Here is a 144179-nt window from a genome sequence, read left to right on the forward strand (position 1 = left end):
GAAAAAGTGTATTCTCTTAGCAGCAGGGAATAAGCAAATATAACAAAAAATAAATGATGAATATGGGTTATGACCATGACCTTATCCTCTATGACCTCAAAATCCATAGGGGCCATCAACTGGTCAAACATAACCTAAATGTCAAGTTTGAGGGCCGATGGTGCAGGCATTGTTAGTTATCTCTCGGGAAACATTTTATCATTCAAGGGCTCTCTGACTCACCTTGACCTTTGGCCCGATGATCCCAAAAATCAATAGGGGTAATCTACTAGTCAGGTCCAACCTCAAAGTCAAGTTTGAGGGCTATGGGTGCAGGCATTGTCAGGTCATAACTCCGACAACCGTTTATCATTTAAGGTCACTGTGACCTTGACCTTTGCCCCAATGACCACTAAAATCGATAAGTGTCGTCTATAAGTCAGGCCCAGCAAAAGGTCTAGGGATTGTTCAGTTATCACTCGGACTAAATTTAAAATCCTTTTACCATTAAAGGTCACTTTGACCTCGACCTTTGGCCCGATGACCCCCAAAATCAATAGGGGTCATCTACCGGTCAGGCCAAAGTTACACATCAAGTTTGATGATAATACGTCCAGAGATTGTTGAGTTATCTTTCGGACAAGCTTTGATCTACCGACGGACCGACCGACCGACCGACATTTGCAAAGCAATATACCTTTCTTTTTCGAAGTTGAAATAATTAATGATTCGAAGAGAAACCGTATTTTGATGAACGACAAGAATACATGTATCTAATCAGCGCAAGTTTTAGCGACTTGTTTACAATAGAAAAACTTTATGTTTAATTATCAATATGCATATCTACTGATTACTTTGAGAGAGTTTCGCCATTGTTAAATGGAGAGGGAAACGATATATCATCTATTCGACCATTATGTGTTAGAGGCAGTAATTTATCTTTTATTCAAACAAAAAGCAGTATGTCGTATTCGCATGGTTTTTTGAATATTTACAATATCAAACAAGTGAACAATTAAACCGCTAAGAGATATTGGTCGTCGGATCGAAACAGCCTATTAATCATTTTTTAGTTTCTTTAGACTTATGTTGTTCTGAAAGTTTAGATTGAATGTGTAAGCATGAGTCTTTCTATTTAAAACAAAAACCGTCACGATAATTACGTTGTGGGCAAGGATCTAACATATACTAAGTGATATACTACTATTCGGTTTTCCATGTAGACATAAAAGATATAAATGTTTGGCTGAAGAATCAACAATATGTTTAACCGCACACATAGTGAATGGTGGTAACCTTTTGTGGAAATGTTATTTAACCGGGATGGAGTTTTTTTCCTGTGTTCATATGCGTATAATGTATGTTTTTTTTTTTTTTATTTCATTTCTCTTTGATCCAATTCAACTAAACAACATCACAGTGGGCATTTGCCTATTATGATATCAACTACATTGTTGTCAATACTGTGTTATATAACATGTCCACCAGAGTGCTATGAAATCGCAGAAACGAAATGCTGAACAAATAAAGGCTTTTATAGCACGAGGAAGTATATACATATATTATTATATACCTTTTTTATTTAAGTAGTTTCTCTTTACTCTGTGGAATAGTACTTTATTTCCAAAATGTTCAAAAACATGAAATAGTCTCCGAACGAAAACTAGTTTTATATATGTTTAATGTTATTTCGAAATAAAAGAGAATATCACAAAAGCAGAAGATTTGTTTTAATGCCTTACGCCATTAAAAAATTACCTTAAGATTGTCCCTGGATCACTAAGTAATGACTTCTAATTTAGATATTGGTTTATTCAAAATCCTTGTTTTGCTATTTTGTAGAATGATTTTATTCAGATTTTTGAAACCGACAGTATGCACATTTCATGATAGTACTAAAGTACCGACGACCAAACAAAACGCTTTAAGTCAACATTGATCTTAACTTTCCCGTTTTGTTACTGAATATATCGTCAGGCGGTAATCTGTATGTAATGGACACATTTTCTATCTCCTGCTACATAGTCGGGAAAAAGGAGAACCAACGCATAGGCTAATATCTAGCTGAGCTCTAATATAATTGCCAAGTACCAGTATCTATATCCGATTATATTGTGAGAATTAGATTGAAGGGCATTTCAGCAATTAACCTCTTTGGTAGACTATCAGTCAGTGCTAATGGCTCCTTTATATTATGTATTTCTCTAAGCACGTCTGCATATTTTCTTGACTGAATGTTCAAACAATTTTGAGTTACTAATTACAATTCAATACAGCATTTATTCATTAACACTTATATTACATACAAATCATACCAATTTAAGCGGAATAAACATATAATATCAACAATTATTATAAATAAAGTTATTCGCTATATGTGTCAATGCATTATGACTGGTTTGCAAAAAAGAATAATAGTTATCATTATGAACAATTTAAGTAATGTGGTATCACAGACATATTATTGATACAAATGTCAATAAAATGCACACTTCATTTTAGTCATTGTACATAACCATCCAACCGGAAAAGGCTTCCAGCACGCTATGGCTGAAATAATCATTGTAACACGAACAAATGTTTTGGCATGCAACGTTATTTCCGGGAATCTTCAATTGATATATATCAATTACACATTTATACAAAGGCATCTTTAGAATGGCATTGAAGAACAATTTACAAAATGAACAATTGATATGTTATATATTTCCACTTGTTTTAAAAAAGATATCAAACATTGATCGTCAGAGCATTAATCTCAAAATTAATTGCATACTGCAATATGCATGTTTGACAGACAAGTTACACAGAGCACTGTCACGTGGCAAAGTATCACATTTTATAACCTCGTAAGTAAAGGTTGTAACTATTGTAAAACATAGCTTAGCAGGTGTTTTTTAAGTTGCATTTTTCGGAAACAATGTAAATGAACATATGCACAGTATAGTAAGTTAGAGATAAGAACAATGAGTTGAAGCAGTGTCTCTTTCTATGCGATGCTCCTAGACTCTTTTTGTTTGTCTAGTGCTGAAAAAAACATTGCAAACATAAACAGTACCAAAAATGACCATATTTACTCAACAACAAAGAGGCTTTAGGTATACAAGTTTTAAATACGACCACTAGTACATGCTTGTTTAAACCCATATAAAGCTTGCTCTTGGTCTGATGCAAGATTGTTTTTGAGACGGTACTTATGTGGGTGGTGTATATATCGAAAAAATTTTGGGAGGCTTGGTATTGTTTGACCTACGAATAATGAATTAGAATTGACCTAACATGGAACTTTGGGTTTTTATGGAATGTTGTAGTTGAAGACAATTTGATCACAATGGTGGTCAAATCCCATTCCTTAATTGTAGTTAAGATTTTGAACTGTTATTGTGTATAAGTCTAGAGTATATATCCATGGTACGTTCCATGAAAGGTAATGATGCTATTGCAAAATAATTGATAACAGATGGACTCACTGGCTAGCATACAACATACAATGACATTCCTGGTGTAGGTGTGGACAAGGATAAATACGATATTTCCATTAAAACAACATTTTCCTGTGACATGTATTACATTGCTAGGACAAAATCAAAATATATTCACAATATCAATGAAATTGATACCGGTATTCTACCCGCCGGAAATATAGGCACGAATTTATTTGATTAAGTGGATACCGATTATCATCGTCACAGATACACGATAATATTTGCTATGGATTGCTGAAGGCAACCATTTACGTAGCTTTATCATAGCTTTTGAATTTGAAAAATGACGCAATGTTAGTTCCTCTTAATAAATGAGAGTTGTAATGATCAACAACTACATTAATATAAAGCAAACGAAATAAGTAATATTAAAAAAAATGAACCAACAATAAAAGCAAATTGATTACTTTTCCAAGATATGGCGACCTGAACGGTTTTCAAAATACTTGCTCTTTCGTTACATAAGAAAAGCATATTATATAAACCTTTAATTCACAATGTAGAGAACTTTATGTCTTTATATCACTTGAAACAAAATGTTTGTCTCATAAATAACGTTACAGTGGAAACATCATTGTGTCCAGTATGATGACAGCCTGTTTTCATGAAACACCAAGATTCAAATCTTATTACTATTTTACTTCGTATGTCACATTATAAAAGCAAGCTCTCTTCGAGGTACTGTCCATATGCTGGAATCTTGAAAAATGTCGGTGTGGTCTAATGGAAGCTTGCACTATCAATTATGTCTTATACCGGGTACATTCCTTGCAAATTGATGACATCAGCTTGTGCTTTGTTTTCTTGCATGTTTTTACTTACCGTTTATTCGACCTTTCAAACGTTGACAATGACCTTCATTTTAAAATTACAATTGATGTTTTAGAAAAAGATACACATCGCCAAAGTCATACACATGCATATGTTTTCATCGTTTAAAGAAGACTTATTTTAAATCAACTTTTTCGACTTGTTTGCTCTTGTTGATTGTTTGGTTTGGCTTGTCTCTTTGATCGTTATGCCATTTAACAGATTAGGGTCAATCTTTCCCAGAAGCTTCCAGTTTCCATTTTCTTATTAACAGCTGTATGATATTGAAAATTCGGTCATCATGCTGAATAATTGGTTGAAAGGATTGCTGATATGCGGATTGTTGAAGAGAAAACCTATTATTTCTTGTGATAGCGAGAACTAACTCAATTTGAGGTGTCGCACAAAATATTCATGACCAAGATTGCTGTATTCATAACAATGGATACTGGTATGTAAATACCAAATGAATCAATTATTCATACCAATTTTGTCAGATCTTTTTTTGCAAAAAAAGCTAACGTATATGCTTTTATGGCTTTCTAGATATTTCTTATACACAATCTAAACCCAGATGGTATTTAGCGTTTATGCTCTAACGTCGTGTATGCTTTCATTGTTAAACAAGAATGAAACATTTACAAGTTTACTTTTCGAAATAGAATATTACACAGTATGAAAGCAATAATATGTATTTTAATTATATACACTTTGATAAAGCATATACATACCAAGAAAAACATAACTTCTTAACAGCTGTTCATATAATTTGAATCCACGCTGTCAATTTTTGAGCCCACGTTATCAGTACAGAGTCATATATTTAAGTCCTTGCTTCCAGGATTGGAGTCAGTATATTTGAACCCAACCTGCCAATAAAGGTGTCATATTTAAGCCCATTAATCCATTTCTGTAATCAGTATATTTGAACCCAACCTGCCAATAAAGGTGTCATATTTAAGCCCATTAATCCATTTCTGTAATCAGTATATTTGAACCCACGTTGTCAATAATTGAGTCTGACGTAACCTCTTTTCAAGTTTATTCTGACAAAGACCACAAACTGCGGCATGAAACATCATTAATCACACCACATGCTCAAATGTCGAAACATTTATTTTCATTGAACTTCGTCCATTTTCGTTTACATGATATTTCTTTGTTTATAAATTGAGAACGACAGTCGGCATTATACAATCGCATTTAAAACATTATATTGTTGCTGTTTTTAAACCTTCAAGGATCTTCTGCATTGTGTTTGAGAAAGGGTATTATGAATTATTTATATAGTACTTATATCAATTCAAGTTTATATCAGCAACAACATCAAACAACCCAGATTATTTGTTTATGGAAATTATTAGCTGCTAGACAAAACAATATTTCATCTTGTTTTATTGTTTGGTTCAGTTATAATGTATATTGAACCTTTGGAAATTCTTCAATTATTCATTGAATTTGACCTTTCTGCGACTTAATTTTGCCTGACAGGCAAACAAGGAAAGGGAAAAGTGGTCACGATATATACAATACTCATGTTTAGCATCTGAATTCAGAACTCACTCGATGAACCGAAAATAGAAACCATGGAAAAATGATAAACTCATGTCTTTCACGAAAATGATCATAACTTTAAGGTAATAAATTTGCGTGGGCTACATATTAGAAAGTTCCAAATGTCATCATTCAAAACGTTTTTTTTTTATATATGACATGATCATACAGATATGTTCATAGATATTAAAAGTTAGGAGGCTCAGCCTATTTTGATATATTGTGTTTATTAATGCTTCGTGGCATTGCTTGTCCCAAGTAGTGCACAAATAGTACAATGTTAATATTAAAATACATATTAGTTGATGTTAAAGACTCTGTTATGTTACTTAATTGATAACGGTGCTTTAATTCCTAATGGTAATTTTATTTAATTTGTATAAACACAGCTGTGCATTGGAAAACTGTTCAAGAACCACTCCTGTCGAAAACGTATGACATGTATCTATAACTTGAAAAATATAATATTCTCGTGTTTCCTGATATGCTGTTTTTCTACTAAACGCTGTTTCTGAATGGGGGTAATTTATTGTGTCACGTAAAGATAATATTGGATATGCAGTTCTTAATGGTATCAATATCTGAAAGAAGTGCTGAAGTACCAAATCAATAATGCATCCTTTTGTAATGTCACGGCCTGCACAACATTTCACAAACCAGATAAATGTGACAAGTTAGTTACTTGTTTCAACCCATTAATTAACAGGCTTTCAACAGAATATTGACGTTGAGGAAGTGCAAGCGCATAAAGGGACCATTACATGTCAACAAATACAATTAAATGATAGTTTGTGAAATGTTGCAATGCAGACATTCCAAATGTCAATGAGTGAATTTTGAGGAGTGAAACACTCATAACACTGTGGGCGATACCACTTTAAACTCTGGCTTTATAATTTGTGTTGTTTGCGTGTTCAACAAAAACTGTTTTAAGAAAGACCAATTTTCAAAACATGGCATTTCGTCTATGTTGGATGGGTGCGGAAATCTTTATCGGCAGGTCTTTTTTGTGGCCTCCGAAGAGAACACACAGGAAATTGAATTTATAGTTTAAGGAACAATAAACTCTTGTAACAAACGAGATAAAACAAAATACTGTTATCGTTAGGTTCAAAGCGAAGAAATTAACTAGCATTAGATCCATTGTTTGATAGAGCAATCATGGGTATGTCGATCACCAAATCGTATTGAACGGTTTGATCTACACAGAGTAATGCAAGACTGGTCTCGTCTATATAAAATATCGATTTTACCTCGGAAATAATCAGATACTTTTATTACGTATAATGATGGGAGTCCTCTTTTTGAGAATGTATGGCTATATTGCTCAATTTGATTAGTTAAAATGTGATGTTCTATATTAAAGTAGTAGCAGTAGCAGTAGCAGTAGCTGTAGCAGTAGCAAAAGCAGTAGCAGCAGGAGCAGCAGCAAGAGCAGCAGCAGGAGCAGCAGTAGTAATAGCAGAAGTAGCAGTAGTAGCAGTAGTAGCAGTAGTAGTAGTAGTAGTAGTAGTAGTAGTAGTAGTAGTAGTAGTAGTAGTAGTAGTAGTAGTAGCAGTAGCAGTAGCAGCAGCAGCAGCAGCAGCAGCAGCAGTAGCAGCAGTAGCAGCAGCAGCAGCAGCAGCAGCAGTAGCAGCAGCAGCAGTAGCAGTAACAGTAGCAGTAGCAGCAGCAGCAGTAGAAGTAGCAGTAGAAGTAGCAGTAGTAGTATCAGTATCAGTAGCAGTAGTAGTAGAGTTGTAGTAGCAGTAGTAGTAGCAGTAGTAGTAGCAGTAGTTGTGGCAGTAGCAGTAGTAGTAGTAGTAGCAGTAGTAGTAGTAGTAGTAGTAGTAGTGGTAGTAGTAGTAGTAGTAGTAGTAGTAGTGGTAGTAGTAGTAGTAGTAGTAGTAGTAGTAGTAGTAGTAGTAGTAGTAGTAGTAGTAGTAGTAGTAGTAGCAGTAGCAGCAGCAGCAGCAGCAGCAGCAGTAGCAGTAACTTTATTGGATTTCCAATTATATGTTAGCGTTCATTATGGCGGAAAATGTAACGAGCGCAGTTACCAATACCAATACCAGTGCCAATTAACTGAGAGACATGCAAATGTCTCCTTTGAATGTTACTGTAAAACAAGTGACTCAGGTGTTGATATTCACCTTGTAGTGTAGTTTTCGTCAGTTTCGATGAGCAACTTACGACGGGACGGAGGTTTCAACTATAAATCAGACGGTATTGCCAGGTTGAAAACTATTTTATATGAAACATAAGATTATAATTCGGCTGATATTACGTGCGAGATTCAAAAGGCAACACTTCGTACAAAGTATAAGGTAAAATAGAGTATTATAGCTATAGAACGTATAGTAAAGCAATTAGTTTGATAAGATGTTCCGTTGATAAGATGCTAAAACCTTATCACACTATTAATCAAGTGTTACTTCCTTAATGAGCCAATCAGAAACCCTAAGGCAACAGTTTCACAAACCGTTTCGTGGTTGCAAGACCACAAATTATTGATACAAATATGGTGATGTCGGTATTATTACTTTGTTTTCCTCTAAACAAAACATTCATTAACAAACATGCTTCTGGGTTTGTCTCAGTAATTTGCGTGATAGTATTTTGATGTACGGTGGTGAGGTTACAACAACGACCTAGTTGAAGTGTAATCTAATACGTGTGTTCTCTACTTGACGTCTTTGCTCATCCCTGAAATGTTTCATCAACATCATCCCTGTAGCGTACGTATCTTATAATAATATTGTACTCTACAATTTTATCATACTGAAAGAAATGGCAACGCTCTAACGACACAATGAAGTCCAATTAACCCACGTATAAACTTGATTGCTGTGATCGAGCCAGGCATGGCCAAATAGTGAATATTAGTTTACACCGTTTGTTTCTTTCGTTTTAATTACCATCAAAATTTAATGATTGAGAAATTATTCAATTTTATGAAATCGATTTGAACATATATATTGATCTTGATGAAAAGTATATACCCCTGCATATGCTATAATTTAATTGCTTCATTCATAGTATAACTACATTGTTAATACATCATTGTAATGATTTAAACATATGTTGACCTACATGAAATGTATATACCCCTGCGTATGTTATAATTTACTACATTGTTAGTACGCCATCGCTGTAATAAAAACGTTTTAACGATTTATTTTGATTGTTACGCTCAAAGTATTTTCAAGAATCTTTTCAAAATTATAAAGGCATATTTTAAGAGTTGAACTTCATTTTAAAAAATGATTCGTAAGTTACTGGTTCACTGCATGACGTTCAAACACGTTTAAGTGTTGGATCAAAATTTAAAAATGACATTGATATTCTTAATTGTGAATATGTGGCAGGAAAATAAACATTAAAAAACGAAATATTTTAGGTCTCCCAACTGATGCAAACTGGCTTGAAAAACCAAAATCAAACAGGATGAAATTTAGCAATTTCATATTATATTGAGAAGACAAAATAGTTTAAAGAATGAAAAGGATAGATTGTTGTCAAGAGAGCATTGTCGTGCATTGTCAGCAGTTGTCTTCAAGATGACAAAATACTTACAAAAAACATTCAAACCGTGCCTGGCACGTGCCTTAAAAGCTATTGTGCGTGCAGTAAATTATTATTTATTCATTTTTATATCATGTCGTCCCAAAGGCCGATACGCAGCTTTGAATATACGTTAATCCATTCATTGCGGTATTTTAGTTGACACCGACGTCTTCGCAGAGGTTCGCCACAAATTGCTTTTCTGTGCGGAAAAGCGTAGACTGGTTTCGTAATGATGACGAATATAACATACAGATCAACAGTCATGAATCCTTTTGAATGTACCTGAACTTCTGCAAAGCAGTATTATATACTATTGTTGATCATAATTTGAATAATTATATGTGAAATCCAGCATTATCATTTTAGAAATGACTTATTTGTTTAAACAAACACGTCAAAAGTGTATACTTTCTTGGTTATGAAATTTTTGAATTATAAGTCTATCATTTCAGCATAAATTTATATTTCCTATATTTTTTTAAATTAATTTGTAAGAAAACTATAATGACGAAAGTAGACGGGGTCAACAGACCATCCGTTAGTAGTCTTGATGAACTGACAACATCATTGCCATAGGCATTCGTTGCTGGATAAAAGATAATCTGCTTAATATTGAACAGAACAGCTACAAGAAACTTGAATTTAGTTATCATAAGAGATTACCATGAAGTTTCTTTATTATTAGTCGTTACATTAAACTAGTTGATATTGAAGATCACAGTATGCCTGAACAATCAGGACTGATCGGGGGAATCCAGTTTGAAATTTCGTGCGATCACCTGTAGTGTTAAAGCATGTTTTATTGAAAGCAATGGATGCTGCGCGAACATTTCGCCCTTTTTTTCCAAATTTGACAAAAACAAGTCGTTCACATTTGTTTGTACATCAGAGATAAGATATCCTGCATAGCACATTCTTAAAGTAACTTTGCTGTACTACTCCTAATATCAGATTTCAATTGATTGCATCCGGACATAAAAAATATTTTTCCTATTTATGCCTATTACAGGTCTATAAGAATACATTAAATATTTGATGTTTTGATATCAGATAGCATTATTGTTTGTGATGTGTTTAATCAATAAGTGTTGTAATGTTGAGATAAAGATTACCACACTAAATACTTATTTAACATGATGTTCACCCAATTTTTAATTATATAAATAGTTGTTTTATGAGTTTCTGTTATTTTGTTTGCCTCTCGTCGATTGTCAGTTAGGCTTTTACAGTGAGGGTTTGACTGCTTGACTTGCCCCATTTGTTTCTATTTTAATATCGAGTCTAGAGAGTGGTGTTATATTGCTTTCACTACTTATGTAGTCGTGAAAATACCAACAGTTTCTGCCTAAAATGATGTTATACCAATCCTCTTTTCCTTTAAATCCATTTCGAAATTTGAGCTATACTACTTGAATCATTATGTGCATCATGCAATTCTGTCATCTCATTATAACTAATGTTCCATAACAAATATAATATCTGGGCATATAATGCTCACCCTAAATTGCAATGTTCAGCAGTGACGAATCGTACAATGACAATGAGTCGTAGAAGAAGGCGAGGACAAAGTCATAACATACTGATACATATGTTAATCTTTGAATTTGGTAAACGATGAGGTATTATTATGGACCATTGACCTATTTCAATAGGAACTTAACACAATTATTGAAATTTCGTGCTATTAGGTCAATACGATTCCGGACACGAGGTAAACATGATATAGAATTCCCCCCTTTGGGCCGTGAAGAATAAGAAGTAGTGTCGCCTCATTGTCATGAAAAGATTCTAATATATAGAAAATAATGTGTCATTTTGGCGAGACCATATGAAGCAAGTAGTTAAGCGAAGCCGAATCAAAATGTTTGGTGTCTGATGAGTTCCATGGCTTAAGCATCTTTAGATGAAAACGTTGAGAAATATAGCACAGTGTATCATCTGACAGTTCTGTCTATTTTATAAGTATGTATTTTGAAGCTATGTCGTGTCCTTATTTTGAGATAGTTCTGGCTCCAGACGTCTGTTTAGATAGGTCTGTCCGATGCCTGTGAAAGTTTAAGACCGCATTCAATAGCTTGGATCTACACAAAGAGCACGCCATTCTTCAATTATGCATGTAATTGGACTTTCCCCAGACTGAATCATGCCCGGACAGACGTGCAAGAAAGCAGGAAAGAGTTCCTGGTCACGATACATACGTGCACTTGTTTAACACCTGATTTCATTACTCATTCGATGATCCAAAATAAAAGTCATGAAAAAGACATTCAAATATACCGTCGTATCCTTCGTGAAAATCCTCCACGGTCATACTAGTTTTGTGTTGTCTAAATATTAAAATATTCCGAATGCCGCTATACAAAAATGTTCGGCAGAAAACAACATGAACATACTAAAATGTTTATACAGATTCCAAATTAGGAGGCTCGGCCTGTTTTGATACATTATTTATCAAGGGTTAGACTAGTGCAAACATGATCTCTTCAGATATTATACGAGGCATTGTTTAAGGCTGTGTTTCGTTATTGAAGTGAATACTATTATTGTAAAAGAAATGCATTTTTTTTTTGGTTTTAATTTTGACAATCTGTTCTACACACTAACATATCCTCTTCATTCCAAATGCTTCCTCTCTGACATCTTTTACAATAACGCTCCTTTCCAAATATTCGGTCTCTCTGTGACTCGTTATATATGATAATGTGAAGGTTCCAACATTGCGGTTTACAAGTGGACTATTTGCATATGGGAGGTATGTCAATATTTTTTAATTCGAATACCAAACAAAAGTGGAAGCCACGAAATAAAAAGAAATGTGACAAATGTATTGTAACGTTATGTTAAGATTATTTTTTGAACATCATATCATGTTTGTCAAAACAATTGTGTTTGTTTAACCAAATCACAAAGCTCAAGTTATAATATCATGAATTTTGATTGTGGACTTCAAATGATGGCTGTTACAGATACCCCAAACATGTACGAATGTTAAATATTACTCGCGTAAGTATGCTTATTTGGTTGATCACAAATGAGAAGTTAAGAAGAAATGTGTTTAGTATATTATTATTTTCATAAAATTGGAATTGGTAAACGTATAATGATTTATTAATTGCTTACATTACAAAACATGGTACTTTACAAGATGTACATTAAAATTGATTTATTCTTTTTGTACTGTCTTGTAATGTTTATAATGTCGATATAGTGTATAAAGTTATGGTATAACAAGTAATTGTTAGACGTTTTTGGTTGTGTATTTTGTTATTTTTTCAACGGGAAGCTGATGACAGCAGAATTCTGGTAAGTTCAAAACGTTTAGGTAAAACATGAACACAAAATCACAATTAGTATCACTAGTCTTTGTCACGTAATGTTATTATGGTACATGTACAAACATACATTATATTTCAAGATAATGTTATATTTGGTAACCTGTAAGTATCTAATATGTTTTCAAACAACGAGTAGGAAGTCCTTATATCACATGTTTGTTAGCTTTAATAAAGTTGCTGTACATATGGATGAAAATTGTAACTTCTGTGCTTTTCTTCGCAAGCGTTTTAGGCCGCTATCCACTTTAAGAGAGAAATAGCAAATTATGTGTTATTAATTTTCTTTATCTGGAAATGTTGCTTAAATTGTATCAAATCCACCCTTTTACTGTATATCAGCAACTTCTATGTTGTTTCTTTTTTCGATTTTATATGTTCGAATCTGAGTAATGTATCATTATAAAGTCTAGCCATCCTGATATCTTTTTTGGAAAGATTGTTCTTGTTTTGTCTGTGGATTCCATTAGGCTTAATTCAAGACAAATATACCGCACCAATAAAAGTCACAAAGAAACGATAACGAAGGCTTTTCCAATCATTAGGTAGATTAAACCTGCAAAATACCGTTTATAATGTGATGAGCCAATTTGTGATCGATTTATCAGACGCATATGGCAGATAAGTATTATAACTTTCAAAACTGATATCGAATTAGATCGATTTGTTCTTCAAACTGTTATATGAGGGATTATTATTTTCGACAAATTACTTTTGCACGCTCAAGCCGGGATTACAAATATAAATATGTTGACGGTAAAATGAGACTATTCCTCTTTAAGTTTGTATGCAGTATCATATTGGACATATTCGTACGTATACATAATTTCAGATATCAATTTGGTTCATTTAAATATGTGATAACAGATTAAAGAATGAGCCAGAATGACTTAGAATGGATTACAATTATAAACATAATGTTAATAAGGTAGATTATTTATTGTAGGTTATGTTTTGAAAATTGACTATGATATTGTACTGTGATATTGTACAATGCATAGGAAATCTCAAGTACAAATTGATATAATATTTATTTTGAAGAATTGCTATAATCATGACAATCCACGATTGTAAAAGTCAGTTGTTATTCAAGATTGCATTAACGAGAACTATGCACATTAAAAGAGAAATAGGGGGCTTTTAAACGGCCCTGATGTGATATGTTTAATTCATTACATTCCGGCAATTGCTTGACATGTAAAACGTTATAAACTATTTGCACCTAAGCAAGAGTCTGGCGACATCATATAACACGGGATGACAATATAACATATATGAGTTGATATATAAAGAAAATACTTGATTGAGTTTATCAATGCATTTTGTTTGGCGATGCCATTGATATAAGCCATGCGGGTAAAATCTAACCCCAAAATTCAATAGGTATTTGCGTTTCCTCTTCTATTTTCTGTTTTTATTATCTCTCTGGTATTAGTAATTTCTTCTAAAATGAATCGGTTTCCAAGCTCCTGATAGATTCGACTTAGTTTTACTGATTAACGAATATATGTATGTATGCGGCACACCATGAGAGAAAACCATGTATTCCGATCTGGTGTATATAGCGCTGAGTACTACAAACTACCAACGATAACACAATAAATGCTGTTTTATTTCAGGTAGCTTTTGACTCTTTTAAATGAACTTATATACACCAACTGGTCTACGTGCCGTTATGCACGTTTTGTTTTCCAATTATCTAATTAGGAAAGTCATCGCTTGCTTCTAGACAAAGACGGACATAATGTAAGCTTACACTATTTTATATCTGATGATTCTTAAGGGACTTGTCTGCACATCGTTTCCGGGATTAAATTTGAAAATTGAAAATCTGCAAATGCGAACAGTTATATTTTCCGGTAATGCTGTTTCCGGAGTTAAATCAAAGAAATGAAATATTTTTCGCAGACACATCAAGCTCGATCATATTCTTGACAAAAATTTAGACATATATTCCATTGAGGCGATTTTACCTCGCTATTATCAAGCTTGTATAATATTCGTTTACATATGTTTTTACAATATCAACTCGTGCAGTTTAACAGCACAACACGATACAATTAATATAACAATTATTGATGAAACCTAATGGGTTTGTCACAGAAATACAAATTGGTATATGATAAACTGGGTGTGTAGTTTATATAATATAAACTTTTGATAACAGATCCGACTTTTAATCAAGTGATATAAAATTCAATAATTAGATCATAAACCTAAAAGTAACTTTATGTTTCGCAGACTGCTTCAAGACTGTTACGCTTACATTTTATTAATGCAGATAATTTGATAAATATTGTTTTGTGACTTTATGTGTCTCTCGTCCATATCATTTGTCCTCTTAACAGGATATTCGTTAACTATTTTTCTACTTGGCATGTCGCTATAGTTTAAATGCTTGCATTGTTGATGTAAGATCAGAGTACTGGTCAAGAAAAACATTTACCCCAATTTCACTGCGATCTATTAAGTGTACCCTTAAACACATGCATTTTTATTTTGTTGCCTTCTCGGCTTCAACATCATTTATGCTAGGCACGCATATCATAAACGTATGGTTCTATAAACATTTTTCATACTGAATGAAAAGTTAACGTTACATCAGCATCAGCATTTTTTATTAACACACCAAGGGGCTCGGTTATTTTGTTCGGAATCTTCCATAAATGTTCATATTTTGGCAGTTTTACAATTGCCTATGTTTCGTCATTTTCCCCTGTAAATGGCATGCTCTCTGGCATGGCCGTATGTTGATTATTAGTCCTAAATGTCACTGATAGTCGCTTTTTTCATCATCATGATATCTGGGATATAATGGTAACATTAAATGGTTAAGAAATTTGTTCATTACAATACACATCTTAGTAAGGAAATCGATTTATTTAATCCATTTAATATGGATTGATATATTTATCTAAACCAAAGCTGTGTATTCCGTCATTTGCTTATTTGACGACATTCAACAAAAAAACAAACTATATTTTAAAAAAAAACGCAGTAGTTGATGAAACGTGTTATTAAAACGTTTTAACGATATTTTGATTGGTATCATCCGTGTTTTTCCAGAATATTACAGGCACGTTTTGAGAGTTGACATTCATTTAAAAATGATTCGTTTGTTATTGGTTCACTGCAGAACGTTCGCTTAAAAAAGAAGTTATTTGACTCAAAACGTTTAAAAATGATAAAAATCTGGTGGACTGCAGAAATTTCATGAACAAAAAAGAGTCAGGAAGGGAAACATTCGTGTCTACCGTTTGTCACGTGAAAACGTTTGAGGGTTGGATCAGATATGGAAATGACACTGATAAATTTGTTAGTAGCAGGTGTATTGAACATATTAAACAAATACAAAGTATCGGGCATTTACCAACTGATTCAAACTTGCTAACGAAAACAGAATTAAACAAAGCAATTATTCTTCAAGTTCATATAAAAATATGTTATAAAAATGGTTTTTAGGATAATTGTTGATGACGTACTATGTGTGATATCAAGAGAGAATGGTCGTGCATCGTTAGCGATTAATCTTAAGATGAACATATTCGTGCCTGTCAAATGTCATGTACATTGGAATTTTGCGTGCTGAAAGATATAACATATAAATTATTTTGTCATGCCATCCCAAATGTGACATAAGATCTAGTTGCATTTTGGAATATATATTAGTCAATTCCTTGTGGTAATTTAGTTGACACCGAAGTCTTACTGTATTTTGCAGAGGTTTGATACACATTGCTTTCCAGTCTTGAACAATTTCGTAAGTTTCATCCACTTTTATGACAAGGGATATTGGATCGGATTTGAATAAAATGCAGAAAGCTCGAATTGAGTTAATCAAAGAAACCAATTGACCATATGTAAATATTTTGACGAGGAACATGCACATGACTTAAATCATTTGTATTAAACGTCCAAGGATTTCATCGCTGTATTTATCTACAACATGCTAACAATTGAACAGATCATATCGTAGATAGGCTTCAACATGCATTGTTATTAATCGCACATCGACCAACTCATTTCTTTTTAAATATCGAGTCTCGAAAAAGGTGACTTATAACCTTAGCTACCTATTTTGTAGCCATCCCTAACTATTGTAAAATCTTACAATGGAATAGGTATGCTTATATAGTCACATGTGTTTGATAATTTGAAAAAGTTTAACATGTGTCTGAGGTAAGAGCATATAAGGCGATCCATTTTGACCCTAAAGTAGTGTTGTATAAATCTATATCACCTCCAACATGAATGACGCACCGCCATTGGTCCAGGACTGGACACGCGGTGACCTCATATTTTTCCATATTGGGTCACCAAAGTACCAAAATGGCGTTTTTTTCCGATTCCGATTAATATGTTCCGATGAATTTGTGAAACACTCAAAACATGTAAACAGGTTGTCGACGTAACATATACGTTATGGGGTTAGTAGGTGACCCGATATGGTTTTCTTTGCCCCGTATATCCCGTATTGGTTCACCTTTTACCCGTAATTTATAATATGTTGCCCATTAACAAGGACAATATAGAATCTGATAAGATGTTGCCTGAGGATGTCTTGACAGTAATACTAAACATTTACAATCCATCATATTTCCTTTTATTGCAACACAATATTTTTCTATGAACCATTTCAATGGCAGACATTCCAAGACTTCCCTCATCAATTGCATACTCGGAGTATCGTATGACTTTTTAAAGACTTGGATGATCACAATTAATCAACACACATATATAAATCCATGCAGGTGGGTTTTGTTAACATACTTCAATAATTGCGCACTATCTGCAGTTCTAAAACCACATGTTCTCTGCTGAAATGCAACATTACTTGGACGGCGCTCTGATTGTACGATGATTTATTAATTTTTTACAGCCTTGTACACCTTGCCTTTGAATTAGAACTGAAGTTGATATATGCATTTAGTGGCTACAAAAGTGCCAGTCGGCTATTGTTATGCTATTATCTGTGAATAATGACACGAGCAGAAAAGTGTTTGTATGTCTAAAATCACGATACAAGTATGACGTTTTATGTTACATGCATGCATAAATATATTCTGAATTGCACAGATTTTAGATGTTTTCCCTCTTTAAATTCAGAGACGTACTGTATGTGTAGTATCCGGCATATTTGTATCTTACTCAGAGAGATGCTTTTGTCTTCTTTTTTCAAATTATCATTAGGCCATCGTAATCGGTCTTTTGGAATGACCAAGGAATATATATCCCAATAGATTTCTTGTGTTCAGTCTACCGCTCCAATCCGTGCAGTGCCGGACTTATTTTGGTTAATGAATATTTTTTTTCATTATGTGAAATGCATCAAAAGGAAAGGAAGTCCATTTTTGATTGTGTATTCATGTAATCTAACTGAATGAGCAATTATGGAATGAAAACACACGGAAATAATTGTTTTTCGTTCTAAAAATGCATAAAAATATAATAGTATTTCACCAAATCCCTTTTTCATTTATTCTCTTTACGACGTCGGATCTATACGACTTGAATTATTACGAGAACAATTACATTTTGTCACCTTCATGTAAGTCATGTTACAACAAAACTATATTATGTTGACATTTATTACTCGCCAACTTTGTATGTTCAGCAGGGATGAATCTCAAAATAACATTCGTTCTCAAGGGAACACGAGAACAGCTCTATTCGTGGTACCATAACAAAACCCAGGCATAATTTATGAACAAGCTATTGCTACATGATTGCAATGCGCTCGATTTTGTTCCATGAGATGCTCCGAGTCTGATATTAGGAACAAAATCGCCAAACAACATTTAGTCGCTGCAATTGCCGTGCGATTACAAATAACAAATATATGTACATGCTTTGTATTTTAAATTTATCACGTTAAATGAGAAACCATACGCTCAAAGCATGGGTCAGTTGATATTAATTCAGTAGGGCCAAATTTTGACTTATCGTGTTAGATTGTCATTATAATTATATACACAAAACATTCAAACAATATTATTACTGAAAATGTTCCGCTTTGCAGCAGACAGTGTTGTCGCCTCGATGGTGTGACAACTTTCCAATATCTTGAGAATGTAGCGTCATTTTGGTTAGACCATATGAAACTTGCGCCAAATTTATTGGCGTCATATGACGTTCGTGCTTTTAGAATCTTTAGTTTTTACACAAATGAAGACGTTGAAAAATATAACTAATTATTCAATTGGAACCACTATACAATCAAAAATACCCATCGACTTTATCAGTCTGATTTATATTCAACTTGTCGACATCAATATAGAAGTTAATTTTATAAAACTAAGCAACTAAAATTTAAAAACATAAATCTTAGTGTATTAACATCAACACTTCTGTATTATTATCACCTGTTCGACGTCGATATATAAGTTAATGTTTAAAATCCAAGCAACTACAATTTAAGAACATAAATGTAGTAATTTAATAAACACATCTAAATTTTCACCTTCAAGTTGACGTAAATACATTAAGTTAATTTCATAAATCCAAGCAACTAAAATTTAAGAATTTGAAGTGTAGATTACTTAAGAATATATGTTTAACATTTTGAAAATCAGTCATCACGTTTTGGTTAAATATACTCTTGTGTGTCCATACCTCTAACAATTGCCGCCGGTAGAAGTTCTAATTTCAGATCATTATTTTAGCAGACTGGTTGTCTCAGTTGATTTTGTCAAAGTAATGAAAACTAATCGTTTGATCGCCTCCATTCCCTGTGGATTCAATGTAAAAAAAACCCGGGCATTGTCAAAACAACTCTGTTTGGGACAAAATGTCTCTAGAGTGAGTATAATTACATGTAAAGCTTGTACGGTGTTTTAGAAAATGTGTTCTTTAACTATTATCATCAAGATTGAAATTTGTGTTTTAGCTCGTTAGGGTATTGTTATTAGGGCGCCAATGACAAATTTGATATTGAAAACACATGCTTCTAGCCGTGCATACATGGTTATTGCGTTACACTTCATGGTCATCCGAGCGTTAGCAACAATATAACAGATCTAACGTTATTTTCTTCCACGAATATTCATGTAACCAATGTTTATCGCTGATGTTTCTGATTTATATATTTCCAGCATTTGCAACATTTACTACAGATTGTTCTTATTATGCTCGTAAGTCGTATTCAAGTATTAAAGGCAATACAATATATGACTGTTGAGTTAAATTTAAAGTTTTACGTTAAAAGGTAGATAGTGCATTTTGTGATATATGAATATTAAAGACGTTAACCTTATTTGTTTAGATTCTCTGAAATTTCATAAAATATAATTTAGCTAATCGTTAAGTCACGGTATCTAATGCAGTTTTAACTAAGAGTCTGAAAAAATATGAGTATGAAATGTTTTTAAAACGTAGCTATCGAATCGGTGTTCATTAATATTTGAAAAACTTCAAAAGGATCATTTCTAACTACTGTAAACTATTGTTTCTGTATGGAGCAACATAATTTGTTATCATTAGGTTATCCGATGAAACGGATCGGACTAATCAACCGAAATAAGTGAATGATGTACTGCAAACGAAAATTGCATACAAAGGTATGAATGTGATTCTTGTTTTTGAAACAAATTTTTCCACAGTAATAACCCAATCAACTTTAATGATAATATCTGTATTTCGAAGAGAAGACATATTTTGATGCATGACAAGAATACATGAAACTATTCAGCGCCAGTTTTTACCACTTGTTTACAAAATCAAAACTTTAAGTTTAATTATCAATATGCATACCTAGTGAATGCTTTGAATCGGTTGTTCCCTTGTTTAATGGAGAGTGAAACAATCTACCATCTGTTCAACCATTATAGGTTAGAGGCAAGAATTTATCATCTATTCAAACATGAATCAATATGTCATCCTCGCATGGTTCTTTGATTGTTTACAATCCCAAACAAGTGAACAATTAAACTACTTAGAGATATTGGTCGTCGGATCGATACAACCTATTAATTATTATTTAGTTTCTTAAGACTTATGTTGTTTTGAAAGTTTAAAATGAATGTGTAAGCATGAGTCTTTCTATTTAATACAAAAACCGCCTCGATAATTACGTGGGGCAAGGATCTAACATATAATAAGCGATATACTTATATCCGGCTTTTCATGTATACATGTAAGATTAAATATGATGGGTTAAAGAATTAACCATAGCTTTAACCGAACACGTAGTGAACGGTGGTAACCTTTTGTGGAAATATTTTATAACCGGGATGGAGTTTATCTGTGTTCATGTTCGTATAATACATGTGTTTTTTTCTCACTTTTCTTTGATCCAAATTCCACTTAACAATATCACAATATGCATTTGCCTATAACGATATCAATTGTATAGTTGTCAATACTGTGTTATAAAACATATCCGCCACAGTGCTATGGAATCGCAGAAACAAATAAAGGCTTTCATAGCACGAGGAACTGTGAACATATTTTATCATTTACTTTTTTATTTAAATAGTTTCTCTTTACTCTTTACCGTGGAAAAGTACTTTATTTCCAACACTTGAAATTGTCGCCGAAAGAAAACTATTTTTATACATGTTATATGTTGTTTCGAAATTAAAGATAATATCGCAAAAGCAGAGAATTAGTATTAATGGCTAATGACATTGAAAAAAAAAATATCTTCAGAATGTCCCTGAATAACTGAGTAATTGTTGTCTGCAAGGGACTTCTAATTTGTATATTGGTTTATTCAAAATCCATGTTTTGCTATATTATCTAAAGGTTTTATTCAGATTTTATGCACATTTCATGATAGAACTATTAGTACCGACGACCAAACAAAACGCATTAGGTCAACATTGATCTTAACTATGTTTTTTTGTTAGTGAGTTATTCGTCAGGCGGTAATTTGTATGTAATGGAATCATTAATTTTCTTATCTCCTGCTACATAGTTGGGAAAAAGAAGAACCCACACATAGGCTAATATCTAGCTGAGCCCTCATAGAATTTCCAAGTACCCGTATCTATATCAGAATATATTGTGAGAATTAGATTAAAGGACATTTCAGCAATTAACCTTTTTGGTAAACTATCAGTCAATGCTAATGGCCTCTTTTAATAGTTCGTATTTGTCCTGAGTATTTCTCTTGTAAACGTTTGCTTAATTGAAGCATTGTCGAGAAACACTTATGAAGAAGAAGAGGAACAACAATATCAGTTACTGTGTGTTTCTCTAAGCAAGTCTGGAGATTGTCTTAACTGAATGTTCAAACACTTTTGAGTTACAAATTACAATTCAAGATTACACTTATTCATTAACGCTTATGTTACATACAAATAATACCAAGGTAAACGGAATAAACATATTATATCAACAATTCTTATAAATAAAGTTATTCACTATATATGTGTCAATGCATTATGACTGGTATGCAAAACAGAATTATAATTATCATTATGAACAATTTAAATAATGTGGTATCACAGACATGTCATTAATAAAAATTTCGATGTAAATGTAAAGAACCTAATGTCTTTATATCACTTAAAACAAAGTCTGTCTCACTAACAACGTTACAGTGAAAAAAAATATAGTGACGGCATTTTTGCATGAAACACCAAGATACAAAATGTATAACGTTTTTTAGTCGAAATTCCTTCATGTGTCACATTTAATCAGCTAGCTCTCTTCGAAGTACTGTTTTGTTGTTGGAATCTTGAAAAATGTCGGTGTGATCTAATGGAAGCTTGCACTACAAAACTTGTCCTCTATCGGGTACATTCTTGGCAAATTGACGACATCAGGTTTTTCTTATCATTTATTCGGCCTTTTGAGAATTGAAAATGGCCTATTTAAAATTACAATTGCTGTTTAAGAGAAAGATACCCATCGCCAAAGTTAAACAAATGCATACGTTTTAATCGGTTGAAGAAGCTTTATTTTGAATTAACTTTTTCGACTGCTTTGCTCTTGTTGATTGTAAGGTTTGGCTTGTCGTTTTGATTGTTTTGCCATTTAACAGATCGAGGTCAATACTGTTCAGAAGCCGGTTTCCATAATCTTATTAACAACTGTAAGATATTGAAAATTCGGTCATCTTGCTAAATGATTGGATTGCTGATATGCGGATAGTTGAAGAGAAAACTTATTATTTCTTGTGATAGCGAGAGCCAACTCAATTTGAAGTGTCGCACAAAATATTCATGACCAAGATTGCTGTATTCATAACAATGGATATTGGTATGCAAATACCAAATGAAACAATTATTCATACCAATTTTGTCAGATCTTTTTTTGCAAAAATAAAGCTAACGTATATGCTGTAATGGCTTTCTAGATATTTCTTATACAAAATCTAAACCCAGATGGTATTTAGCGTTTATGCTCTAACGTCGTTTATGCTTTCATTGTTAAACAAGAATGAAACATTTACAAGTTGGTTTGCACAATAGAATACTACACAATATAAAAGCAAAACCATGTACGATATACACATTTACATTTTATGAACTTTAATCAAGCATATACATACCAAGAAGTACAAATCTTCTTTACAGCTGTTCAACATAACTTGAAACCATGCTGTGAATACAGGAGTAGGTATTTTTGAGCCCACGTTGCCAGTACAGTAGTCAAATATTTAAGCCATTGCTTCCAGTATTGGAGTCAATATATTTTAACCCAACCTGCCAATAAAGGTGTCATATTTAAGCCTATGATTCCAGTTCTGTAATCAGTATAGTTGAACCCACGTTGTCAATAATTGAGTCTGATGTTCCTTCTTTTCAAGTTTATTCTGACACAAACTGTGGTATGAAACATCATTAATTACACCACTTGGTCCATTTTCGTTAACATCATATTTCTTTGTTTACAAATTGAGAACGACAGTCGCCATTATACAATCGCATTTAAAAACATTATATTGTTGCTGTTTTTTAAACCTTAAAGCATTTTCTGCATTGTGGTTAAGAAAGGGTAATATAATAAATTATTTATGTAGTACTTATATCAATTCAAATTTATATCAGCAACGACATCAAACATCTTTTATTGTTTTGTTCAGTGATTATGTATTTTGAACCTATTCGGTGTCCTTATATTGAGATAGTTCTGGCTTCATACGTCTGTGTAAATAGGTCTACATGTTGCTTTTGATAGATAAAGGCCGTATTTAATATCTTTGGATCTATACTTAGAGCATAGCAATTCTTAAATCATTCGTTGAATTTGACCTTAATCCCCTACTTAATTATGCCTAGAGAGGAAAACAAGGAAAGGGAAAAGTGGTCACGATATATACAATACTCACGTTTAGCATCTGAATTCAGAACTCACTCGATGAACCGAAAATAGAAACCTTGAAAAAAAATGATATACTCGTGTCTTTCACGTAAATGATCATAATTTTAAGGTCATAAATTTGTGTGGTCTACGTCTAAGAAAGTTCCGAATGGCATCATCCAAAACTTTTTGGTTAGATATGACATGATCATACAGATATGTTCATAGATATTAAACATTAGGAGGCTCAGCCTATTTTGATACATTGTGCGTATTAATTCTTCATGGCATTGCTTGTCCCAAGTAGTGCACAAATAGTACATTGTTGACATCAAAATACATATTAGTTGATTTTAAAGACTCTGTAATGTTACTTAAATGATAACGGTGCTTTAATTCCTAATGTTAATTCGTCGCTTGGATCTACACAAAGAGCACGCCATTCTTCAATTATGCTTGGCATTGGACTTTCCTCAGACTGAAACATGCCCACACAGACGCGCAAGAAAGCAGGAAAGAATTCCTGGTCACGATACATACTTGCACTTGTTTAACCCTGATTTCATTACTCATTCGATCATCCAAAATAAAAGTCATAAACTATATTGTCGTATCCGTCGCGAAAATGATCCACGGTCAAACTAGTTTTGCGTTGTCTAAATATTGATATAGTCCGAAGGACATGACCATAACATACAATTAAGCTTACACGCATTCAAACTAACGAGGTTCGACATGTTTTAATATATATTCTGTTTATCAAGTGTTAGGTTAGTGCAAACATGATCACCTGAGATAATATGCGAATACTTGTTAAAGTTTGTGTTTCGTTATTGAATTGCTTACCATAGTTTTAAATGATATGCACATTATTTTTTCTTAATTTTGCAAGACTGTTTAAAACACAAAAAAATATCCTCTTCATTCCAAATTTCTCTCTGACATGCTTTTACAATAACGCTACTATTCAAAATATTCGGTCTCTTTTTGACTAGTTAAGAGTTATGGTATGAAGGTTTCAACGTTGCGACAAATATGTGGACTATTTGCATATCTGAGAAATAAAAAGGGAAGGCACAAAATAGTTTGAAATGTGACGTATATATGGTAACGTTTTGTACTAGATAATGTGTTAAACATAATCTTGGTTGAAACAAGTGTATCTCACTGCTGTAATAACATAAAATTAGATTGTGAATCTCAACTGATGGCTGTTACAGAGACCCCAACATGTTCGAACGTTTAACGTTTAATATAACTGGCGTAAGCATGCTTATTTGGTTGATCACAAATAAGGAGCAAAGAAGAAATGTGTTTAGAATATCATTATTTTCATTATATTGGATTTGGTGTATGAATAACGATTTACTAATTGCTTAGAATACAAACATGGTATTTGACAAGATGTATATTTAAATTGATGAATTGAACATTACTTTTTGCAATGATTTGAAATGTCTTTAATGGGGATGTAATGTATTAAATTATTATATAACAAGTAATTGTAAGACGTTATTGGTTGTGTATTTTGTTAATTCATTTCTCAACGGGAATCTGATTACAGCAAAATTCTGGTAAGCTCAAAACGTTCAGGTAAAACATGAACACAAAATCACAATTTGTATCACTAGTCTATATATATGTCACGTAATATAATCATGGTACATGTAAAAATATACATTAAAATCTAAAATAATGTTATATTTGGTTAGGTTTAGACCATAGCACATCTGATATGATTTCAAAACAACGAGTAGGAAGTCCTTACATCTCATGTATGTTAGCTTTAATAAAGTTCCCGTTCATCGAGATTAAAATTGTAACTTCTATGTTATTCTTTGCATGTATTTTAGATTCCTATCTACTTAAAGAGAAAAAGTGCAAAACATGTGTTATTGATTTTCTTTAATATATCTGGAAATGTTGCCTAAATTATATCAAATTCACCCTTTTTACTGTATATCAGCCACTTGTATGATGAATCTTTATTCGCCTTTATACTTTTGTTCGAATCAAAGTAATGTGTTATTATAAAGTCTAGCCATCCTGATATCTTATTTTCGGAAATGTTGTTCTTGTTTTGTCTGTGGATACCATTAGGCTTGATTCAAGATAAATATACCACACCAGTAAAAGTCACCTAGAGACGATAAAAAAGGCTTTTCCACTCATTAGGTTGATTAAATCTGCAAAATACCGTTTATAATGTGATGGGCCGATTTGTGATAGATTTATCAGACGCTTATGACAGATATGTTTTATACCTTTCAAAACTGATGTGGAATTAGGTCGTTTTGTTCTTCAAACTAAAATTTGAGATATAATTTATTTTGCACGCTCAAGTAGGGATTGCATTTATAAATTTATCGGTGGTAAAATGAGCATATTCCTCTATAAGTGTGTATATGCATATTGGATATATTCGTACGTATACAATATTTTATATATCAATTTGATTAATTTAAATATGTGATAACAGATCAAAGAATGAGCCAGAGTGACCTATTTGATAGAAATAGTGTTAATAAGGTAGATTATTTATCGTAGCTAATGTTTTTGAAATTTACTGTAATATTGTACTGTGATATTGTTCTAAGATATTGTACTGTAATATTGTACTGTAATATTGTACTGTAATATTGTACTGTAATATTGTACTGTGATATTGTTCTGAGATATTGTACAATAAAAGTACAAATTTATATAATATTATTTTTGAAGAGTTGCCTTTATCATGACAATGCTCGATTGGAAAAGCCAGTTGATATTCAAGATTGCATTAACGAGGACTATGCACTTAGATTTTAAGACGATTAGGAGGATAATAAACGGCCCTTATGTGATATATTTAATTCATTACACTCCGGCAATTTTTTAACTTGTAAACCTTTATAATTTTTTTGCAGCTTAGCAAGAGTCTGGCGACATCATGAAACACGGGATCTGATGACAATATTACATATATGATTTGATATATAACGCAAATGCTTCATTGAATTTATCAATGCACTTTGAACGTCACAATATTAATAAAAGCCATGGGGTTAAATCTACCCCCTCAAATCAATAACATTTCAGTTTCTTCTTCTATTTTGTGTTGTTATTATCTCTCTGGCAATAATTATTGTTTCTAAAATGAATTATTATATAATTTCCTGATAGATTTGATTTAGTTTTACAGATTAACCAATGTATGTATGTATGCGGCACAACATGAAAGGAAACTATGTATTCCTATCTGGTGAATATAGCGCTGAGTAATAAAAACTACCACCTATAACACATTAAAAGTTTATTTTAGGTAGCCCTGGTTCCTTTTAAATGAACTTTTATACACCAACTGGCTGACGTGCCGTAATACACGTTTTTGTTTTTAATGTATCTAATTAGGAAAGGTATCGCTTGCTTCAGGACAAAGACGGACATAATGTAATCTTACACTATTTTATATCTGATGATTCTCAAGAGACTTGGCTGCACATCATTTCCGGGAATCAATTTGAAAATTGAAAATCTACAAATGCGAACAGTGTATTTTCCGGTGATGCTGTTTCCGGATTTAATTCAAAGAAATGTTTCCCGCAGACACATCAAGCTTGATCATACTCGAATCAAATGATTAGACAATATATTTCATTGAGACGTATTTACCTTGTTATTGTCAAACATGTATGAAATTCGTTTACACATTTTATAACAATATCAATTCATGAAATTCAATTTCAGAAGGGCACAAAATGATATTTGACTATTAATCTGACGGGCTTGTAACAGAAATACAAATTGGTATTATGATAAACGTGGTGTTAGCATTTGTGATAAAACGTAAAAAAAATGCAATTAATTGAATCTTGTCTCTTTGAGACATTTCCGAAGTTAAGATGGAAAATGCTTCTTTTGATAACAGATCCGACTATTAGTCAAGTGGTACATCCTTTAATAAGTTAATCATAAACCCCAAAATAACTTGATGTTTTGCAAACTGTTCCAAAGCTGAAACGCTAACATTTATTAATGCAGATGATTTGATAAATGAATTGTTTTGTGACGTCTCTCGGTCATAAATTTATTTATCTAAACACGATATCCGTTAACTCTTTTGCTACTCGTCTTGTCCCTGTATTTTGCATGATCTTTTTTGTTGATGTAAGATCACAGTACTGATCAAGAGGTTCAATTAAACCAATAACCTTGTTTCAGTGCGATCTAAATGTTGTGCCTTTAAACACATGCATCATTATTTTCAACTTCATTGAATCATATTTGCACACCAACGAGCTTGGTTTCTTTGTTCTGGATCTTCCACAAATTTTCATCTTTTGGGGCAGCTTTGCAATTGCCTCGTCGTACTTCCCTATTAGTGTCATGCTCTCTGACATGGTGATTTTTAGTTCTAAATGTCACTGATCATGATAGTCGCTTGTTTCTATCAACATTATATTTGAGATATAATTTGAACATTAAATAATTGAGAAATGATATAAATCTCTTGCAGTCCATTCAACGGAAGAATTACGAAACTCATCTTCGAAATGACATCGATTGATTTAATCCATATAATATGGATTGATATATTTATTTAACCAAAGCTGTATGGTCCTGCATTTGCTTATTGGATGACTTTCTGCGCAATATAACTATATTCTCACAATGCAATCGTTCATGAAAAGTGATATTTAAAATGTTATAACGATTTATTTTGATTGTTACCATCCGTTTCTTTTTTCCAGAAACTAACAGGCATGTTTTGGAAGTTGAACTACATTTGAAAATGATTTGTAAGTTGGATCACTGTGGGATGTTCGTTTAAAAAGAGCAAGTTCATTTGAGTCAAAACATTTGACAATGATAAATAAACATCTGGTGGAATGCAATAATTTCATAAACAAAAAGAGTTAGGAACGGAAACATTCGTTTCTACCGTTTGACATGTGACAACGTTTGAGCGTTGGATCAGATATGAAAACGACTTTGATAGTAGAAGGTGTATTGAACATATTAAACAAATAATACAAAGTATTGGTCATTTACCAACTGATACAAACTGGCTAACGAAAACAGAATGAAACAACGCAATAATTCGGCAATTTCACATAAAAATGTGTAATAAAAATTGGTTTTAATAAAGGACAATTGTCGATGGCGTACTATGTGTAATATCAAGAGAGCATTGTCGTGCATTGTTAGCCATTATTTTTAAGATGAACGGATGCTAGCGTGCCAACATAAAATAATTATTTCGGAGAATAGAATAAAACGGCAGGAAAGGAAATCAATGTTCGTGCCTGTCGAATGTCATGTACATAGGAAATTTGCGTGCTGTTAGATATAACATAATTATCTATAGTATGTCATGCCATCCCAAAGGTGACATAAGTGATATTCGCACTTTGGAATATACATAAGCCAATTCCTTGTGGTAATGTAGTTGACACCGAAGTCTTTGTATTTTGCAGAGGTTTGATGCACATTGCTTTCTAGTCTTTGAAAGTGCATTAGTGCATTCTTTCGTAATGATGACAAATGTAACATTTGTTCAACAATCCTGAATGAAGGTGTCAATATTGAAATACACATAAAATCTATGATCAATAATACATGATAAATTAATCATTACAAGTTATTAAAGACAAATCCCGACAAGTGTTTAAATTCAGCAAGATATCATTTCAAAAGTAACTTGGTGAAATGGATATGGTATTTTCATCGTTTTGAAAACCGCGAAACGTTTTTAGCATTTTAATGTCCTAAATCAATTGAAATCATTGTTTTATTCAGCAATATGTGGGTACATGCTCGTGTCCCGCAGTTGAATTGACTGAACAGTGAAAACAGTAAAACAAATCAGTGAATTTATCATTATCGAATTATAATCAATAATTTTCCATTACTCATCGAAAGGCATAAAATCAACGTAACCGATTTTATTGCATACCATTTCAAAAACGAAATAAAAAAGCACATTTACAACCCGATAAACTATATTGACTAAATACCAAGATATCTTGAGACGTGTGCATTGCACGATGCCCGTGTATTTGTTATGCATGTACATGTACATTTAGAACGTCTTCTTAATCAGAAAGTATAATTATATTCCTAAAGGCCCGGTGGGATTGCGTAGCCATAATGCGTTTTAGCATCATTAATCTTTATGAATTGAGTCTTAAGAGAATTGGTAAGTTCAATCCAATTTTATGAAAAGGAAATTTGTATCGGATTTAACTATGATGTAGAAAGTTAGAATGGGTGTGGTCAAAGAATCCAACTGACCATGTGTAAATAGTTTTGATCATAAACATTCACATGACTTTATCATTGGTATCAAATGTCCAGGGAATACATCGATTGATATACGTAAAAAATGCTAAGATTGAACGGAACATTTCATAGATTTGCGTCAACATGCATTATTATTAATCGTTTTTCAGCACCAATTTCTATTTTAATATCGAGTCTCGAGAAAGGTGATACATAACCTTAACTACTTATTTTTGGCAAACTCTTACTTTTGTACAATCTTCTGCCAGCGAAGTTCATCGTTAGAAACATTATGTAGTTCAACAAATTACAATGGTTTTATAGGTATGCTGCTAGAGTCAAATGATTTTGATAATATAAAGTAGTTTAACATGCGTCTGAGGTTAGTGTATATAAGAAGATCCAGTTTGACCCTGGAGTAGTGTTGTATCAATGAATATGTACAATTTACAAGGATAATATAGAAACTGATAAGACGTGTTCTGGGGATGTCTTGACATTTGTACTAAACATTTAAAATCCATCATGTTTCTTTTTATTGCAACATAATATTTTCATATGGACCATTCCAATGGCAGGCATTCCTAGACTTCTTTCATTAATTGCATTCTCAGGGTATAGCAAGACTTGTTTAAAGACTTGGAGGATCACACTTAATCAACAAGAAAGATAACGTTCCATTCAGGTGCATCTTGTTTACATGCTTTAATAATTGCGCACTATCTGTAGTTCTAAAACCACATGTTCGCTGCTTAAATGCATAATATTTTGGACGGAGAACTTATTGTACGATAATTTATTAGATTTTTACAGCATTGGTCAACCTTGTCTTTGAATTAGAACTGAAGTTGATATGTGCATTCAGTGGCTACAAAAGTGCCAGTCTGCTATTGTTACGCTATTATCTGTGAATAATGACAGGAGCAGAAAAGTGTTTGTTAGTCTAAAAGCACGCTCCAAGTATGCCGTTTTATGTTAAATGCATGCATAAGTATATTCTGAATTGCATAGCTATCAGATGTTTTCCCTCTTTTCATTCAGAGACACACTGTATGTGTAGTACTCCATCTATAGTAATCTTATTCAGAGAGATGCCCCTTCCTCTATGTTCAAATCCAAATGAACTCCATTTTATATTGTTTATTAAATTTATCTAACTGAACAAGCAATTATTGAATAAAAACATACGAAATTAAATGTATTTCGTTAAATTTTCTTTCTATAATAGTGTTCCCCGATCCCCTTTTCTTTCATTCTCTTTCCGACGCCGGAACTATACTATTTAAATTATTACGAGTAAAATTCAATTATGTCGCCTTCATGTAATTCCTGTTAAAACAAAATAAGATTATATGGTCAGGACATATAGTAGTCGCCATTATTTTTTATGTTCACCAGGGAAGAATCTCACAATAACATTCGTTCTCAGGGGAACGCGAGGACAGCGTCATCGTTGGTACGATAACAAAACCCAAGCACAATATAAGACCAAGTAGCAAAAGCCTCATGATTGCACTGCACTTGATTTATTTCCATGAGATACTCTGGTATTTCAAGAAACAAAGTCGGCAACATGTAGTCGCTATGAGTGCCGTACGATTACTAATACCCATTATATGTACGTACATTATATTTCAAATTTATCACGTTAGTTGAGTTACGATACACTCAAAGCATGCACGTTGTTATTTAGACTTAGTACGTTTTGGTTTTATTTTGGGTCAGTTGACAATAATTTAGTGGAGATTAATGTTGAAATATCATGTTAGATGGTCATTATTATTCCGGACACAAGGCATTTTAACAATATAATGACTGAAAACAATCCCGCTTTGCTGCCGACAGTGTTGTCACCTGGAAGGAGGGGCAATATTCTAATAGTTGAGAATGAAGGGTCAGTTTTGGTTAGACTAAATGAAATAAGCGTCAAAATCATTGCTGTCTGATGACGTACGTGGTATAAGTGTCTTTACATCTACACAGATGAAGACGTTGAATAATATCACTTAAGTCTAGTTAAAGATGCATACCTCGGGATTGGTAATATAATGAAGGCTCAAAGACGGTAAGCCTTATTACAAGTTCCTTAACATTCCGTATCCTTTTATCTTCGTTTCCAAGCGCAGATGAAGCCTAGAAAAAATACGTTTTAAAGTACCCTCGTATGAACAAAACCAAGACACTCGATTCGTACCATTAGTCATAGCAGTCATTGCTGCCACTACGCTATTCAAAACACACATCGATCTCATTAGTCTGTTATTTCCGTTTTAGTATAACAACAACAAATCCTCTGATTTATCATCACCTGGTCGACGTCAATATATAAGTTAATTTAATAAATCTAAGCAACTTGAATTTAAGAACTTGAGTGTAAAAGCATCAATATATTAAGTTTATTTTATTATTAAGAGTCTATTTGTAACCTATTTTATAATAATTGTTTAACATTTTGAAAATTAGTCGTCACGTTTTGATTGAATAGACTCTGTTATGTCCAAAATACGCCTTACAATTGCAGCCGATAGAAGTCCGTATTTCGGATCATTATTTTAACAGACTGGTTGTCTCAGTTTTATTTTGTCAGAGTAATGAAACATAATTGTTTGAGCGCCTCAATTCCTAATGGATTCCATGTAAAAACAAAACAGATTTTGTCAAAACAACTCTTTTTGGGACAAAATATCTGTGGTGTGAACATAAAAAAGACGTAAAGTATGACGTGTTTTTCAGAAAATGTATTCTTTAAATTTTATGAACAAAATGAAAGTTTGCGTTTAAGCTCGCTAGGGTGTCGTTATAGGGGCGCCAATGACAATTTTAATATTCAAGACAATTGTTATAAGTCTGGCATACATTGTTATTGAGTTACACTTCGTGGTCATTCGAAAACAAACCACGAGGGTTAGCAGCCGTATGAAAGATGTAACGTTATTCTCTACCGCATGTATTCATGTAACCAATGCTAAGCGCCTATATCTCTGAATCATATATAGGTTCATCCTCCGCGCCCCAGCGTATCATAACCGATATGATACCCTGGGTAAATCAGCTGAACTCATGAATAATAAATTAAGTGAAATCCAGACGCTTGATTGGTCGCATAAGAAACACCTCATGCGGTGCGGAATTGGCCGAGAAGTTACGGATGTAATCTCGGTTCGAAATGGTCCAATGAGATCACGGCTTACAAATCGTTTTAGGTAGGATATTGTTGAATAACCGATAACTCTTTACAAAGCAGATTATTTCCTCAGAAATGTCGGAGTGGTCTAATGGACGCTTAAACTATTAAAAAGATGCAAATATGCACGAAAGCTCTTTTTGGCTGTATTTTAACTCGAATTTCAAATCCACTTACCGACATGTTTTCTGCCGGGTACATTCCTGGCATATTGATGTAGTTCTTTGTTTTCTACTAATTGCTTCTTTTACAAACCGTGCACTCGGAATTTTGAGCGTTGACAAATACCTTAATCATAAAAGAGCATTTTGTTGTTGTATAGAATGTACAGATTGCCAAAGTCACATATACAAAAACTTGTTTGTTGTTTTGATGGTGTGGTTAAGCTTTGCTATTTGATCGTTTTGCCATTTAACAGAATAGGCTCACTATTTCTCAGAAGCTTCCAAATTCCATTATATTCTTGAAAAGCTGTAAGGTATTGTAAATTCGTTCATCTTGCTGATTGATTGGGTGAAAGGATTGCTGATTTGCGAATTGTTGAAGAGAAAACTTATTATTTCTTGTGATAGCGAGAGCTAACTCAATTTGAGGTTTAGCACAAAATATTCATGACCAAGATTTCTGTATTCATAACAATGGATATTGCTATGCAAATATCGAATATATTATTACTCATACCAATTTCTCAAAAATAATCCAACGTGTATGCTATCATTGCTTTCTCAATATTTCTGGGGGGGGGGGGGGGGTTATAACCCAAACTCAGATGGTATTTAGCGGCGTTTATTCTCTAAAGGTCGTTCATGTGTTTTGTTTATAGTCAAAAATACTTGAATAGATTATGATATGATATGAATGTTATACCATGTGTAATATACACATTTTTATGTCTGTTCAAGTAACCATCAACTTAAAGTAAGCATATACAAAGAACCACACAGCCATTTTACAGCCGCTATGAACAATAGTTTGTGCAATGATAATGTATATGCTTCGATGGTCAATATTGAACCCACGTTAAACCCACGTTGCGATTAAAGGAGTCAGTACAATTGAAGGCACGTTCCCAGTACTGGTGTCATATGTTTAAGCCCATGCTGCCAGTAGTGTACTTGAATATTTGAACCAACGCTACCAGTGCACATTTTATATATTTAAGCCAAAGCTTCCAGTTTTTTAATCAGTCTATTTGAACCCACGTTGTCAATAATGGAGTCAGACGTTTTCTCGCTTTTAAGTTTATACAGACAGAGATTATTAACGAAGCGGTATGAACCATCATTAATCACACCACATGCTCAAATGTTGAACATTTATTTTCACTGTACGTGGGTTTACGTGCTTCTTTGAAGGTATGCTGTTTCCGATTTGAAAATGACATGAGGCATTATATTAGCTTGATATTAAACCGAAAAATACTTTCTGCATGGCATTGGATAAAAGGTTTTAATTTAATTAAGAAGTACTATCAAATCAAATTGACATCAGCAGTGACATCAAAAAGCGCAGAGTTCTTTTTGTATGGAAAATATAAGCTTCTAGACAAAACAATATTCCATCGTCTTGTATCATTTTGTTTAGTGATGATGTATATTGAGCCTATTCCGTGTCCTGATGTCGAGCTAGTTCTGGCTCCAGTCGTCTGTGTAGATAGGTCTTCACGATGCCTGTGCTAGTTTAAGACCGTATTTGATACCCTTGAAAATACACTAAGAGCACGGAATTCTTGAATTATTCATTGATTTTGACCTTCCTTCGACCTATTCGTGTCCGGACAGGCAAAAACGAGAAAAGAAAAGTGGTCACGATATATACGATACTCTTGTTTAGCATTTTGTTTCATTGCTCACTCGATAACCCAATGAAGAAATCATGGACAAAACTAGTAACATTCGCGAACATTTCTAAGGTCATCTTTTTGTGTATTCTAAATCTTAGAATAATCCGAATGCCATCATCCAAAATTATTGGGAGGGATATGACATGACCATGCACATGTGTTCATAGCTATTTGAAGTAAGAAGGCTCAGCCTTAATCGATACATTGTGTTGATTTTCCGTGGCATTGCTTGTTCCAAGGAGTGCACATATAGAACAATACTAGCATTAACATACATGTGAGTAAATGTTTAACGCTATGTTTTGTTACTTAGTTGATTACAATCATTGAAGTCCTAATTTTAATTTTGGGCATTCAAACACTGTTTAACACCCACTCCTTATAACACTTACCACATGTATATGTTGCCCGAAAATATATAATTTTTGCCTACGTGCAATCCTTTCTGATTCCCTGTTTTTCTACTGAATGGGCGTAAACTTTTCTTTATTAAATAACCAAACGTGTGTACGCTAACATATATAAATTAGCAAACGTTTGTTTTAACGCTGCCCAATATATCTATTTTCGGATTATAAAACCTTTTGCATTATATCAAAAACATTCCAGATAAAAGACATTTAACATACATGTCATTATATAGATTCTTAATAGTTTGAATTCGAATATTTAAAAGAATTAAAAGAATAAATCATTAGAAATAGTTGTTATTGAAGATTTCGCAATATTACCTCAAAAATATTATTACTGCTGGAATGTATGTGTCGATGACCTGCAAAACAGTTAACAATGAATGTTCTTGTTGTGATGCATATATTTGGTGTGGGAAACATTGCAAAATTGAAAAAAAATCTTACTAACCTAGCACAAAAAACACTGTGTAATGTGTTTTTATAAAATCTAGCCGTCCTGATATATCCTTTTCTTTGGGAAGTTTATTCTGGTCTGGTCTGTTGACGCCATTATGCTCAATTCAAGGCAAATTTTCCACACCTGTAAGTGTCAACTAGAGAATATTAAGAAGGCTTTACCTATCATTAGGTCGATTATATCTGCGAAATTCCGTTTACTGTGTGCTGTGCAGATTTGTGATCGATGTTTCAGACGCAGAACGCTTGTATGGAACAAGGTCGAATTATAATCTAACTGGTATCATATACATTTGCTTTTCAACGTATCCTGTACTTGTAAATATTAATGTGTTGACTGTTTTGAATTAGAATATTCCTCCTTGTTTGTGTAGGTAATTATTTATGTAGAAGGCCGTATTATAAACATTTTGAATAACAATATGTTTTATCAAGTATTGTCATGTGATAATGAATCAAAGAATGAGACAGGTGAACTATTTGAATATAATTCATCAGCGTGTTATAAATTAGGTAGTTTATAAAAAACCAAAATTTTCTTTCAACTGTGTTATTATACTGTTGAAAAGAAAACTATGGTAAAAACAAAACTTATATGTTTTTGGTGGTATAACTTTCATGATACCACTTGTTATTTCGGCTACTTACAGTCATTGATTATTTAAATATGCAATAACAATAACGAGAATAATTAACTTTAGTTGAAAGACAAATATAGATATGATTAACGGATCGTATATAATATGTTTTTTTCATTAAACTTCGGCGATTATTTGACATGTAAAGATGATGAAAATAGTTATTTTAACTGGATCATCTAAAACGGTTACATATGAAACTATTATAGATAAAGTTGCTTTGAAACGTTGGTTTAACGGTTTAAGATGGGTTTTTTTCTAAATATTAGAGAGTGAACGTCTAGACTCATATGTCGATTTGCTAACGTTTGTGAAGTAATCAAATGATTAAATGTGTGTTCACGGTTTTAGAATCCTGCATTTGTACGAATTATGATACGTTTTGATATAATAAGCAAATGCTTAAATGAGAAATGGATTGTCACTGCATCTATAGTGGTTCGAAGATTGATATATGCGGTGTTAAGAATTTAACCCACTGGCAGTCAGATGTACTCCATCTTCCTCTTCTTTATCCTGCTGATTGTATCTCCCTTACATTTTTTTGGTTCGAAAAAATTATAAGCAATATTCTTGATAAATGCTTAGTTGTTTTGCAGATCGATGCAATACAAAAGTTAAGATTAATATGTACCCTGAGCTCATGATATAGGTTTTAGAAAAAAGTATTAACTACACTACAATTGAAATTATTCTATTAGATTTGAAGTTATACTTTGCAGTGAAATATGATTCATGAGCTTTATAACATGAGTGTCTTTATGCGTAATATTTATTTTTATCTTATTAGAACAGGTAATTACTTGTTTATTGAAAAGATAGATAAAACATAAGCTTTTATGTCGAATGTCACTCAAGCAATCTTATCTACTGTGCCTCGTAAAAAGGATGATTTGTCTGCAAATCAGTTCCGGGAATAAATTTGTATTGACGGGATTTCTCTTTAAAAAGGACGTCCATGGTGCTCATATGTAAATCAAATATAGCTATGTTTTCTGCAGTCCCTTAAACCAATTCTGTTGCAGATGGGAACAAAGCTTGCTATTGTAAAATTGTTTGCAATTTGTTTTTCTTTGATTACAACATCATTAAAAGCAATCCAATTTCAGAACTTCACAAACCAGTATTGGACTTAATAATAAAATCGGACGAGCGATAGTAGAAATACAAGTTGGAATAAGATAAAATGGCTGTGGGTATTTTGAGCTCAGATTATAAATCAAGTGAGACATTGTTTTTTTGTGACGCTGTGTGTCTCTCTATAACTTATAAGGCATGAAATGCCATAACTCTTGCCTCAACATGGTGTACTTTTATTGTTCGATTATACGGAAATTTCTATATTTTCCATGATCTTATGTTTGAAAATATATCAGAATACTGACCAAGTGAGGCATTTAAAACAACTGTGTGTATATGTCCTATTGTATTTCTCTATGAGGTTCGATCTGATCATTGCTCATTGAAACAAAATCCTTTTCATTTTTGAAACTGTTGGATCTATTTGTGTACTCTTATATGTACCATCAACATCGACAAACAAAACTTGAGCATTAATGCTATGGAATATTCCATAAATAGTCAAACTTAAGAACAGCTTGACATTTGTACATGGTAAAGTCACGCAATTCTTCTCTGATTGCGTATATTCTGACATGGCCAAACAATGATTCCCTATAATACACTGCTTCGTTCTGTATCATTAATATGATGATCTCGGAAGGAATAATTCTAAATATTTAATTCTAACAGACATATTTACCGTACTTCATTATACAGGAACGTTACCGTTCACATTGTAAAAAAAGTAAATCGACCTCACTGTTAACATAATTGTTTCTAGATCTAACCAGAAATGCTCCACCGCCTGTCATTTAATTAAACGTCTTTCTACAGAATCGAAAACTGTTGTCAAATCGCCATTTTGGAAGAATATGTACGTTAAATCAAAGTTAGATAGTTTGAAAACAATACGCATTTAATTTTAAACCATTTACGTAGTATCAAACATTTTGGAAATGTTAAAGTATTTTTCAGCAGCATCTTCTTAGCACTTTTGAAGAGGTAAATTTAAATGGCATTGCTATTTGCGAACGACCCTATCAGTTTAAATTTTTACGCATTGAATTGTCATGATTTTGCTCCACCCAAAACAACAAAGATCCGAAGCAAGTGCAACATCTATTGTCTGTCTGTTAGATTCATCTATCAAAGCAAATAACATCAGCTGCTTTCGAATAAGTGCATTATTAAAACATTCAACAACCCAATTGTATTCATTGCTTTAAATTACGCTCACAACTCGTTGACAGACGAAACCCTTTGAAAAGATGTAACCGACTATCCGAAGTTGCCGTTAAGGTGGCAGCAAATGATCATTTCTTTAATTTTAATCGTGCTTTGGTTTACTTATGACAACCACGCTCATTTACAAGCAGAAGTAAGGGTAATTCTTTAGTTTTGATACGTTGCATTCGTTAGTAAATGTCGCATTGTTGAACGACAGCATTACTGGAATTATTAGGCACTTTCATTATATGAAGCATGTAATGGATGATAACGCAAACCAAGTGCATCATCCAGGATATTGTCATGCACAAGGCAATAAGTAGAACGAACATTTCAGAATACTACTAAAACTTAGAAAAAGTCAGCGTTCCAGTCTACCATATGTGTTTTAAATTGAACATGTGCGTGTTGAAAGATCTTTCATATTTCTTCTTAATTCATGCCTTCCCAAAAGGACATTTAGTTGATTTGCAGTTTTAAATATACGTAAATCAGTTCTTCGTGGTAATTAAGATAACGCTGAATTTAGGCACAAATTGATAACCAGTCATGGAAATTGTATAGTTTCATAATGAAGACAAATATAACATAAAGATCAACAGTCATACAGTCTTCAATGATATGGAGTAGTATTACGTTATGTTCTTGCATTTCCTGAATATGAATACATATAATTTGACAGTTACATGTGAGACAACGGATGAATTAAAATGATTAGGGTCATGTGCATTCAAAAGTATAGACGTTCTTGTCAGAATAAAATAGTACGAGGCACTGGATAACTAGAACTGACTCACAACAAAAGAAAGACCAAACTTTTGTGAACATTTCGTTGAAATGTTAGGTACAGTACGAGTGTTATTCAATGGTATTATATACATTTTTTGTATTCTAACCATAATATATTTAGAGAGACATGCCATGTAGCCCAACCTATAAAGGACAATTGTTTAAAAGCTATATGTTCTTTAGAGTAAGCACTTACAAATACACTATATGATATGTAACAAGGTACTGTATTCCACCCGTTTCGTTTGTAATGGATGTTGTTTTTTTTAAATTAACAACAACCTATTCTTTTCTGATTATATACTTGAGGCTTCGGTCGGATCGCAAATGTGTTGAAACATCCTTCGACCTTATGAATCAAGTCCAAAGAGAATTGATACGTTCATCCACGCTCATGCGACCTCAGTTATGCATAAATTACCCTTAATGGGTAAAACTGCAAGGGATTTGGTTCTGTAAAAGAAATATACCATCAATATGAAAGTAACTATTAATGTGGCCAAAGGAACCACCTTTATACATATTAAACAGCACCCATATTACACGCAACTTTAAAGGGATGCTCATATAGATCACTAAATACCGATCAGACAAATCGTTTTGCGTAATTTGTATACTATTTTATCTGAGTGCATAAGTTGACTCATTTATTTTGTTTATTGCATAAGAAAGCATTATTGTTTTGTTTTTAAACAATATGTTGCCACAAAAATAGCACCAATAGCACTGTACACTGATAGTTTGTTTGCTGAGAAGAAAAATGTACAAGAACTAACATTCGAATTGGGGATAATTTGTTTTTTATAAAGTTTAGCCGTCCTGATGTCTTCTTCTTTAGAAAGTGTTTTTATTGTCTTGTCTGTTGATGTCATTAGGCTTAAATCAAGACAAATATACCACCCCTGTAAATGTCAACTGGAGAAATATAAAAAGGCTTTCCCGATCATTAGGTAGATTTAATCTGCAAAAAACGTTTATTATGTGTTGTGCCGGTTTGTGATCAATGTATCAGACGCAGGTCGAAGATAAATAAAAACCGTTTATTACTTGTAAAGAATTAGGTTGATATGTACTCTACTTGGTATAAACTAGTAGTACAATTGATTTACAACGAATTGTCTAACGACAGACAAGCTTGTATAATTTTAAATATAAATATGATGGCTGTTTAAAATAAGAATATTACATTTTGATAATGTAAACAGTAGCCTATTTATTATTTTGTAGAAGGACATTTTAAATAACAATGGTGGTTTGATTTCATCATGAATCGTCATGTAACAATGAGTCAAAGACTGAGACAACGTGGACTATGTAAATATATATCGTTAACCAAAGGAACCAAGTTAATACTTATTCAACAGCGCCCGTCAGATATTAACGCAACTTTAGAAGGATTCTCTGATAAAATTGCAACATAGTGTAATATGTAAAGATATTATTTTTTTTTCAATTCTGAAATGTTTATCTTTTACAAATACAGTCCAATAATACACATGCTACTATAAATAGTAACATTTTAATATAGTAATTCGTTCCCGCAATTACAATTATCGTCATCGCCCTTGAGATTATCACGGCACGTCATGGCGATTATGGCATAATTGCCTGACGAAGACAAAAACGTGCATTTAACGAAAATAAAAAATGGCCGCCGTATACTTGGTAGGCAAACATTTAAACATTAAAAGCTTTAAAGGGAATAAAATGAAACTATCGGTGCAATAATAGTGAAACTAGTTTTACCAATAATGACACCGTCCGTGTTTCAGTAAAGAGTACTACCCGAAACCGTACCGGATGTTTACATTCGGTAAAGCTCAAGAAGTGAGACAAGGAAATGTTTTGTTGAAACGATTTGTTGTACTTTATTCGCTGAGAAGTGTTAATTATTCCAGCGAAATGGCTTGGGTCATCTAAGCAGAGATTTTTATGAAACTGCTCCTAGGCTTGCTCGACCCCAGCTGTGCTCACCTATTGAAACGAACATATCAATCAGCCGATGTAAAACAGGAAATATTTGAAGAATGGAAATATTGCAGGCTTATTTTGAAAACACGTACGAAAAGGTTTGCTGTTTTGATTACCAGCCACTCGTATTTTTTTCGAATCTAAAGCCATTCAAAACCATTTTGTTATATCTCAGTTTTAAGACTCTTAGACTACATGCTAATTGTATGACATATCCTTCATTATTCCGCAAAATCATGCTTTAAATCCATTTGAAATCATTGACAAATGACAAAACATATGTATTTTACAGGTTAATACATGGTTGACCACGGCTTTTTGTTGATAATTGTCCCAGTGAAAATACCCGGGCAGTTATTCCTTCCACTGGGGCAATTATCAACCAAAAGCCATGGTCAACCATGTATTTTTCTATAACTTAACACAGATCAGGCAGACTGTAGTAAGGCCACATTGACTGATATTAACGGAACTCATTAGTTGCGTAATTTGATTTTTGTTTATGTCATGAAACAAGACCACAAGGTGGGTTTGTCTCAATAGTTTCAACTGTATTATTGCCCGTCAAGTTGTTGTTGTAGCAAGTCGAATGTTTAAGGCACTGCCCATTAGTCTTGCGTACATGGTTCGTGGTCATCTAAGAAAAACGAACGATCGATGGCAACAATACAACAGTGCTTGTGATTTTCAATACGGCGAGTATTCATGAAACAAATGCTCAGATTCGATGTCTCTGTTTCACAGATTTGTCATTTGCGACATAAATGTCCAGCCATAACACAATTTCATGTTCTGCCAATGGTGAAAGACTGGTTTGGATGAGGCTAATCTTTTTTGAGGACATTCCAACTCGAACTAATGGCCAGTAAGAGAACAAGTTTACGTATTTTCAACATACGGAATATGCACTAATAATAATGCTCATTTTGTGATCAGCTCGAAACTCGTATACAAGTATGTCAGACATACAATGTTTGTTGTTTGATTTATGAAACAATTGCAGTTGACGATATGGAATAAGCGTAAAATACAGACTGTGAGAATGTTATCCTACGTTACTTTTAAGTATACCAAACACGTGTTGTTCAAAGCAGACTTAAGGGATACGTTTACTCTAACACATAATCAATGTTAATTTGCTTAAGATTAGAAGCGCACTGTTATAAGTGCAACTCTGATGTTAATTTTATGGGACTTGTTTTTTAACTATAGTGGCTCCGGTAAAATGGCAATCATACGATGGCAATGCAAGAAAAAGGTCGTGCGTAAAAGCCAAATAATTCGCCGCTTGAATTCGTTAAGACACAGACACCAGGATAACTATAAGAAAATCGTATTATGTTTTGCTAGTTTGTGTTCAGTCAATTGTTTAAAACTGTTAGAAACATGTTGTTGTTTTTATATACCTTTCTGCAACATTAGCAGGATCTGCGAGTATAATCATTTAGATCAGATTAAACAATTTGAATTGTTTCTCAACACAATATGCGTCTATCTCTTAAGAATGATTACATTGCTCGAATGTAGGAACTGTATGATAACTGTATCATAGAAATAAACGAATATGTTAGTATCGTTTTAGTCAATAACGCGAAAACTGGCATATTTTATTTAGTGAATAAATAATAATACCAGTTTTATTGTTTTACACGAAATATCGCTTAATTTGTATACCGTTTTATCTGCGTGCATAGATCGGCTCATTTCGTTTATTGCATACAAGGCATTATTTTGTTTTTTTTTGTTCGAGACAATATGTTTCCACAAAAATAACACCATTAACTACAGTGATACTTTGTTTGCTGAGTAGAACAAGAGCAAGAACTTAAATTCGAATTGGGAATAATGTTGTTTTATCAAGTCTAGCCGTCCAGATATAACTTATATATTTTCGTGAAAAGTTTATTCTGGTCTTGTCTGTTGATGCCATTAAGTTTAATTCAAGACAAATATTCCACACCTGTAAAGGTCGACTAGAGAATATTAAGAAGGCTTTCCCTATCATTAAGTAGATTTAATTTGCAAAATACCGTTTACTATGTGTTGTGCAGATCTGTGATCGATGTATCAGACGCAGGTAAAATATAAATAAATACTTTTGAACACTTGTATGGAACAAGGTCGAATTTTACACTAACTGGTATCAAATACAATTGCTATCAACGTCTTGCCTCTCGATGCATGATCTTGTAAATGTGTTGGCTGTTTTAAATAAGATTATTCCTCCTTGATTGTATAAATATTTTTATAAGCATATGTATGTAGAAGGCCGTACTATAACGTATTAAACATTATGAAAAACAATATGTTTTATCAACTATTTGTCATGTGATAGTGAAATAAAAACTATACAATATAAATATAACTTATATGGTTTCTGTGGTATAACTTTTATGATACCACTTGTAAATTTGGCTACTCATCATTGATTATTCAACAATAACTAGTCCAATACACTTATAATAAGTTGACAGAGAAAGTTGAAGATGATTAATGGATCTTTTATGATATGTTCAGTTTCATTAAACTTCGGCGAATATTTGACATGTAAAATGATGTAAAATAGTCATTTTAACTACATCACCTTAAACGGTTATATATGAAAAGATAAATTTGCTTTGAAACGTTGGTTAAACAGTTTAAGATGTTTTTTTCTTCTAAATATTAGAGAGTGAACTTCTAGACTCACATGTCCAGTAGCTAAAGTTTGTGAAGTAATCAAATGATAACGGTTTCACGGGCTTAAAATCCTGTATTAGTACAAATTATGATACGATTTGAGTGGTTCGAAGATTGATATATGCAGTGTTAATTTAACCCACTGGCAGTCAGATGTATTCCATTTACCTCTTCTTTATACTGCTGATTGTATCTCCCTTACATTTTTTTTGTTTCGAAAAAAAGTATAAGCAATATCCTTGAAAAATGTTGTGTTGTTTTGCAGATCGAAGCAATACAAAAGTTAAGGTTAATATGTCCCCTGATCTCGTGATATAGCTTTTAGAAAAAAGTATCAACTACATTACTTTTGAAATTATTCTATTAGATGTGAAGTTATATTTTGCAGTGAAATATGATTCATGAGCTTTATAACCTGAGTGTCCTAATGCGTAATATTTTTATCTTATAAGGACAGTTAATTGCTTGCTTATTTAAAAAGATAGATAAAATATAAGCTATTATGTCAAATGTTTCTCAAGCAATCTTATCCACTGTGCCTCGTAAAAGAATTTGTCTGCAAATCAGTTCCGGGAATAAATTTGTATTGACGGGATTTATCTTTAAAAAGGACGTCCATGGTGCTTATATGTAAATCAAATATAGCTGTGTTTTCCGTAGTCCCTTCAACCTAAGATATGGTCAATGGGGACAAAGCTGGCTATTGTAAAATTGTTTGCAGTTTGATTTTACTTTAATTACAATATCAATAAACGCAGTCCAATTTCAGAACTTCACAAACCAGTATTGGACTTAATAATGAAATCGGAGTAGTTGGTAACTGAAATATAAGTTGGCATACGAATAAGTTAGATTATAAATCAAGAGGTACATTCTTTGATAAGGTAGTCATAAACTATTTATAAACATTTTGTTCTGCTGACGTCCCAAAAAGTGGTAACCCTGAAATATATTTATAAAGATCTTTTGATGTCGTTGTTGTTTTGTGACGCTGTGTGTCTCTTTGTAGGGCATGTCACCACTCTTGCCTCAGCATGGTTTCCCTTTATCATTCGATTAATTGGATTTTCTCTGTAGTTTCCATTGTCTTATAGTTGAATAAATAAGTATTGACCAAGAGAGGCATTTAAAACAACTGTGTGTATATTTCCCATTGTATGTCTCTATGAGGTGCGATCTGATCATTGTTCATTTAAGCAAGTTCCTTGTTATTTTGAGACTACTGGACCTATTCCTGCCCCCTTATAATTATGTAGAAACAACTCCGAAAAACAAAACTTGAGAATTATTTATATAGAATATTCCATAATAGTCAAACGTTAGAACAGCTTGTCTCTTGTACATGGTAAAGTCACGCAATTCTTCTCTTATTGTGTAGCATAAGACATGTAGACATGGCCAAATGATGATTCGTTATAGTACACTGCTTCGTTTTGTAGCATCAATATGATGATATCGGAAGGAATTATTCTAAATATTTAATTCTAACAGGCAAACTTACCGTACTACGTATACAGGAAAGTAACCGCTCACATCGTTAAAATATAATCGACCTCCCTGTTAACATACATGTTTCTAGATCAAACAAGAAATGCTGCACTGCCTGTCATTTAATTAAACGTAATTCTGCAGAATCGAAAACTGTTGTCAAATCGCCATTTGTCATGAAAATATACGTTAAATCAACATGTTATGAAAAGGGTACTAGAAGCTATATCCTAAAATGGTTACTATTAAATAGCTTGAAAAATATTTTCCAGTAGCATCTTCTATACACGTTTAAAGAATTAAATTTAAATGGCATTGCTTTTTGCACACGACCCTAGCAATTTAAGTTTTTGGCGGATTGCATTGTCGTGACTTTGGCTCCACCCAAACTAACAAAGATTGTTTCGAGGCAAGTGCAACATCTATGGCCTGTCTGTCTGATACACACATCGAAGCAAAGGATATCAGCTGCATCCGTACACGTGCATTATTTACAGTTCAACAACCCAATTGTATTCATAGCTTTAAATTACGCTCACAACAACTATGTGACTGACGAAAATATTTAGTTGTTGAAACAGACTGTTCGAAGTTGCCGTTAAGGTTGCACAAATTGTTTTTGCTTTTGATTTCCATCGTGCTTTGGTTAACTTATGACAATCAGACAATTTGCCAGCAGTAGTAAGGTTGTTTCTGTAGTTTTGATTCGGTGCATTCTTTAGTAAATGTGGCATTGTTAAACGACAGCATTGATAGACATTTCGGCACTTTCATTACATGAAGAAGCATGACGTTTAATGCTTAAATGGGTGATAACGCAGACCAAGTGCGTCATCCAGGATATTGTCAAGCACAAGGCAATAAGTAGGACGAACATTTCGAAATGTTACTAAAACTTGGAAAAAGTCAGGTCTCCTATCTGCCATATGTGTTGTAAATTGAACATGTGCGTGTTGAAGGATATTTTATATTTTTTCTTAATTCATTCCCTTCCAAAGGTGACATTAGGTCGATTCGCAGTTTTAAATATACGTAAATCAGTTCTTCGTGGTAATTTAGATAAGGCTGAATATAGGCACCTGTCATGGAATATGAATAGTTTCATAATTAAGACAAATAAAACACAAAGATCAACAGTCGTGCGAACTGCAATGATATAGAGTAGTATTACGTCAAATATTCTTACATTTATAGAATATGAACACGTATGATATGACAGTAACATGCGAAGCAACGGATAAATAAAAATGATTAGGGTAATCTGTATACAAAAGTATAGACGTTCTTGTAAGACTGAAATTGTACGATTGCGCTGGATGTTGATCAACTTGAAATGGCTCAGAACAAATGGAAGGTCAAATATTTGTGAATATTTCGTTGAAATGTCAGGTATAGTACGAGTGTTATTAAATGGTATTATATACAAATTATTACTTATATTCTAAACATATTATATATAGAGAGACACGCCATGTAGCCCAACCTATAAAGGACAATTGTTTAAAGAAAAATGTGGTTAAGAGTAACAAGTACACTTCACGACGTGTAACAGGGTACTGTATTATACCCGTTTCGTTTGTAATGTATGGTGTTGTTGTTTTTTATAAAACAACAACACATTCTTTATTATTACTTCTGATTATATCCTTCAGGCTTCGGTCGGATCGCTAATGTGTTGAAACGTCCTTCGACCTTATGAATTATGTCCAAAAAGAATTATCCACGCTCATGCAATCTCAGTAATGTATTACTGACCCTTAATGGGTTATACTGCAAGGGCTTTGGTTCGGTAAACGAAATATACCATCAAGATGAAAGTAAACATTTATGTGGCAAAAGGAACCAAGTTTATAAATTTTAAACAGTTCCTATATTACACGCAACTTTAAGGGATGCTTATATAGAATTGCATCATATTGCATTATTTATTATAATGATAAGGTTTTTTTGTTTGTTCTGAAATGATTTATTTCTAAATACTGTTCATCTTGCACAAATATAGATCACTAAATAGCGCTCAGGCAGACCGTATTGCGTAATTTGTAAACTATTTTATCTGATATCATAGAGTGACTTATTTCGTTTATTGCATAAGAAAGCAATCATCTATTTTTTTTTTTAATTTTTGTTGCCACAAAAATAACACCATTAACTACGATGATAGTTTGTTTGCTGAGAGGAAAACAATACAAGAACTAACATTCGAATTGGGGATAATGTATTTTTATTAAGTTTAGCCGTCCTGATATCTTCTTCTTTAAAAGTGTTTTTATTGTCTTGTCTGTTGATGTCATAAGGCTTAATTCAAGACAAATATACCATACCTGTAAATGTCTTCTACTAGTATATACCAACTAGAGTACAAATCGGCCTATTCCTTACTAGTATTCGACGGTATTTATTATCTTTCACATGCTTCTGATACATCAAAAACAAATATGCACAACACATTAACGTTTTTGTTTGTAGATTAAATTTACCTAATGATCGGGAAAGCCTTTTTATATGCAGTTGACAACAAGTTATCGTTCGACGGACGAGCTTGTATAATTGTAAATATAAATATGTTTGCTGTTTAAATAAGAATATTCCTCCTTGATTAACAGAAGCCGATTTATCATTTTATAGAAGGACATTAAATATTATCAATAGTTTGTTTTTATCATAAATCGTCATGTAACAATGAGTCAAAGAATGAGACATCGTGGACTATGTAAAAATAAATCGTTTACCAAAGGAACCAAGTTCATAATTATTGAAAAGCACCCGTCAGATATTTCAATTCGGAAATGATTCATTTCTTAATACTATTTATCTTTTTCAAATACAGTCCACTAAACACCAATCAGGCAGACTATAGCAATGCTACATTGACTGATTTAAACGGATCTTAATAGTTGCGAAATTTGCTTTTGTTTATGTCATTAAACAAGACCACGGGGAGGGCTTGTCTAGATAGTTTCAATTGTATTATAGCCCGTCAAGGTTTAGTTGTGGCCATTCGAATGATTTAGGCACTGTCCATAAGTCTTGCATACATGGTCCAGTAGTTATGCTTCGTGGTCATCAAAGAAAAACGAACGATCGATGGCAACAATACGACAGTGCTCGTGATTTTAAATACGGCGAGTATTCATGAAACAAATGTTATGATTCAATGTCTCTGTTTCGCTGATTTGTCATTTGCAACATTAATATCCAGCCATAACACAATTTCATGTTCTGCCAAGGGTGAAAGACTGATGACAATAAGGTTAATAGTTTTAAGAGGACAATCTAAATCGAAGTAATGGCTGGTAAGAGAACAAGTTTACGTATTTTCAACATACGGAATATGCACTAATAATAATGTTCGTTTTATGATCAGCTCGGGAGTCGTATACAAGTATTTCAGATATACAATGTATGTTAGTTGATTAATGAAACATTTGCAGTTGAGGATATGGTATAAGCGAATAGTACAGACAGCGAGAATGTTATCCTACATTTACTCTAACACATAATCAATGTTAATTTCCTTAAGTTTAGAAACGCATTGTAAGTAGTGCTCTTGTAATGTTAACTTTATGGGAGTTGTTCTTGAAACTATAGTGGTTCCGGTCAAATGGTAATCATACGATGTCAATGCTGTAAATACAGAAGAAAGGCCGTGCGTAATGCCAAATTAGCCGCTTGAATTTGTTTCGACACAGACTAACATCAGGATAACTATAAGAAAATCGTGTCATGTATTTTTAGTGTTCAGTCAAGTGTATAAAACTGTTAAAACATGTTGTTGGTTTTTATTTTTTCCCTTCTGCAACATAAGCTCGATTTTCGAGCATTATCATTTAGATCGGATAAAACAGTTTTAATTGTTTCTCAACAGAATATGCGTCTATCTCTTTAAGAAAGATTACATTGCTCGAATGTAGGAACATTTAGCTGTATCATAGAAATAAACTAGTGAGTAAGTATCGTTTTTGTCAATAACCCGAAAACTGGCATATTTTATAGAGTGAATTAATAGCAGTTTTATTGTCTCGCACAAAATATCGCTTAATTTGTATACCATTTTATCTGCGTGAATAGATCGGCTCATTTCGTTTATTGCATACAAAGGCATTAATGTTCTTTTTTCGTTAGAAACAATATGTTGCCACAACAAATAACACGATTTATTACAATGATAGCTTGTTTGCAGAGCAAGAACAAGAACTAAAATTCGAATTGGGGATAATGCTGTTTTTAAAGATTAGCTGTCCTGATATATCTTCTTCTTTAGAAAGTTTATCTGATCTTGCCTGTTGATGCCATTAGGCTTAATTCAAGACAAATATTACACACCTGTAAATGTCAACTAGAGAATATTAAGAAGGCTTTCCCGATCATAATGTAGATTTAATCTACGAAATACCAATTATTATGTGTTTTGCCTATTTTTGATCGATATATCAGACGCTATTGGAATATAAATAAATACCATTGAAAACGGGTAAGGAATTAGGTCGAAGTTTACACTAACTGGTATATAATACAGTTGCTTTTCAACGAGTTGATTTTCGATGCCCGAGTTTGTATAATTGTAATAATATTAATATGTTGGCTGTTTAAAATAAGAATACTCCTCCTTGATTGTGTAAGCTGTGGCATATGTAGACGGACATATTAAATAACAATCTTTGTCATAATATATTGCCACGGTATAATAAGTCAAAGAATGAGACAACGTGAACTATTTGAAAATATAACATTTACATGTTGTTTATTCCGTACTTTATAGAAGAAAAATCTTAAATCTTATTCAAAATCTACTAAGAACTGTTTTATTGTACGTTTAAAAAGACACTTATTGTAAAAATTAAACTGAAATGCTTTTTGTAGTATAACCTTTATGTACAACTCATTAATTCTGCTACACAAAGTAATTGATTATTCAAATTTGCAATAATGAGTATTACACACGCAGGTATAAAGATGAATATGGACATGTTTAACGGATAGTATGTGATATGTTCATTTTCATTAAACTGTGGCGATAATTTGATATATTAAACGATGTAAAATAGTAATTTCAACTACACCTTATATCTGACTACATCATCTAAAACGGTGATGTATGAAACTATTGTAGACAATGTTTATTTGACACAGTTGATAACTAGTTTGAAATTTATTTTCTTCTAAGTATTAGAAAGTGAACTACTAGACCCAAAGGTCCACCAGCTAAAGTGTTTGAAAAATATTCAAATGCACAAATGTGATGCACGGTTTTTAGATATCTGTTTTAGGTCGAATTATGATACGACTTGATATACTAAGCAAATGTTTAAATGAGTGATAGTGTGTCACTGCATTAATAGGGGTTCTAAGATTGATATATGCGTTGTTAAGAATTTAACCCACTGACAGTAAGATGTATTCCATCTTCCTCTTCTTATCGTGCTGATATTATCTCTCTGACATTAGTTTGGTTAAAAAAAGTATAAGCAATGTTCTTGATAAATGCTGAGTTGATCTGAAGATCGATGCAACAAAACTTTTGAAAAAAAAACTATACTACAATTGAAATTGTTCTATTTGATGTAAAGTTTATACTTTGAAGTGACTTAAGATCACAAGATGTACCTGTTTCTTTATGCATACTGTATATTCATATACGGGAGCGGTGCATTTGACATCATAGAAATTTAATCATGTTGCTCTATACATGTGTGTGTCTAGATTAAACAAGAAATGTTGCACTGCCTTTCATGTCTTCCTGTAGAATTGATATAATTTGTTAAAACACCTTTTTTTATAAAAATATTTGTGAAATCAAATAGTTATGAAAAGGGTACTAGAATCTCTTTCGTAAATATGGGTATATTTAGATAGTTTGAAAACATTATTATAACGCTACACATACTAATTGTTAACCATTTCGGTAGTTTTAAACATTTTGGAAATATTCACGGTATTTTCCTGCATCTTCTTAGCGCGTTTGCACGTTGAATTTAAATGAAATTGCTATATGCAAACGACCTTAGAAATTCAAGTTCTTTGACGCATTAATTGTTCATGACGTTTGCTCCACCCAAAATAACAAAGATGATTTCGAAGCATATGCAACATCTATGACTATGTCCGTCTGATTCACAAATCATACCATTGAATTTCTCTCACAACAACTCGGTGCCAATAGAAACTCTTTGAATAGGTCAAACTGACGGTCCGAAGCTGCCGTTAAGGTGGCACAAATTGATTCTCTCTTGAAATCCAATCGTGTTTTATATATTCCATCTAACAGCTTTATGGTTTTGCTATAACACGAGTGCGCAATAATACTTTTAGCTACGACTTCAAAAAAAGAAGCTTCAACTGAAGATTGATCTATCTAAACAAGCCTAACATGGGGTCAATACTTAGCTATTTCCGAGCTAGACGTTGATGACAAACTCCATCTTCCATTATCTGTAAGTAAATTCCCAATTTGCCAGGCGGTAATCAGTATCTAGAGAAAACATTTTAATCAATCAATTTCCTCTCAACTGCTTTCAATACGGGAAAGAAATAAGGCACTCAAATAGGCTAATATCTAGTTGAGCTATCATATAATTACCAAGTTTCGCAGTGTTAGGCATTTGAATACAATAAGAGATGTAATTACGCAAAAAGATGCCTTCTTCAATAAATGTCATCGCCACAAGGATTTTATTTAATATAGCAGATTATATTGTGACACTTAAAGAAGAACATTTCAGCAAATTTACTTTTTGATAAAATGTTAGTCATTGCAAATTGCTCCCTTCAATTGTCTATAATTCGTAGTTTAGCTTATCAACTTTTTACCCAAATGATGCATTGTCTAGAAACATACTGGCTGAGCTAAAATATATCAGTTATTTTATTTGTTTTTCTTTTCGCTTTTTCAGATTTCCATGACTAAATGTTCATTTTTAAAAAAAATAAGACAACTAGAATGCTACTGTATTTTAACATTTATTTATAAAATTGTTAACACATATCTTACATATAACATTGATATAAATTTAATTGGAATAAACATATTATATTCACAGTTATTTTAAAAATAATAATTTACAATAATGTTTCCGTGCCGCATGACCGGATTACAGACAAAATAATGGAAATTAAAATTATTGTAATGAAATTTAATGTGCCATGAGATTTCAAAGACCTTTCATTGAATTAGTAAATATTGATCAGAGGCACATAATTTTCTTACGAATAAATCAAAACAGAATATAATGAAAACGCTGAAAGCGTTGGAAGGTTGTAGGCGCGACAAGTGAGTTGTACTTTTTTTAACATTTTTGTTCACAAGGAATATTGAAAATCGAATCGAAAAAATATTTTAAGTGGTCTAAAACTGTAAACGATAAGAGACTGTAATTACATTGGAATAGGCTGTTAAATTGGTAAATTTGTAATACAATTCTATAGCTAGTTTCATAACAATTACTGATAAACCTATATGTACAATGATATATAAACAATGCGCTATATTGCCAGTTTATTGCTAGTGTAAATGTAATTTAATGAAACCCGATTTTGGTTAAGGACGTTTTTACTCTAATATATAAGGTAAAGTAAGGCAGGCTTTCCGTCCATACCTTTCCATTTTCTGCGTAACTAACTAAACTCATCAATACCTTTGGTTCATTATCAATATTTGTTTATGATTCTCGGGATTTCTTTCAAACTCACATTGAAATCGTGTATAAGTATTTTATAAATTAGCACTATTTTAAACCGCATAACAACCTTTGTCCCATTTTATAACCCTGGCGCATTAATTCTTTTCACATTGCATGTCAAAAAGTAGATCTCACGATAACTGCTTTCGATCAGCGTTACTAGGTTTGTGGAATACAGCCTAAAATACATTAATGTGTTAGAGATATAGTATACTAGTTCAGTTTGTTATCATTGTACATGACCATTTTACAGGTAATGGCCTCCTAAAACGATAAGTGTAAAAGAAAACTAGACAGATAAACGAAGAGTTTGATATGCAAGACATAAACATGATCTATGTTTTTTTGTTTCTTCTCGATTGAAATATCGAGATTAGATCGATCGATCGATCAATAATACAACTATACAAAAGCATCATATATGAGTTACAATGAAAACAAAAAATGACCAATTGAACAGTCGATATGTTCTATATCGACATGATTTACAACAAGAGTATTAATTCTCACATTATAATTGCACATGGCAATATATATTTTCGAACAAAAATAACACATAGCATTGTAATTTTGTAAAATAGCATATTACAAACCTAGTAAGGTAACATAGTTCCTTAGGTAGCATTTTTCAAAACATGGTAAGGTAAGGTAGTACCTTATGCACACATATCACTTTCACTGTTTAAGGTAGCACATTTTAAAATATGGTCAATGAACATATACACAGTATGGTAAGAAAGAGAAAGTTAGAATGTGTAGAAGCTTTGTTAGTACCCGTCGTCTCTGCGGTCCTCATGGACCCCTTTTCTTCTCCTGGTGCTGAAAAAGTGATACATGTACAGTACATGGAGTGTGTGCGACATAAAACAGAGGAAACATGATTGCCCTATAAAACTATAGATTAGGAAGTCACAAGATCCGTACAATCAAGTAATTTTCTCCCTTGCCCTTACCTCTGATATACCCAAAGGCATTATGTATCTAAGTTTACAAAACACCAGCAATAAATGCATATTCCGTAACTGGACTCTGTTTCATGTGGAAGTTTCGTCTGTCAATGAAAAAAGTGACTCTATAGCTTATCTCAATCCCATGGCGTTGCTTCCAGCATATTGAATAAGAAGTTTAAGATGGGAATTGCATTTGACGTATATATAGGACAGGCCTGGGGGAGGCTGAACGTTGTTTGATATGAAAATAAGAAATTAGATTTGGGCTTACATGACAAGAAATATGTCATCAAGAACTACTTCACACCAGGCGGAGAACCTTGATTAAATCGAATCTTATAGGTGGAGGCATTGTTATCAAAAAAGTGCTCTGTATAAAGAACTCATTCATTCTGTCGAATAGTGCGACTAATAAAGAAATACAAAAAATGCTTTAATGAAACACTGTTCCCATGGCAGCTGATTTTTCATACTTTATACTGAAGTATTCTTTCGTATACTTCCATGGTATATTCATGAAAGGTGAAGTAGTTTAAACACAACACTGGACAACAAATGTACACAATGGCTGACAAACTGATTCATATCATGCACGTGTAAGTAGTCATTGACTAATGATGCACGATCAACCTCATAAAACATTAAATTAAATTTATGACATTTGTATTTTTGACAATGAAAAATACGACAATTTCGTTTCAACAACTATTTCTTTTCACTAAAACTTTGCGTAGAAACCTTCCAGATATACTCACCTCTAACAACAATACCGGTATTTTTTCCCGCTGAAAATATAGACACAAAAATATTATATCATGTAGATTTCCAGTATAGTTCATACAAATTCAATATACTACTCAGTTGTTTTATATGGACCGTTATTTTCAATCATTTACATATCATTATTCCGGCATCCAAATTTGACAGATGACAGCTTGTAAATATTGTTAGAAAACGGTCTGTAAATATGTTTAATCAGTGGCTAATAACTGGAATTTACTTAGAATGTAAATGTAAACAGAGCGTGTTTATACTCCGCAAAGTGATTTGAAAAAGCTACAATAACTGCTAAAATTACATTTCAATTATTACAAAAGAAACTTGTCATATCTATAGTCGAATACACCAAGCATTACACCTCTGTCTTGATACTCATTGGTTTGAAAATGGATGACCAAATTGCTCTTTTATGCCCATATATGTTCAGAAAATCATGTTAAATTACTTCAAACTTTCCCTATTCTTTGTAAGTAAACTATTTACTAATTTTATGTATTCAGTTTTATATAGATTTCACACCAAAATATAAAGCTGATCCTGTGCAAAATTTGAGTAGTAATATTAAGCAACTAATTAATAGCATAAAAATTACAATATAACATATTAAGTCATACCAAGACAAATGATTCAGCACTAAGAACATATTTTAAAGTTGTATTAAACTACAAGCCTTTCCCAGATATGGTGACCAAAACAATTTTAATTGTATTTTCGCTTAATGTATTAGAAAATCATACGACATGAGCCATTTTTTTCTATATCAATTCTTAAAAAAAACTATCGATGTGAGTTATTATAATTAAATAACAATGTGCACAAAAACATTTGGAGAAATATTCTGATTTCAACCTGTTTTAAACTTACCATTTAAAACATGAACAGTAAGGCTATCAACACTTAGATCTGAACTTCGGCACACATAGTTTCCGTTATCCTGCATGGAACTAAGATTGATAATGAGCTCACTGATGAATGAGAGTCCTGGCTCAGGCTTATGCTTAACTATTTCAATCCGTCCATACCAATGTGGATGCGATGTCAAAATCTTATTTCCGTTAAAAAACCAGTCAATTTCCTCTGGTGCGCGTTCAACACCCGTGGCATTACACACAAGATGAATGTCATTGTACTGGCTCACATATTCGGTTCCACTGACTTGAACCTCTGCAAATACGAATTACATTGTTCATACATATAGTTTTATTGTTTCTTTACGTCTCTGAATGTATATATAAGTGCAAAATACAACCACCATGAATAATAAATAACTCTCCATAAACTTTGATGAGACAGGCACATATACAGTTAAAGTCTACACGTCTTTGTCTTAGACGCCGTTAAATATGTAAATAACCTTTTAAAACCTACTGGTTTATCAATATGGTATCTACACGGTTGTTGACCGAGTGTTTCAAATACAATTCAAAAAATATGTGTCGAAGATAATAAATTGAATATCTTATTTGACAAATCTATTTTAGAATTTCATTTTTTATCTAAGAATCTTGAACTTTTAAAACACAACCTTTTAATTAAAAAAAATGATGATATACGCAATTCATATAATAAGTAATTACTTACTTGGTTTTCGCCGAGCTGGAGTACCTGAAAATGATAATAAAGATGTAGTAACACAAACTACATCTATGCAAAGATTTTTTTTTAATATAACTATAATTAGCATCGCTTATTGGATGGTTAGAGCAAAGCTGTTTTGGATATTGTGTGTCTGCTTTCTTTAACATTTTTCGGCCCTTTTTTTCGATAATCAACAACACCCAATCAAATCAATTCAAAGGGCCGAAGTCGAATCATGCAATTTATTTTAAAGGTTTTCATTACCAAATGTATACTTTTTATTGCTATAAAATAGGGCTTGTTATTCACAAACTTTGGATTAAAATATGCGTGTATGGTCATGTAATAACAGCCACTATTATTATAATTGTGAAAATAAATATACAATATATTAGAGCGGATTTAAAACATAATATAAACGATTATACAAGAGCATTTTAACGAAATATTGTGAAACGCAATGGAAAATCTACAAGAAACTGGCCAAGCTGTTTCCGATACTTTTAATAGTTTTAGCAATGAGTTTTCTGAAGAAGGCTTACTAAATACTTACTTAAAACATTTAACGCAACGTAATGTGTGTAAATCCCACTGGCACTTATTTGACACTCGTACACGCCAGCATGTTTTGTCTGAACGTCTTTTATCATGAGGTTATATTTACTCGTGCTATTTGATAGTTCATCATGGCTGACACTGACGGCAGCTGAAGGTGTAAACGTATTCAGGCCTATTGTGAGAGGATTCTCTTCTGAAGCTTTTCTCCACACCACCTGCACACACACACACACATAAACATGTATATAGTAAAGTGATGATACATATACATTGTAAATGAAAAACGTTTTAATATTCTTTTAACACTTCATCTCGTTATATATATTCCATGTGTTGTATTTTCAATTGAAGTTACTAACTTAAAAGGGTCATAGTTTTAGTTCAACCAAAAGGAATCTCAAATGTTTTCAAAAATGGAACACAAAAGCTAGCCCATGTATTTCACAATCTGTTAAAGGGACATCTGCCTTGCAATATTAGGATATCTGCATTTCTTTGAAGTGAAAAGCAATATTTAACAGTAGTCTACATGATAAAAACACATTTAAATGCATTATAATACAACGAAAACTACACGGATAACCCGGGAAGTCTGGATTGCTTGATGGTATTTTATGATAAATCTGAAAACTATATTCATCATACACAATATTAGGAAATTGGTATGAAGTTTTATTTCGTTTCAGTCGATTCCAAGTGCTTTGTTTAATTTCAGAAAATGACTCTGCCGCATATGTTGAAGTATTTTAATGGAAATTACATTCTTGACCAGAAGATAATGTGCATTTTTTAAATTCAAAGACATTTTAAAATCAAATTAATAGCCAATAAAGATGCATATTGTGTATCAATACAATGTACACTTCAGTACCAAACCTAAATACTTCGAATTATTTCAAGTTCAGAATGTATTATTATTACAACAACACACATCTTGTCAGACACAGGAACAAACGTTTACATATACAGCACCGTCGCCATAAATATTTAATTGCTTTCAAGTTTCAATTAAACTCGTAATAAGACACCTTCCTAAGCAAATACTAATTTCTTTTAAACAAGTTTGTACTTTTATCGTTTTAACTTCACATTATTAGAGTTGCTTTGCCCTAATTAACAATGTAAAAGATCTCAAATTCCATTTTGATCACTTTAAACAAAGGGCAAGCCCCTTTCGTAACAGTGGAAACGCTATTGTGTCTGTACCAATGGCGTCATCTTTGCAAGAAATTAAATCCTATTCACAGACAACAAACTTGTTACTGTTTTACTCACAGTTCTTGGTCCAAGATCCTTTATGTGACACATAAGTTCAGCTAACTCCCCTCGATGTACTGTTACGTTGTTCGGAGTCTTCACAAATTTCGGAATGGTCTGACGATAGCTTCGCGCTGTAAAAGAAAACATACACATAAAGTCCATCGTGTACTGGTATTTGTATGTACATGTACTACAAAATGATTTTTCCCAACTACATACCGACCTATTTTTTAAGGGTACATTCCTGGTATTTCGAGGACTGAATATTGAGCTTTTTTTCTTTGTTATTACATAGTTGTTGCTTTTAAGCATCTTTCTTGGCCTTGTAAGTACTGACAAAGGACCTTGATATTAAAACATCATTTCGTTTTCTTTCAGCAAAACATCATCACAGTCGTGGAAATAAAAATAAAAACATCGTTCAAGAAGTTTTGTCAGGTGTCTTCTATTACGTGTGTCGAATGTACCTCCTGTCGATCGTTGTTCTGGCATTTCTCTTTGATGATTTTGCCAGTAAACAGATCATGGTCAAAAGATCTCAGTCGTACCCAATAATTTCTAACCAGTTATGAGGTTTTGTAAACTTGTTCATTTTGCTTCTGGACTGAGAAATTGTCTCAGTACTGTTATGCAGATTTTGGTAAACACATAGTATAGCTTGTTATTGCTTCAGCTTCCTCTATTTGAGGTGTACAACTAACATATTCATGACCAAGATTACAGTATTCATTGGCTTTTTCTATCCACCTAACCGAGTTCATCCATTATTCATAACAATTTTGTCAAAATATTCATGACACGATTGCGCCTACGTGCATGCTGTCATTGCTGTCTCTCTTTTTTAATATAAATCCAGATTAAATTTAGAGATTTTTTATATAAACACTGTTACGTGCAAGAAGAACACAATCTTAACTTCGTTATCACTTAACTACGTTAATTATGTTATCATTAGTAGTGAAGATATTGTCTTAAGATGTCTTTCCAAAAGAGATGATACATATGAAAGCATTATCATGTGCGTTTGGACTAACTTATTTAATATGTAATAACAACTTAAGAAAACCATATACATAATAAGGTGCACGCACTTTCTTTGAAGCCTCTATGGAACATATATAAAACGCATTAATCATATACATATTTTGTATGAAATCTGTATATACATGCTACCAGCAATGGAGGCAGTATAATTATCTAATCCCTTATTGTCAGTGTACTCAAACCAACGCTGACAGTACATCAGTCAGCATGATTGAATCCAACACTACCAGTACAAGAGTCAGTATATATAAACCACTGCCAGTACTGGAGTCAATATAATTAAACTAACGCTTCCAGCACAGGACTCCGTATATTTTAACTAACACTTCAAAATATTGAGTCAGTATAATTATTTAATACTACACAGTCAGTATATTAAAGCCCACGCTGACAGTATAGGAGTCAGTGTAATTGAACTAACGCTTACAGCACAGGAGTATTTGGATTTAAATCAACTTTGCTAGTACAGGAGTAAGTATATCCTCTTTTTAGTATCCTTTTCAATTTCGTTCTCTCAAATACCACGAGCAAACACGGTAGAAAGCATCATTAATCCGTCCACATGCCAAAATGTTAAAACATTTAATTACCACTTAACGTTCATCAATTTTGTATTTCATCAATTTTATTGTCAACAAGATCTTCATTCTCTTAGATAGTCTTTTGTTCAAAAGGAATTTAACATTATATCAATGCATGGACATACATAAGATAATGTTTGTTTGTAATTAATGTAATGAAAACAGGAGCCAAGCTTTTAAGAATACACCCTGTTTAAAGGCCCTAGTCTCTAACACTGACAGACATACACGTACAAACACCACAAACAGACAACGTGTGCATCGTAATAGCCTTATCAATAAATTAATTTCCTTTTTGAATGTTTTATTTACAGTGCATGGTTTGTAGAATAATTTTGGATAGCATTTCTATTAAAACAAATACATAGCAGCAATGGAATCAAACAGCTAAATAACCAAGTTAATTACGTCAGACCAATGAAGATTCTATTGTGCGTTTGCTTTTTGTTAAATGATTCTGAACCCATTCCATGACCTGATCTGAGATAGTGCTGGCTCCAGACGTCTGTGTAGATAGGTCCGCTCGATGACTGCAATAGTTTAAAGGCGCATATATGTAGATTCCGAAACATGTTGTTCCTTATAATAATCCATAAACATAACCCAATTTAACCCTTTCGATTGTATTGATTAAATAAAAAAGCATGATCTGTGTACCGTTTAAAAAATATTAGTTTTAACAAATATTGTTTTTAATTAATAGCCACGTGGCTAGAAAGCCCCCGGTTACAAAAGCGCCAAAATGCTGCCCACAGTTTTGTTCTTATATGAACGCTAATCATATGCCTTTTTATCATTAAAGTCAAATGAGTTTAACATGATAATGTTTACAAATTGAAAACATTTCATTTGCATGAACCTATATAGAACGCCTTAAAGAACGTACTGAATACCCGTGAATTCATGCTAAGAGAACGGCATTTATCAATTATGTATTGCTATTGACTTTAAACAGACTTGATTATTCCCTTACCGGCGTACAAGAAAAATTGAATATGTTCCCGGTAACGATACTTATTTTACTCTTTTTGGCAACACTATCGTACTGATTCCATCAATCGCTGAGCACCACATGCTTATGTATAAATTATTGTTGTGTCCTTCAGGAAATTGATAACTTTATTTGTTCTCAAAATATAAAAATGAATAATGAATACCACCCGGATTACTTTACGTCTAGCAGACATGAAACCAAATGCAAAACATTTACAAAGAAATAAACAGTAATTTGCTGTCATTACACTGTGTACGCTAATGTCTATTGTGTTTTAGTTTTGCTCTCATGTCAGGAATTCGGAAGACTGTCAGATCCAATGATTGAAGCCATATTGATAAGAACATACACATCAGCTGTGGGAAATACTTAGTTACTCATAATTCGTTGCATTATAAATATAATGAAGTTATATTAGTATGCATGCAGCTGTGCTTATGTAGAATAGCAAGTGTATTGCAGCATTGTTCAAGTATTAACTCATTTGGAACAAGAATCGCAATGTAGATTTGTCCTTCATTTCAATAGATATCGGTCGATGTTATAAACTCAGAGTCAATGAAAAACAGGTAATTATCGGCCATCATAAACGTTACATAGTTGGAGGGATTTGAAACTGTCATACAAATAATATGCAAAACGAGCATGATAAATAAATTAGAAACACATATTTAATTGAGAGACGAAAAGGAAGACATAATTACCCATCAAAAGCGCATGCAAAGAAATACGCACTGCAAAGAGCTAGTAGCTTTTTCAAATAGGAGGGATTTGCAAATTAACGATTACTGCAATATGAAAAAAATGTCAGACAAACAGACACAAGTAAGCGACGACTCTAAAAAATATTGATACTTTTATGAACTCGGTATTAATCAACGTATAGAAACACTAGAGTGATTCTTTTTAGAATTTGCCTCTTCCTTGTCAGAGAGTGTATAGATTCTACCCTGTCGAATTTGAACAGTCATTGATAAGATTTCTTACATAACCTACTCAAAACAAAATTAACTAAAGAAAGTAAGAATTTGCATTATTAGTTTTTGTCAAAGCTATACAGATAGGTGTTTTAAATACAAACATGTGTTTTACCAGATATTTGTTATTGTGAGTTTTTAATTGAACATTGATGTGGTTTACATTACTTGGAATTTTGAGCATAGCGAAACAACGTAATTAACTGTGTTCTGACAGTCAATTGTTAGACATGGGTTGTCGATTTTATGAATTTGGTTTTTACAACTGTAAGGTCATAAAAGCAAAATTTGTAACCGTTCCAACAAGAAATTCCTCAGGTAAAATATGATAACGAATCTACAACTAGTCTCAATATATACTGGAACGTAATTTAAACTATATGTTCTTTAAATTAATAAAGTATGGTATTCATGATATCCTCTATAGGCTTAAGGGTTTACCACACCGGAAGAGAAACTTTACGCCAACTCCATATTAACATTATTTGTTCTAATTGAGCTCGGAGGCGTAAATTCAGATTTTGAATAACATTGTTTTCCAAGTTTTTCTATGCCAGTTTCAAGAATTTAAAACAAAAATAGTCGATGTCTTATCATTAATGAAGTCAGCGTCAGGAAAATGTGCCCAAGTTCTATCAAATCTGCTCTATTTACTGTCAGTCTCTGCTAAGTTATATCTATTTTGCGGGTATTGACTTAAATTAGTATTGGATAATAATGTAGTCATTAATGCTCTAGGTTCTGATATACCTAATCATTAATTTTGTCTTGTCTACGGATGCCATTAGATTTAATTCAATACAAATACACCACACCTGTAAAAGTCAACTAGATAATTTGAAGGATGTTTTCCCAATTATAAGGTAGATTCAATCTGCAAAACATCGTTTATTATGTGTTGTTCCAGTTTGTGATCGATGTATCAGACGCAGGTGGAAGGCATATTTACCTTTCAGAACAATGAACTTCAGACTGGTATTTGAGAGAGAGAAAAAACTCCAATTTCCATTCGTCAGAAGCTGACATTGCAAACATAAATATGTCGACTAATTTAAATGAGTAAGATTGTTTCTTCTTCGATTTCGAACGCAGTGTCATATGCCTTACAAATGTCGGTAAATCGACCAATTTTCCGTCGAAGGATATATTCGTACGTAGTTTTTTATATTAATCAAATGATAATGCATTAAAGAAGGAGCTAACGTGAACTATTTGTATATCATTCATAACCATGTTGTTAATAAGAAAGTGTAATAAATAGTATTATTTTGTATAAGAAATTAATTTCGAACCCCTTATTGTAATTTTACAAAGAAAGCTATTTTACAAATACAACTAATACCTTTCGTCAGATTCTATAATTAATCTCGTTTAATTTATTCGGATACATGAATGCATCAGTTTTTCATATTTGCGACTTTATTTCTTAGACGAATGTTAAAATAATCAACATACATTATATGACGTGTTCTTTTTCATTACGATTCGGCAATTATGTGTGGAAAACGATATAAAATATTCATTTCAGCCACACCGAAAGTCTGTCGACATAATATAAATCGGGAATTTATGAGAATTCCGCAGACAAACTTGTCTCGAAATAGTGCCATAGAGTCTTGTGATATTATTATCTTCAAAATACAGGACACAATTCACTGAAAGGGAAAGGTTTATAGGACCACTAAACATGGTTTGAGTTTACAGTTAACTTCCTGGCTTAACATGCTACAGTCATATATTAAAAGTGCACTAGAAGAATTAAATGCTCGTCAGCTACAGTTTTGAATTAATAAATACTGCCTGAGCTGACAGGAAAAGTAGATACAGCCTTGAATTGTTGGTGAACTTGCAGACTTAAAAGCAATCTAACTTTAGTTTTGATTTGATAGTGAACATTTAATTTAAAATGGAACATTAGCTTTTGTTTTTTATCAATACTTAAATATGTTTCACAATATTGAAAAACTTACGATCAACGATGATATATATGCCTGAATAAGAGATGGTTTGACAATGCCTATAGATCGGTCGGAGACATACAACGGAGAGCAATAATTAACCTTCATAAAGGAGTCAATCTCCGTCTTCTATTGTTTGCTGTTATTACCTCTCTGACATTAGAATTTCTCTTTAATATAAAGCAAATAACTATCGATACCTTTGATATATTGATGTATAGGTATGTATGCGGTACTTTATTTAATGTAACTACATTGTATGTACGGCAATGCATAAAGCCTTTCACACCAAAACCAAAACACTATATATAATAGCAAAAGTTCAATTTTAGGTAGGGTTTGATACTTTTAAGCACATTAAGATTGCCCCGCCTTCAAACGCGGATTGTCTTTATTTGATCTAATGAGAAAAAGTAATTGGTTCAGTCTTGGCAATGATTGATAAAATCTAAGCTAACATGCCTTTATACCCGGTGTTTCTCACGATCTCTAATGCACTTTGTGTCTAATACAGATTTGTCTGCAAATCAGTTCTTGAAATACATTTGAATTAAGAGGAATTCCCATTGAGAAATATGTTGTCTGTGTACATACTCTACAACCGGCGATGCCTTTTTCGGAATACAATTACATTAGGAAAACCACCAGGTCACTAAATGATTCACAACCTGCGGCATTGAAGTAATGATATATAAACCATTTTCAAGTACTGAAACACATTTAAAAGCATGACAGTTTGCTAGCAAAAGTAATCTAAAAATAAAAAAAAACGAAAAAAGAGACCTGAATTGCTAAACGAGGAGTTTACCGCTATACCCCAGAGGCGTCGAATTGTAACAGGTGTTGCACACTTTGTAATCATATCGGATGTGTACAGGTAAACAGAGCATACTTTAAAACACGTTACATGCATACTCAATAAGAAACTTTAAGGTGTGGCTTTGAACGCGGACAATATAGGTTGGTGCAATAACAGTTATACTAATTTTTTTGCAATTATCATGATTTACTCGTTTGACTATAATGATCAAAGCAAAAACATATGATTTGTCAAAAAAGTTAAACATGTTAATGCATTAAAATATTCTTTGCATCAGTCTGTATTGTGCGCCTCTAAAACCACAGCAGTCAAAATTTAGATTGAAACGTTGACATTCACACGAACTTGTCAGGCTGTTGTCAAGAGTATTTGAAGTTTGTTCACAGCAACGTCATAACCATAATTGCAATCCCAAGTGCACTGGCTATCTTTCGACCTGCAACGTATGTGTTGCAGAAACGACCATCATTTAGCATAACAGTCTAGGAATGAAAAATATTCCCGTAAGTCCTCAGTTTTAAATTAAATTTCTTTGTTTGGACTTTTTACTGTCTTTGACAAATTATGTGCAGGCCCAGGCCCGGCTCTATAGTGCATGCATGCAGCCTTGTTAGTGTCAGTATGATATATGGGATGGAAGTATGATATATGGGATGGAAGTATGATATATGGGATGGAAGTATGATATATGGGATGGAAGTATGATATATGGGATGGAAGCATGATATATGGGATGTCAGTATGATATATGGGATGTCAGTTTGATATATGGGATTGAAGTATGATATATGGGATGGAAGTATGATATATGGGATGGAAGTATGATATATGGGATGGAAGTATGATATATGGGATGTCAGTATGATATATGGGATGTCAGTATGATATATGGGATGGAAGTATGATATATGGGATGGAAGTATGATATATGGGATGTCAGTTTGATATATGGGATGTCAGTATGATATATGGGATGGAAGTATGATATATGGGATGTCAGTATGATATATGGGATGTCAGTATGATATATGGGATGTTAGTATGATATATGGGATGGAAGTATAATATATGGGATGTCAGTTTGATATATGGGATGTCAGTATGATATATGGGATGGAAGTATGATATATGGGATGGAAGTATGATATATGGGATGTCAGTATGATATATGGGATGGAAGTATGATATATGGGATGTCAGTATGATATATGGGATGTCAGTATGATATATGGGATGGAAGTATGATATATGGGATGGAAGTATGATATATGGGATGGAAGTATGATATATGGGATGGAAGTATGATATATGGGATGTCAGAATGATATATGGGATGGAAGTATGATATATGGGATGGAAGTATGATATATGGGATGGAAGTATGATATATGGGATGGAAGTATGATATATGGGATGGAAGTATGATATATGGGATGGAAGTATGATATATGGGATGGAAGTATGATATATGGGATGGAAGTATGATATATGGGATGGAAGTATGATATATGGGATGGAAGTATGATATATGGGATGGAAGTATGATATATGGGATGGAAGTATGATATATGGGATGTCAGTATGATATATGGGATGTCAGTATGATATATGGGATGTCAGTATAATATATGGGATGTCAGTATGATATATGGGATGGAAGTATGATATATGGGATGGAAGTATGATATATGGGATGTCAGAATGATATATTGGATGTCAGAATGATATATGGGATGGAAGTATGATATATGGGATGGAAGTATGATATATGGGATGGAAGTATGATATATGGGATGTCAGTATAATATATGGGATTTCCCTATGATATATGGGATGGAAGTATGATATATGGGATGTCAGTATGATATATGGGATGGAAGTATGATATATGGGATGTCAGTATGATATATGGGATGTCAGTATAATATATGGGATGGAAGTATGATATATGGGATGGAAGTATGATATATGGGATGGAAAATGTAATGAATGAGAAATTATTTATTTCTCTTGAGATTTACACTTATAAGAAATAATTTTGGCTTAAACATGTATTTGTCATGCTCAAAACGTAAAAGTTACACTTCTTATGCTAGATATAAATGTCAAATGTAAAATAATTTTAAAAAGGATACTCGAAGCTAGTTTTCCTAGTTTGAAGTTAAACCGTATACGCAGTGTAGATAATTTTTTGTTTTGCCATTATGTTTTGTTTCAGAAACTTATACATTCGTTTTGAGCCTCAAATAAAATGATAAAACGACATTTTGAATGGATATATTTATATGTTAATGCAGAACAGCTCAACGACAACATTTCTGGGCTTAGATTTTTAAGGATAAACATCTAACGAACCAAACTTCGACCGTTGTATAAGGTGACAAAATATGTTGTCAATGAGTACTAATGCATACTAGATATGCCGTCTAGAGCAATGTCATGCACCAGGCAATATCCAGATCGGTGGCGAAAAAAAGTTGTGATTGCAGCTAATCTTGGAGGCAGAAAGAAACAGCAACATTCGTGTCTACCATATGTGTTATAAATTGGCAATTTGCGTGCAGTAAGATATTTCACATTTCTTGCTTTTTCAGGACATCCCAGCGGATACATTAGGTTGATCCACAGTCTTTGAAATACGTAAAACAATTCCTTGTGGTAATTTAGTTGACACCAAAATATTCTAAATATTGCTGAGTATTATCGGAAATTGCTTACCAGTCAGAAAAATGTGAAGACAATAATAAAGACAAATATAACATGCATAATTATGCATTTCTACAAAGTAGAACTATAATCCCTTTTTTCAAATGCAACATATTTGTATATAGAATATGAACACAAATGATATAACAATGATTTGTCAACCAACGATATCTTTATATGTACTTAGAGTTTTGTGCACAAATCCCGTAACAATGTACACATTTTCTTTAATAAGCAAGAATGTTTGTGTTTTGTTAGTCAATTATTTCAGGAAGATTATAAGTTTCAAAACAGCATGATAGAGCCTTACATTTAGACCCAATATTAACAAATTGCTCGCAGACAAGTGTTTCTTGTACAGTACCTTTCTAATGTGTTACTGCCACACAAGAAATAAACTAAGCACGAGCCCTAAAGTATGTAATGCATGTAACCAATCGTTGTTAATTTTAAACGGTCAAGTATTTTATGATTTACTCATATCTTTGAATAAAAAGGTACAGCTGAAACAGATCAAATCTAGTTAGAAATACTGCAGATTACAAGGGTACTCATTACACTTTCAGAGCAGAAATGAGTCAAAAGTTAACAAAAATGACGTGAACAACGTCGTTAACTTTAACAAGGTTCTGAACAATCGGCCCTATTGCTATTAATGTATCAACTTAACCAAACCTAAAGGCAAAAGTTTTACAGTGCAAATTATTATACATCAAAATCAAAATTCGAACTTAATTGTTTACAAAACAAATTGAATAGGATTGGGGTCCTTAAAGTGTAAAGTGTTTCTTTATTCGTTTTTCTTTGCATTGTAAATATCATGAATTCACGCCAAACCAGCAAAGATACCGGGAAATACTGAATCCCTGAAAAATAAGCTTTACTTATAAGTTAAGGTTGATACAATGAAGTTCTTAAAAAAACTAAAAAAACATTGACGCATTGTAACACCCTTGTTTTCGCTCACATAAAGTCACTTTAAGATCAATTTTGATTGGTAATTTACAAAATGTTTAAAAATGTTTTAGTTCAAGGCAGAGCGAAAATGATCAATTTAATCAATTTACTATAGCCACAGTGAAATAATCTATTAATTATTCACTAATATTTCCCGTTCTTCTGCAAATATGTATGGATTACGATCTTACACAAATAAAATTCACCATGTTTATTGAATAACGTTCTCCAAGTTATTTACTCAAATTGAAATGGGTAATGCAGTTGAAAAGCATGGGACATTTTATCGAAAATATCTCTTAAATTATTACTTCTGATCCTGTGCCTAAAGATACGGACGAAATGCAAACAGTAATGTGATGAAACGCCATTCGACCTTACGAGTTGAGTCCAAACAGAAATGATACGTTCGATCCAATTTTATGTAATGAATTGTTTACACCATAGACATACATTTTAGAGAAATAGAATCTGGAAGGGAAAAAAGTTGTGACAAAACATACAAAGGAAATTTATTGTGATTGGAATACGAAATGACAGGCAAATAGAAAATCAAGCATCAATTTGGTATCATAGAAATACATTTACAGAAGTTACAGGAGTCATTTATCGATACCAATGCCTCTTAACGTAAGTGAAAGTTTAGTTCAACACATCTTTAGAGAATCTGCAATAATTTTTATAATTTAAGATCTTGTCCACCTTCAACCTCCAACGAACTCCTGTTATAGCTGAACGCACAAAGGCACCATTTTAAAAAGATGATGATTCAAACAGTATTTTAAATATAAATAATGCCATGAATTCGCTGTCATGTTTGCCTTTCGCTTCTTGTATAGGCGTCTTAAAACGTACAGGGTGCTGCAGGAGATAGGGAGAGTGGTTAGGGTGAAAATGGCACTTTGTATCCGGTTGTGAAGAACTTGGAATTTATTATTATTGCAGAAAACGTTAAGACTTGTGTTTAATTGAAGTAATATAAGATTTTAACAACCAATTATGTTCAGTTTGAATGTATCTGTACACAAACTATAACTTTCAAACAAAATGAAAGAAATATGGTCAGTCTCAAGCATTTCAGTGCAGGAAGGCAGACGGTTTACCATGTAGGTCGCCATGAGGGCAGAAGGGTAATACTACAGGTTGCAGCAGTGTGCTGACTTTTGCTACCTTTTTTGATATATTTGTGTATGCACGTACTGAAAGCATGACAGGTCTGTAGTGTAAGTAAAAGCAGTTGATGACGTCGGCAACAAAACAACTTAGTCCAGTAAAAGATACAATCCTTGATCAAGATTAAATCCGTATACTTCATTTAAGGCAAGACATTCAACATCTTATCACACTCACTATTCAAACCCAACCTACATAGAATCCCTGATATTTTGTATGATCGATCATAAATCCTACACAAAAAGTGCCATTTATTAACGCAGATAATCCGAGAACTATACACTATTTTGATCCATAGAACAGTTTTTACGTTATCGACTACTCATATCGACCATATAAGTTTGTAAACTCCGCTATATCGTAATAATAATAATATAACATCTAGTCGAAATAAATATATATTCATTTTATTAATCTTAACAATTTAAACTATAAATACTTCCAGTGTATGATACTTAAAGTTCAGTGTTTAACATTTTGAAATTCAATTCCCTCTTTTTATTGAGTACATTGTTGTCACAGACTAGTTGTCTCAGGTTGGTTTTGTTTGATATATAAACAATAATTGAGCGCTACCATCCTTTACGGATTCAATGTAAAACCGAACACAATGTTGTCAAAACATCTTTTCTCGGAACGGTATGCCTTTGGGATGATTAGGACACATAAAGTATGTACTCTCAAAATGAACTTTTGTGTAAGGCCGTCAAGCGTAATGTTATAGCGTTGTTGTTTCCAATTCGAATGTTGAAAACAAGCCATAATTCTTGAATTTATTTGTGTTGAGTTATGATATGTGATTGAACGGACCTGAGCGTAGGGGAACATAATTACTATGGCAGTGCTTACTTAACGTTATTTCAATAGAGCGCATATGCAGGCAAGCCATATTAAAGTCAATGTCATTGTTTCTCGTAATTGTCATATGCGACATTTATGTCCAGCCATAACATAATTAAATGTTCTGCCAGGAATTAACGACCGATATGGACCCCGCATATTCCTTCCAGGTGACCATCCAGTTTGATGATATTACTCGTATGAGACCAACTTCATGTTTAACCATTTAACCATCATAATTATTTGCACAATTGACTTTTGTCATTGTATGAATAAGCACGCATGTGGTTTACCTAATAATTCGATATATACTGTTTGTTCATAAAATGTGGAAATAATGTAATATTGAAGAATTATTAAGTACAGACTAAGTAAATACTACTATGAGCTCCGTATTTCTATATACCACTGAAAAACATAAAAGTTACACTATGGGGACAAGCATCGATGATAAAAAAACACTATAATACTTATATAATATTTTATTTATTCAATTGGGTCACTTCAACTTTGAAAATATAACATCCTTCGGACTCAACACACTTTGGCCAGCCCAGTTGCGTTCATACCCCGCTAATGACATCAATTCCGCAATTCTTTCCTTAAATATTTTCAAAAAACTTGAATAAGGCTTCGAGATTGTAATTTCTGATTGAAGTTATTCTTTAAATATAGGAACACATTTTCCTGATGCGCACTGTCATTTATAGATTTTTCGAATCAAATCGGATTATTTTACTCGGAATGGTCAACGATATATCGTAAATCAGTAACAAGTAAAACTGACTGCAGGCATTCAAATACATGACAAATACATATAATTCACCAAGATTAACTGCCGAGCACTTATACAACGAATTACCAAAGACACCACTTAAACAGACGGTCAAAGGCTAAAGCAGTAGCTTGTGTTTCATATAAAACATATCTTGGCGCCCTCCCCATATTTTGGCCTGTAAAACAACGGCAAATAAAAAAGTTACTCCGATTTTAGTCTTTTTCAAGAAAAGCAATTTGTCATGACATGGATTTCTACTTAGGAAAAGTCTTTAAAAATATAAATGGAAGATTGATACGTTCAACATCTTTTGAAACAAGGGTGCGTGATCTAGAAGTAATATACAGACATTGTCTTTAGTATTAACATTTGATTGTTTTTAAGCTAATATACTAATTTTTCTCGAAAACCCCCTTTTCAACCAAACCTTCTAGATATCCGGTCATATTTACGGGATACATGTTCATTTTGTAAAAGATGTATTTCTTAAATAAAGAAGAACACTGCAAATAGTGCCATTCTAATGCAAGTTATATAGTCTGTGTTTCTTTTAAAACTATAATGGTTCCGGTCAAGCGGCAATCAGAAAATCAATCAAGCACTTCGTTATCGAGCCAAAGCAGTTCCGTGAAATAAAAAGAATTAAGAAGAATTATATCTCAACACAATATGCGCTTTAACTCTTGAATAATGTGATATAATGATTGAATGTATGACAAAATAAATGCATCTTAGAAATAAACGAGTAAGGCAGTATCGCTTGTCTTAATAAAACAAAACTGTCATAATTTATGGCAAAAATTCATTACTGTTTAATTTTTTTCATTGCTCCGCACGAAATAAAGCGTTAATTTGTAAACCAATTTATCTGAGTGCATAGATCTGCATATGCAATTAATTGCCACCAAAGCAAATAAAGAGAATATTTTTTTCTCCGAGATAATATGTTTTCACATAAAATAACCCCATCAAACAAAGAGATAGCATTTTTGCTGAGAAGAAAAGGCAGACCCAATGTATAACGGGAATACATGAATCAAATATGCGCCAGACCCTTCAGGCGTAAGGGCTTGTTTTCCGAACAAAAGCTGAACATTAAAACGATTTATCAATTATCGATATCCATATTTTCTGAATATTGCGAAACCGTCTCGTCATGGTGGAATAAAGAGGGAAACTAATACATTACGTATTTTACCATGATACATGGACGTGTCCCATATCACCTATCCAGACATGATACGCTGAAATGTGTCTATAAATCTCGCGTTCGATGGTGGCTGTTAGATTCTGGACAATCTCAAAAAACAAAACGTTCAATTTCTAAGAGAAATTAATTCTCTGATGGATATTATTGAATTTATTTTAGATTTTGTCATTGATAATTCAGAACGTTCATATTTTTATGTTATTTATGATTCAAATGTTTTGATGGCAGGTCTGACGCATTTAACCGTTAAGAAGTTCCTTGTGTTTGATTTATTACGACCAAAAGATACGGAATTCCCCTCATCTCACACAAAGTATGTTATTGATAGTGTTTGCTCTCTCTGTTTTCTAGGACTATTTGTATAAATTGATGCTTTTATCATATTCGGCATAAGCTGCACAATGCAAAAATGTTTTCGGTGTACTAAACAATCAAATTGATATATACAACTAATCGTGTGTTTTATGAAATAACGTCACAATACACGTTTTAGAAGTAAGTGGGTAAATAACACTGTTTAAAGGCATTTTAGGTTTTTTTTTTTAAAATAAGATGTTGTGTTTTTTCTTTGGATACACAATGACTGTCTGAAAGAGTCTTCGGTTATTACAGAGGCAGCATGCAGGACCAACTAACTATCCCATTTGAAGCACGATAATGATGAAAATCCAACAAAAAGCAGACTGAGGGTATTTAAAATAAATAAAAATGTGAACGACCACAGATAAGCATGTTCTGTCCATTTTTACCTTTGTTGCTTTATAGTTGTACAATACTTTAAAAACTATTAAAAGGTAGCGTAAATTTTGCCAAATTAATGGGATAGGGGGAATTGTTGGTGCAAATATATAGAAATCTTAAAATATTGAACGATAATATAACAATGAAATTAATATACATATGAACTTTATGTTTTAAGAAGTTGGATGTAAGGTATTTCTCCCACCTCTGATAAGTAGATCCAAAACATTTCTACACTTCTACAAATTCATATCTAGCCCAGGGGCAAAGATAAAACATTACCCGTATGTAACTCTTATTAATGGCCATCACAGTGTAGTTACATCCCTTGTTGAAGACTGTCGTCTGTAGCATCATAGAAACATTGTCTACGCACAAAATAGTTTCAGCAAAAAATACATATTAACTTAATTATGTTCACTAAGATTGGAGAAAAAGCATTTTCCATAGCCAATCGTGTAAGATGGGTTCATCAAAATCCTCACGCAGGGTGTTTTGCGGAAACGAGGTTTACCCTACGCTCGGGTCGGGATAAACCTATCTTACACTCTCGACCATGGAATATACTTATAACCTGATATACTTGAGACTGCATAAAATGTCGAGAATGCTTGGTAATATTGCAAAATGTATATATTCTATTGTAACAGTTTATTCTTTATTATTCTCTATAATAGTCTAAGATATGTGCACAAGTTAAAAAAAACAACAACGAAAAACATAATACGCAGTGTTTAAGTATTCCTTCCATAATCCAACAATATTAACAAGAATGTACGGGCGACATCCAAAATATATCACGTAGACACTGTACATAAAACATTTCATAAAGAAAATAAGTATAATTGAACATATCACAAAAACCGTCGGAATATTTTCTCTGAATGTGCCAAATCCCATTCAGGAACGTTTAGTATAGTAGTTAGTCTAGAAACAAACAAACACATTAGACAAATAAACAAGAAGATTTTCCAGTGTTTTCGAAATATTATAAGTAATATGTACCTGACTGTGCATATATATCCATTATCACACAGATCCAAACCAAAACAAGGAGATAACTCCCAACGTTAAAATTGTCTCGAAGATTCACCCATCTGAAGTTCATCGTTTATAATATGTTTCCGCGTTTCTTGAAATTATCCACACATATTCTTAAGTCGACTTACTGATTTTTTTTGTAATATGAAGCTATCTATATTACTGCACCTTATGTGTTACCATACTGCCTTCGAACTATACAATGAAACATTTGAAAGCACAGCAAACAAAGACTTCAATATTTCATTAAGTTTAAATTATACGTTATAAATACCTTTAATCGTAGAATTTAGATTAACACTTTCTCTTAGAGAGTTAAATAACGTTCAAATTAAACCAAAGGGGTATGAAGGTGTCTAAACTTTTATTAACAAAATTACTTTGTCAATTTGTTTCCAAAAGATATCCAGAAGAAAAGAATGATAGAATCATGTGTTCGTTTAGCGTATATAACAAAAGCTCACGCACATAGTCAGTTAGATTTAGGCGATACTTGTCTAGAAGACGGTACTAAGTACTAAATTGATACCACTTTGTAGAAAGCAATGCTATGAATATCACTCTAATTTATTGTAGAAATACTAGACAGTGAATATGTATTTCAGTTTATCACGCGTCTATTTGTTTTTGTCTTTTCTGGATGTATTGTGAATGCTTCAAATACTCAACACTGAAAGGCAAAGAAAGGTTTACATCCAAAAGGTATGCTAAATCTAAAACGTTTGTACCCTGCAAAATAGGTTCTATAATCTTTTAAAAAAAATCTTTACCATCTTTATTTAACCGTAAACTGTGAATAGTATCGCCTTCTGCTAGAGATATCGAGCGTTCTATAGAAATAGCATGTTTCAAAGGTTTTGTTCATATCATAGCCAGATGAAGCGTTCCAGCGAAAACAGCCTAGCCCTCATCGATACCGGCAGCCAAATACCACTTGTTTGTTACCAATACCACACAGCGATGACGGAACCTGTCATAAAAGCTTCTATTTAACATCGTCGAAATGTGTCGACAAAAACATTCACTCATGACTGCTTAGCTTTACAAAAATAGCTCTTCATTCGTAATTAACAGTTTGAGAAACTAACGGATATTGTAAAGGACGTGGAATATCAATTATTTTCCTTTTTACACGGCGATTGGCTACTCCTTATAGCAATAAATTATTCTTTTCCTTTGGTGTTTTAATGAACATAGACCGGTATCGATATTGCTATCGCATATCCTTATTAAAGTTCATGAATGGTGACAAAGGATTTTGCAAAAAATATAAGAAATGTTCAGTTTGATCAGAAACATTAAATGAGTTGTGCTCATATGTTATCAAAAGTTTTTGGTATAGGACAACGATTAGGCAGTATGGCATGTCTTTGTGTCTTTGTAAAAAAATGGTCGTGTTAATTGATAAAACCTATTTCATATAATTCAAAACACTTTCATTGTATTATATTTGAATGAAACAGAATCGATTTCCACTTGTTGGTTGTTTTGTCTTCTATCAGACAAAATTCAAACAATATATAGTATTAAGATCCATGTGTCCTATCCAAAATCATTGGTTCTAGAGATTGACACTCTTTTTAAATTCTTATAAAGCTTTGTGATAAGTATGGTGTTTTTGTAGATCATTATTTTTATTTCAAATGAATTATTTCAAGAACATGCATCGAAGCAGAAGTAAACATATTTGTACGGGAAGAATCAATTGAAAACTATATAATATATCAAAAACAAAACATAACGTGATTGTTTGATTTGTATATATTATTTACGAAAAAATCCAAAGACATGTCAAAGAATGTTGCGGTACAATTATACAGATATGCCCCAAATGCTGCTCGTTTTATGATATCTATGCACTCAGAGACCTTTAACACGCAATATTCTAAATGTTTCATTTAACGACTTTCAAGAGTATTCAGCCAGGAAAAATCATTGTGCATTGCTTGGTTAACATAAAAAGACCTCGTCCTTACCCCGACTTGACAACTCACAAGCATCTCAATGTGTTCAAACGAGGATAATTATCGTCTGTTTACATTGCATGCCCTCAAACAAACTGTATAAACACATTGGCAACAGCATGGATATTATTAATAATAATGTTATGTCCAATCTTCAAATGAATACTTTTTGCATGTTTAATTAAACAAACTATTATTCCTCCCTTCAGTTGAAGTGTTTTTAAGGAATCAGACCTATAAATAAGCTAGATCTCTGAGAGCTAAATTAACTTTTATGTAATAAAGGTGCCTAGTAATTATAATTATGGTATCATATGAAAGGTTATTGTTTTTTTGATTTCTTACAAGTGAAACTGTACTTACTTATATAAAACATATTTCTAATCTTTAAATACAAAACCTTTCAGAAGATACAAAATAATACGATGTCACAAGACATCAAAATTCACATATCTGTGGGAAAGATTCCTGGAACCAAAAATACCTTGTTCGAGCACTATCCTTACCATGGTGGTAAAAAAGAAGTTTGGCATTACTGATTTGGTGAAAATCCAATAAATAAAGGTCCATTACTCCATTGCACATAATACATATACATCACTGGAAGCGCATAATGAATATTTCGTAACGATGCTATGGTAGCAATGTTTTGCACGTTACTCAAATTAATTACTGAACAATACCATGTCCAAACGTGAACATTCTTTTACCTCAGCAAATTATTTCAAACAAGCTTTGTTGTTGTACATTAAGTGTTCCCATTCGGTCGCATTCGGTAAATTAAGCTAGAACATTCGGCTGCATCTTGTATGAATAGGTTGGCCTTTCGGCCTATTTTCTCTGTGTATAACGATGCCTCGTTCGATCGCATCTTCTGTACATTAAGTGTTCCCATTCGGTCGCATTCGGTAAATTAAGCTAGAACATTCGGCTGCATCTTGTATGAATAGGTTGGCCTTTCGGCCTATTTTCTCTGTGTATAACGATGCCCCGTTCAATCGCATCTTCTGTACATTAAGTTGACCTTTTCGGCCGCACTTGCTGTACATTAGGTTATTTTCTGTACAAACAGTTGGCCCCTCCGGCCTCATCTATTATTAATCTTGCATGATAACTCCCGGCAGTGCTTACTCTTAACACCAATATTAATTCCCTCGTATCTAACTTATTTCAGGGCATTAGCATTACACAAATTGGCTTGAGCGAATCAACTCTCTGTGGACATAATTCATAAGGAAGAGGCTGCTTCAGCACAATATTGTTGTGTAATCCGAAAGAGACGTTAGCATTAAATCAAATTAGTGCATTTTTACAGTCAAGTTAAATAAAGTGTACTGGAATGAACGTGAGTTTGTCATTTGAATTAATTTACGTGTTGTCCTCGTTGCTTCTATTTTGCATTAAGCAAATTCATGTATCAAACTATTAAATTGATGTAACTACATCAATATGTTATTTAACATTTCCATCAACTTAATGGAACTTAAAGTACCGTGGTGTATTTATGTTTCACTGAAAATTTCCGTTTAGCCATACCCCGTGGATTTGTACTTTAATTCAGGAAATTGTTTTATAGATTGATAAACGACCAGTAAGTATCTTGTTTTGTCTTATATATTGATTCCAGAGAATAAAAAAGATGATCCAATAACAACGAAGTAGCTTTGATGTGAAGGGTGCGAAAGCAGCCTAAAAAGACTTTTTAAGTATGCCAGTTGTACTGCATCGCGTTAAATGTGTCATATTTAATAACAAATTGTATAGCTTGCCGCTTATATTTCGATTTTGAGAGAATTTCTCATGCGAAATGATTTAAAATGGATATTTCTGATTGACATCTCAATCGCGAAGTTTCCCGGTGTTCAGGTAGTTTACACTATAAGGTTAAGATTCATTCGTACGGACAAAAACAAATATTTCCCCGTCCGATTTGATGAATAACGAGACCAAAATGGCTGGTCATTGGTAGAACACCTATAATGCATTCGCTGTATAGTGCACCAGTTCCTTACAAATGTACCTAAACAATGCACCATTTCTCTACAAATGCAACTAAACAAGTTGTACAATCGAATTAAAGAGTAATAGCCCTTAACAAATTTACCCTAACTTGTAGACCTAAACATGTTGTGCACGCTCTAAACAGTCCGCCAATTCCTCACAAATGTACCTAACAAAGTTTTGCGTTTGCTAAACAGTGTGAATTTTCCTAAAGAATGTACCTAAACTATTTGTTAAGAAATGGTTTTGTCAACGTGACAACTTTTATTTATGATGCTAAATATTATTTCAAGTAACAATGGTATTGTTCTCAGTTGAAGATTTATGTCAACAAATTAAATGCCCCTCGTATATAATATTGTCTGAACATCTAAAATTTACATTTTACATTCTTCTTGGTTGTTGTGTCCTATTCTATGGTAGTTTAGACATCGATCAGGAACTGAGAACATGAAACTGAATTTTCTTCCTTTTGTTTTTCGAAGGCGTGTAATTGAGTTTATGTTTAAACTTTTTGCTACTGAGCTTGTTTCTGTTGTTTTTCACATAAATATTGATGCAAAACAGATTTACAGATAAAAATATAAGCGATATTTGTACACTTTTTATCTGGGGAATTTTATCCACTTAGCAATTAACAGAAAACAATCAGAATGCATAAAAATTTAAAATAGCAGTATGTCTTTGCTTCAACCTTTATTATGCCCCTTTATATCTTAATACGTACAAGAAATGCACACGGTATGATGAGTCGTCCTATTCAAAACATTTCTTGTTATAAACTAGTATGTATGTGTTTGTTGATGTACCACTCATGTGTTCGTATTTAAAGAATATATGTTAATACAGTACATTATACAATATCAATTTTTACTTGGGATGTAAATAATAATGCCAATATCGTTGAAGGCATATTAACTTGGCGTATGTAAGCTGATCTAAATAGTGTGAGCCTAGCAATTCTTGTGTGATAGAAACAACGTGCCTGATTACGATCATCATTCCAGACACGAGGCAATCAAACGATGGAATTACTGATACAGAATTGCCCTGTTTGCGGCCGACAGGACAGGCGTACTGTTGTCGCATCAATATTGTTACAACATCCTAATTTGTTGAGAACCGGTGACAATTTACGAGAAGTAAATATTACCCAAGAGGCTTAATGATGTCAGACTGTGGGGTTCGTATGTTTGAACTAGCTTCAATGTTTTCCAAGTTATTGGTAAAGCTACATATATGAACGTTGCAAGTAGTGTGTGATTCAAGGGTGGCAAACGTGTTTCCGCAAATACCCCAGAATCAGATTTCAATTCTGGATTACATTATATTGCTCTATCATAGTTGGGGAACCCTATACGAAGGTACAAAATCAGAACATTTTATGATGCAGACGATAACTATACACTTATCTTGGTCAATAAATGTGTCTTAATGCTGTTCATAGCTGTTGTACTAATAACAAAAGGTCTGGGTTGTGTCTAGCTGTAATATCGACGACTGGGTACTGCAACAACTTAAATCTTGGTAATACGATGAAATATATTCACATGAAATGTATAGCCAATAATAATTCGTATGATTCATAAGTCTAGCATAATTTGTTGTGGTATGTCCGTTGTTTGTCATACCATTGTTATTTCCAATCATAAAGTTGTGTTATGTTCTGCCAGGAGTAGAAAACAGATCTCAGTATGGTATACCTCCCCAAGAAAAAACATCTAACTCAATGTAAATGCTGGTAAAATGATACGTTTGCTAATCAATAACAAAAATAAACTAATAATCACTAAAAATGATAACGCTCTTATAATGCTGTCGTATATATTTACAAATATACAGCATTATGTACATACTCCGTAGTAAAAACGCTCTAAAAACGTCACATTTAAACACAACTTGATGCGCATTGCAGACATCATTATCAAAAACAATATCATTTTTTTCTGATTTCTTTTCGCGAACGAACGTTGTGAAAAGAAAATGCAGGAGTACTGTTAAGATAGAAGTAGGTAGGCACTGTCACTTTTTAAACCGATCCAGCGTTTCAAGCGTTAAGTCAGTAACTTTGTTTTACTCGTTTGCTTCATTGTTCTACAGAGCGGGCTTTAGTGAACACATACATACCTAATCGTTATGCGGTCATCGTATGATCCTGTGTTTGATTTTTTAGCATTTGTTTTTTGGGAAAAATAATGCTAATTGAATTCAGTCGTATCAGGTCCGAATTATCCATCAATGATTGGTTTACATATGAAGTAAAATCACATGATAAATACTCCTTGCGCAATGTATGTGCGTTAAATTTTAAACGAATAAGACTCGGCGATGTTAACTAATAGCTGAAATGAGTTTATTTTAGAACGTCTCACACGTGAAATAAAAGTACAAACCAACAAAAGACGTTCACGGGGGCAAAAATAATAAAAAATAGATCACATGTAAAATCTCTCTGAATATGATTGAGACATTGAGAACAAGCACATGAGAATATAAAAATCTTATTTTAAATGTTCTCTTTAAAACGGAAAAGAATACAATTTTCAATTACGGGACTTTCTATCCAAAGTCGATTTTTAGCAAAAGTGAGTTATTCACATAGGCCAAAATCACCTGATGTTACAAATGTTGAAAATGTAATGTACCAGATACGGTTTTTATTGAACAAAATAAAAATAAATGTTTTGATTCATGTGCAAATTATATAGACCGTCTGGCTTGGTTTATTAGTGCATGTAAATAAGGTTTCAAGATGAATTTCTCGCCTAAAAGAAATGACAGATCCCGCATAATCTTCAGTACCAGAAACACACGCACTATCTATATCAGATGTTTTTTTAAGACTGACAAATTTGATTATCTTACTTTTGAGATCATGGCATTTTCCACAGGCGAATTTAAGACGAATTAAAACTTAACCTTAATATGTAAAAGATATTTTGCGACACACTTACAAACAAACAGAACTTGATTAACACACTCAGGTGAAATGTATCTATTATGAATTTGATTTCGTTAGGGTTACACCAATAAAATAGATCTTTGCTCTAAGTAATCAATCTGGATTATGATCAGTTTTTTAAGCTTAAAAGATTGCAGTTAAATATTGTATTAAATCGTATATCCATGACTAAATATTTGTCTCACCGCTATATAACCACAGCAAAATGATCAGCAAAATAAACCTAAGCCTTTCAAGATTATTTCAGGAAAGCTAATGATGATGACATGATATTATACTTAAAAATCTTAAATAATGTGAGGATAATTTCTGGGTCTGGGAGTAATGTTCTGGCATTTCCTAGGGTGGGGTTTAACAATCAGACATTACTCTTCTGAATAATTATTGGTTTCTCAAAAAACGTGATTATTCTAACAAATCCTGGTACTGGATCCAAATCACGATTGTTAACTTGAGCACACTTAAGAGATACAGTTCTCCTACCTAAAATTATATTATCATTACTTGCTCGGAAAATATCCTACCATTAGTAAGCTCTAGAAGTTTCATTACAACTTATTTTTTGTATCATTTTAATTTACTTAAAATGGAAACTTAGTGCTGACAAAAACATAGGCAATCATCCTTGATTACCATTATTATTCCGAACACGAGGCAATAACATTTCCGTGGTTTACTTCCGAGGCCGGCTAGGATTGCCGCCTGAGTTATGTTAACAGCAGAGTTATTGTGGAAAACAACGTCTGATGTAAGTATTACCTGCTACCTTGCAAGTAATTTGTCTCTTTTAAAGGTATTAAAGACTCACAAACATTCGTTGTGTCGATCTTTAATCGTGAACGATAAGTAAAATAACTTGTTTCAAAGGCGCAAAATATACCAGGCTGAGGCGATTGTTTTTTGCACAACCATAATAAACTTATTTGACATAATAATATTTATTATAATGATCAAAACAAAAAAAGAGCATAATATTGGTTCAGAACGAACATATTAGCGATAATTTGGCGCTTTTAAATGGGGAATTAGTGGTTAGATAGCTATCAATTATTGATAATATAAGTTGATATTGTTTATCTGTACCTAAATCATACGCTTTTCGGGGTTTTAATAATTCAAATCAAATAAGTTAAACAAAAAAATGCATTAAAATAAGACAACAATGCATCAACATATATTTCGTGGCTTAAATTCCTACGTTTCGAGCTAAATTATAGGCGAAAACACAAAAAATGATCGAGTCAAATCTTTGACTTTTCAACTTTTTGTGGGGAATTTACACGCCCACAAGCTTGAACTGAAGGCATTATTTCGCTTCTGTTACATGGACATGTCGATAGAGAAATCAAAATTCCGTATATATCAGATATATTTACGTTGATTAAAGTTTCGCAATATTTGCATTTTTTTTCTTTATTTCAATATTTCGTTTAAATATCTATGGCACAATCGGTAAATGTGGAAGTAAACATCGCACAAAAAATATATAAATATCTATAAATGTGCGCCATATATTCAGTATAATCAGTTTAATTTGAACTAAAACGTCTGAAGATTGAATGAATGTATAAAACAATGTATTCTTGGAGTAAGTTTGTATCGTAACAGCAACACCAATTGCGTGTACTAATCACAAGTCTATAAGTTTTATAGTTTCGCACGATAAAACCCCAGCAAATGTTCTTTGAGTTAATTGCATCCCGAGGTATTAATTTTAATATCGCTCATTGAAACAAAAGCACTGAACTGGAAAAAAAATCAATGAAAAGGACAGTTGCATTGCTCAGAAAAAAGGGAAATCATCAATACACAATAGAAATACATGAATCAAACCGCGATTGACTCCTCCGGCGAATGAGTATGTTTCCTTTACAATTTTTATCTAGACAGTTTATTAATTATCAATATCAGTTTTGCCCAGAAGCTCTGGAATAATCTCGCCACGGCCAACTACAATAAGACAATAATTTATCACCTCTTCTGGAATGATGCATGAGTAAGTGTCTATTTATTGCGCTTCAACGGTTGTTGTTTTTTCCACCACCAAAGCAAACATATTTTTTGCTGATGATTGTTCTGTATATCTGTTATGTTATCAAAAAGTTTAATGCATGAACGTTTTTCGAACATAAACTGTGTTTATTTCTTTAACTATTTTCATATCTTCAATTTGACTATTATATTAAGTGTTTTATCATTACTCAATTGTTCAAATTCAATACCTTGGCACGAAGGAACATCATTCTGATTACGAATATTAATATGCAGTTTATTCAATACAAAGAAGTTTTATTCCCCTGAATCTTATTCTTATTTCAGCAGGTACTTCAATTTTTTTATAAGTTTGCCAAACCACATCGTTGGTTAAAGTTAAAAGTCTCCTTGGATTGGTTTTTATCAGCGTTCTATACACCTTAATGAATATGACAGATAAAATAGATAATGTACCAGGAGTTGTTATTGTTAAGAGTGTAAATATGTACTGTACCATACGTTCAATTCAACTTTAGTTCGAACTGATGTTAAAACGCGTGAAAAGCTGAACATTCTGTCAAATTTCAGAATAAAATTGATACCAAACCCAATCTGAAAAAGAACTCTATGACAAGGTGTTTTGAGCTGCCATGCTCTCATCATATTTATTTATCTGTCTGTTCACAATCGATGTCGAAAAAGACATTCGGTCATTACGAAGACTGCTTGTTGGTGCACTAGACTGTCCGATAACGGCAAGATGAAGACAACAATGTAATTAGTCCAAGAGCGAAGTTGATTCACAAGGGAAATGTGAATAAATTCAAATAGACAGTTATAAACTTAGTTATTCCTAAATTGGACGTTCAAGTGGCATTGACAGTAACAATGTGTAAAGAAAAAAAAACATGAGAGTTTGTACCCCATGGCTAATTCTACAAAACCACAACAGAATATGTATTTCCTACAAGCCATACGGGTTTTATCCCAAAAATTATTCTTCTCATTTCAGAATTTACTTCAGAGTTTAAAAAGTCTGTCCAACGACAAAACAGCCTTTGTTTGAGGTAAACGTTTTCTGGTTTTACTCTGCGTCCTTAGGGTATATTTGTATGAAACGACTTAACTTAATAGTGTTTTGCACTGAAATACACAGAGAAGAAAAGTGGATATGATATAAAATCAGAAAAGGTCTGCAAGGTTTATGGCTATACTGGTAAACCAGATAGTGATCTAAGTGGAATATAATTAATATCACTTTTAAACATGCCCTAGGTTAGATAGTAAAGAGATTGCAAAGTGTTTTTACATTCTTACACTGGGTGTTTATCCGTTTACTTCTATCACTGAGACAATTTTTTGTTCTTGGATTCAAAATATTTGTTTGAGCCCTGTAGCAATATGCTTAAAGATTGATGATCATGTTTATTTCATTATACCGAAGTCTACTTATCTTTAAAACATTGTTCAAGATCGAAGATACATGCAATTCAAAAATACATAATCTGAAAGATTAAACATGACTATAAGATAAATCGCGGCTGTAATGTTATCTTGTTATTTGAAACTTGCAATGTGATATTCCATTGAAAAAGTAACATACATGCATGATAAAGACAAAAGACAATTACAAATATTAAGTATTGATTACAAATAAATATACCTGATTCTGCACATAAATCCATTATCAAAGAGATCCAAATGACCACAAAGATATTATTTCCAACGTCAAAATTGCCTCGATAATCCAACCATCTATAGTACATTTTTCACATGTTTTAACGTTACCAACATCGAAAAGCAATCTTCTCCGTATCCAATGGCATTTTAACCTGACTGGTGTACTTCTTAGATATTAAGACAATCCATATAACTGTAGCGTGTATCAAAGTCTGCTTAGTAGAAGTAACATTCACAACTTAAACACAACTTAGTTTCAGCCCAAATGTTTGACGCCTGGATTCCTCGTTGTACTTTCCATTGAATTATTGAAATTACCTTTTCCATACGTCATTGTAATTTTCGAAGAAAATGTATTAAATAAATCTATTAGTATATTGAATTGCAAACTCAACATAGTAAATGCTAGGCTATGGTCTTCATTAGTCCAGAAGAATTTAAAGACCTCTTTATCCTCAAAATCTAATTACTTCATCATTTTGTTTCTAGAAACACCGAAAATAATCCTCTGATAATTGAATTACATTAACGTTAGTAAATTATTTGAAGTAGTAAAGTTAGTTACAGCAAACACTTATTTCGGTTTAATTCCAACAAGGTCCATTTAGAGACATTTTAGATATTTCCTTCGGATGTCCGTTTATTCAATAATATACGTAATCATCCAGGCATTCCTTCAATAATTTCCATTATCCTTCGATAATAAACAGTCAGGGAGATTTGACATTACAACTAAATATTCAATCCAACACGTGTCTAACACAATTTATCCCACGAATTATTTGATATACCCCTCCGAACAACACTTTTTGTAGTTTATCTAAAAGCATGAATTGTGATTAAGATCGCTTTTTGCCAGCTGAATGGAGGAGAGAGACTGTTATCGAGTCTTCTGTGTGATACCATACGTTCCAAAGAGTTCGTCTATATCATTGGCAGATGAAACGTTCCAGCATTATGAGCGTAGACCGTATCGATACCAGCAGCCAAATGCCAAACCACAAGGCGATGAACAAACATGCTATAAAAACTTCGAAAATGTGTCGGCAAAAATATTACCTCATTACTGCTAAACTAAAGAGTACTGGCTTTGACAAAAGGTTTTCGTTTTTAATTAATTTAACTGGAATCATACTGGCTGTGTCCAGTGTGAAGAAAATTTGAATTAAGGTGAGGGAAATCAGCGCGATGTTTTCACTGCATTTAGACACCTCCTACTGTACTTGTTTATAACTTTCCTTTGGTGTTTAAAATACTTTCGGTCACCAAGTCAAATATAACCTACACCGCCGGAACGATGACTTTTATCATTAAAATTGAAAGTTCACTAATTAAATAATAACGGAAAGTGTGCATAGATTAGACATGTATGATTGTTTTTCATTTCGTGACCACGGCTTACTTACTCGTTGCCCTGCCTTAGTGTGTCACCTTTTTGTCACCGTAAATAACCGCACACCCTTATCATGTGTAATATATGAAAACACAGAATAATACTACGATATTGACTTTTATTGTCAGAATTTTGGAGACGTAACGAAGCAATGAATGGATTCAGGTTTAAAGCTTTTATAGAAACGTTCTATGTGTTGATTTATTTTTTTTGTTTGATAAAAATATATATTAACAATGAAAGGAACTATCATCTTATTATCTTTTACTTTAATGAAACAAAACATAATTATTAGAAAAAACAAACTACATGGACAAAGACTCAATTCTCGATGTTTATCGATTCACTAATTATCAATCAATATTTAACAATAACGGGCCATGTGTCCAGGAATGGATCTATGAATTGACGTTAGAGGGGGCGTAACTTAAATGCACAACCTATTGACATTTCCCTCTCCCTTAGATACTAAATGCAAATGTATTAAAATGTTGGTAGGGGTTATGGGGGTACTCCCCCAAGCAGTTTCAAAATTTCTAGCCCGAGGTGTAATTCGGGCCTATTGTTTTACTTTTATTCTCCAATACTGACATTAATAGTAAATTTAATTATAGGGGCGGCTCCCCCACCCCCTGCCATAAATCCGCTAGTGGTGTCTGTTCATGAATAGACGGTTCTGGACATTGCGTATCGTTAACATACCCAAGGCTTAATACATGTTACGCACCATTAAATCAAACCCTTTAAACGCGTCCAAGAATAACGCAATCAACGCAATAACATTAAATGTCGCTGTACGAATTTAACTGCAAACTTGTTCGAAGTTGAGAGGGAATTATTCAAACATTTCGAATCTGTGGCACGGTTTATTACACTGATGATTGGAACACGATGCTAGCAATAAATAATGCAGCACACCGTCAATCATAGATTCACTGATTAATTAGCCTTGCAAATGTATGTAATCGAATTATGGAAACAAATACTAATTGTTTGTGCAGGAAAACATAACATTACCGTTGAAGAGTGTTTCAAGTTTCTAAGTCATACTTCGTTCAATCGACCTTCTTAAGTTTGTGGTTGAAAACAAGATTGCCTTTTTGTACCAATACACTGTCAATTTAGTCTCACTACTTGATCAAATATTCATAAGCATGTGAAGCAGGCATAGCCAGAAGCAAGTTTGAGTTTAGTTCCATACGCTATATTTACGTTGATTTGTGAAGTTCTAACAATTTCTAAAAATAAAAGATTGCTATTTTGCTCGAAGTTTAGCATCACGGTTTGGAGAAATTCCCGTTCATAAAAAAGCAATGCTTAAAACAGAATCTAGGAAAAGCGCCTAGGACGATGCTCGAACAACGATGGGGCGTACAAAGATAATAATTATTTTACTGCAATTTGCTTTCATTGTAAACCTTTCTTCATTGCATATGTTATGCCAAGAATTCAATCGTTACAAGAACAACAATAGAACACAGAGTATGTGAACCACATCTTACGACAATATTTTCGACAGAAGTAAATTGCCTGAAACACAGACAATTATTGCTGTTATAAACATGACGTTAATTGTTTCCTATGGGTCAAAGACCGGTTAAATTGAAATATTCTTTGTGCAGGGATATATCGTTATTCTTCAAAAAGAAATCAATTTTATGGTACCGTGTCGAATCGTATTGCGAAGCAACAAAAAAATTTAACCTCGGAATATTATAATAATAAAATTTGTACAACACATGCTAAGATTAACAGTTTCCGTATATCAAATGATGGATGGGTTATTCAACCTGGTCCATAATTTGTTTTGTGATTGAAATCTTATTGCTTTCGCCAGAGAGTAATTTTCAGACACTGCGAAACAGTTATTTATTTAAGAAAAGGTAATGCTCTACATAAAATTGGATAGGACTTGTCCTTTTCAGCTAGATTCTATTCATAATGTCGAAAGATGCCGGTAAGCTTTATCCTTTCGCAATCCAAACTCAACCAGATACATATACCAACTCCATTGCAGATAACAGACTTTGAGACAAACAAGAACACATTTTACATCACGGCGTCATAAAACTGTCAACATGCTCTGTGGTAGACATAATGTTTTCAAGTGCTTCGTAAGTCTATATGTCGGTATTCAAAATGGCACATAGAAAGTCGAACAATATAAAAATCCTAACTTTCAGTACTACTGCCCAAAACGATGAAAATTTCATGACATTAATAATATAGAGTTCACATTCATCATATGTCGAATCAATGTATTCCCGTCCATCAGCCGTTGTAATGTGTAGCGATGTTTCATCACTTTCATGTCGTTGACTTCTTTGAGTGGGAAATTTCGTATTACAATCATCGCTTAAATCTTATGGATATACACACGATATAATAATGACAATTATACACAGTGGTATTTGCGGGCTACGGACGTTTTTATCTTGGTAATATTGTAGCAATCCTTATTCCGTAAGCAATCCAGACACAGAATATATAAATCAAATAGTAAGTTTAAGAAAGTATCATTGGTTAAATGATGGGTTTTCCAGAAAAAGAAAGCCCTGTTGTCTTTGTGCATCTTAGGCTCGTATGAAACGAACTGCCTCCTGGTCTGTTGGATTGAACATAATCTAACTTGAAAATGTTGTTGCAGACTTCTCGTTTAAATAATGTTAGTAAATTAAAATCACATTTACAAAACCCCTAATTTTCCGGGGTTTTTTTCCAGGAATATTACAGCATTCCTTCTTTTCATTTTCCGACAACGATGATATCGTACTTTTTCATTACGTGAAATGCTTAAACCCCGGTCCCATAATATTGATTAACATGCTATAAAAATGAGTGTTATATAATTTGTCGAATATATTGGTTCCAGTCTACGAAGTTTAAGATAATCTACATAAAATCATTATACGGATATTCAGTCCCAGCCATCAATATGTCACGTTCTGCTTGAAGTCGGAGGAGTTCGTGCCATGTCATTCGATCTCGGGAGAGCTATCTAATTCGAGGACAATGTAATTCCTGGTGGTTGATTTCTGACATCTCGTTCTGGCGATTTGCCGCCCTATATTTATAATGTGCCAACATGCAAACACGCCGGAACATGATGGCAGAAATCAGCAACCATAGGTAAGAAAGAACAATCGTCGTATTTTGTTTAAAGGTACTCTTTCACATTACATTTTGTTTTGGCAACATTTTTTTTTAATTTTTATTCTTACTTGTTCAAATTTATTGTTGATTTACCTTTATGAACAAACACTTCACATCAGCTGATTGGTACTAATTTGAATATAAAACAAATAATGTCTTAGTCTATATACTTGAAAGAACAATAGCGTAAATAAGGCTTTTCGGCACAATAAAGCATGTACTTTTTCGTTTTAAGTCTTAACCGTAGAGCTCCGAATTACATGTTTGCTGTAATTTTTACATTTTTACAAACGTTTTGTTCATATTTCTCCTTAAGTTAATATCAACGATGTCTGACCCAATAAAACTTGAACAAGTCCTGTTAAGAATTTTAAACATGAGTAACATTATTTTATGTGCACTTAGCGCGATATCTCTAATACATGTTGTTTTCAGACACACCAATGAGGGTATTTGCGACATGTACATAGTTTGAAGCGTTCAAGCGTTTAGAATGTTGCAAATAAAATATAGTTTAAAGAGTTCACGACCTGTCATTATGTTATCGTTTATATAAACCTATAAGGTGGTTGCCCAGTGATTATTGTATCCTATCGATTTGGAAAGTTGTATTTATCAATACAGCAATGAAATAAGCGTTTACTAAGGTGTTTACTCTAAGGTTGTACTTTTAGTACAATAACGTTACAAAATTTGCTGTCGTTATATCGTGCTTGATTACAATAATGATTTCAGGCACGTGTCGATCAACCTATGGAATTACTGCTATGAAGTTGCTCCCTTTGCGGCCGACAGGAAAGACGAACTATTATCGGCTTGATCTTGTGACAACGTAACAATTTTTTGGGAAATATGGTTCAGACAATATTCCGCAAGGGATTTAACAGTGTCAAAGAAGGATAACTTGTTGACGTCATCGGGGCTGTGGTGTTCTTATCTTTTGCTATATCTCATATACCAGGATGATGTCGGGATTTATACGTTCAGAAATAGTTATTTTTAATATGTGTACTTCTGCGATTGCTTTAGACCAAACCAAATTTTCATTTCAGACCGATATATCCACAGACTGTCTGTCTCGGGGTTTTATGCTATTCCAGGATAGAGTATGTTTGATGAAGAATATGTTGGAGCGCATTTATTCTCTATATATTGAACGGGCAGTGCCAACTGATGTTGTCAAACGACCGTTAGGATAAATTTGAGTCACAAAACATCCTAAAAACATGAAATGTGTCTGTTGAAATGAAGACGTCCTCTTTAAACTTGCAACTTGAGTAGTATAATTATATTAGCTCTGAGGGCGATATCTCTAAAATATGTAGTTTTCAGACACACCAATGAATGCATTGGCAACATGTATATAGTTTCAAGCGTACTTCAGATTTTTGCAAAGATAATATGATTTTAAAGGGTTCACGATGTGATTATATAATCGTTCATTTAAAACTATAAGTTGGTTGTCCGGTGATCTTTAAAGTATTCTGTCCATTTGGAAAGTTTTTTTTTATCAATACAGCAATGAAATAAGCGTTAACTAAAGTGTTTTACTGTAAGGTTGAACATTTAGTGACAATAACGTTACAAAGTTTGCTGTCGTTATATCGTGCTTGGTTACCATAATAATTCCAGGCACGTGCCAATCAAACTATGGAATTACTGCTATGAAGTTGCTCCCTTTGCGGCCGACAGGAGAGACGAAATATTGTCGGCTTGATCTTGTGACAACTTACCAATTTATTGAGAAATATGTTTATCACAATATTGCGCGAGGGATTTAACAGTGTCAAAGAAGGATAACTTGTTGACGTCATCGAGGTTTGTGGTGTTCTTATCTTTTTGCTATATGCCATATACCAGGATGATGTCGGGATTAATACGTTTAGAAATAGTTATTTCAAATATGTGTACTTCTGCGATTGCTTTAGACCGAACCAAATATTCATTTCAGACCGATATATCCACAGACTGTTTGTCTCGGGGTTTATTCTATTCCAGGAAAAAGTATGTTTGATGGAGAATATGTTGGAGCGCATTTATTCTCTATGGATTGAACGGTCAGTGCCAACTGATGTTGTCAAACGACCTTGAGGATGAATTTGAATCAACAGAACATCCTAAAAGCATGAAATGTGTCTGTTGGAACGAGGATATTTACAAATATTTACATTGACTTAGTCTTCTAAAGAGGAAAACGTTCACACTGCATGAACCTGTTTTATGACGTCTTTGTTAATTTTATCGCTACTCTCTTAATAAACAGGTGCGATTCACAAATGATATTTCAAATATCCGCTGTTTCTTTACACAAGCGCAAAATTAAGATAACCGTATAAGCATGGCATGCCTAAGTGTACCTGTAAAACTTCATATCATTAATTTAAAACAAGTAACATACAGTGATTATGTTAGTAAAAGGGTGCATTCGTAGTCTGTGTTCATCAATGCAGTATGATCGATCAGTGCGATTTTGAATTTTCTTACAAATCGCTCCCAACGGTACATACAGTCATTTATAGATATGAAATAGAAACACGGCAGCTGACTTATAGCGAGGTACAAAAAGCATACATAAATTATTGATGCGTATGAATTTCAGAATACTTTTTCTGCATTTTTATGTTTGAAAAATAGCTTTGCTATGCCAGTTATTATGCAAAATTGACCTTTGCAGTTTTTTGTTGACATGCTTTATTTTTCATTCGATTATATGTATATATATGTGTTTGTTTGTTAATATCTAATAACTGAGTCTTTTTTTCAATATTTGCCCTGAGTTCTGTTACGGCTTGAAGTCGCTTATGATAGCTAACACTTGAAAAATGTTTTGCTATGTATCATTGTTTCTACATCGCAGCCCATACCCTGAAAACTGGACACAAGTTGCAAACGATAGCCGCAAACACTTCACTGAATGCAGGGCAGGTTAAACGGATTTTCAGGACACGGTTTGAATACGACAACCTTATGATATAAAGCACTTCGGTGTATTACCTGTGTATCCATTAGTTATCTATTTCATAAATTGTTATTGAAATAATATACAGTTGTTTATTTTTGCTTTCAAATTGACCGATGTATGCGTGTTATGAATACAAGACTTTACATTGGGCCTTCTGCAAACTAATTATTAACAAAGTGAAGGGTGACAAATTTTGACAAAAACAAAACATCTTTAATCCTTACGCCATTTACAAGCGAGACCTATAGACGTTAAATGTTCAAAGGAGATGACCTTAATATTCATTGATAAAGATGTTAATGCATTTAAAGTCAGTGTTGTTTGTACTTTATAGTGTGTCTTTCGGCCTGTGCATGTTAGGTCTTACTCCTGTGCATGTTAGGTCTTACTCCTGTGTATGTTAGGTCTTACTCCTGTGCATGTTAGGTCTTACTTCTGTGCATGTTAGGTCTTACTCCTGTGTATGTTAGGTCTTACTCCCGTGCATGTTAGGTCTTACTCCCGTGCATGTTAGGTCTTACTCCCGTGCATGTTAGGTCTTACTCCTCTGCATGTTAGATCTTACTCCTGTGCATGTTAGGTCTTACTCCTGTGTATGTTAGGTCTTACTCCTGTGCATGTTAGGTCTTACTCCTGTGCATGTTAGGTCTTACTCCTGTGTATGATAGGTCTTACTCATGTGTATGTTAGGTCTTACTCCTGTGCATGTTAGGTCTTACTCCTGTGCATGTTAGGTCTTACTCCTGTGCATGTTAGGTCTTACTCCGGTGCCTGTTAACAGGCAAACTCTACGCTGTGTTTCTTCCCTTACATATATTGCCACCATGCAAATACGTGACCATAGACACTTAAACTATCATTTCCATAAAGATTGTAATTATGTTTAATTTTAAATATGTTTTATTTTTGTATTTTACCTCAATGCACATTGAATGGTACAGATTTAATGAAAACTTTTCCAAAAAGAGAGGTGAAATAAACTTATAAAGAAGAGTATGTATCCTAAATCCATCAAAAGTCATTCATGGTGGCAAAATTATATTTCTTTTAAAGGGAGATAAATATGTATGAGACTGGTAAACAGACTCTTGTTAGAGAGTAGTCTTCAACTATGTCACATTTATGTTAACTGGTGAGATATCGATGTACTTTGCGATAGTCATATACAGTATGTGACATTTATTTCCAGCAATGAATAATTTTATTATTCCAAGATTCAGGGACGGATCTGGCAATGGCATATATTCTCATGATGATCGAGATAGACTTGCTTAAATTGCCGATAAGAGAACACTTTTATATCATAAAAACGTGAATCACATAAGCTCATTAGCGTTGTGTTCGATGTTTCTTATTGTGCCATTTGAAATCGTTTGGATGCTTAGCGTCCGCGGACGGATAAGTTTTTGGCTTCCCGATTGATTTGTTTTAATATGATCAGATAATATTTTAATTTCCCTTTACTATAAAACCGACTCCAAAACACAAGTGCAAAAAAAAATCTTTCAGACTTTTTGTTAGTATTCTTGGCATTTGTTATCAGAAAATGAAGCATTCTGTATAATTCCTATGATAAACAAACCAGATGGGACTAGACACCAGATGGTCTCAAAATCAGCTTATACAGTATCACTTCGAAACAAGTCTAGATTTGTTAATGCGGGCCGAAAATCCATCTGTTAACTTAATTAAAAAAATGAAGGTACACGCATGTTGTTATATCATCGGAGTTTCCCCGTTTAAAAATAACGCATATTTTTTGACAGTTTTTGGCAATTTCTTTTATCTAGTGTCTAGTCCCCTTAAACGAAACTATTATTTGAACTTATTTGCAGTGGGAATCTATCTAACAATTGTGAATGGTCCAGAATTGACTTTGGTGGCTCTGTCGTCTATATTCTACATTGGATGTCACTAATTTTGTATTCGTTATTTTTTCACGGATTCGCTGTTTTCAAGATAGCTAAATAGGGTTTCGTAAGAGGGGTTGAGGCTACAAACGTAAACATTTTGGTACGGCCATCTCCCCACCGTGTACAATTAGTACATATTGCGAATATTTCTTTATATTCGGTGTAAATTTACTAAGTAATCACAAAAAGCATTTATTTTACGAGTTGCGCTGCACCGAGCCAAATTTAACTTCTAAGATTACGAGTGAAATAAATATAGATTTAACAAAAAATACGTTTCTGTAGTTTATGTTTAAACGTATTCAATAAATTTATTGGCGTTACTTGGAAAATGGCGTGAAAAAATACCATAGTGACGTCATCATGTATAAATATGTCTTCCGTGTAAGAGAAAAAACAAAACATCAAAGTATAGGGAATCTTTTGAATCCATCGTATTGGAAACTGATAAAAACCAGACAGATCCGTTTTATCGATGTGTATTTTAAAATAACATACTAAAATTATCTGATGTTTAAGTGTATTCTAAAATAACCTAATGGCGTTGACATTAATTAAAAAATACCGTTTTAAGGATTGAATTGCCATTTCCTAAAATAGGGTATAAATACTCGATATCATTGCTTTTAAGAAGTTTTGAATGCTTTCTAGCAACCGTTTCCTTCTGACTAATCCAATTGGATCCAAAATAGGCTTGTTAATCTTAGCAGACTTCAGTGGCATATCTAAGACTTAAATGGCATATCGCTTACATCACGCAACTCATTATCCAAATTACGAAAAGCTGTAGGGATAAAACAGACAAAGAATTCGATTTTAGAAGCATCTAGCAAAGTTTAAACACCGTTTATATGTGGAATAGGTAGACAGTCACTTTTGATTACCATGGAATTCAGTACATTAGAAACTAAAAAGATGTAATTCTGCATAAGTGTATCTGATAGAACATAAATGCAAGATTTTCGTATCTTTAAGCTCCATATTTAGGAATCATAATGCGTGTGCCCTCTGATATATGTGTAAAGTTTTTTTAAAGAGTTTAACATATTTTATGAAAGTGCTTTAAGCATTGTGTAGTTAACACAAACTTTTGCATTTTAACACAAGTATGCTACGTAAGTAGGAATGGTCTGAGGTGTCAAATTGGTTGACAACAAAAAACAAAAAAGTATGGCGATTTGGAGATTGTATTCAAGAGATATATTTAATCTTATACTCGGGAAATATATGTAATTACATGAAAGCAACTACAAGGATACAGTAGTCAAGAACTCAAATGTAATTTCCGATTAGAGCGTTAATAACTGCACATCATTTTATAGCGTTCTTATTTTTAAGGAAAGATGTAATCACAACGTTACAATGCCCTGTTAATTGGAAAGTCTGGAACACTTTGACACAAACACATATTTGTGCTTTTAAAAAAATAAAGTTTTAATGCATACGAAAATTTAAATTATGAACTTTTATATTTGCAATTAGTATAAAATCAAATCTTCAATACACATATTTAAGAAAAATTACATACCACTGAAGGTCATATGACATTATAAGGGCCGGCAAGTCAGCCAACGATGGTGTATATGGACCGAGCCGTTAGCCGAGGTCCATTCTCCTTCGGGGGCTGACTGGGCGGTCCATATAATGTCATATGGCCCGAAGTGGTGTGTAAATATTTCTTATATTATACCGAACACTTTATATTAAAATTCAATAATTTTAAAGCACATTCGATGTGTTTTATTGAACATGGCGTATAAAGTTTACTTACGACGCTTTTTGCTGTTGTGAAAAAAGCAATCCGCACTTACCAGTTGTATGACGTCAGTGATCCATATTACATTTTGGCGAGGTCCGGACCGGCCAAAAATATGATATGGACCGCTGACGTCATAAAACTGGATTTGTATCAAAATACAGTGAGAAACGGACAGATCGACTTTAAATATACAAAGAAGGGACACATTTAGGTATAATATAATAATATATAAAAGCTTTAAAGTTGCACTATCACAGATTGAACGTTTTGAAAACTTATTTTATTTTTTGTCTTCGAACGAGCCAAATCCATGGAACAGCTGACAAAAATTAGATCAAAGATTTTATATTGCAGTTTAATGTTTTATTCATTTTTCTGAAATCGTTAGTATGCAATGCAGTATATTTCTAGTATGGTCCGTTATTTTGTAAGATTGTAATATCTGTGTATTTGTATAACTTTTGTAGAACTTAGCAACAGTACAAATTTGATTTTGTGTGAAATATTGTAAGTCTACTACAGTAAGTTTAAAATAAGATAAAAAGATAATGAGGACTCATCCCATTACAATTAAACAGAAGTAAAGACTGAATAATCATGCATATGACAATAATGTATGTATATGATAAATATATGTATATAACTGCATGGTTATGAAAATAGAAACTCTGTTATGAATTATGATATACTGTGGTTTTATTGTTTCACAAGATAAATTACCTACAATTAATAACTCATTCAATCAAATGAATCTGAGTCTTGAGTTAAGTGCAACCCGGGGTATTAATTCAATTAACAGCGACACAATGGATTTTCCACAGGAAAAAAGACACACAGACTGATCTCCGTATATGATAGTATTTATGCTGAGACGAAAAGGCATACTTTATTTACACAATGGGAATACATGTAAGCCCTTAAGGATGATGGAGCTGTGTTCATAAAACCATTTTACGGGGAATTTTATTAATTATCAATTGCCATCTCGTTTGGTTCCCCTGAAACAATATTGTAATAGCCGGTTAATCTGTGGGAATTATTGACAGCCTTCTAGGCAAGGAGATATCCGGATACAGCCTCATCAATAAATGTATTAACGCAGGCTATTAGCAGAAGGGGTACGTGCATGTACGCCTTTGAAACATCGTACACAATAACAATAGTTCCTAATGAGTCCGTTGCGCACTGAAACGTGCAAACAAAAAGGGCGACCATTTGTTAACGCATTGAGGTCATTCTCCTCATTATGTTATTCACCATACACATATGTCAGCGTTTAACATCAAATTGTTAAACTGTTTTGTCAAGTATTGCCCAATGGGAAATCTTTCACACTCCTAAAAGGGAAAGTTAACTGATCTGTCTGGAAAGTGTTCCCTTTATTGATGCATTTTTGCTTTATCCGTTCCTTTGAATAGCATTTGCATAATATAAGGTGCCAATCAGACTTGGCCTAATCTCTACAAATGCATATTCCCAATGTCCATAGAATCAGCAAAGCCATTTTTGTATCCCCTTCGTTATTGCTTAAACCGACAGCGGAACACTCAACACTTAATGTGATTATCTTTTAAGGATACTTTAAGATAAAACTATATTGAAACAACACACCTTTGATCTGGGTGATAGAAATGCGTTATCAAATTTTTCCATCCCGGTATCTGCAGTTTAACTGTCTGAACAGGCTCACGGTTACAGCTTGAAGGAACAGCGAACTGTCTGATCTTAGGCAATATGATGATCAAAAAGTAATTAAAACAAAAATGGCTGTGTCTGACGGATCAAGAATTCTAATATTATTTATATTAAAGGCTGCTTTCGATGAATAGGATATTTGTACCAGTGACATATCTATGATGACATTTCTCAAGACATTAATCTGGTATTGCAGAGAATACGTTTATATTGCTTACAATGTGTATTTGATCTTGTATTGTGCAATCCATATATATGACCTAAGAAAGATATATAACGTTATAGATGCTTTCTTTTCTGAAAATAGGAATGCGGTAAACAATGTGATACTTTTATGAAAAGATAGGTGAACTTTTTTTAAAGTAATATTAAAGTATGCTTGAGTTAAAAAAAATCGGATATTATGCCAACACTCAATATTATGAGTTACTACAAGGCAAATTGTTTGTTCACTAATACGATATTGAAGCCCAAATTTCTCGTAATATCTGATGCAACACAGTTTTAAGTATCATAGTAACTTAAGCCAAACGACTTGCTTAAACTTTTTTGTGTAAACCATACATTCCTTGTCGTTGTTATTTTTACTATTATTTACATTATAAAAGATTGTTATGTTTTTCGTTCGCGAACGGATAGGTTTTGGGCTCTCATATTGAAAAAAAACTAACACATTTTATATGATCAACAATCATTCCGAATATTTTCAATATCCTTTAACTAGTATTTTGACTACAAAACACACGTGTAAAACAACATAATTCATACTTTATACTAAATGCTTGGCAAATTATATAAAAAAAATGCTGCAATATGTGTGATTCCCATGATCAACACACTTATAAATAAATATCGTTTTTATTTCAAATCACTTTGCAGTAAATATCTTTCAAAAAATTGAGAATGGTCCAGAACAGACTTAGGAGGCTCTGGTGTCTATACTCTACATAGGATGTCACTTATAGTATTCGTTATTTTTTCTTGTGTTCGTTTTTTTCAGGATAGCTAAATAGGTTTTCGTTAAAAAAAAAATACACGAAAACGCTTTGATATTGCCTTATAGCCACATTGTGTTCAGTTACCAGATATAACAGATATTTGCTGCAATCGGTGTAAGATCAAACTTTAAACAAGTCGCGCTACACCGAGCCAAAATACAACTTCTGTAATCATGAGTGAGATAGATATCGATTTAACAAGTTTTCTGTGTCTGTAGTCTATGTTTAAACTAAAAAACTAAAGTGATTGACGTTAATTTGAAAATCGCGTGAAAAAATACCATCGTGATGTCATCATGTATAAATTTCGTCTTAACCAGGTCTTCTGATATGTTTGAGAAGTACAAAACCTGCTCTTCTGATATGTTTGAGAATTACAAAACATCAAATATAGGGTAATTGCAGAATCCCCCATAATATAAACTGATTAAAACCAGGCATACTTCGTTTTGTCAGAGTTTTTAAAATATATTAAAAAAAAATATCTGTTTGTTTAAGTGTATTCTAACATAAGCTACTTGACATGACATTAATTAAAAATTTATTGTTTTAAAGATCGTTTTGTCATTTTTTAGAATAGGGTATAAATACTCGACCTCATTGCTTTTAGCTGTTTTGATTGCTTTCTCGAAACCCATTTGTTCTGACTAATCCTTTTGGATCCAAATAAGGTTTGTTAATTCTAGCAGACTTAGAGGCATATCTCTTACATAATGCAAGTCATTCCCCTAATTACGAAACATAGATGGGGTATATAAGATACCGAATTCGATTTAAAAAAGCTTCTTTCAAAGTTTAAACACCATTAATATGTGGAATAGGACGACATTCCCGTTGGATTATCATAAGACACAATTACAATCGTTTCCATGAGTCTCTCGCGCAAGGAAACGTTGAAACAAAAGGGTGACCAATTATTCACGCATTGATGTCAATCTGATCAGTATGATGTTCCCTTTACACCTGTATCAGCATTTTACATCAGATTGTTAGTGTTTTGTCTAGTCTTGCCTTATGGGAAATCTTTAGATCATCCAAAGTTTTCCTTTTATTGATCCATTTTTCCTTTCTCCGTTCTTTAGAATAACAATTGCTTAATAGGGGGTGCCAATAATATTTGTCTTATGTCTAAGACAGCACACCTTTGATTAGGATGATAGAAGTGCGGTATAAACATTTCTATAACTGTAAGTGCACTTTAACCGTCTAAACAAGCACGAGGTGGCAGCCTGAAGGAACAACAAACTGTCTGATCTTGAGCAATATGATTATCAAAATAAAAAATGATTGACCGTTTCTTACCAATCAAGAAATCATCGCACAATATAAAAGGTTGCGATGTATGTAATAAGATATTGTCCCAATGACATACCTATGATGACATTTTTTAATCTCGGATTGCACATGATACAGTTATTTCACGCAATATGTTTTTACTTTATCAAAGTTCTTCTGTAATTGGGAATGCGGTAAACATGGTGTTACACTTTTGAAATGATATGAGTATTTTAAAAGTTAGAAGTATGAATGTGTTAAATATTTTTAAAATCATACCAAAAACTGAGTGTTTTAAAAGATACTACAAGACACATTTCTGCTCGTTTTATAATACATTGACCCTGATTTATCGAAGTATAGTAGTTAACTGTAGTATAGTTTTTGCTCAAATTTGAGGATTAAACCCTACAATGATATTATTATTATCTAAAACATCATCACCATTTAAGGGCTCAAAACTATTCATCAGAAGAAAAACACACACTTAAGATCAAAAACATCGGGTTTACATTTTTTCTTACATAAGGGATTTTTCTAGAAACCTGGGGATGGGTATTGAGCAAATGATAGACGTTAAAACATTATTTTATTACATATAATGTTTTGGGAACGTTAATGCTAATACCTAACACAATTCTCCGAGATTGAATGCTCATAGTCAAACGTTATGTGTTTCGTACTTCAAGTTTATGATGCGCTTAAGTGCATTCGATTTTATTTGAGTCCGCATATAAAGATATACAACTTAGATATAACATGTCTGGAGAGTTTTCAAAAATATGAGCAAACACTCTTTAAATTGTTTTATGCCATTGATAGACATTCACCAGAATGTAATACTAGGGTTTCCTTTTAAAAAAACATAATCGGTATAAGTTTATATGCGTGTTGTTTGTTTTGTTCAAAAGGGAAAAAAAACACACTAAAATTACCTAATTTGTACGTATATCCATACTCGCAGATATCCAAACAGCAACATGGAGATATTTTTCGACGTCAAAATTGTCTCGAAGATTTATCCATCTAATGTACATTGTTTTCACATGTTTGGAATTTTACCAACATCGAAAAGCAAAATCGAAAGAAAATATTACGTTAGTCATTCTCTAAATCTAAAATGATCTATATTAGAGAACGAACTTTTGTTTCGTAAGTATACACGTATTTTATGGTGAAAGAACCCAGTTTTCATCGTTTGTAAATTCAATTACCACATATCCGACATTCTTTCTCGTCGACAGCTACATGTTTAATGAATAAGGTTTCAACCAGACCATCCGAAATGCTGTAGCAGGAAACGTCTTATTTAAACAAGATGAATTTATTAATAAAGGCTTCATAATCTACTAACAAGCAAAAATCTAACATTTGAAATACGTCAACTTAGAAAATTCGATAACTGTCGTTTTTCCAAAAGGTTACTTTGAAAATGGCATGTTATTAAATTTGCGACTGCGATTTATTTCACATAAATTCTGTTTTGAAAATCCAAACTAATGTGACGCTTAAGACATAATTAGAAAAGATAAAATTCCCGGTAACGAAACATCAAATTGAAATACAAAGAAGTCTAGTTTTTAAGCACAAACTATCACAACCTAATGGCGTTGACATGTTTTAAAAATATATCGTTTTTATTGGCATTTCTAGATTAGGGTTTGAATACTCGATGTGATTGATTTTAAATATGGTTGCTTTCTCGAAACTCCTTTATTCTGACAGACTTAAACGGCATATCTCTTCAATATCCTAATAAGGAATCAAAGTCTTTTATGATATTCTTGAGAGGGTATTTATATAGAGAAGCGTACCCCTAATCCTATCCCCCAACGAAGATGTACATACCTATATTTAGAGGCGCCGTTCCTTACATTCAGGTATATATCTTTATTTGAGGTTAGAATAACACGTTCAATGTACACCTTAAAGATGTAGACGGATCTCTAAATATAGAGGTTCACCTCTTTTTGAAGGGGAAATATTGAGGTGCACCTCTGTTTTAGAACTTCACTCCTAAATATAGGTATGTACCTCTAAATTAGATAAAGGTGTACCTTTGAATTAAGAATACACATGTGAACTGATATTCACTCAAAAAGATGGATGAAAGTTAAACTAATAAACGAGTGCTAATGTAAAAAGAATGTTGATACCAAGAGGTGGTGAAATTTAAAGGGTAAGGACAAATTTCACAACACCTACTTGTGACAAATACGTACATTTTCGTATGTATGAACATTACGGTTCAACACAGCGCATACACTGCAAGTGGATAAGGAAATCGCAAATGTTCATCGCAAACTCATTTACTGAACGCCGGGCAGGTTAAATAACTTTCAAGACAGAATTTGAATACAACACTAATGATGCGTTAGATGGGTTAACATATGCGGATACATTAACGAAGTCAATAATAAAGAAAACACCAGGTACATTTGGCCTCCTAAAGACTTCTTACTATCAAACAGACGGGTGAAGCTAGAACGAGTCAATGCTATGTACACAACAATATAACTTTTATATCAGTTTTTGACAATTTTCATTTTTATTCTGCAATTGAAACATTTAAAGATGTAATTTTAATAATACCAATCTTCCGTTTTATATTTTGGTTTTTTAAAAATAACTTACACTATATTACTGTTTTTAAGTGAATTCTAAAATAAATGTGATGGCGTTGACATTGATTAAAATGTAAAGTTATGAAGAGTGTAATTGCATTTTCTAGATTAGGGTGTAAATACTCGACCTCATTGCCTTTAAGCTGTTATGATTGCTTTTTGGAAATCCCTTTCTCCTGACTAATCCTTAAGAATCCAACATAGTCTTGGTAATCTTAGCAGACTTAAGTGGCATATCTCAGACTTAAGTTACATATCCCTTACATCACGCGAGTCATTATCCTAATTAGAAAACACAGAAGGGATCAATCAGACTACCATTTCGTTTTTAGAAGCTTCCTGCAAAGTTTAAACACCGCTTATATGTGAAATAGGTAGACAGTCACGTTTGATTACCATAGGATTCCGTACACTAGACACCAAAACATGTAATCTCTGCAAAAGTGCGTAAGGGTATCTAATATATTAAATATGCAAAATAAGCGTATTTTAAAGTTTAACAAAGTAATGTGGCTTTTAGGCGATGATTTGAAAGAGAAATGTTTATTTTTCTGTCCAGGAAACGAATTGAATGGCACGATAAACTCAAAGGGATGTAAAAGTCAAGAATATATTATCTCTGTTCAAAGCGTATATCACAGTATTTGACTATTTTTCAAAGGCGATCTTATTTGAAAAGAAATGTTGTTATAACGAAGCAAACGATTCCTTTTGATTTGATAATCAAAATCATTTAGACACAAACAACTATTTGTGCTTTTGACATATGTTCAATTTTAAAGCAAACAAAATTTCACATTATTAAACTTAGATATTTGTAAATAAATATCAGTTATATTGTATTCTAATGCTATTTCTATATTCGTATATTTCTCTAGAACTAAGGAACATTACAACAAATTCATATCTGTAAATATTTGACATATTAAATAAATAGATAATGAAGGCTCATCGCATTCCAATAAAACAGGAATGAACACTTAATATCAATGCATATGACACATTTAGTATATGTATTAACTGCATTGTCATGAAAATAGATTCTCTGTTATGAATAATGATCTACAGAAGGTTTATTGTTTCACGAGATAAATCACCAACAATTAATATCCCATTTCTTCTATTGTATCTGAGTCTTGAGTTAAGTGTAACCCGGGGTATTAATTCAATTATCAGCGAAACAATGGGGTTTCCACAGAAAAACACACAGACTGATCTCCGTATATGATAGTAATAATGTTGAGACGAATAGGCAAAACCACCATACACAATGGGAAAACAAGCAACCCTTGAGGGTGATGGAACTTTGTTCATAAAACCATTTTACGAGGCATTTTATTAATTATCAATTCCCATCTCATTGGGTTACTCTGAAACAATTGTGTAATAGCGGGTTCAAGTGGGGAAATTATTTATCCCCCCTCTAGGCATAGTGATCTACGGATAAAGCCTCTTCCATGAATACGTTAACGTATGTGTTAGAGTATGGGTTACGTAATCGTCCCGTTTTGAAACATCGCAGACAATATCAATCGTTTTGAAATAGCCTTTCTCGACATAGAGATATATGGATAAAGCCTAATCAATAAATGTATTAACGCTTGTGTGCAGCGGAAAGGGTACGTACATGTACGCTTTGAAACATCGCATATAAAACAATCATATCTATTGAGTCCATTGTGCAGGGACACGTGCAAATATACAGGTGACCAACTTTCACGCATATATGTCATTCTCCTCACAATGTGATTCACCATACACAGATGTCAGCATTTACCATCAGTTTGTTAAACTGTTTTGTCAAGGCTTGCCTAATGGGAAATCTTTAGGACTTTCAAAGGGGAAAGTTAACCAATCTTTCTGTTGAGATTTCTTTTCATTGATGCATCGTTGCTTTCTCCGTTTCTTAGAATATAGCTTTGCATAATAGGAAGTGCCAATAATCTGCCCTGTCCTTATCTCTACAAATGCATATTCACTAAGTATATAGAGTCAGCAAAACCATTCTTCGAAAACATTTTTTTTTATTGCTTAAACCGACCGATTTAATGTTATAATCATTTTTTGGATTCTTTATCATAAAACTATGTTATAACAACACACTTTTGACATGAATGAGAAGAATGTGTTATCAAACTTTTCTTTATCGGTATTTGCATTAAAATTGTCTGAACAGACAAACGGTAACAGCTTGAAGAAACAAAAAACTGTCTGATCTTAAGCAATATGATGACCACAAAGTAATTACAACAAAAATGATTGACTGTTCCTAACGGATCAAGAACTTCTCGAGCAATATCAAATCGATGTATAGGATATTGTCCCACTGACATTCCTACGTTTAATCTGGAGTTGCAGTGGCTACGATTATATTGCGAGCAATTAATTGTGCTCTTCCATAGAGCAAACACTAGCGTATATGACATAGGTAAGAAATATGACGTCGTAGTTTCTTGTTACTGAGAATAGGAATGCGATGAACAATGTGTTAAATTTTCAATATTATATTTGAAATCATAACATTATTAGCATGTCTTTTTTTGCAACTGTAGTCCAAATTTTTCGATATGTCTTATGCAACAAATATTTAAGTATCATAGTTACTTAAAGCCAAATAACTTGCTTCAACTATGATTCCCATGTTAAACACACTTAAATGATAGTTTTAATTCAACTCAAGTTGCAGTGAATATCGATGTTACAATTGAGAGTGGACAAGAATGAACTAAAAAGGCTCTGGCGTCTATTATTCTACATATAATGTCACTCATTAAGTATTCGTTATTTTTTCATGGGCTCGTTTTTTCAGGATAGCCAAATAGATTTTCGTTAGAAAATTTAAAATGAAAAGACTGGAGTATTGCTTTATAGCCCCACTGTATACAATTAACAGATATAACAGATATTTGTTGAAATCGGTGTAAAATCAATCTTGAAACGAATGGCGCTGCACATAAAATATCACTCTGTGATCACGAGTGAGATAGATATCGATCTAACAAGTTTTCTGTGTCTGTAGTCTATGTTTAAACTTAAAAACTAAGGTGATTGACGTTACTTATAAAAAACGCGTGAAAAAATACCATCGTGACGTCATCATGTATACATTTTGCTCTTCTGTTAAGTTTGTGTAAAACAAAACATCAAAGTAAAGGGATTTTAGAATTTGCCGTTTTGTTAACTGATTAAAACCAGACTTAGTCCGTTTTTTCAATGTGTGTTTAAAATAACATAATAAACGTATGTTCTTCTTAAGTGTATTCTAAAATAACCTACTGATATTGACACTTATAACAATACATCATGTAAAGATCGTAGAATAGGTTATACATACTCGACCTCATTGCTTTTAAGCTATTCTGATAATTTCCTCGAAACCAATTTCTTCTGACGGAAAACTGAACGCTTATCATGGTTTATATTCTATAAAACTATATTAAACAGCACACCTTTGATCTTGATAAAAGGACTTCAAACTTTTCTATACCTGTATTTGCACTATAACTGTTTAAATAGGCACATGGTGACAGCTTGAAGGAACAAAAAATCTAATCCTGATCAATTTGATGATAAAAAGGTAAGATGATTGACCGCTTCTTACGGATCAAGAAATCCTCCTGCAATATTAAAGGCTGCGATCTATGAATAAAATATTGTCCCATTGACATACCTATGATGGCATTTCTTAGAGATTAATCTTGGATGGCAGAGTATACGGATATATTGCGACCAATACGTTATTGCTTTCACATAGTGCTAAATCTAAATATGAATTAAGCAAGAAATATGACATCTTAGTTCCATGTGTCTGAAAATAGGACTGCTATAAATAAGGTGTTGCTCTTGTTAAAGGATATGATTATTTTTAAGGTAGTATTCAAGTTTTTTTTTTAATTCACTTACCCGATTGCTCAAAGTGTCATATTTAATTTGGCCAAAGTATTTGCAAAAATATGAATTTAATTATTAATATTAGCTTAAACATAATTACCTGTAAAGGGCTCAAAACTACTCATAATTAGTACACAATTTAAACCAAAAACAAAAACACGGAGAAATGGCAAATGACAAAGATTGTTTTATTACATATACTGTTTTTGTAACGTTAATGCTAATACCTTACACAATTATACGAAATTGAATATTCATACTTAAACGTTATGTATTTCCTACTTCAAGTGTATGATGCGCTAAAGTGCATTATATTTTATTTGAGTCCGCATATGAAGATAGACTACTTAGATATAACATGTCTAGAGAGTTGACAAAAATATAAACAAGCACTTCTCAGTTTAATTCTGCCATTAATAAATATTCACTAGAATGTAATACCACGGTTTTAATTCAAGAACATTTATCGGTAAAAGGTAAAATGCGTGTCGTTGGTTTTGTTCAAAAATGGTAAAAATACTAAAATTACCTGATTGTGCGCATATATCCATGATCACAGATATCCAAACAGCAACAAGGAGATAATTCCCAACGTCAAAATTGTCTCGACGTTTTATCCATCTAATGTACATTGTTTTTCACATGTTTGTAACGTTACCAACATCGAAAAGCGGGTATCCAACGGTAATATTACGCTAACAATATTACAGTTTTTTTTTCTAAGCCATCATATACCAAAACAACTGCATCTTGATCTCAACGGACTTTTGTTTCGCAAGTTGACTCGTATTTCATGATAGAAAGCAGTTTCCATCGACAAACTACGACGACTCAATTATTTGTTTGTAAATTCAATTACCACATATCCGACACTCGTTCTCGTCGACAGTTATGTATTAAATGAATAAAGTTGGAAACCACACCATCCAAAATGCTGTAGTGAATCTCTTCATAAGTCAAGATGAATTTTAAGGCTTCTTAATCTACAGAAACGAAATTAAATAATTGATTTGTTTTCAGATCTTACAAGCAAAAACCTAATATTTGAAATGCGTTAACTTAGAAAAACAGAAAAATGTCGTTTGATTATGTATAGTTGACATTTATCAGTTTTTACCAAAGGATTTTCCACATGAAAATGGCATGGTATTAAAATTCCGACTGCGATCGGCTTGTTTATTATCACACATTAATTCTGTTTTGAAAATCCTAACAAATGTCACGCTTTAGACACAATTAGAAATGATAAAATTCCAGGTAACGAAACATTTTCCATTGCATTTTCGCGATAATATCCAAAACATGTCTCGCACAATTGCCTATCTTGCATAAAATATTTTATATCCTCCTCTTAGCAGCACTCCCGATTATATATAGCCGATTTTGTCTGAGGAAATGTGTTTTTTCTGCTCTCTGTCCGATATGATACAATGTCTGTATCATTCGCAGATGAAAAGCTCTACGAATATTCGCCTAGCCCCATCGATATCAACAGCCAAATGCCGCCTGCTCTTTTCACCACCACAATGCGAGGAAACCTTGCGGTAAAAGTTTCTATTGAACACCGTGAAAGTCTGTCGGAAAATATTTTAACTCATCACCGCCTAACAATAGAGGGCCGGCTCTGTAAAGAAAGCTCTCTATAGTAATTAACGGTTTCTGGATTGTCCTGATTGCGCCAATTGCAAAGGAAGTGAGAATTAGGAAACAGAAATCAATGATGAATCCACTACCTTTGAATGTTTGAATTGATCCCCCTTTTTGACACTGAAAGCTATTCCGGTCACAGGATCATATTTAGCTTAGAGCGTCGAAAATATGACGTTTGTTGGAAGGGGATTGAAATTTGATGTGTTGGCTGACATATTACCAATATGATATTGTTACCTGGTACATAAAGTTTCTTGTGAATTTTATATGTAACTTTGTTTTATTTTGCATTACAGATGGAGATATTGTATCAAAAAGGACATTATTTCATGACCAACAACTCATATTTGATGAAGTAAAATTATAACATCTGGTTGTGTTTTTGTTTTGTTTAAAATTATATAAATATTATTTATGGTTCATATTATGAACTCTATGGAATATATCAGTGCGATCGCTTCGCTCGATTGGCATATATTTCATTAATTTAAAATGTGAACTATAACCAATACTTACATCATGTGTTTGCATTTGATACCCCTACTTAGTCCGACGCCGATGTGTAGTTCTGTGGCGTTGTAGAAGAAAACAAAAACAACATACACACACTGGGAAAGGTTGTATTGTCTTTCACATGATTGATATTTGCTATCTTAAAACGAATACCAATTGGGTTTTGTAGTTTAACAAAGGAACATTTTGCTACTCTGTTAAGTGATTTTTGTTTATGAGGGTACAAGAAACAAAAGTAATTCCGTTCAATTGCTTGTTTTAACCTTTGTGGTTAAATGAATGATCTGTATTATTACCCAATAGCATATACTCGTTCTTACTTGATGAAACTACGAACATCAACAGAACTCATAACATGAGGTATTATTATGATCAACCCATGTTTCTAAGAAGAGTCTATCATTTTAACTGATCGTGATATATTAATTATAATTAAAGCTCACCGTAATACGTGATATATCAATAAAGGTTTCCGTGATACGTGATATGCAAGTGTAGTTGGCCATGATACGTGGTATATCAGTACAGCTGACCGTGATACGTGATAAACCGGTAAAGCCGATCGGGATACGCGATATGTTTGTTACCTTGAACGTGATATAAGAATATAACTGACCGTGATATGTGTTTTATCTGCACAGCTGATCACAATCTGTAATATATCAGTATAACTGACCGTGATTTATCGCTGCAGCGCTGACAGTGTTATACCAGAATACCTGACCGTGATATACAAGCATTATAAAAAGTGATCGTTATATATATATAATAGCTGACCAGGATTTATCAGTATAAGCTACCGTGATACATGCGTACAGCTGGCCTTGTTATATTAGTATAGTTGGCCTTAATTTATCTACGTTATTGTCTGTGAGGTATCACAATAGTTGATCGCGATTTAGCAGTATAGCTGACCGTGGTATTTTACTTTAGCTGTCCGTGCTATATATGTATAGAGGACCGTTATTTATCTGTTTGGTTGTCGGTGATGTTTCACAATACCTGGCCGTTTTCTATCTGTGTAGATGTCTGTGATGTACCACTTTATAAGATCGCGATACTTTTGAATAGCTGGCCGTGATAAATCATTATAGCTGACTGTGATATACCGGTATAGTTGACCGTGATGAATCGGAGTTATCTTGCAATTGTGTTTTAAATGAAATGAGAACTTTATAGTCTAAGCTTATTTCAGAAATAATGCTGGGATTTCACAGCTTCAGGTTTGTTAATTAATTTACCAATTTTATAATTACATTTTGAATATGTCTAGTGCAAAATAAACATATACAATATCAACTGAAGTGAACTGCTATTCTCAGCCTCTTATTTGAGTAAAATTACATAAAACTAAATTGGATTTTTGACAAAACATTCATATGATTTGTTTTACCAATACGCCAATGGAGAGTCGACACGTTCCTTCCATGAATCTAATGGAGCAGGTGCTCAAGAAAATAGGTGTATTTTAAAATACATTCTTTAATTAGATTACCAAAAACACTGTGCAGGAAATGCACAGTATTTTCAGCTTTAAATTGAAACCTTTTTGATGCTGTCAATAGTGTCTGAAACACGAAGGTTTTTGACTGTCGGTTCATGAATTGTACTTCTTCAGTTTGTCAATATCAAGAAACATTTTCTTTCCTTTCAGGACCTCACGACGCATTTCTCAGCGTCAAAAAATAATAGATTGAAGGGTTTAATTAACGCACTTTCCGTTCGTATCCTGGTTGTTAGAAAAACATACATAATCGATATAATTTAAAATGCACTAAAAGTCGTATTTTATTTCCATCGCCATTGAGCGCACCTGCTCCATTTTATTATAAAGTACAATGGCTCGAATCTCTATCGTCACAGCATGTGATGCAACTATGCATTGAATTTAAGAAACTCGACTAAAATGCAATATTCACATTAAATGTTCATAACTCAATTTTTGCCGTTAATCAAGTCCACCCGTTCTGTGACCAGACATGCGTGTGACAAACGAGAACCATAAAGTGCCGTGGAACACAGAACAGTCATCACCGTATCAATTTCATGCATTGGACGTGGTATGTTATAATTGTGCAATACAACAATAAATTCTATTATTTGTGCAATAAAACCATTAGTCATTTCTTATCACCTTCTCTTGTGGACACGTCGTAATGCCTTTATTATGATTTATACATCGAATCACATCGGTTTGCAGCGGTTTGCAGCGGTTTGCACTTCATTCTGACGCGTTGGTGCAATCGTTGTGAGTTACGAAATACAAAATGTATGACGCATATCTGTCATAAGCGACGTTTATTTCCCACTATAAAATAATTTCAAGTTCTTCAGTGAGTAGCTGTCACATCTGGATATGGCATTCTTCCTCCAGAGAGCCATCTAACTAGGTGGAATTTCTGGACAAAGCTTAATTACCATGCCTTTTTTATTTGACAGTGAACGTTACAAACCATAATCAAATTTGAATTATTTCATTACTTTTTAAGGTACCACACCCCAATTACATATCAATATTGTTTGACGGTATTAAAACAATACAGTAACGAAAAACATTTAATTACGTTCGGGTTTATTTGACTAAACGTATTCTTAAACTTGATCAATGATAAATATAAGGCAATAACATTTGACGAAAACAGATACGAACAAAAATGAATAAATAACAGAAAATGAAAACATGATGAACTTAAATTGAAGAATTTAAGGCGAACGTTCTAAGTTTGAAAAGACCGCAGGGGAATCGGACATATCCACTACGTCCGTTCTGACACCATTTTAGGGATCTATGTGTTATCCACAGAAATGCTGACCGAATTATAAAGCATTGCCGCCTTAAACGCACAATTTTTCACGTAATATTTCTCTCTCTTTTAACAACTTAGTATTTATCCTATGAAATAAAACAAAAAAGGTTCCTTCTTGAATACGCTCAATAACCTTTAATGCACAATGCTAACATTATGCGAACAACGTTCTGTTATGTTTCATCTTCAGTGGCCTTGCTTGTGATTTTCGATTTTTGTATGATCATGATTTTATTTCACAGGGAGAGGGTGGTACTGCAGTCGATCGCTGTTTTTCTATTAACTTTCAAATTTTACTGTTTTTTTCAATATCGTTTTCAATATTTTTTTTCAATATCTCGATGTAGTACTTTTGAAAAACAGTACAATGAATGTGCACCCCGTATGCGTCTTTTCAACAAATCAAATAAAGTGATGCTTCGACTTTTGTTAACTGTACATAGGTCTTTTTGTTTCGTTAGTGCGGCTTATTGACATACATGAATCGGAACTGTTCCACACATATATGCCAGTCTTATCCAACAGATGGTTATTTTTGGGCATTCTTAGCCATTCGAAACTCAATGAATTTCAGCAGGGATTTTAAATATTGCTTTCTTAAATATGTTTATTCTTATAGTCTGTTCGTATCAATAGTTTAATTGAATATTATTTACTTTACAGACTATTGTTTAATTATTTGCTCCTATCTCTTAGACGCACTCAAAAAATAGCCCCTAACAGCAAGATGAATACTCTTTAGTCGACAGCTGTATTCCAATAATAAATATTAATAAACACATACACATTTGTTTCTTTTTCTTCGGAATTATTGCGGTAACTCTGAGTAATAATACAAGAATGTATGCTCTAAAAAGAAATTAATTTAAAGTTTCCAGCCGAATAGCAATTACACGATTTATCGTAAGGTAATCACACAAGGTCATATATTCAATAAGGAAACAGCTTGAAGGAGCAATTGAATGTCCGATTTCGAGCACGATTATGGTTGAAAATTAATTAGAGGAGAAGCGAATGACAATGCAAATGTTACTGAAAGACTTTCGCGGCGTACTTATTGACACCGTATTTCTAGAAAACGCAGAGAGGATATAATTAATTGAAAACAAAGTGTGGTGGTAAAATGTATCGACATCAATCGAGGCTGTATGTCGGAAAGATACACTTCTTCATTTTCGAATTTCGTTTGAATTACTGGACTCGAAACGAAAAAAAGATTATCATGTTAATCAACTTACATTTGAAACATGTACAATAATCGGTCATTTTAATCCAGTTCAAGTCAACGAATATATCGACCAAAACAATATCGAGCCAAAGGCTTTTGATTGTAGATGTTTATTTTCACTGTTTATTTGATGAATTGTTGTACGTGTACTGTATGCGTCACTTGTACCCTGAGGTTATGGATACCAGTTCAGTTGATAATCAAAGTGAGTGCGTATTTGTATTAACATAATTAAATCGCAGAACTATTGATAAAACTTGTTTACTTATATTATAGATGTTTAGTCTGAAATCTAATTGCCATGGTTAATTTATATGTTTCATCGACAGCATTTAATACCATGATATTTGATCCCGTAGTGACGCCTAGTTTTAAGCGTAAACTTAAATGTCGAGCTGTTTTAACACAAAAAAGCAGCCATGTAAAAGCTGTCACACTGAGAATTAGCAAAATTGTTATCTTTCAAAAACAATGGGAAGCATTTTTCCTTGTATTTTTCCGCTTGGTTTAAGTGGTTATACCCACAACTGTTATTTTTGGTAACTTCAAACAAGTAACGAATTTGTTGGTTGTTGGACGCAGCTTTATTTCCCCTTCAGTTGAAATGTTTTGCTGTTTACAAGGCATAAACACATTAGTAATTTCTAGGGATGCAAACGAATGGCAAAAGTGATATTCGAATATTCGGTAATTCTTTCGATCGAATATTCGAACACCAAAATGAACCTTTAAGAATTGTAGTAAACTATTCAGGGTTCGAATTTAGGCTCGCATACTCGCAAATTGCGAGTGACTTTTATTCAAGCTCGCGAAATTCTGCGAGTGGCTTTTTCTAGACGACTAAATGTCAAAACGAAAGTAGAATAAACATAAACTTAACTCCGCTACGTAGCTTGGTGTAAACAGCTTATAAATAGCATGTTTATACTACCAATATGTAAAAGCAGCATGAAGTCGCGCTTGAATAATGATTTTAAAAATAGAACGAATACGGAAAAGGCCGAGCATAATATCGAATCTTGCTGGGATGCTCCGACGCGTGCCGAATACAAAGTAAGTACAAATGACGTAATCACCTAGCTCAGTCATTGGCTAAAATTAGCGCCTTCGCGCACAATATGTAAACCCTATCAACATTTAATATTTCCGCCCAACTGTCAAAGTTAACAATGTCAATGGACAGCTTCGTCATAAAAAGCGACCAGCCGCATCTGATGAGTCATCAGAAACCCCCAAAAAGAACAAGCCTTCCACCAGTACTAGTAGTGGAATCACTTATGCTAGTAAATATGCCGCTAGTGAAAAAACCGTTCGAAAGTGGATGCTTGAATTAAATGTAGATTTGGAGCTTGCGATCGATAAAGGCATGGTAAACTGCATGACCTGCAAGCTTTGCAAACAATATGCACCCTCATCAATGTCTTCGAATGTAAGAGACATTCCTAGTTTTGCAAAGTTTATTTAACATAACAACACTTTTAATATTACAATAATTTTCCAACAATCGGCACGAAACAGGTTTTTATTTTCACTATTTATTGTACCAATATTACCCAAAGTCTTACTCCATTTAGACTGTATCACAGTATTATGACGTATTGGAAATTCCCACAGTGATAAAATCAAGAGGTTAAATATGAGAACGCTAAGTTGTTTTTGTAAACATTCGGCAGGCCCACTGGCACCGGACTTTCAAACTCAAACATTTTTTTTTTAAAAATAAAAAAAAAATCTTATAATTCCTCACTAAAAAATATAATACCGAATATGTGAAAAAATATTGAATTTTTTTTTAAATATGCACTTTGTACTGTATATTATACTATACAGTACAAAGTGCATATTTAAAAAAAAAATATTTTTCAACATTTTTTCACATATTCGGTATTATAATTTTTAGTGAGGAATTATAAGATTTTTCGTGATTTAAAAAAATATGATTGAGTTTGAAAATCCGGTGCCAGTGGGCAGGCCTTCTTAATATTACGACTGTTTATAAAATTATCATGAGAAGTGGTCATTTTCTCATGGTCAGAATAAAATAAATCTACATCAAATGATGTAGATTAATTTTGCAGTGGAAATAAAAAAAGTTGTCTTTTTTCAGTTTATCACTGGTAATAAAACTGTGAAGAGGGAGTCTGTGGTGTACCATGTCAAGTCGGAAATGCACACGAGAGCGTTGAGTGTTAAGGCTGCATGTGACAAGCAAAAAAGGTGTCAACCTGGAGACCTAGAAAAAGGGTTTAAAAACATAGAAATTAAAAACTCTGATACACTTAACAAACTTTTTAAAACTGCCTATTATGTTGCAGCTGAGGAGAGGCCATTTTCTGATTTCCCTAGTCTATTGCAACTGCAGGAGAGCAATGGGCTTTCACTGGGGGACACCTATCACAATGATAAAAGTGCCAAAAAATTTATTGAAAATATTGGGGGTATTTTCCATGATCAAGTAGTGTCATTACTGGATAAAGCAGATTATTTTAGCATATTTTGTGATGGCTCTACAGACCGGTCTGACTCTGAAAAGGAGGTCATAATGATCAAAGTCTTGGAAGACTTCTATCCGAAACTAAAATATTTTAAACTCGAGGAGCCTGAGAATACAAAGGCCAATGGAATTTTAGCAGCTATTGATCATGCCTTTTTTGTGAATGATTTGCAAAACTATAAACAAAAAACCGTAGGATTCTGCTCAGATGGGGCTAGTGTCATGATGGGGGCCAGAAGAGGAGTGATTCAACTAATGAGAGAAGAGGGGAATGCAGAGTGGATCTTGCCTGTGTGGTGTATGGCCCATAGACTTGAACTTGCTGTAAAAGACTGTTTCAAGTCAACATATATGGATAATGTTATCGAACTGCTGGAGAGTATTTATTATTTTTATAAGGGATCTGCGAAAAGATTCAAAGAAGCTAAAGATATAGCAGATTTATTAGGAGAACATTTTCTGAAACCTGAAAAGGCCAATGGAACACGATGGGTCGATCACAAACTTAAAGCTGTTAGCAAGCTTCTTAAAAATTGGCACATTATAATTTCACAAATGGAATACTATGCTGAAGATAATACAAATAGGAGCCAAGACAGAGCAAAAGTTAAGGGTTATTTGAATAAATTGCAACAACACAAAATGGTTTTGTACATTGCATTTGTGAAAGATGTTCTGAATGAAGTAAGCAAGGTCAGTTTGTTGTTTCAAAGGGAGGATATTACTGTTTCTAGTGCTGTCACAAAACTCCAAAGTGCGTCATCAGTGCTGAGAAATATGATTGATAACGAAGGGGATCAGCTTGTTGAAATCAGAAATGAAATTGTTGATGGAAAGCTACGTGGTCACACATTAATCAACATCATTCAAGACCAGTCACTTGCTGCAGATAGGGCCAGAATCGTTCAGTCATTGTTAGATTGTATGAATACCAGATTAGAAAATTTAACAGTAGAACCAATATTTACTTCATGTTATGCATTTGATCAAAAAAACTGGCCTCTTCCTGAAAACAGAGAAGCGCTTTTGTTGTATGGCAAAGATGATGTCCGAGTAGTTTTCCAAAGATATGAAGTGATCCTTACTAATGCTGGTTGTGACATTATAGATGCGTTGAGTCAATGGACTGATCTTAAGTTCCACGTTGCAGGCAACCCACGCTATGCAAATCTCCATCCTCTCCTAGTGTGGCAGATGGTCAGCCAGATGGACCAGGATAAGGGTGACTTCAATGACATTCTTAAGATCATTCATCTTACAAGTGTTTTACCATTATCTAATGCTTCTTGTGAGAGAGCTTTCTCTACTATGAATATGATAAAATCTGATTGGAGGTGCCGTCTTGACACCGACACATTGGACACACTCATGAAGATCAAAATTGCAGGCGTTCCACTGAAGGAGTTCGATCCTCGACCTGCGGTATACAGGTGGTGGCACACTGGGGAACGCCAAAAAAGACCGACTATAAAGCCATACGGGGCCAGAAATTAGTTGGCAATATCTTTAAGACTGGTATGGTTGTGTTTATCTATGTTTAAAGGTTACCACTGTTAAACAGGTCCTTCAAAAATAATTCGTTTGACATGTTCATAAGGGAATAAAGCAAGTAACAAAATTGCGAGTTGATTTTTCATTTTGCGAGTTGCCTTAAAAAGCACTCGCAAAATTTTGCGAGTGCTCTTCAAAGTTAAATTCGAACCCTGCTATTATTATTCACTAACGTAATAGTGGGGCCCCTGTTACCCTTTCTGGTCGTATTCGGTACACGCGACGGACCATTATTGGTCCACAAATTAGCCTCTGAATTTCCCCATTTTCAAAATATATCCCAAGAAAAAGCGATATATCTTTGAAATAAAAAAAACCTCTGCGTTCATTTTTGTAAACAATGCAATATAAGATCAGGGAATTGCGTTTGTCCCGGTTAAATGACGATATGTGCCAACGTGGGACTTGCAGCCTCGTTCTGGGATTGATATTTACGAAATATATTTATAGAAAACGACACCATGACTTAACGTCGCTTTTGCCTTAGGTATTGAACAACAATACAGGACATATATCCTTAAACGTTAAACCATACAGTTAATTTTTGTACGCAAGAGCGTTATATTGAAAACATGGAAACAGTTTAAAGCACATGTCCTTCATATCATTAAGGCGATTTGAGCAATATCGCCAAGCTTGATAAGCAATGAAGACAAAACATTGGTATAAAGGCCGATCTCTTAAACTTTTAATTGGCATGGTCATTTAAATGTACCCAAAATAATTGGAATGTGTTTTATGTCACTTGTCTACAGCCAGTATATGCAAAATTACGGGGACTGTTTATAGTTCCCGGCGATATATCCGATATGACGCGTGTATAGTGTCATCAAGTTCACACCTATGGCATTAGGGGTCCATCGTTGTAAAAACAAGACAGACGAAGATGACAGTTGTAGGCAAAAAGTTTATTAATTTATTAATTCAACAAAAACATCGAATATTCGAATACCTATTTTGACATTCGAATACCAAACGTTCGATCGAATATTCGAATATTCGAATATTCGTTTGCATCCCTAGTAATTTCATACAATGCTGTTCATACTCAGTCTGTTGTGTTAAAACGAATCGTTGGTATAATTATATTTGTTTTATCAACGAGTTAAGGTACATTAAAATGAATATAAGTTAATATTCTTTACGCACACATATAATGGTAAATACACACCAGAACACGAACATGATTACTTAATATATATTTTTGGGTGCTTAAATAATTCTTACACTGATTGCATAGCTTTTAAAATCCATCCTGCTTAGGTTTAGCAATATCATTTACAGACATTTTTGGTACATCCTGGTACCGTTAAGCACAAAAACCAACTGAGGAAAAAGCCGAAAAGCACAAATCTGTAACCTAGTTAACCCTTTCGGCTCCAAAGTCGCATAATTGCGACAACTAGGCTGACTTAACGATAGGGTATTGTTTGCGCTATTTTTACGCTCGGATATAATAACAGAACCGAGTGATTGCTACTTTCGATTCAGAACGAGGCTTTTCCTGTTACTTCCACATTCTCAAATAATTTTTCATGTAAAATTGCATTAATTGCAGTCTTCTAGAGCTTGTCCAAACAAAGTGTTAAGATCATAAGGGCGAAAATGAAGACGTCACAAGTACAAAACAAGCATGATTATAAAGTTAGCCCAAATAAGGGCACAATAAGCACTTAACGACAGACACAATGAAGAAAAAGGGAACTAACGGAAACTCATTTTATTCCTGAAATTCTAGAGAAATGTAACAAGCTCATTAATTAATCGAATCTCTATATTTTATCTTGTATTGTAACACCGCCCGGACAGTGAGTGATACGTACGGGAAACATTGGATAAGCAGTCATTAGCGCAAGAATTGTAGGTTGTAATACCAAAACATATGATATAATATCTGTTGATGTTAACATCTCATACAAAACCGAAATCGTCGAAGATTATCAATGTATTGATTAGGAGTGCTTGGTACTCCTAAATGACTTGCATGTGAACCGTATTCAAAGGCATGGCATTCAAAAGTGTTCGACTGTTTACCCCTTTTGTAACAATTGTTTACCCCTTTTATACAATGCAAGCATAATTCTGTGTAGGTTATTTGGGACGACGAAAACATTTTCGCATTAACCACGATAGTCTACATATGACACGGTGCTACTTATGTTGTAATTATCTTCGACATAAACATCAACTATTTTTTTCTTTAAATTAGCCACATGATTTGAGTACTATTATGGCACTTTTTTGATGCGCATTTCTAAGTAAAACACCCTTATACCAATATTCTGATTGAAATAAGCAACAAAGTGTACGGCATCGGTAAATGTCTACACATGGGAAAAAATGAAAGAAACATGGAAAATATAATTTACTGTTCAATGATGTAACCACATTAAAACTCCTAAGTATAATCTGGAACAGAACAAGAATGTTATTCTCATACCTTATATTTCCAGTCCATTGAAAGCCCCAAGGGGTCAGCAGTCATCTTATTAGGCGAGTGATAGTAACCAATCCTGCTATATATAAAAAAACTCAAAACTCAAAACTGTGTAACAAGATAGCTTTGTAATATTTGATTTCAATTAGTGTTTTTATACAAACCAGAATCCAGAATAAAGTTTTTTTTCCGAAAGAAAAATAACAGAATGCTTACTTTTTAGCTTCATCGGTTCGGTTTTAAGACCTTTTATAGTGACCACTACATGTTTCGTTTGCAATATTATTTCAGGGTATTTGAATATCACCGCTTCAGCAGTCAGCTGTTTACTTGCGTTTGTCACTGAGCAGTCTACGTAATATTGAACACGATGTATTATAAAACCCCAGAACAATTCTGTGACATACTCAATTGTAGCACAAACTATTTCATGTAAACATCTTAACAACCATACTCGATGATATTTACTATTTGCGCCTCAGATGAGTCAGTATAGCAAGTGTCATTTCTCGAACAAACGTTGTCGGATATGATACAATGCGTTTCGAAGTATTTGTCTGTACCGTTGGCAGGTGAAACGTTCCACAAGACCTCATCATCGACACCAAACAGCCATGTGCCGCATCATTCCTTTTCAGCAGCACAATGCGATAATAGTTTTTCTTAGCTACCTCAGGAAATTTTGACAGATCAATTCCTAACAATAGATGAACGGCTTTCGTAGGAATTAAATTTTTCTAGGTTGTAATTTTAGTGTCATGCGTGATGTGAGTAACATTCAGAAATATAATTCAATGGCGAATTCGCAACCACTGAAATAACTATTAAACTCTTCTTCCTTTGCCCCGTATATCCCATTTTGGGCCCCCTAGAAACCCCGTGACCTATATAGAGAATACTAGGTTAGTGCCGTGGATGAAGAGAGTTTATCGCCTCACCCGATAAATTCCGTAGCCGAGCCAAATAAACTTTCTCCATCCCCGGCACTAACCTAATATTATATCTATTTTGTTACTTTGTTTTTTAAAAAACGATACATTACTATAACATTAACAAGTTTTTTTTTTAAAAAGGGGGTCAACTGTTTTTCACTGTTGATATCGGCACAGGTACCTATGTTTAAATGTATTCAAAAAAAGGTTCGCAAAACCTTTCAACTTTATTCACTATGTTAACAGTACAAATAAATGCATTCAAATACATCAATAACAATTCAAAACATAAAATAATTTAATAGTGCATAAACATGAATCAGTCACCAAACATTTGATGATGTAACAATGATTCTGTAAGTCACATACTTCAGTCATGGTCATTTAGTCATACACAAATCATGGTTCAAGATCACGAGTGTATACAAACATCGCCACATGTTAAAGGGATTTAATTTATGTTGATATTAAAAGATGAAGTGTTGGATGCTCAGACACCGACATGTCTGTTGTAAGTGGAATTTTGTCATTCCCCACAGAAATGGAATCAACTATCGTTGAAGGCTGCACAAGTAGCTCACATGTAGATTTTCAGGCCGATTGTTTTATGGCAGCGTCATAATAATGCCGAATGATGGGACTTTTTTGGTGAGTGATTGTTGAGGTCAGTTGTTGGCTATTGACTATTGATTGGATACTGAAACATTATTAGTGCTTTTCCTCTGACAGTTCAGAAAAGAAAAAAAGTCCGTTTTCGCGGTCACATGACCAACTGACTGTAGAAAACATCACGTGGTCTAATATACTAATAAAGTAAAATTTACCCGGCACCTTGTTATAGAACCGATTTGCAAGCAAGTGACAAGAAAAAATGCTCTTAAATATCGTTCCGTTCGATATAAATGATGATCAAATACCTACACCAAACAAGTTAAGATTTACAGTCAAAGAAGACAGCGCGGATTCATTAAAACACACCACATATGTTGCTCCTAATAACCTTTATCAAGGACAATTTGTTTACATTACATTACTTACCCAAAACAAATTGTATGAATGCTTTCGCAACTGCCGTTGGGATAGGTTTTATTGCCTTTACACATGATTGTTATTTGTGATCTTCAAACGAACACCGATTGGGTATGTAGTTACTAGCAAATATTATACCTTACAATGACATGTTTGCCCAATTACTGTTATTACCTGTGGTAAAATAATTGATTATTAGGCAATTGTCTAACAATAAATCCATCGCACTGGATCAATCTTTATGAATTTACAATCGTTATTTTCATAAAAAAGCATATAAAGAGGGTGTGAACTATCAAGTGGTATTAGTAGTATTGCTAACGTGAATTACAAAAGTGATATAGGTAGTAAACGTGTTTATATAAGTTTGAAAAACCATTGCTCGGGTTGACGGTAAAAATCCCATGTAGAAATAATTCACACAAATTACTAGACAGATCTAAATACAAGTGCCATTCCAGAAGCAAATCAAAACTACCTTTGTTTTTAATTATAATTATGCTATTAATAAAAGGATATCTTCTTCCATATTCGTATGATATCCATTCTTAGGTGTTATCGTCAGACTTCTATATCACAAAACTCTATCTCAACTCAATTTCAATCATTACCACATAAAAGCGTAGAATGATTTAAAATCTTGCATGATTATATATACTATTTGAAAATGTATGGCGCTTAAACGATTTTGTTTATATTTCAAAGAAAAAAATTCTAGGGCCAAAGATATTTCAGTATTTGTTAAAAGAACAGTGATTTTAACTGAAATACATTTTTGGCTCAATATTTTTTTTTCTGTTCAAATCTGATTTTTTTTTTTGATGCTTTGTGGTAAAAGGACTTAAGACCGTGATGGAGATTTGACTAACGTATTTTCATGATATTTGGGCCAGGTGATGACTTGATATTATGCGTCCCCTTTATGCGAAATTTTGTTTGGACTCTTTTTTAGAGACGCAATTATTTACCATTCTCAATGGAACCGTTTTTTATTTCGAAAACTGTTTCAGATGTTAATCTATAAATTACAAGGAAAGAACTTTACCTAATTGAATAAGCTTTCACTGCTCATTATATGGTAATGAACGCGACAGCGTAATTCTCTATTGATTTAAAACATATGCCGAAACAATAATTCAGAACACAACTACAAAAAGTATAGGGATTTTTAATTGGTGTAACTTATTTCCAGTAAACAAAGTCTACTTTTGTTTTCCGGTAATAGCAAACTGCTTCCATATCTCTTTGAAAAACCTGTGGTGTCATTTCAATTTTACGAATTTATCTTAATGAATTTAGGATTTCAATTTCATGTATCCACGAATTTCACGTACTCACAATTTCAACCTTACGTTCCCAATACTGACTCCCACAAGGTTCACAATAACTTGAATTCATCTTCAAAGATTCAAGATTTCGCAACTTAAATATATGAAGTCACTTTGTCAGAAATTCAAGACTTCACGGTCTTAACTTCGCTTTTGAATGTTTTCACATACATGATTTAGCAATGCTATAATTTTAATTTTCAACTTGAAGTTCATGAAATAAACATTTTTTTTTAAAGTTTAAGACTTTCTAGACTGCTGTTTCACAACATCACGACTTAACGTACTCATGAGTTCGAATAGTTACGCATTTTACTTCTTGAACTTATTTTTTTTAATTCATTATGTTAGATTTCTACTTTACGAATATACAACTAAAGCCTGACAAATTGCACTGTACAAACCACCAATTTTGTGACTTCCACAGGCTATGTTTATGTTTAGTTTTTACACTGGAAACTATCTATACCGTGCAATACAGTGACATTTTATGTTCATTTCTATTTAATCAAAACACACCTGTTTCATCTCTTTTATTCATCTTTAATAATTTATTGATACTTGAACACCACGACTCCTTTTTTAAGTCTAACTTTCGGATCTGGGTAATCAACGGGGGCAGCTAACAGTAGTCTTCAGCTTTAGTGTTGCTTTTGCTATGAACTTGTCCGAGGTGAAACTGCGTATGTGCTTCCAATGTATGTTCTGTATCTTCGATATGCTGCAAGTGTGTCGTATTTAATATTTTTACTGTACACCATTCTCCCTTATTATCGATATGACGTCAAACAATGTTGACTAGTCATAACTGAACGACTTTTGAATGCTTATTCAACACAACTACATGTAGTTAGATTTTCAGACAGGTAGTTGCATTGTTTATTACATGTTTATCTAAATTTATAAGTTAAATGAACTTAATACATATCGTTTTAATTTCGACAGTTGTATGCAATCGTTTTGAGTTCCAACGTACAAAATCTATTTTGCCATAGTTTTGTAATGAACGACAATTAAATCTGGCCTTTCAAATAGTTCATGTATCATTTAGAAGAAACTAACTTGGACGTATCAATCTTTCTTCTGATGTCCATATATTGTGGGTCGCAAACATCGGTAAATGTTGTTATGTGCTGTTCCTAAGTTAAACCCATATATAAAATAATAATCTGAACGCTTAACAGATAATATATACACCAATTACAAACTTGACGGCAAGAAATATGGAATTTCACATAAATCACTATTCAGAGATGCTTTTCGAACATAATTTATTATGTTAAATAGGAGGCAAACATTATAAATCATTTAGTTATTGCACTCTGGTTCTCCTCAGATCGGAGAGAATAAGAATGATAAGAAGTTCATTTGGCACTGTATCTATAGGAGAACTACTTAAGTTTGGTGAATTGTATCATTATTTTAGCATAATTGTCCAATCTTTTCATAGTATTGTAGCATTTGGCTTAAGGATCTATGTTTATTTTGTTTTCAACAACAGCACATATTCAACAAAACAAGTGATAGTGGATATATAACGAATTAAGACATTATTTATTATGAGAACAATGAACTATGATTTCCAGCCGCTTTTATTTGTGTCGATAAACAGGCAATGTGTATGTGTTTAAATTCAAAGTGGAACAGACACACTTACCACAGTAGTTCCTTGACCGCTAGTCTTGTCCATGTAGGTTCCATTGCAGTGAGATATTGACAACCCTTGTTCTGAATCAAATATCAAAGGCAGTCAAAACAGTTTGTAAGGTATATTACAAAAATATACCTGCAGGATGTATTCATTTTTTTTCATTTTTGTATTTACTTCGACGGTCAGTAAAACATTTTAGATATATCTTGTTATAATACTGCGGTTTCTATTTTCAACTATATTTCCAATCGTAAAGTTGTCAAACTTCAACAAAAAACATAAACAGTTATGAAACAAGATATTTTGTAACAAGATAATGAAATCGTTAAGCATTAAATCATAAAGTGAACCTGAACTATGAAGTCACCTTCAGTTTTTCATAACAATGTAGTGAATTTGTTTATTTTTTACATAGTACTTAAACCTACTTGTGATATATGCAATAAAAATGCTTTAAATTAAATTATATTCGGTCTGTAAAATACGTTCTATACTTTAGGCTAAGATGCAGCTATTTCATAGATATGAATCGGACGTTTATGAGTCCATTCATGTATTGCAATGTTTAATATGTATAGTCCAATGTATTGTCATTCCTTGAAAAAATGTTTGTAATTTTTGTACTTAAGAAAAAAAACAGAACATCATTTATAAGTATAACTATTCTACCTTGCTCTTAAAATCTCTACAAACAACGATAATGTATTGCTCGTGTAACAGCATAACAGTTACTTTCTTAGTCAAAAAATTATATAAAACGAAAAACCTTTTACACTCAGACGACCCTTTGCATTTCAGAACTCGTGACTATTATGAGTTAAGCAAGATAATGACTAAATAGAAATAAAAGGAGAAAACATTGCCAATTCGTAATGGGAATGCACAGGAAATCTCATCCCCAGTGTGTTTGGTCATTATTTGTTAAGCAATTCTTGGTATGCATTGAAATGCAGCACTGGTAAACATCAGATGGACTTCCGTATTGCCGGGTCTTGGCTTATGGGAAATCAAAGGAATCAACATGGAATTAACACAGCTTTCTCTTTAGGAAGTAAGTATTCAATAATTTGAGTGATTATAATAATTATTATATTTAATTCTTGTATTTTCATACAGTAACCCATTGAGACATAAAATAAAAGGTTCAATAAAAATCACACCTAATCTACACGTTGGCAACCTATATAAACAAACAACAGCAATAATCTATCAATGAATACGATGTCAATAATGTAATAATGATGACAAAGCAACCATGTTACAATATCTGCATGTGAAGCATATTTCAATTTGTAGAACAATTCAATTTGCATGTTTGCATTTTGGCAGTCAATATAACATATATAGATGTCTGCTGATCAATTTATTCTAAAGCCTGGTTGTTCAGTGAGTACATATAGGAATTTGAAGGTCATGTCAATTTCTCTGAAAATTTAGATTAGAACCTTTCTTACCTCCTTTTATCTTTAGTTCAAACTTAGACACTGCGTTGCACTGTTGTTATATGCAGTCGAAGAGTGTTATATAATTTATCATTATTTTAAAAATACAAAAAATCGATTTCTCTGTCTGTAATACTTCAATAAACCATATAAAAAGCAATGAATATCCCTTCTTGAAAATTCAACAACAACATGATCTTCCTAGTCACGTTATCACACATGTTATATGTCTCAAGGGTTATTTCTCGATTAAGGAAACAATTCAGGAGCGAAAGACTGGCTTTCTTGAGCAAGATAATCATTTAAAACGTAATATAAAAAAGGAGTATGACAATAGTAAAGGTGAATATGCACAAAAATGCATTTCCATTATCCAGGAATCTCGTAAATTTAGCAAGCGCGGTAAAGGCACTTTTAATTAATGGAAATGTGTGTCGGTGGAAATATACACGGTGAAAACCGTGTCCTTAAATGTGGACATACTATTTTTATCACATTCAATAACAGGGCAATTATGGATAGTACCCAACGTCATTATTGTTGAAAAACAAACTTTAAATATATTATGTACCAATAGAAAATCATATTTTATTCACATGTTTATACGTTCCAAATCAAGTAAAGTCAAAGCCACGCATTGTGTATGTACCTATAACAGTCATTTTGAAAACTCTTGTGTTAACATACCATCAGTGAAACATTCGACAAGTGGCTTCTGACAAAAAGCATTTATGCCGTGGTAAAAAATCAAACGACTTATGAACAGCAATCAAATATTCCGTTGTTATTTTCTCCCAAATCCTCCTTTCGACTGTATTCATGTTATCCAGTTGCAAGAATTACTATACGCACTTCATTTACTTTTAAAGATGATTCCTACGGCATCGCATTCTTCCGAAATAAAATAACTGATGCGATTAGTTTCTAAAACCTCGAAGAGATTTCTAAAAAGGAACAATTTGCACGTTGAAAGTACATGGATTGACAGTTTGTTAATCAAGTCAGACATTTATCTCGTTTTAATTCTAAAGCTATGATGACAGCAAAAGTGCAGATGTTTTTGTTTGTAATTCAATAGGGTGTTGACTAACGATAGAATAAACGAACCAACATAGAAACACAGCATATACTAAAAAAGTTATTTTCAGTAATGAATCTCAGGACAATTATTTAATAGAATGTATTACTCTTTGCTATCATAGTTGTAAACAAATACCAAAATGTAAAAAAAAGATAGAGTGGGAGACGGGTTCGAACCGGTGTCGCCAAAATTGCAGTCCAGTGTTGTATCAACTGTGTTACGAAGGCTTACCCTAAACGGTTGGAATATTTAAGCTATATACCTAACTTGATAATATCACGTGATAACATCGACTAGCCAATCACGCAATAGGAATGAATTTTACTAGGTAGGCATACCTAGTAATCTTGTTTAATGGAAAAATACGAAAAAACTGCAAAAGATAAATTAGTTGTAAACTAATGTGGTACTTTAGTGAGTTTCAATGCATGTGGTACTTTAGTGAGTATCAATGCATTGTACATATCGATACCAAGTTTATGTCGGTTTTCGACAATTTTCTTTTTTTCCGCTATTTCATCATACGGAGTACAGCCCCTTTAAACATAAAGGATAATATATGCTGTGTCTAAATGGTATGCAAAATTGTCAGTTTTCAGAAACTATTTACAAAACATCAAAACAAGTACATATCACTGTTATGTCTATTACACATATTTGCATCGATTGCCAGATACACAGATATAATGGAAAAACTGTCGATACACGATTATTAGCAATCTTCAAACGAATACTGAATTGGTGGTATAGTTACCGAAACTATTAATCTCCCATATTGTTGAGCATTTGCAAGGTTGTAAGTGTTAAAAACAATTGCAATTTCGATCAATGGGTGTTTTACCTTTGTGTAAAAACGAAAGGTATGTATTATTTACCACTATTGTGTTCATTAATTCGCAAAACTTGATCCAGTTATTTGCTTAGAATTTGTGAAACACCTTTTGTAAAGTGAAAAATGCGGATTATGAATTCTTAGATCTCAAGATCTATGAGCGGCATCATTGTATTGCTTTGCATCTGAAACTAGACATGGAAGTTCATTCAATAAATAATAACAGAATCATTAAATCAATTTGCAATCAGTATTATATGTTCTCCATGCAGTTTTATTTAACGTCGTTTACTTATAAAATACGGTTAAGTTAACTGATGTAGTTAAACTGCAGTGTTTGATATTCTTGAAGCACGTGTGTTATGAAAAAGATCGAGGGTAAAATCACATAAGCGGGCAGAGAAAAATTCACTTACACAATACTCTGTAGAAGACTTCTCTGGTCGTTTTATCACATACCATCTATTAAACCTGATGACAAAAACAAAACGAGATACATTTATATAAGCTGCCTCTCAACGGGCTTTCGAAAACTAATGGAAGCAAAATATTTTATATATTACTAAACATTCATATCATTACAAAACCACTGAGCATTGTACACGCTGTTTATTCAACTGAATGTTGTTGACTGCGTAGTTGGTAACAAAGAAAACATGGAATTTGTAGTTTAGGACTACAAAGTACATTACAAGAATGCTTTGACTCATTACATCAGCTCATTGGTATGATTGACACAACATGCTTGGGAATTTTAGACCATTATCTCACTGTCAAAATTCAGAGCATTCTGCTTAATGTTATATTTTATTTTTTTTTAAAACAAACATGAAACAAATAATAAAGTATATCCAAACTAACCAACAAAATACTCCAATAATCAGAGAGTCGAAGGTTTTATTCATGGCATATTCTTTCAATTAGAATGATTGACGTTCATGCTGTTTCGGATGAAATTATATGTTTTTTATAAAAGTAATGATGTAACAAATTTGTGTTTGTTTACATTTTTCTAAACAGTACAACACCAGCTTAGTACTGCAAGCCAAACCCAAAAGCTATATTCATTAACTTGACGTTTTAATTGGGCAATTAGCAACCGGAATATATTTGGTTACAGATTACGTTTCATGTGTAAAACGTATGTATCATTCAGAAAAGCGTTAAGTATAATTATTTAAATGCATTTAATGGTTTTATCTGTTTCAACATAAACTCAAGCAAGCCTCTCTGACAGTAGTATTTAAATGTAGCACATCAAACCTGAAATTTAACCAGTCTTTAATTTTTTTTTGCAATAATACAGTATGATAAATCGAGTTTTTGTATTTTCAAAATGTTTATTATTTTAAATTTTTGATACCAAAGTTCAAATAACAGTAAAAGTAATATAATTCCTCATGCCTTATAAAAGCGTACCAACAATTAACCTGAAACTCGAATTTTAAAACCTTTAAATGATCATGATGTGTATTTATTTCATGCTTTTCGATGAAATAAGGGGTTTTATTAGTCAAATAACAACGGTGAAAATATCAATTTGATATTTTTACTGCAAAATAAGGAGTGAAAATATCAACTTTCAGAACTACTTTTAAAATCCTTTGTAGTTACTTCCCCTTGATTAAAACAGAACACTTTACTTTGAACCAGAAAATGTTCGCAAATTTAAAGAAATGTTTCATAAATTTAAATAAATATATATTTGGAAATTAACAACTTATAATCCCGTTTTTCAAACGTTTTCTTGATATTTAAGCTGAATGTTTGAACATTTGCTTTCATACCCAACAAATTACAGACGAAAGCAACTGTTCGAACATAAAAGGAATGTTATATCATCGTTTAAATGTATTTTGAACTGTGTGTCGTACGAGCTTCCTGGAAAATTCACACAAATATTTAAAGATAATCTGATCTTTATTACCCTACCAACGCCTCAAAATATGTCAACAAACTAACGTGGTCCTCATCATTGAAGATGACCTGTCTTCATGCAAATCAGACTGGTCTCTGAGAGTAAGATGACTGAATATCCATTACTTTTTTTTTTGCATCATGAAACAATCTCTAAAACTAAGAAAACTGTTTTAAAACCAAATAATTATCCGCATTTGTTTTGCTCACACATTTGACCTTCCAAATTTTCATTCATTAAATCGCGGCGACGTAATTTGGTTATGTATTCATGCCCCGCTTATAATAAAAGTGTTTTCGTTATTTTTTTGTACATATGTGCACTTATAAAACTTCATTGATTACTGTTCAAAGTTTAGCTTTGCACCAAAAAACGAGCAAATAATAAACTATAAGAATGAATAGCAGAGAACTTACTCTCAACAAACCCGAAAGTTGACAGCTATAATTTTGCGTGAGCGGCGCCCAACGGGCGTTAGGGGGCGTCAAAAAAGGGGGTTATTAAGAAATAAATTAAAAAAACTAATAAAACTCCGAAAATAAGCATAAAAGAAACAGAACATTTGTTGTTTTTTTCAGTGTAAGATCGTATTCAATTTCACTCGTGATCGCTTCGGCACTCGTGAAAATATGTTTTTCTATGAAACTCGTAAAATAAAATACGATCTTACACTGAAATAAACAAATAGCCTCTATATATCGCCTTCAATTTGTTGAATACAGTGGAACAGCAGTGACAATTACAATATTATCATTTTGACATGCTTCGCATAATAGGATTTTAGTTTTTGAAATTTTGGACCGATACAATATATCAAATGAGAAAAAGCACAACTTTATGGTTCGCACGAAACATTAAACAAATTATATATATATAAGAATAAATATTATTGTAATTACTTTATTGTCTTTTATATTTTCTTCTTTGGTACAGTGTAAACCAATATATAATGTATAAGTTAGTATCTATTAACGACTTAATATGATTGCATTGACATAAAGGCATCAATCAAACTCGTAATATATCACTGCTAATGTGAAACCGCGATGCCATCGGGATTAGATATATTAAAACCCTATGAGGTGTTTTGACATGTTGCTCTTAAAAAACTCATGGTTATACAATGCATTTATTGCTGTAACATTTTCCTAGAAACGTTTAACTATCTCAATGGATTACAATTTTGAAATAACGTATAAACTATGTAGACGTAATGGATGGGTATCTGTCTAAAAATTTGTCATTTACGTAGATCAAGATTTTAAATTGCGAATGGATACTTTCCTTTCAAAACAATATTGATTAGATACGAATGCATAGTGTGTTGAATTAGTTATTGGTTACTTGTTAATGATGCCATAATATATGTTAGTTTGTAAATCACACAGTTAAAACACATTTTTCGCGAAATAGAGTTGCGCGATTAAACAATATTTGTTTAAGCAAAACACAACTTAATAACAAACATGCACTGTATTTTCGATACTTGACATTTATATCCGATCGTAAGATTTGTAAGATTTATATTCTCAAACTCCTGACCTAGTTATCTTACATTGTTAAACGCACAAGACTCAAGCCTAAACTATCTATCCGATCTCAGTACGACAAAACATCCAAAGATCACGAAGTTCAATTGAATGAAAAGAGAGTGTCAAAATTAAAAAGAAAAAAATATTAATCTTAATTAATCTAGGAAAATATTTTCAGTATAACTATTTGTTTAAAAACATATATCTCATAAAAATCGATAATAAATGTTTCTAAATTCTAACGCCCGGTACGATCGATGATTCGATTGTCCTAGTTTGTCTGTTTTGTCTAGTTTTCTTGTTTATTATCCCCATAAGTGCTCCATGTTTGTACGCTTCGTATTAGTTTATACACATGATATCAAGCAGTTCGTACTGAGACCAGGTCAAGAAACACATAAACAATATTATAAGTACATATATCGACATCTTTTTACATGACAACCATGTATTTATTGATTATCTACATATATCCATTACCGAAAGCAGTGAAGAGGTAATACGAAACGTTTATGATCTCGAAGCAACCGACTAAACTGCTGTTTTTTACTCGGTGGTCTTATAGTAAATAGCGTGAAAACAAGGGTTCTTGATTGCGGGCGAGCAATATCTTTGAACAATCGAACTGCAGTGTGTTTACACAATTACGCAGACATAGAATGAGAATAGTGTCTCACTTTATAGCTTAATAAATGATGAAATAACATTTGTACCATAGTAGAGCTTTCTATTTATGTTGTTGCAGAGTAGAGCTTAATATTTATGAGAAAAGCTACAGAAACAAGCTCAGTAACAAAAAGTTTAAACATAAACCCGGTTTAATGGAACTGGGTAAACGCCAAAGACATAGAACATAAAATCACAAACAAGAAAGTGCATACATACTATTATATATAAAAAGTAGGTATGTTTATCAAGAATTATCAGTTAATACATTCGAAATATTTGTAAGCGAAAGTCATCATGACTACAACGTGAGTCAATGTAATGTTTGGTATCAAACTAGCCAATTTGAATGTCTGTCAGTCTTTCTCTACTTAACTTATTAGTTCTTAACAATTATGTAATCATGCAATTTTACTTTGTAATTTACGAACGCAAATCCAAATTGTTAAAGGTAATTTGCCATATATTAAAGACTTAAAAACAGTGCGAATATATATTTTTACATAAAAATGAATAAACGTAAAAAGTATGCCAAATGCCAATACTGGGAAGATGGGAAAATAATGATATCAACGAGAATTTTTTTTTAACGAAAATCACAGAGAAATAGCTGACATTTTCAGACCGTCCTATTTCAATTACAGTTTCTAACATTCTTTAACATTTCTTCAGCTTGCGTGTGATACATCGATCACTATTTGGAACAAAACGTACCACACGGTAATTTGTAGATTTAATCTATCTAATGATTGAAGATCATCCTTTATAATCTCTAGTTGAAGTCTACAGGTATTTATTAGTTGTTCACATTAAATGTTATGTTATTCCCAAGCAAGCGAAGCATATTTTGTAGTAGAATGACTGTATCAGGAATGCAACAACTAATGATTTTACCGTATCTTGGATCGCTAAAATTTATGAATACAGAATATCTCGTGTTGATAATACAGTATCTCCAATTCTCATTCAAGTAAAACCTAAAAAAGACATAACTCAGCAGTGTAAATCAATGAACGGTTTCAATTGATAAAACGTGTGCAACAAAAGAGATAAGAGATAAAACATAAACACGTAGGCTTGAACCTAAAACGAAATGAAGGTATATCAAATAGCAGAGTGGCAATATATATTCCTTCACTATATATTGGTGTTTTTTAACACATCAGTGTTTGCTGTTTGATATGGGTTCTATGCCTAAACCCACCACAATGTTTGACGAACTTTATCACAGGAACATAGTACCGTGTATATGCTTAAATGAACCTTGCTATAAATTAATGTTTATGGTGTTTGACACAACGCTAAACACTTTTGTTACATGTTTTATCTGAACAATGTTAGTTTGGAATCATTTCACATTTTGCTTTTATAAGTAGTTTGTTATAATCCGAAACTCCATAATTAACAACCCATTAAGATTGGACGTTTTTTTAAACAGAGACGTAAATGTGCAATTAAACAGTAACAATTAACATTACTTTACAAACGTTACATTTCTAGATAGCAGCAGGAATAACATGAGATTAAAGTAGAAACAAAATATGTACAAACAATTATTTTATAAGTTTTGGCAAGAATATGTAAGAGCACGTAAACAACGCATTAACAAAAAGCATGAACATAATCTCAGCTAAATATAAAACATAAATAAATGAATGCTCATATGATAGAATACTGAAACAATTGCAAAGAATTACATTGTATCCAATCATGTATTTCTATCATTGAATACAATATTGTAATGCCTTAACACTATTTGGTGTGTGTGTCGCTCGTTACATGTCGGTATAGTTGTCGGAACATCTTGCAATTGTCTCATAAATGAATCGGAAACTTGATACTCTAAGCTTTATTTCAAACATCATTCTGGGATTTCACAACAACTTCAGATATATCACTAGATAAACCAATTACAAACGGGCATTATATGCAATTGAAGTGCAAAATAACATGATTGTATACAATATAAACTTAATTGAACTGCTTTTTCGGCCTCCTATTTAGGTATCCAATGAAGACATCCGAACAAATTGAAAAAAACAAACACATTCGTATGATTTATGTTACCAATACAACGTTGGAGGATCAAGCTCAGATCATATAAGAAGTACCTAATGGACCAGGTGAATTTCGAAGAAAAACATATAATTTCTTTAAAAACATCTTTAATTAGATAAACAAATATGCTGTGCACAGTTTTAACACCTTTAGATCGGTATCATTTTGATGCTATAACTTGTGCCGGGAAGACGAAAAGGTTTCTTGACTGTCGGTTCGTACACTGTATTTATTCAATTTGTCAACATTAGGACATGTTTAAACGCTCATGACCTAACGATGCCATTAAATGCAACAGGATAGAACCTGTTGGAACTCTTCATTAACGCACTTTCTGTTGAAATTATGTTTTTAAAACTACATATTTGATGGGGTTTTTTTTCATTCACCAACAGTCTTATTTTAATTGTATCGAAATTAAGCGCACCTGCTCCATTTTATTGTAATGTAGAACGGCTCGAATATCTATAATAATTATAAATACATCGAACGTTTCAATGCATTGAATTAATTAAAAATGAATAAAATTCAATATACACATTAAATATTCATAACCCTTTTTAACGTCGTTAATCAACTCCGCCTTGGAACACAGAGCAGTCATCGTCGTATCAAATATATGCATTGGACTCGGTATGCTATCAGTGTCAGTTGTGCAAATAAATGAAAAGTTATGTTATTTGTACAATGAAACCATACGTTATATCTTATCACGATCTCGTGTTTAATACACCTTTATGTCTTTTTCACAATTTATACATCGAATCACATCGTTGTAACGCGCTTTGCACTTCGATTCCGACGCGTTGATGCAATCATTGTGAGTTACGATTTACAAGATGTATGATACTGATTTGTCATAAACGACATATATCTCCCACAATTAAATAGTTTTATATTCTACCAGAGGTAGGAGACAGTTCTGGATATGGCATTCGTCCTCCAGAGGGCCATCAAACTAGGTGGAATTTCTAATTGCCTAATTGTATGTCTTCTGTGTACAGTACAATCACTAATTAAATGAATTTGCTGTTGTTGTTTTATATATACTGTTATTACCTGTGGTAAAATAATTGATTATCAAGCAATTGTCTAACAATAAATCAATCGCACTGGATCAATCTGTATGAATTTACAATCGTTATACTCATAAAAAGAAGCATATAAAGAGGGTGTGAACTATCAAGTTGTATTAGTAGTATTGCTTACTTGAATCGCAAAAGTGATTAAGGTAGAAAACGTGTTAATATAAGTTTGAAAAACCATTTCTCGGCGTAACGGTAAATATCCCGTGTAGTCATAATTCATACAAATTACTAGTGTCTGTTGCGGACAGCTCTAAATACACGTGCCATTCCAATAGCATTTCGAAAATACCTTTGTTTTGAATTATATTTATACTATTTATAAAAATGATATCTTCTTCCATTTTCGTTTGGCATCCATGCCTAAGTTGTATAACCAGAATCCTATATCACAAACTCAATCTCAACTCAATTTCAATCGTTAACGCATAAAAGCGTGGTATGATTCAATATCTTGCATGATTATATATACATTAGAAAATGTAATTTCTCAAAGAATTTGATGCTAACAGAATTTTGCTAATATTTCAAAGAAAACTAATTCTAGGTCCAAAAATATTTGAATTTTGTTAAAAGAACAATGAATTGAACTCAAGTACATCTTTGGCTCTATAATGTTTTTCTGTTGAAATCTGATTTTAATAAGTGTTGATGCTTTGTGATAAAAAGGACTTAAGACCGAGATGGAGATTTGACTTACGTATTTTCGTGATATTTGGGCCAGGTGATCACTGATTATGCGTCACCTTATGATAAATTTTGCTGGGACTCGGAAGAAGCAATGCTCTGATTTAGGGATGCACTTATTTGTGATTTACAATGGAATAGTTTGTTAATTCGAAAACTGTTTCAAATATTAGTCTATAAATTACAAGGTTATAACTTTACCTAATTGAATAAGCTTGCACTGCTCATTATATGGTAATGAACACCACAATGTAAATCGCTATTGATTTAAAACATATGCCGACACAATAATGGATTTCAGAAAATTACTACAAAAGTATAGGATTTTTATTCGGTGTAACTTATTTCCACTCAACAAAACCTACTTTAGTGTTTTCCTGTAATAGAAAACTGCTTCCATTATATCTCTTTGAAAAACCTGTGGTGACATTTCAACTTTACGAATTTAACTTTATGAATGATGATTTCAACTTAATGTATCCACGAGTTCGCGTACTCACAATTTCAACCTTACGATCTTACTACTGACTTCACAGAGTTCACATTAACTCAAATTCATCTTCACGAATTCATGATTTTGCAAATTGTATATATGAAGTCACTTTGTCAGAAATTCAAGATTTTAACGATTTTAACTTAGTTTTTGTAAGTATTCACCTACATGATTTAGCAATTCTATAATTTTGATTTTCAACTTGAAGTCCATGAAATAAATATTGATTTTTAAAAGTTTAAGAATTTCACGACTGCAGTTTCACGACTTCATGTTCATGATTACTTCTTGACCTTAATTATTTTAAATTCATTATGTATACGAATATACGATTAATACCTGACGAATTGCACTGTACACACAACCAATTTTATGATTTTTCTATGCAATAAAAGAACACTTTTATCTCTTTTATTCATCTTTAATCATATATTGATACTTGAACACATATACTTATTTAGTCTAACATTCCGATCTTGGTAATCAACGGGCGCAGCTAACACTGGCCTTCAGACTTTTGCGTAGCTTTTGCTACGAACTCGTCCGAAGTAAAACTGTGTATGTGCTTCCAATGTATGTTTTGTTCGTAGTGCACATCATTTAAAGAAACAAATTAATATCCTTTAATATATTCAATGAGCTGCAAGTATGTCGTATTCAAGATTTATTTTACTCTACAGCATTCTCCCTTATTATCGATATGACGTCAACAATGTTTCCAAGTCATAACTGAACGATATTTGAATGTTTATTCAACACAGCTAAATGTAATTAGGTTTTCAGACAGGTAGTTGCATTGTTTATAACATTTCGTATCGAAATTTATAAGTTGAATGGACTAAACAAATATCGTTTATATTTCGACACGTGTACACATTCGTTTGTCGGATGATTGATGTGCTGTTTCCAAGTTAAAACCGTATATTAAATAAAAATCTGAACACATAACAGATAATGTATGTACCAATCACAAACTTGACGGCAAGAAATATGGCATTTCACATAAATCACTATTCAGAGATGCTTTTCAAACATAATTCATTCTGTGAAATAGGAGGCAAACATTATAAATCATTTAGTTACTGCACTCTGGTTCTCCTCATATCCGACAGAATAAGAATGATATCATGATCTATATTGAAGTTCATTTGGCACTGTACCTATATGAGAAATACTTAGGTTTGGTGAATTGTATCATTATTTTAGCATGCCTAAATTGTCCAATCTGTTCATAGTATAGTAACATTTCGCTTAAGGATCTATGTTTGATTTGTTTTCAACAACAGCACATATTCAACCAAAACGAGTGATATTGGATATATAACTAATTTAGATATTATTAATTATGAGAACAATGAACAATAATTTCCAGCTGCTTTCATTTGTGTCGATAAAAAAGGCATTGTGCAAGTGTTGAAATTCAAAGTGGAACAGTAACACATACCACAGTAGTTCCTTGACTTCTGGTCTTGTCCATGTATGTTCAATTGCAGTGTGATATTGACAACCTTTTTTTTCTGAATCAAATATCAAAGCAGCTCAAAACATTTTGTAAGGTATATTACAAAAAATATACCTGCAGGATATATTCATTTTTTTTTATTTTTGTATCTACTTCGACGGTCAGTAAAACATTTAACATATATCTTTTTTATTATATTGCGGTTTCTTACTTCAATTATATTTTTCAATCGTAAATTTTTCAAACTTCCACAAATAACATAAACATTTATAAAACGAGATATTTGGAAACAAAATAATGAAATCGTAAAGCATTAAATTATACAGAGAATATGAACTATTAATGTAGTGAAGTTGTTTATTTTGTTTTATAGAGTACTAAAACCTGCTTGTCAAGTAATTTAGCAGTAAAAGCTTTAAATTAGGTTATATTCTGTTTGTAAAATTAACGCTTCATACTTTATACTAAGATGCAGCTATTCACAAATATGAATCGGACGTTTATGAGTCCATTCATATATTGCAATGTTGAATATGTATAGTCCAATGTATTGTCATTCCTTGGAAATGTTTGTACTTAAAAAAACAGCACATCATTTATAAGAATACCTATTCCACTTTGCTCTTAAAATCTCTACAAACGATGATATTGTATCGCTCATGTATCAGCATTAAAGTTACCTTCTTAGTCGAGAACTTCCAACAAAACAAAAAACCTTTTACACCCAGACGACCCTTTTTATGTCAGAATTCGTGACTTATATGAGTAAAGCAAGTTAATGACCAAAGAAAACAGGAGAAAACATTGCCAATTCGTAATGGGAATGCACAGAAAATCACATCCCCAGTGTGTTTGGTCATTATTTGTTCAGCAATTATTGGTATGCATTGAAATACAGCACGAAAAGGACACCATTAATCGTATGACTCGTGTGTCGGTATCAATTTACTGCCAACACAGGGGTTTTACAAACTTGAGGTAATCTCGGAACTGTGCGTGAAGAATATTAGAAACTGTTATTGAGTCATTATTAAACGTGTATTTTGATTATCGTTGCTTCCCACATTTAGCAGTTTTATTATGATAGGCTAACTAGTATTCATATCTTTTACAATGATCATATACATGTATGTAGTAGCACACACAATAGTAGCCAACACTTACAGTACACATATTCACGAAAATGTATAGTTCATGGGAGAATGTTTGGGATGCACTTCAATGATTATTTTAGGTATAGTTTAATTATTAAACAGTGTGCTACTTTGTAAAAACTGTGTTCTAAACATGTGCTTGTCACTTTTATTGTACAACGTATTTTATCTGGAATATTGGCTGATAAAATATTCCTGAAATATTTTCCTACTATATCCTCCAACAGAAACTTTCCACATTGTCAATGTACTGGACATGTTTTTGTTGTCTTTACAAACGGTTAATATTTGTATTTTTAACGTTAACTTATCAATTGTGTAGTTAAACTAAGCAACACTCTTCTCTACAGTTGAAGTGTTTTATGTTGCTAAGTTATTAAACAATGCTAATTTCGTTCAATTGCTGTTATTACCTTTTGTGGTTAAACGAACGATAAGCATTATTTAACAATAACTGCTGAGCACTTGAAAAGCTTAAGTACGTTAACAGTGTCGTAGTTTTAAAGTGCATTTTGCAAATAGCCAAATTGGTTAAGAAATATTTCAATAACCTTTCAAAAAACTGCTGTTTGGTCTTACGATTGCTTATTTTAGAAAGCGTTTGTGGTGTTCGAAGTCTAAAAGATGCTCCATACTAAGCTGGTTCAGGACGAAGATCGACATAATCCATGTGTGCGTAATAGGCGGGCGTCTGTTCAATGTCAATATATACAGTTGTAAGGTTTGTACGTTTTCTACATTTTTGTCAAAACCTCCATTATTATAGGTGTACATTGATGTACAGCATATTTTTCTACATATGGATACAAGCCTTGAAAGCATAAACAACGGTTACCGCGACAAGTGTGTTTTTATTTATTCTACTATTTTGTTCACATGCAATAATAATCCATTTCAAAAAAGCTTTCGAGTAACACCAAATTGTAACCAATACGTGCCTGTCAGAACATAATTTTATGAGTTTGTTTTATATAATAAGCTAGTTCATACTTTATGAACCTATATGTACTAGTATATATTAACAATGCTTTCATCTAGTTTATTGCTAGTGTTAAGTTAAATAAATGTAACCTAATATAAAATGAGGAGGTTTTAACTATGTGTAGTAGGTAAAGTAACATATTTCCATTATGCGTAATTATCTATAGTTATCTTTTCCCTTATATTAGTCACTATCAATAACTTCAAATTCTTTTGATTGTTTTTTTAATTGACATTAAGGTTGCAATAAAATAGATTAACATGTCATGTAAAAAAAGCCATTGACGTCGATACCATTATGTTAACTGTATTTCCTTCTTGGGTATCATATACATTTTATTCCTAGTATAATAATATTTTAAAGTTTATAAGAATGACATCTTTTTAACGAATGCATGCCATTGAGGCATAACGTAACTATTATATAATCAACAATTGACTTAATATGCGGCGCCTGATATTTATTATTACAAGGGGTTCGAAGCACTGATCTAATTCCGAGAAGATACCCTCTGCTTTGTGATTCCCGATGGATCCGTTTGATTTAATGCTTGATCTCTCAGACCATAAATGATAAAATATTCAGAGTTATCCACAGCATTTGTTATCTATTAACTTTTTAATGACAGAGCAACTAATAGACATCGTTTACTTAAACAAACAAAAATGATAATTTACTCTTTTTTAAGAAGTCACATTAATGATTAATGACAAAACTGATACGAGTATAAGCGCCAGCAATTTTATTAATTTCTTGAATGTTAATATTATTAATACTACTCTGTATACTTAAGGCCAAGGTGCAGTTAACATACCAATTTTCCGTACATGCAGGTTTATTTGACTGTTGGGAAATCAAGGGATTCAACATGGAATTAACACAGCTTTCTCTTTAGGAAGTAAGTATTCAATAACGTGTTTATTTGAGTGATTATAATAATAATTATATTTAATTCTTGTATTTTCATACAGTAACCCATTGAGACATAAAATGAAAGGTTCAATAAAAATCACACCTAATCTACACGTTGGCAATATATATAACAAACAACAACAATAATGAATACGATGTCAATAATGTATAATGATGACGAAGAAACCATGTTACAATATGTGCATATGAAGCGTATTTCAAATTTGTAGAACAATTCAATTGCATGTTTGCATTTTGGCAGTTAACATAACAGATGTCTGCTGATCAATTTAAAGCCCGGTTGTTCAGTGAGTACATATTTGAATTTGAAGGTCATGTTACTTTCACGGAAAATTGCTTTAAATTAGAACACTTCTTACTTCCTTTTATCATTTGTTGAAACGTAGACACTGCATTGCAATGTAGATATTTGTAGTTGAAGAATGTATTATAATTTATCATTATTTTAAAAATACAAAAACTCGATTTCTCTTTCTGTAATATTTCAATAAACCATATTAAAAGCAATGAATACCCCTTCTTGAAAATAAAACAACAACAATATGATCTTCCTAGTCACGTTATCACACATGTTATATGTCTCAAGGGTTATTTCTCGATTAAGGAAACAATTCAGGAGCGAAAGGCTGGCTTTCTTGAGCATGATAATCCTTTAAAACGTAATATAAAAAGGATGGTGACAATAGGACAGGTGAATGAACACAATATACTTAGGGATCTCGTAATTTTAGCAAGCGCGGTAAGGGCACTTTTCATTTGTGGAAATGTGTGTCCGCCACTCGGTGGAAATATACACGGTGCAAACCGAGTCCTAGAATGTGGATATACTATTTTCATCACATTCAATATCAGGGCAATGATTGATAGTACCCGAAGTCATTATTGTTGAAAAGCTTTAAATATGTTTTGTACCAATATAAAATTATATTTTCTTTACATGTTTACACGTTCCAGATCAAGTTAAGTCAAAGTCACGAATTGTGTATGTACCTATAACAGTCATCCTGAAAGGTCTTGTGTAAACATACCACCAGTGAAACATTCGAAACGTCTGTAAGATCCAAAATGAACCAGTGATAAGTGGCTTCTGACAAAAGGCATTTATGCCATGGTAACTTATCCAAAGACTTATGAACAACAATCAAATATTCTGTTGGTATTTCCTCTCAAAAGCTCTTTTCGACTGTATTCATTTAATCCTGTTGCAAGACTTACTATACACACTTCATTTTTTTTCTTACTTTTTGAAGACAATTTCTACGACATCGTATTCTTCTGAAATAAAACAACTGACGCGATTAGTTTCTAAAATCTCGAAGAAAATTCTAAAAAAGGAACAATTTACACGTTGAAAGTACATGGATTAACAGTCTGTTAATCAAGTCAGACATTTATCTCGTTCTAATTCTAAAGCAATGATGACAACAAAAGTGCAGATAGTTTCGTTTGTATTTCAATAGGGTTTTGACTTCCGAAATAAATAATGATCCGACATGGAAAAACAACATATAGTTATGTATTTTCTTTATGTTATGTATTCACATTTTCTATTTTGAGGCGAATTTCCAATAGTAAGTGCTAGTAATTAGGAGTGGTATTAGTATATGTGTCCCGAAATGCTCACATTCTCGCAAAGAGCAATGAAATGTATTTTTATATTACAGTTACGGTTAAATAAAGTAAAAATGACATGAATAGTAGCTGATGTATAAGGATTATACTGTTCTATTCAACATAACTACATATTACTGTTATTTCTATTACAGATGTTTTTCATCGATTGGCAGCTATACAGATATAATGGAAAAACTGTCGATATACGATTATTAGCAATCTTCAAAAGAATACTGAATTGGTTGTATAGTTGTAGAAAACATTAATCGCCCATATTGTTGAGCATTTGCAAGATTGTAAGTATTAAAAACAATTGCAACTTCGTTCAATGGGTGTCTTCCCTTTGCGTAAAAAAGAATGGTATGTATTATTAATCAATATCGTGATCATTAATTCGCAACACTTGATCCAGTTATTTGCTTTACATTTGTGAAACACTTTTTGTTAAGTTGAAAATGCGGATTATAAATTCTGAGAACTCAAGATCTATGAGTGGCATCATTGTATTGCAATGCATCTGAGACTAAACAAGGAAATACATTCAATAAATAATAACAAAATCATTAGATCTATTTGGAAAAATAGTAATATATGTTCTCCATGAAGTTTTATTTAACGTCGTCTACTCAAACTCGTTTAAGTTAACTGATATAGTTGAAATGCAGTGTTTGATATTCTTGAAGCACACGTGTTATGAACATGAACGAGGTTAATATCACATGAATGGTTTGAGAAAAACTCACTTACACAACACTCTGAAGCAGAAGTCTCTGGTTATTATATATCATATACCTTTTATAAATCTTGCATATCACTTCAAAATCACTTTGCATACCAAACACTGTTTATTCGACTGAATGTTGTTAACTGCATAGTTGGAAACAAAAGTATAGTTTAAAAAATACATTAAAAGAATGTTTTTACTAAATACATCAGCTCATCGATATGATTGACACAACATGCTTGGGAATTTTAGACCATTATCACACTGTCAAAATCAGATCATTCTACTTAATGTTATAGCTTTTTTTCTAAGAACAAACATGAAACTTATATTAAAGTCTACCAAAACTAACCAACAAAATACTCCAATAATCAGAGAGTCTATATCCATGGCATATTCTTTTAATTAGAATGATTGACGTTCATGCTGTTTCGGATGAAATTATATGGGTTTTTTATATAAGTAATGATGTAACAAATTTGTGTTCTAAACAGTACAACACCAGCTTTATACTGTTAGCCAAACCCAAAAGCTATATTCATTAACTTGACGTTTTATTTGGGCAATTAGCAACCGGAGTATATTTGGTTACCGATTTCGTTTCATGTTTAAAACGTATGTATCATTTAGACTTTTTAGAAGTGTTATGTATATTTATGTTAAGGCATTTTAGGGTTTGATCTGTTTCAAACATAAACTCACTTACAGGCAAGTCTCTCTGACAATAGCATTTTAATGTAGCACATCAAACCTGAAATTTAACCAGTCTTTAATTATTCAGTGCATTAATACAGTAATAAAAATCGAGTTTTCATAATGTTTATTATTTTAATTATTTGATATCAACATTCAAATAACAGTAAAAGTAATCTAATCCGTCATGCTTTATAAAAGCGAACCAGAAATTAATCTGAAACTCTTGAATTTTTAAACTTTTCCAGAATCATAATGTATATATATCGCCTTCAATTTGATGAATACAGTGGAACAGCAGTGACAATTACAATGTTATAACTCTGATATACTACGCATAACAGGATTTCAGTTTTTGAAATATGGACCG

At 32.8% G+C, this 144179-nt stretch overlaps 2 protein-coding genes across 3 annotated transcripts; one reads left to right on the plus strand and one right to left on the minus strand.

Annotated features, from left to right (window-relative positions):
• Positions 1-52949: 52949 nt before the first annotated feature.
• LOC128228213 (protogenin-like) lies at positions 52950-108332 on the minus strand. 2 transcript variants are annotated; one of them, XM_052939377.1, is made up of 7 exons: positions 107363-108332; positions 58785-58900; positions 57505-57724; positions 56955-56978; positions 56238-56537; positions 55349-55378; positions 52950-54462 (listed from the first exon to the last, which is right to left on the minus strand). In XM_052939377.1, the coding sequence occupies exons 1-7, from the start codon at positions 107463-107465 to the stop codon at positions 54341-54343; spliced, it is 915 nt and encodes a 304-aa protein (XP_052795337.1). In that variant the 5' UTR covers positions 107466-108332; the 3' UTR covers positions 52950-54340. The 2 variants fall into 2 exon arrangements, with proteins under 2 accessions (XP_052795337.1, XP_052795336.1); XM_052939376.1 differs by lacking the exon at positions 107363-108332 and adding an exon at positions 85154-86038.
• A 5868-nt stretch (positions 108333-114200) lies between these two features.
• Positions 114201-117019, plus strand: LOC128226026 (zinc finger protein 862-like). Its single transcript, XM_052935925.1, has 2 exons — positions 114201-114314; positions 115139-117019. The coding sequence occupies exons 1-2, from the start codon at positions 114201-114203 to the stop codon at positions 117017-117019; spliced, it is 1995 nt and encodes a 664-aa protein (XP_052791885.1).
• The last annotated feature ends 27160 nt before the right edge of the window (positions 117020-144179 follow it).

The sequence above is a fragment of the Mya arenaria genome, chromosome 3 (genome assembly GCF_026914265.1).
Source record: "Mya arenaria isolate MELC-2E11 chromosome 3, ASM2691426v1".
NCBI classification, from domain to species: Eukaryota; Metazoa; Mollusca; class Bivalvia; order Myida; family Myidae; genus Mya; species Mya arenaria.

Excerpts from the sequence above, each read along its gene's own strand:
- LOC128226026 (XM_052935925.1), top strand. The coding sequence starts at position 114,201 with ATGTCAATGGACAGCTTCGTCATAAAAAGCGACCAGCCGCATCTGATG. Across the intron at positions 114,315-115,138 it reads TAGTGGAATCACTTATGCTA|TTTATCACTGGTAATAAAAC; the intron begins GTAAATATGCCG and ends GTCTTTTTTCAG.
- LOC128228213 (XM_052939377.1), bottom strand. The coding sequence starts at position 107,465 with ATGTACATTAGATGGATAAAACGTCGAGACAATTTTGACGTTGGGAAT. Across the intron at positions 56,538-56,954 it reads TCCAGCTCGGCGAAAACCAA|AGGTTCAAGTCAGTGGAACC; the intron begins GTAAGTAATTAC and ends TCGTATTTGCAG. Across the intron at positions 54,463-55,348 it reads TACCGGTATTGTTGTTAGAG|CACCAGGAGAAGAAAAGGGG; the intron begins GTGAGTATATCT and ends TCACTTTTTCAG.